The sequence below is a fragment of the Talpa occidentalis genome, unplaced genomic scaffold, assembly GCF_014898055.3.
Source record: "Talpa occidentalis isolate TD23 unplaced genomic scaffold, MPIMG_talOcc4v2.1 talOcc4.12, whole genome shotgun sequence".
Taxonomy (NCBI): domain Eukaryota; kingdom Metazoa; phylum Chordata; class Mammalia; order Eulipotyphla; family Talpidae; genus Talpa; species Talpa occidentalis.
In genome coordinates this window covers 42,708,424-42,812,761 of record NW_023601212.1, presented here as the reverse complement: position 1 = coordinate 42,812,761, position 104,338 = coordinate 42,708,424, and the positions used below count along the sequence as shown (strand labels likewise).

The 104,338-nt window shown below is 48.3% G+C and overlaps 2 protein-coding genes and 1 pseudogene across 6 annotated transcripts; all 3 read right to left on the bottom strand.

The window, feature by feature from the left end:
• Positions 1 to 5,041: 5,041 nt before the first annotated feature.
• Positions 5,042 to 8,480, bottom strand: EPHX3 (epoxide hydrolase 3). The gene is made up of 7 exons (XM_037504393.2): positions 8,209 to 8,480; positions 7,911 to 7,996; positions 7,412 to 7,569; positions 7,189 to 7,317; positions 5,986 to 6,089; positions 5,759 to 5,895; positions 5,042 to 5,664 (listed from the first exon to the last, which is right to left on the bottom strand). The coding sequence occupies exons 1-7, from the start codon at positions 8,449 to 8,451 to the stop codon at positions 5,439 to 5,441; spliced, it is 1,083 nt and encodes a 360-aa protein (XP_037360290.1). The 5' UTR covers positions 8,452 to 8,480; the 3' UTR covers positions 5,042 to 5,438.
• Positions 8,481 to 12,535: 4,055 nt separating this feature from the next.
• Positions 12,536 to 97,563, bottom strand: BRD4 (bromodomain containing 4). Of its 5 annotated transcripts, none has more exons than XM_054693331.1 (20): positions 97,324 to 97,370; positions 45,007 to 45,325; positions 41,330 to 41,467; positions 39,905 to 40,040; positions 37,971 to 38,260; positions 37,004 to 37,366; positions 35,734 to 35,862; positions 30,665 to 30,874; positions 30,024 to 30,220; positions 29,435 to 29,730; positions 28,717 to 28,827; positions 19,534 to 19,586; positions 19,003 to 19,387; positions 17,853 to 18,440; positions 14,776 to 15,150; positions 14,527 to 14,657; positions 14,206 to 14,411; positions 13,879 to 14,125; positions 13,528 to 13,606; positions 12,536 to 12,696 (listed from the first exon to the last, which is right to left on the bottom strand). In XM_054693331.1, exons 2-19 carry the CDS (start codon positions 45,289 to 45,291, stop codon positions 13,538 to 13,540), a joined length of 4,209 nt encoding a protein of 1,402 aa, XP_054549306.1. In that variant the 5' UTR covers positions 45,292 to 45,325; positions 97,324 to 97,370; the 3' UTR covers positions 12,536 to 12,696; positions 13,528 to 13,537. The 5 variants fall into 5 exon arrangements, with proteins under 5 accessions (XP_054549306.1, XP_037361942.1, XP_037361943.1 ...); XM_037506045.2 differs by having other exon boundaries at positions 12,536 to 13,606; positions 14,776 to 14,938; positions 15,038 to 15,150; XM_037506046.2 differs by lacking the exon at positions 97,324 to 97,370 and adding an exon at positions 96,840 to 96,927 and having other exon boundaries at positions 12,536 to 13,606.
• LOC129145487 (60S ribosomal protein L3-like) lies at positions 67,337 to 74,429 on the bottom strand (annotated as a pseudogene).
• Positions 97,564 to 104,338: the final 6,775 nt, after the last annotated feature.

Sequence of the window (104,338 nt, the reverse complement as noted above, 5' to 3'; positions counted from 1 at the left end):
GGGAAACAGTGAAAAGATTCCAGGGGCCGTGGGCCATGGCCTTCTTGGGGGACTTCTCATGCTCAAACCCTCCATGGCTCCCCACTTCCCCAACTAACACCCTCCTAATTTGACCAGATTCCCCTCCACATCCCAGTCCTCCTACTCTTCACAGGGGTTGTGTGCCCATGGCAGGGAGCACAGCATCAAAGTCTTCTTTTACCTGGCAGCTCACTCTGGCCCTCCAGCTCTTTTCACCTTCATTCAGTCATTCAACAAACATTTCAGTATCCTCATTTAACGTCATCAATATGTCCTTGGAAACTGATTTTAAGGACATATAATAAAAAACAGATATTTGAATAACACTTCATTTAGATCTTTTTCTCTTACCAATGTTATTCTCTCCTAACATTATTAGAAAATTGTTAAACAAAACAAAAATATTCAAAGACCTACTATACTGTGTACCTGTGTGGCTCCAGGCCCAGTGACAGGTAGAGATGACCAAGACAAAGCTGTTTCCTGTTCTGATAGTGAAAACAGACTAGAAACAGGAACGCAAAAATCCATTGACAGGAGACAGCTAAGCAAGGAAAGGGAGATTTCAGCAAAGGGAGGTCAGGACCAGCCTTGATGATAGCACATTAGAATTGACATCTAAAGGAGAGGGAGCCAGCAAAGCAAAGTGCCACAGACAGGGTTTTTCAGGCAGAGGGAACAGCAAATGAAATGGTCCAGAGAAAGAAGGGGTGGGTGAGAGGAACAGTGAGGAGTACAAGCTGCTGAGTACAGAGTGAGCCAGGGGTGGGAGGTCGGGGAAGATGGGGCCAAGTCCCAAGGGGCCAAAGGGTCTGGGATTGTATGGCAAGCACAGTGGAAGCCACTGGAGGGTTTCAGCAAGGGGAGGCTGACCTAACTGAGGTTGTAAAAGCACACTCTGAAAGCTCGGACACTTCTCCCAGGGAGCTGACCCTGCAGCTTCACACCATCTCTTCCGGGTTCCCATGGCCTCTTCCATCTCCACCCTACCCTTCCATATGATCCTTCCCAGCTCCACCATCAGATTCTGAGTTCTGTGGGCTGTCTTGCTCCCTACAGAGCTCTCAGTGTCTAGCATAGAGTCCAGTACTCAGTAGGTGAATTGTCTGTTGAATGAATGAATATGCCCAGCATATTTTGGGACAGAGCAGGACCCAGACTTGAAGGTGCTTGGTGCCAGCCTTTGAGACATGCCTGTCTGGACACGGACATGTCTAGCTCTCATTACATCACAGCAAAATCAGAGGAAGGGATGGGGGCTGGTGGGGCTTCCTGGAGGAGGCAGTGTATGTGAGAGCTGAACGCGGAAGGAGAGTGGAGAGAAGAGAACTCAATTCAATGGATGACCTACTGGTTCTGTAGCTCTGGTCAGGGTAAGTCAGTCCCTCTTTCGTTTCTGGGGTGGTGGTTTCCCTGTCTCAGGAACCTTTCATTGGGTAGATTGTCCAATGGATGTCTTGGACTCACAGACATTGGGTTCCAGACCACTTCAACCTTCCCTGCCCACGGCGTCACCCTGAACCCTATCTTCTGCTCGATGCTGTGACATCATGTGCTGATGTCCTCAAACTGACTGGTCTGGCCTCTCTGGCTCCTGAAGCTTGTCCTTCCTGCAGTATGATGCTTGTCATCACCCTCCTGCTTCAGAGAAGGGGAATGCCACTTCTCCTGCTTTGGAAAAGAAGAGAGCCACTCTGTAGCTTTTCATGACCCCTCTTGGCCACAGGTTGAGGTCTCTTTCAAGATAAAGTAGAATACGGAGCAATTCTCATCTCACATTTCCCCCTGTGTCTGTTTCTCTCCCCTGCACCTCCCCACACATACTCGCCTCCATTTTCCCATTCTCCACTCAGATCTTACCTCTACAGACTGCATCAGTGGCTATCCTTGTCTTTTTAGCTCCCAGGTGGGTGTGGCCAGCAGAAGCTCAGGTACTAGATGAAGCTGGGGCAATGTGATATTAATCTTCCTGCATCCCTCCCTGTAGGGTCATCTCCACTGCCTTTGTCCCTTGACCAAGTCCCTTTCCACAAAAGTCTCTCTCCCAGGTTCTGCCAACATGCTTTCTTCCCCTTGCCTGGTCAGGGATACCTAGAGATGGTAATGACTCTGTTCATCCTGGGGTGTTGCATTAGCCCCTGTTAGTTTCTCCAAAACCTGCCTACAGTTTGTAATCCTTATAGCAACCCTGTCCCAAAGTACCCCATTTGAGTGTGTTGTTTCCTTGAGACTTTCAGCTGGAGTTCCCACTCTCCCCTCCCCATTTCTGTTTAACTGAATTCAGAGCACCCAAATCCTGCTCCTGAGTTTCCATGTTCAATCTAAGGGGTCAGTCCTCTCAATCTCAGTAGCCATGACACACTGGCTATGTCCCTCCTTGACACCCCTATACCCTTCCATCACTGGGCTGCCGTGCTTGCCTACTTCCCCTCCTACCTCTGTGCTGGCTCTCCATTGCCTGTCCCGTAGATATGGGGAGGCTCAGTCTCCCAACTTGTTCTCCACTCTATCCTGAGATTTCATCCTCTTTCTCTGCTTCAGAGCCCCTCTGCCCACAACACACTGATGCTTGCTGGGACATCTTTGTCTTCAAAGATGATTCAAAGATTATTCTTAGTCATTTGATGATTCTAGGTTCATGCCCTAGGGGTCTAGCTTCTTAGAGTAAACACAGCCCACTGTTTCTGGTCTTCCCTACATGTCTGTTGCTCCAGTGCGTGGAATTGGATCTCATTCCCTATTGTCTAGACCACGTCCATCCTTCCAGGTTTTCTCAAACTTGATCTTCCCCCTCAGATCCTGCTGCCTCACCAACCATGAAATACTATTTGAAACACACAGATCTGCCCAAGACCCTCACCTGCTGGTCCCCATCATTCTAGGGATTAAGCTTCTGGCCTAGTGTTTGCAGTCCTTTGCAATCCTGTCTTCTCACCCCAAGTGTAGCTCCCTGGCTCATGGAAATGCCAAACTATCAGTGCACAGAGGGCTTCTGTGAATTGGAGGACTGCTTTGCAGGGTTTTATTTAACTCCCAGACCGCCTCCTCCAGGCAGCCTTCCCTCTGCACTCCTGGTAAGTGCCCCTCCCCATTCTCATTCTACTGGGGCCCGACCAAACAGGGCTGGGAGTGTCTGTCCCCTGCCTCTCCTCTGGTGACTTAGAATTGGTGGCAGCGACAGATGAATGAATGAATGAATGAATGAATGAATGAATGAATGAATGAATGAATGATGGAAGAGGCAGGGGTACAGAGTAAGGGCCTGGGGAAGGCCAACTCGGAGCCCTCCCCTAGCAGGCACCGCCCCCTCCAAGCCCCAGAGGACCGCCTCCCGCCCAAAGTGAGGCGCCTGGAATCCCTCCGCCAAAAGAAAGGCACCCCAGGATTGGCCCAGGCTGAAAGGCGGGCCTCGGCCTAACCACGAGCCGCTATTGGCTTACTCGCCAGAGCTCTGCCCAATCAACACAATCGCTTTCCCTCTCCCTCCCTTAAGCTCCTGTTTCTTTAGCCGGCAGCCGCGGGCGCGGAAGACGGCGCCTTCTCGTTACCCTGGAAACCGTCAGCGGACCCCGTCGTCCAGGCAACAGTAGGAAGCCTCCAGTCAGCCTTAGGCTGGGCCCCTCTGGTAACTCCGACAACCGCTACCGTCCGGGTCAGCCGTCAGCCCGTCCCCCCGGCAACCGTAGCTAGACCCACCATCCCCGGGATACACTGTCCTTAGGCTGCTGCCCCTGACCTCAGCCCAGAACGCCTCCCCTCCTCACGCTCGTGTCCTCAAGGGGGCAGTGCTCCCGCCTTGGCAAGTGGAACCCTGGGGGTCCCAGCTCTAAGGACCTAGCAACCGCCCCTGACTGCTTGCCTGCTTTCATTCTTGCGTGGGCCTGTTTGGCTGTCACAGGGAACTTTTCAAAATGCAAACCATGTCCTTCTCCTGCTAAAAACCCTCTCCTGGCTCCCCTAGGGAATCGCATCTCAACTTCCCAGCTTGTCTGGTTGTGACTTCTGCGCACTCTGTGTGCTCTGTGCTAGCAGTCACTGATTGCCCCATCGTTACCCCCAGGAGCCCAGGCTTCTTCTGGTCCCCCCCAATTTCCACCTTCCTATTTATTGTTTCCCACTCCCCCAAAATGTGTGAGTCCCCAGTTGGGGTAGCAGCAGTGGTTCCTGAGCCCTGCCACACACGTCTTTTCAGTCTCCAGAACAGGTGCTCTGCGTCTTTCTTGTTCATATTCCATCCTCAAGGCCTGAACTGACGCCTGGCACATATGATGAGGCGTGAAAGGATGTCATGTTGGGGATAAGGGAGGGCAAAGGAGGGTGACCAGCAGGCAAGTTCATCCCAGAGACAGGAGAATATTGCTGAGATCTGCTGTGTCTTCAGATTCATAATGCTGCAGGCAATGACACTGTCCCCCCTCCAAAGACTAGAAGGCTAGGAATATAGGAGTTGATGCTGTGACCATCTGGGGACGGGCAGTCCATCCTCAGTGTGTATCTTATTTGGAGGCTTGCGTCAGGGGACTCCAGTACCAGCAGAAACTGTGGCTAATCTGGAACAAAAGATTCCAAGAGCTGGAATCAGGCCCCACATGGTCCTCCAGGGAGTTGATCCCTTCCTGCACCAAGTCCAGAATCTCACATGTCCAAACACAGCCAAGATCTGTTTTTTCAGGGATCTGAAACAGGCCAGCACAAGATGGACTAGGAGAACTTGACCTTGCAAAACCTAGAGTCATGACCAAGAGGGGGATTGTGGGTGCTTCCCAGGGGCCAGCTGGAGAGAAGCCTGGACTATTCATGAGGCTCCTTCCTTGTTTAAGTGGTCAGAAGTCACACTGGAAGGCCCCCTACCCTTAAGCAACGAATATTCTCATCAGCACTTGCCAATAGAACTTTCTATGCTGGTGTGGCAGTTGAGCACTTGAAATAGGGCTTGTGTGACAGAGGAACAGAATTTTTTAAATTATATATAATTTTAATTAATTTACATTTAAATAGAAGTAGCCATCATTATGTGGCATCATTATGTATTAGACAGAGCAGCATTAGTGAAGACACAGACTGGAGGTGGAAACCAGAGACAGGACGGTCAAAGTTACGCTGTATAAACCAAAAAAAGGGTTATGATTATGTGCATCTATAGGGTATGATTTCGGCAGGAAGACCGGTGTCCTGGAGAGGAGAGTGGTAGGACATTCAGCATCTAGCTCCACAGAAGAAAGGCATTCCTAGTTCCCATGGCTCACACATGCACATTCAAGCCTGTGTATGAGTATATGGTTGGGTGTGTCTGAGAGGAACTACAATTGCACTTGAGTGACATCTAGGAGTTCCAAGCTTGTGTGCAGTCCAGGAGGCCACCCATGTATGTATGTTGATGGATTCCCAGGTACACGCAGATCAGCAAGCAAAGGCCACTAGTCCAGCAAGTTCTGCAAGAAGGCCCACATGTATTGGTGCATTTCCTGGGGGTTGCTCTGTGGGATCCAGTGCCCCACACCTGGCAGGATATGGGCCTCAAGCCGGCCTGGCACAAAACGGCTGCTGATGGCCTCCACCAGTCCCTTCTCTAAGTACTGGTCCTTCTCTCCCCACAGCAGGAGTGTGGGTGTGGCCAGCTCCTGGGGCTCCAAGGGGAAGTTCCTGTGGCCAAGATAGATAGACAGGCAAAAGAATGGCTGCCCACACCCCTTCTCCCTGCCACTTTCTGGAGCTACTGCTCTGGATTGGATCTCACCTGAAGAGGTTTCGGTAGTAGTTCAGAGGCCCAATGAGGCCACCAGGCTGTGAGAAATCATAAAGGAAGGCCTCGAGTTCGTTAGCAGTCAAGTGTGGGATGCCCTTCTTGCGGTGGGTGAAGGTGGTCTTCAGGATCTGGGCACACAGCAGGACATTGGCCTCAGTGCCTAGACTACTCAGTCCCAACCTGCTGCCCTCCAGCCCCAGACCCTTATTCCACTGCACCTGGAAGTCAGACATGGACAACAGTTTCTCAGGAAGCCAAGGAAGCTGGAACAGGAACATGTAATTGGAACGGAACAATTGGCTGATGTGGTGCATAGAGTAGTCTGGGGTAAGGAGAAGGCAGATGTGAAGCTTGGGTCTGGGATGGTCCCATACCCCTGTACCCCTACACACTCCTAGGTCTGTGAGGACACTGGACACCCCTTCTGGCCCAGGCACTAGCTTCCTTCCCTATCAGGATGATTATTGTACCCACAGAATGGAGATGCTTCTCTATATAGCTTATAGGAGCGTCCACAGCTACTCCCCTGCTCAGGTCTGGATGCATTTCCCCTGCTTCATTTGAGAAACATTTATTGAGCACCTACTATGTGCATGATCCTATTCTAGGCCCTGAAGACATAGCAGTGAATCAAATAGGCAAAACTCCCTTGCCCTGAGGGAGATGACAGATTAGAGATAGAAAAAGACAAGAAGTTTTGTGTGAGAGAGAGAGAGAGAGAGAGAGAGAGAGAAAGAGAGAGAGGCTAATGATTACAATGCTGGGCATTAAAATCAGGTGATATGAGGGCCTCCCTGGTGGCGCAAGGGGTTAAGATGCAACCTATGAAGCTATCCGCAGCCACTGCAGCACGAGTTCGATCCCCAGCCAGGGAGCTACCCACATGGTGCAGCAGACCTCTTCTGACTCACCCGCTGCTCCCCTCACCAATGTATTTCAGTCATTCCTCCTGTTCTGTTCCTCACTCTGTCTCTGGTGAATCCTGTCACCCCCGCACCTCTGGCCTGCTCCCCAGTTCTTGTATGCGTAAGTAAATAAATTTTAAAAAATAAATAAATAAAATCAGGTGATGTGATGACATCAGGAAGCCAGAGATACCATCTCATGCAAATGAAGTTACCTAGTTATCTATGTCTTTCCTGTCAGAAGAAAGTCATTTAGCTTCCTTGCCCCTGTTTTCCCAACTGGACCATGGGAATAATAATAACAATATTTCAATGTAAGTGCTCAAAAACTGTGGGTCTTTCTTAAGTGCACTGCCATTGATTGTAGATTGGAATGGAACAATCTGGGGGAGTGACCAGGGGGAGTGACCCAGTTCATCCCAGTCCCTGGAGTGTTAACTGGTGGATGGAGAAGCCCACACACAGACCCACGCCCTTCACACAGACACATCCCCATGTCCTGACTCCCCAACACACCTTGGTATACTGACATGGGGGCACCACTGACCACAACCATCCGCTCCACCAGGGATGGGTAGTAGATGGAGAAATTCCAGGCCAGGACTGCTCCCCAGTCATGGGCCACAAGGATGCTCTTGGAGTAACCTAGGAGTTCAGAGGAGCTGGTGTAAATGAAGTGCCAGGTAGGGGTGAGGCAGGAGTGGGGGAGGTCAGACCTGGGAAGGGAACCTGTTCGCACCCAGGCCTAGAATGACATCTTGGATGTCCGCCATCAGCAGGTCGACAGTGTAGCAATCCACATTCTGAGGTGCATCAGAGGAACCATAGCCCCGAAGGTCCACAGCCACCACATGGAAGCGGCTCTGGAACTCCCTGAGCTGGTAGCGCCAGGAGAACCTGTCAGGCGGGCCAGGGAGGGAGGTTGAATCAGGGTCCCAGGTCCTACTTCAGCCCTACGCCCTAGAGGCCTTTGGCAACCCCACCTTCCTTCCCTGGTCTTCTCAGAGGGAGGATGGGAAGTTCAAGGCCAAGAGCAAGGCGAACTGAGCCAGGGATCCAAGGCAGCCTCAATGTTAATACCTTTTTGTGTGGTACCTTCAGGGTCCCTCATCCCTGTACATCTTGGGGTAGACCCCTGGCCCCATGCCCCCATCTGGGCCCTATATGCTCTGTCTATTCTGTCCTTCGTCCCACTTGCCTCGAGCCCATGTGCCGAGGACCCTGGGTTTAAGACATACCAGGTCTCCGGGAAGCCATGCAGAAACAGCATGAGGGGCTTGTTGCCACATCCAGCAGAGACATAGTGAAGCCGCAGGCCTGAGCTCTGGAGGGTTAAGGAGTGGTGGGAGTAGGTAGACTGAGACCTTGGGAACCCCCTCATCCCTAGACTTGAATGCGGGTTGCCATTTGACCCCCCGCCCCCCACCACCAATTTGGATTCAAGCATTCACTCTGCTCACCCCACCCCACGCCGCACACAGTCCGCCTCTCAGGAGCCGCTATCCCTGAGGCCTTGAGGACACCCCACGCACTCACCTTGAGGGTCAGGAAACCATGCTCACCCAGTGTGGGGTCGCTCAAGCAGGCTGGAGGGGTGCGCCGGGGGCGCCCACAGCAGCCGCGCCGCGGCCGGCACAGCACGTGCGCGAGCGCTACGCATCCGTAAGCCGCTGCAGCCACCAGCGCGGCGGCGAACACGAGGCTCCACATGAGAGCGCGCAGGAGCTTCAAGGAGAGGCGTGACGGCGCCAGCAGCGCCGTCACCACCAGCTCGGGCATGTCGCCACGACTCCGGGCCACCGCGGCGCCGTCGTCGGGGATGGGATCGGGGCTGTGATCTGGGGGGGCCCGCAGCAGCGGTGAGGCGGGATCCGGGCGGGGGATCCCACCGCCTTTGGTCTGGGTGCCCTCCGTGCCGTCGGAACTTGCGGGAGGCGCGGAGAGAAGAGGCGGGAGGCTCAGACGAAACCGCCACCGAGCACGACACACCTAAGAGCCAGGTAAACTCTGAGTGCGGCGGCGACGGGGAAGGCTGAGGGGGAGGAGCTCGCTGGGACGGAGCTTCCGAGGCTGGGGAGGGGCCTCGGGGCGCGGCCCGGGAGAGCGAGGCCGCTGGGGGCTAGAATTGTAGGCGGAGCCTAGGAAGGCTTGGGTGGGAGTGAAGGGGGCGAGGTCCAGTAGGACCCCACAGCAGGTGGAGGCGGGGTCTGAAGTCAAGGGGGAGATTGGGGGCGGGACACAAAAAACGAATGTCCGAGAGGGGGCGCCCGGGACGAAATGGGCGGAGCCTGGAGGAAGGGGCGGGCAATGCAGGGCGGGTAAAGTTTACTGGCAGAAAGGTGGACCCGGCTGGACCCTCCAGCCTCGTAAAGGCAGAGGACTGGGTTAGGAGGGTGGGCGGGGAGCGGGCGGAGCCCAGTGGAGGCGGTGTCTTATGTTGACCTGCACCAATCAGCCGGTGCTTAGCCTGGCCCCGGGCCAAGGCGACCGCGGGCGGGGTAGAAACTTAATGGGGCCGGTGGGGCGGGTCCGGAAGCGGAAGGAAAGGGACAGTCAGTACCATGGCCGAGATTGGGGGGGCGGGCGGTCGGCGCAGCCCGAGGAGGCGCGGAGCCCCTGCAGTCATCTCCCCGAGAGCTCCCCGCCCCGGAGCTCCCCTGAGTCTGGCTTCGAGAGACCTGGAAGCATCTTCACCCATCCCTCCTTATCACGTTGGGTTCAGCTGCCTCTACTCCGCGCGGACCTCCAGCTGGTACAGAGGTACCCGTCCCGCTCTTGCAAGGATGTGATTGGACGGCGGCAGGTTTTTAAGTGCAGGGGGCAGGCCCCACTCCGGAGCCGATCGGAGGTATAAGACCTGGCTCGGCCAGTGGAGGCGGGAACACTCACTCCTAGGGGGAAGGCGTAGCCGGGGAGCCTGAGGATCAGGTAGGTTGATTGACTGGAGCTATGGCGCATAGGAAGCGGGTCAGGAACTGGCGAAGGCCTGGCAGGGCAGCTTCTTCCTCCTATTTTGCAACCTCCAAGGCCCTCGTATATTTTAGGGTCACTCACCTTTTAACACAACAATACTATTATCACATCTCTGTCTTACACATCACTAACCTGAAATTCGAGAATTAACTCATTTGCCTACAGCCATTCAACTGGCAAAACAGCAGTCCAGGGCTTGGGGGTGGGCAGCAATTTTGGACCTCACCTCTCTCTGGAGGCAGCCCTTGGAGCGCTTTTAGCGTTCTCCTGGTAGTCTTATGTATTTCTAAATGGCTGTTTTTTCATTGGGGGGAGCCATTGATTTGCTTTTGTCACCACCACCAGAGGTTAGTCTCCAGCTTCAGTTGTTCTACTGGTCCCTTCAACTTGAAACAATACACTCATTCTCTTTTGTCACCTCCCACCCTCTCTTCCACTGTTAACCTCATCTTGGTATTGTCAGGGCAGCTTACATTAATTGTACTGTCGTGGGACCATAAAGTACCCCAGTTACTAACAGGTAGTGGTGGCTTATGAGGTTCTACTTCAGTCAACAATGCATCTCAGGGCCTCCCTGGTGGCGCAAGAGGTTAAGCACAGAACTGTGAAGCGATCCGCAGCCTCTGCAGCATGAGTTTGATACCTGGCTGGCCAGGGAGCTACCCACATGGCGCAGCAGACCTCTCCTGTCTCGCCCGCTGCTCTCCTCATCAGTGTATTTGTCAGTCTGCCTGTTCTGTTGCCCACTCGGTCTCTGGTGAATCCTTTCACCCCCTACACCTCCAGCCTGTTCCCTAGTTCTTGTATGCATAAATCTTTTTTTAAATAATGCATCTCAGTTGAGTAATTATTATTATATTGTACAAGCCTTTATTCTCAGATTTATTGCCCTTCTTTTGTTGTATGACTCGTATCATAGCTTTGGTTTCTTTTACATTTACATCAAATCAATTCTCCTGGCATCTCCTGAGTCCTCTAATTTGGCAGCATGGCTGGTGGGTGTCTGGACCTCCTTTCTTCCTATTACAGGATACCACCCCAAGCAACACCCCCACCCCCAAACAAAAGGACAGTAGTCACATGATGGTAATTTTATATTCAATACAAATGTTTATTTTTGCAATGAGAACTGCACAAAAAAAAAAAAACCTTTAGTATATAAGTGAAAAGTCTACGAATTCCCTTCTACAAATGTCTAAAGTGTTTAATACAAGTTTTAGATTCACTGACATTAATTATTGGCCAAGCGATCCGTGCATACAGTACAGTGGGGACTTGCACACACCTCTTACTCTTTGTATAGGACTAAAATTTCTAGTACTGTGGGAGAAGTTGAAAAATGACCCAAGAAATTAGTCAATCCAAGTTCTAATTACAACCCAGTTAGAGAAACATCCATTAGGGAGGTGTGGAGAAGGCCATGGCAGAGTTAAATCTTTAGAAGGAAGCTGCAGACAAAACCATTTCTCCAGATAAACAGTCCCGGGGAAATTTCTGAATAGAACACGGAACAAAAATGGAGTGGGAGGAGATGAAGAAATCCCAAAAAACCAAAATGTAAGTCACACCTGAACCAGCACAATGGTGTATGAGGAAGTGCCTGTTGAGGGACTGGGGTAGGACCATTGAGGCAGGGGGGGCGGGGGTTAAGATGGGGAAGTCTCTGGCTGGATGCCTGAACTGTACCCTCACTGAGGTTTGGCAGATTTCAAACATAACACAGGGCCTTTCTGGTTGAAAATGGGGTGGGGAGGTATGGTTAATAGTAATATTTCAGTAGGTTAGTGTCTGCACTCATAAATGATAGACTTTCATTTTATATCCTAGGGGCCATTTGTGGGTACAACCTGCCACCCTGTCCTTGTGACATACTGGTGGGCATAAAGGCAGGGCCAGCAGGATGGTTGCCTGGTGGGCTCTCTAGGGCAGGAATGTGTTTGCATGCATGAGGGGGGAAAAGGAGTGGGTTCTGATTTGGAGAATGTACACTTATCTAAGAATATTTGGTTAACCCTGAGCTTAAATAAAAGGAAGAGTTTGTTAGAGGCAGGCAAGGTGAGAGAAGTGGCCCAAATCCTCTGTTGATTGGGGGACCAGCATGGGGGGTGGAGGGGAAGAATACTGTCTGGAGTTTGGCCAGGTTCTGCTGAAGCAGGTCACCCACTTAGGTCAGGGTCCACAGGAAGAACAGGTCACCAGGGCTTCTCTTCTGGTCACAGCTTCAGCTTTGGATGGCAGCCCCTGCCCAAGGATGGCAGGACCAGGCCAGGGGAGAGGGCTGGGTTGCCCCTGGTGGTTCTCATACAAGGTGGCCTGGGGTTAGAGGGCCCCTGGGCCTAACCTAGGCAGCAATAGGTGGTTCACAAAGAAATGTCAGGGAGACGCCAGCATTAAAAAAGAGAGATGTGTTTATTCCATGATCAGTACAGACCAAATGCATATTTCACTGTATGAAAGTCAAACCAGTCAGTGACTCCAGATTTTGGCCAACACTGAGGCACCAGCAACGTGGTGTAGAGTGGGTTCTCATGGCACGCGAAACCTCACCAAGAGCTCCAATTATAAAAATTTTTTTAAAAAGTGGAGGAAAGGGCAGCCCGGCTGGTGGGCCAGGTGTCAGGTGGGGCAGCTCTGCCTTGTTTGTGGCCCAGGCACCCACTTTGTTCCCTGGCCCTTCCTTGTCCGGTTTAAAAAAAAAAAAAGATCTGGTATGACAAAAACAAAGGCAACCAATGGGCGCAGGTGGGAAAATGAAAATAATGCAGCTTTCTGGTTTCGTTTTATAATTAAAAATAGACTAATAAAGTTTGAAACTGAGTAAAATATAGGCAGTTTTTTTTGTGTTTTGTGTGTTTTTTCTTTTTTTGTGGGTTTTTTGCGTTTTCTTTTTACACCAGTTTGGTGGAGTCACCAACAACTTCAAACAAAGATATGCCAACTATGTTCACTACACAGTACAGCCACGGTCACACACTACCCACAGCGCGGTGGCAGCCGCTGCTCAATGAGGAGACGATCACACCATTTCGGAGATAAGCAGTGCCATTGTGTCTGGAGAAGAGAGAATTAAAAATAAAATAGAATCCAACAAAAAATATATATATAGAAAAACAAAACAAAACAAAACAAAAAAACAAACCAGAAACACAGGTGGGAAGGAACTGACTTTGGTTGGTGGCCTCACTCGCCGGACGAGGCTGGCCCACACACGCACGTGTTGACAGTTACCTCGCTCCAAATTGCCATGGACACACACACACCTCCACGGCACTATTCCCTTTTGCACAAGCGAACACTTACAGAGAGCGGCTCTCAATTAAAGGCTTGTGGGGGAGGGGAGGGGTAGGGTCTGTTCAAGGCAAAGTCAGTGCCAGCAAGGGGGTGGGCCAGCGTCCTCGCCTGTTCCAGCTCACAGGTCTGCCCTGGTCTCCTGGTTGCAGGCAGCAGTGGCTGGGGGTGGGGGTGGGGCGGGGAAACGGGGGACAACTCCCAGCAGGCAGGACGTCATGAACGTCACTTTCTTGGGGACAGAAAACCAGTTGTGGTGGCAGCAATGATGTCCTGTGTATACTGTGTAGACATTTGGCGGAGAGAAGGGCCTCTGCCCCGCACTCAGGGATGCTGGGGCTTGGGTCTGGCCGGCACTTGCTCATGGTGAGGCGTGCTCTGAGCTGATGTCCTGTGAGGGGTGGTGGGACATCCAGCTGGCTGTAAGGCAGACAGGCTCTGCGATCCTCAGCTGCCCATCAGGCCTGCCCCGGGCGTAGCATGCAGGAGGGCCAGGCCCGGAGATACCCCCCTTGCTGCTGCTACTGCCTCCACTGCTGCCCCTAACACTATGGTGAGTCAACGTTTTGCCAGAAAATCAAAGTCAGAAGTCACCTAGGTGCTCTCAGAAAAGATTTTCTTCAAATATTGACAATAGATCACTCTGGAAATTCATGTCAATGGTAGCTGCCATCTGGAGGGGAGAGGAAGGAAGAAAGGGAGTGAGACGTGGTACCCTTCTTTGCTCTTGCTTTGGCTCCCAGACACCCCGCCCAAGACCTCCAGCATGGGCTGCTCCTCCAGGGCCTATATCCTGGAACCTCACAGCACCAGGGACTGAACCTAGTAATGTGCAGACTTGCAGGAGTCCCTCCTCTTAGAGGGTGACGTCAGGCTCTGGATTCAGGGACCTTTTTCCAAGCCCTCCAGAGGATGAACCCCTCACCCAGTGGCCCCTTCACTTACTGCTTCCCGGCGTCTTCGCTCCTGCTCCCGCTTTCGGGCCAGCTCCCTCTGCTGGTCCAGCATGGACTGGGGTTGGGAGCTCTGGGCCTGGGGGGCAGCAGCAGCAGCCACAGCAGCCGCTTGTTGCTGTTGCTGCTGCTGCTGCTGCTGCTCTTGCCGCTGCTGTTGCTGCTGCTGCTCCTGGCGCCGACGTGCCTCCTCATGGGCTCTCCGGGCCTGCTCCAGTGCATCCTCATCCTCTCGGCTCCTGAACAGAGTAGGCCTCCTGGTCAACCTTGGCTCTTCAAGCCCCAACAGTCCTGAATCCCACCTAGAGCCCACACCCACCTCATGCGCTCCTGCCGCAGCCGTTCCTTCTCCTTTTCTGCATGCTCAGCCTGAGCCTTCAGGGCCTTTTCCCGTTCCTCCTTCTCCCTGGCAGCTCGGCGGAACTGCTCAAAGCTGTCACTTGATGACTTGGCTGTGGAGGATGGGGTGGTGGGATGCTTCTGCACCAGGCTAGCCCAGGAGCCCATGTTCTTGATTTTTAGGTCCTGCAACACAGAGAGACCATGGGGAGCATGAGGGGCACAAGCCTTAGGACATAGCAGGAAGGATGAGGTGTGGCTGAGAGCCTATCAGGGTACAGCCAGGGTCCACAGTCCCTACCTTTTTGGGTGCAACTGGTGTCTTTGGCTCCTGTTTCTGCTTGTCTTTGTCAGGAGCCCCTGGTGGGGGTGCATTTGGCTCAGGGGGTCGAATCACAGGCCTCCCGACATCCACAGGCTTCATCTCTGCTCCTGGAACACAAATAGCCAATCTTTGGGCTTAGGTCCACTGTATCCCGAGGAGCACAGCTGACTGGCCCACAGAATAATTTCATTCAGCACAGGCCTGGGGGGCAGAGAGGGCACTCACGCTGGGGTAGGTGGACGGGGGCCTTGATGTTTTCTGGGTGCTTGGGGGGCTCTGGCCGCAGCGAGGGGCTGAAGGGCTCGCTGCGAATGATGGGCGAGTGGATCTTCTCCTCCTTCACCACCACCAGGGGCTGGGGCTGGACCACAGAGGCTGCGCGCAGCTCCTGGGATGGCACAGGCATGGCAGCTGGTGAGGTGGACAGGCATCCCTGGCCCTGGTCCGTGCCTGGCCCTGGGAGCCGTGGCACAGCCCTGCCCTTTACCTGCTTCTTAGGCTGAACGGTTTGCTGGGGTGGCGACTGGTGGGTCAAGCTCTGGAACTGTGGCATCTGGGGGGAATGTATCATAAGCGGGGAGGGGGCTTCACGGAGGTGACCTAGGAGAGGAGACAAGGAGCATGTCAGCAGGGCTGGTCTGGAGGTGCAGGACTCAACACAGGTGGAAGTCTGGAATTGCCCTGTACTGCGGCAGAGCTGCAGAATCAATTGTGGGCTCGTGGTGTTCGCAGGAGGTGGGCCAGGCCATCTACCTTCATTTAAGCAAAGGCTGAGGGACTCAGTCACAGGGTTCCAACACCTGGGGCAAGATACGAGTCCAAAAGCCCCAGTTCAAGCCCCCTAGGAGGGGGCCATCATAGCATGTAAGCCTGACACTGGGCTTTACTGCTGAAGAAGCAGCCCTTTGTCAGTGGACCAGCAGCTCAGAACCGAGCAGTTGGAGAAGTCACTGAGTTCAGCCCAATTCTTTTACCCATTCTAGCATAGGACACCACCTTGCTTGAATCCCTGATATGATCTCGGCCATCTCCAACATGGGACAAGTGCCCACTCTGCAGCACTGTGCTCCTGGTGCTTCCTCGTACTTCACTCAACAACCTCACTAGAGCTCTGCCACTGACATCCTCCAGGTCTGCCCCTGCTATCACTCTATTTTTTTTTTTAAAGATTTATTTATTTATACAAGAACTGGGGTACAGGCCAGATGCGTGGGAGGGTAAGAGGATTCACCAGAGACAGAGAGGGGAAAAGAACAGGCAGACTGACAAAGTACACTGCTGAGGGGAGCAGCGGGCGAGACAGGAGAGATCTGCCGCGCCATGTGGGATTCTTGCCGGCCGGTTGGGATCCAATCCGCGCTGGAGAGGCTGTGGGACAGCTTCACAGTGCAGCACTCAACCACCTGTACCACCAGGGAGGCCCTGCTATCACTCCATTAACACAGATGACCTCAGACCCTCTGCGGGTGCCCTAGTCAGGTGTCTACTTTCAAGAGCCTGGAGCGGATCACACACTCCAAGTATGACAACTCCCATGCCCCTCTCTCTATAGCCAGAACCACTCCTAACCCCAGAAGGTAGGCCAGCTACTCTGAAAAGACACAATATTGGATCCCATCCTGTCCCTACATCTTAGCCTGAGCCCCATGTGACTGGTCTCACCACCCTTGGAGCTGGGTGGTTTCAGTCTTAGTATGCTAGCATTCCACAGGTATATTTCCTAGGGAAAACTTGCTGAGACTGACCTGGGTGATGGTAGGTTCTTAAGCCTCTGGTTTATGGGAATCTGGGAACCACCTGCCTGCATCACCCATCAGCACCTAACGGGATTGGTGCCTGCATGATAGCTGGATGCCTGCCAAGACTCCTTAGGACTTTAATAACTGTATTTGGCCCAAAGTCCTCAGATGGGCTCCAACCCACCTCACTCTGATCCATTTTAGGCCTTGGGAAAGCGGACCCAAGGGACTTATAGGACAGGTGGTCAGAGGGAACTTGCCCCACCTAAGTGCTAGTTCATCTAAAGGCCACTGTTGTCCGCCCCCCGCCCCCTCAGGGAAGCCAGGCCTTGTTCAAGTGTGGGAACAGGAATAGCTGGCAGGCCCAGCCCCGGTCTTTCACAGTGAGGATGGCCAGCTGTTCCCACTCAGGGTGTGGCAAGAGCAACTTGGCACCTGGCAGCTTTCTGCTAGTTTAAGATCAGTCACAGCTTAAAGTAAACATTGTTCAGACCATGGGCAATACTGCTGCATCCAAAAATGCTACACAGGGGCCTCCCTGGTGGCGCAAGGGTTAAGACACAGCCTGTGAAGCTGTCCGCAGCCTCTGTAGCACGAGTTCAATCCCCTGCCGGCCAGGGAGCAACCCACATGGTGCAGCAGACCTCTCCTGCCTGGCCCGCTGCTCCCCTCAACAGTGCATTTCAGTCAATCTGCCTATTCTGTTCCCCACTGTGTCTCTGGTGAATCCTCTCACCACCCCCCACCTCTGGCCTGTACCCCAGTTCTTATATGCATAAATAAACCTTTAAAAAAAAAATGCTACACAGCCTACACTGCCTAATCTAGGGGCCTCACTCAATCCTGACCTTCATATCACAAGTCTTCAACTGGAACATCTCCCCCCACCCCCTCCCAGGGGTCAGTCAGGACATTTTGGTCACACACACTCAGAAAATATGTGCCTAGGAAAGGTGAAAGGGCGCCTGATCAAGGTTGGCAGGAAAAGGGGAGCCTAGGCCAGGCTGGAGATAGGCTTAGGTGGGCCCCAAAGCTACATCTGAGCTTCAGCCCAATTATCCTTGACTCCAACGTGTGTGTGTGTGTGTGTGTGTGTGTGTGAAAGAGAGGGAGAGAGAAAGAGTGTGTGTGTGTGTGTCTCTCTCTCAAGGCCAAGAGCAGGTCCAAAGACCCCAACTGTCTAGCTCTCCCTCCCACCTCTGCCTAGACTTACTCCCCACCCTGTCTGGTAAACCAGCACCTGCTCATCCTCTGGTCCCTTCCAGGAAGCCTGTCCCAGCTCCCAAAGGTGGACAAGGTACCTTCCCTCGGCTCCTGGATTCCGCACTAAGCAGAAATCACCATGCACCTAAGAGCATTATTCTCAATCATCTCACCTTGCAAGATAGAAAGCTGACAGACAATGCATAAAGCACTAACACCACCTCCTCTCCAATCAACACAGGGCGGCCAGGTTGACTCTGAGCCATGTCAACCTGTAATGCAAGCTGACCTGTGCATGGCACAAGATAAGACTGGGCTGGAACCAGCCTCCCCAGAGCCCAAGGGCCAGAGACCACTTACCAGTTGAGTAGGGGTCCGACTTGTGGTGCCGGGGTGAAGGGTGGTGCTGGATGACTTGCTGAGGCTTGGCAGGCTGTGGTGGGGGTGGCTGTTGGCTTGGGGGTGGGTGGGGGGGCTGCTGGCCTGGGGGTGGCGGGGGCTGCTGGATGTGAGTGGGAAACTGCATGGGTTGCATGTGCACAGGCCGTGGTGGGGGCTGGTGCTGCTGCTGGGGAGCTGGTTGTGGCTGGGGCGGTGGTGGAGGTGGCTGCTGCTGCTGTAGCTGCTGCACTGAGGGGTGGGGTGGGGGAGGCAGGGGTGGCGGGGGCTGGGACTGCACCTTCACGGAAGGGAGTAGTGGTGTGGGAGGCTGCACCTTCTGCAGCTGCTGCAAGTACAGCTGCATATGCATGGAGGTGAGGGGCGGGGCAGGTGGCTCTTCATCCTCCTGGAGCAGCACTTGGGGAGGCTGGGCCATGGGAGGCTGTGGGAGTAGTGGTGGCTGGGCCAAGGCAGGTGACACAGTCGGGGGTCGGGTGGGTTTGGGGGGCAGGGCAGCAGCTCTGTTGCTGGGTCGCGATGGCTGCTGGGGCAGTGCGTTGTGCAAAGCTGCAAGGACCAACAACACAGCAATAAGTGGGGCCCAGGTGTTGCAGTCTGGTATTTCTGTTCCATCCTGACCTCCCACTGGTCTCCCTCCAACCAGCAATCTCTCCCACCAACTCCAGAACAAGAACGGTTCCTAGGGAGATCCACAAGATCAGTCTTTGCCAGTGTCATCCTTCCTTGGGCTCTGTACCACCCCTTCCTAACATTAGCCCTCAGGTCTCAGGGCAGGCCTCCCTTGAATCCCCAGGTATAGGTTCTCTGGGACAAGGGGCAGTGCATTCCCACCCCTACCCCCTACTAAGAGGGATCACATCTTTTTTCATCTCACACAATGCCAAATCCAGCAGAAGACTGAGTCACTGTCTTGTGTATCAAAGCACTAATTCCATGCTAAGTCTATCCTGGGGGAAGAAGGGCTCTCATGTAATTTCCCCAACTGTTCTGGGAAGCTGCTGACTTCACCATAGAAACACACTATAGCTGAGAGGAGTTAGACAAAGGACCTAGGGTGCCCCATACCCCATGGTCAAACCATGGTGGGAAGGGGTCTCCTGAGGCTCACCTGGAGGAGAGACCACCGAGTGCTGGTTGAGATGAGGTGGAGTGCTGTGCTCGGGCGCCTGGGGCAGGTGGGGGGGCAGCTCAGGCTGCGGCAGGTGCAGGATGGGCTGGGTGAAGTGGCCTATAGGGTCGAAGACACTGCCTGGGAGCTGAGGCTCCAGGACAGGCACCTGGGCGGCGATGAAGGGTGGAGGCGAGGACTTCATTGTGGGGGCCCCCTGCTGCGGCATGGACGTGGGAGGCGGTGGGGGCGGGGGTTGCTGCTGCTGCTGCTGCTGCTGCTGCTGTGGAGGTGGAGGTGGTGGGGGTTGCTGGGGAGGCGGCGGGGGCTGCTGGGGCACCGGGACTGGGGCCGGCTGCATCTGCTGATGGTGATGGTGGTGGTGCTGCAGGCAGGCAGACGGACAGACAGACAGCTAATGTTAAGCAGGCAGAACCCAATAGGCCAGACCCAGGGTTTCTTCTCCCCCAAGGCCCACAAAGACAGGTGGCCACTGCTCACCTGATGGAGGTCACCCCTGAGACCACGTACCTTCTTCTGCTCCCTCCCAGGGTGCCCCTTCTTTTTTGACTTTGGAGCAATCTCTGTGGAGGAAAAGAAAAGGTGGTGAGATTCCGGGGAGAGGACTGTAAGGTGGCTAGGGGCACAGATCAAGAGGGTGAGCTCAGGAGCAAGGGCCCGTAACCATAGGGGAGGGTGGCTGGATTCTGTCTAGGATGGAGTCAGTCACAGGGAAGGGAAAGACATGTGACATGCAGGGTGTCACCTACCCATCTGCTAATTTCCTAGTGGGAACAATCCCAACCCCCTCCTCCCCCCAGCTGCACACATGTGGCTCCATGAAAGCATAACACCCATGAACAGTGGGGACTGAGCTGCAAAAACTACCTTGTTCACTGTCTCCCCTTGCTTACTGGTCAGAGGTCACTATGGTGACTGAGTGTACCACAACTTGCTTTATCTTGGAACCACGATATTCAAAATGACATCTATTTGACAGGTAAGCAAAGTGAGGTTCAGAGAAGTTAAGGGACTTGACCCAGTCACACAGCTCAAAAGTAGCAAAGTGGTGGCCTCCACTGCACTGTCCGGTGGGGTGTGGTGGGGGGCTTGCTCCTTCCCAAGGGAGAAGAGTGATGCAAGGTGGAGTGAGAGACTGACTAATGGTGCTAGCTAGCAAATGCCACAATCTGGCCATAAAGCCACAGGACAGGTGAGGAGCATGCTGACATGTGGGAAGGACTCAAGGGCACCTAGGGGAGCATGTCAGGGGAGGGAGGTAATGAAGAGGGTTGGCCAGTCAGCCTCCACAGGATGACCAGAAGCAAATGGAGAGTGCCACTGTCATGGTCAACAGAAGAGGAAGCTGCCACCAGCTTCCCTTTCTTCCCATGGAACCAGCCTCAGAGAAGTCCCTGTGTTGGATTGTGCCCTGCCTGGCTCCTCGGGAGTCATCAGCTTGCTGCCATAGTTATGGGTGTAGGTAAGGGGAACACCTGTTTCTGTTAAGGAGCATTGAAGTATCAGCTCATCCCCTTTGCCCCCACTGACAGGAAAGCTTTGCCAGCTGGATGTCCCTTGCCAAACACTGCTAAAGATCCAAAGAGGGAAAGTCAGAACCAGGGGCTAGAAAATGATGGGAGTCTCACCAACCATCAGGTGGGAGGTATGACCATGGTGCCTTTTGGATTCTTGTCACCGAGGCATCACATGGCTCTGCCTGGCACCCCCTGAACTCCTTGCCAGGGTGCTGACTCTTGCTGTTGGTGTTGGAGAACATGTTTTGCCCAAAGTGAGGTTACCTCTGCCTGTAGCTGCTTCAGGGAGGGCAGTGCTAAGATGCTGTGAGGTGTATGGCTTCAGGGTGCAATCTGCACCAAAAGGGATGAGAGGGGACCTTGTGCCCTGCGAGAGCTCATCACTCCATTCAAGAGACAAGACAGTGACACAAAATGCAGCAGCTACAGACACATGTCCTCATACAAATGCAGCAACTGGAGACACCTGGGACATGGAACTGTAGGTCGCAAACCTGGACAGGATACAGGGCTCAGGAGTCCTTTGGATGACACTTGGGCAGAGGGACACTGTTGAGTGTGAGACATAAACAGTGGAGTTTGGGTGATTTGCAGGATGAGAGCCACCAGGCTGGCAACTGTTGAGTTGGGGAGGAACACTGGAAGTCCAAAACCAAAGGAACCTTTATGTGCTGGGGAAAGCACAGTATGGTATGCAGAGGCCACCAAGCCAAGGGAGGGAGAGCCTGAGGGGTTCTCCAGGACTGGTTCTTCTATCAGCATGTTCCTCTATCAGCATGGACTGCAGTAACAGAAACTGCAGCTTGCGGCAGGGCAGCTGCTGGCACAATGGGCATGCCTTTGAGGGGTATGGGAGTGAGGGGAAGGAAGCTAGGGGGATTAAGGGCCAGTAGGTAACCAGGAGATGACACCCTGTGTTAGAGTAGGAGGCGGCTGGGATGGACAAAGGTTGAGGGAAGTAGTTTTCCCTACCATAAATGAGGGGTGGTTGTTCTTAGCTCTCCCTCTCCACAGCTGTGAGCAGAGAAGGCCATATAAGAACATGTGTGTGTTTGTGTTGGGGAGGTGGGTTCTAGGGAGCAAGTATCAGCTGCCTTGCAAAGGTCACTGGGAATAATCCAGGCCTCTCCTAAGTACGGGGGTTGGCCAGACATTGAGTGAGAGAAAGGGTGAAGTGCACAGCAGACCACTAGGACCCAAGGACTAGATAGAGGGGCCGGCGGAGGGGACCAAGGGTGTAGAGCGGCTTGGGATAGCTGCATCTGGTCTTGTGGCCCGAGCCTCTGACGGGAGTTGCCGGTAGGAAAACAAGACAGGAAGTGCACAGCATCACGACACACCAGCCCCAGACACCCCCACACAAAACTCTCTAGAAAGGGTTACATGAAGATGGCCTCAAGTACTGTGTGATCTTTATTCCATGAAAATCTTGAACTGAACACAAATTTCATCTTTACATAGGTTAATTGTACAAAGAATTAAAACGTTTTTTGTAAAATCTGATTAAAACACTGATTTCTCCCCCCACCCCACCCTAAGGGAACGAAACAGGATAAAGGGGAGGACAAAGGTAGGGCAGAGCACAGAGCCCCTCAGATGAGCTGACAGGGAACCTCCCACCCTCCCATAGATCTTCCTTAGGCCTGCAGGCTGGTTAGTATGTCAGACTTGGTTGGTACCTCCCACTGCCACACTGGGGGCTGCTGACAAGGAGAGAGTAGTCCCTGGTTTCTCTACTTTGATCCTGGGACAGTGGGCACAGGTGACAGCTCAAGTCTAAAGATCATTCAAGTTCTCTGTCAGATGGAAGCCCAATGGACAAGAATGATGGCATCCCTGACAGTGAGGGTATTAGGACCCCTGCAGCTGAAAGCCAGCCCTTAGCCACACCCATTTGCATACAACGTGGAAGGAAGCAGTGCAGCCCATGGCCAACACTGTGGCAATCCAGGCTGCCATTTATTCCAAATAGCAGACCTTCCTGGAAAGACAATGCCAGCAACATCCCAAGGTCCTGTGGGAATCTCCAGGCATGAAGCCTCCCAGTCCAAGCCATGTACAGCTGCACTAGGAACACATCAGGCACAGTCCAAAGAGCAGCTCAAAATAAGTCTGTTTGGCAAATGGAGCTGGAATGGAGGCCAACTGGCCAGAGGATCAGGGAGCACCAGGAATCCCCAAGTAACACTGCAGGGCCTAGGAAGCTCTGGGGAAGCTGAGCTAGAACCCAAAGCCAAGGCTGGACTAGGGCAGTTACAGCTGCACAGACCCCAAGGAGAATGGGGAGGCGTGGCCCATGGGCTTACATCACCATGGTGAAGCGAGCCTCCTCAAGCCTGCTTCTAGCTCCAGGAGAAAGTCAGGCCTTTCAGAAGCACATACAAATTACACTTAAAAACCAAAAAAAAAAAAAAAAACAAAACAAAACAAAAAAAAAACAAAACAAATACCCCCCAATACCCACCAACCCCCCAAAAAATTCCCCCCCCCAAAATAATAACAATAAAACAAATAAAAAAAAATCTCCCTGAAACACAGATACTGTTTCTTAGGGAACTTTTTGTGTCAGGCAGCTTGTTTTTGCTGCAACAACTAGATTCATGACCAAAAAAGGGCAGAATTTGTTTTTATAGGGAAAAAAAAGTCTATTTAGTACCTCTCAGAGGGCTTGGATGATGAGGCCACCCTGCCTGCCCAACCCCCAGGGCTGCCAGCATCCTAGGTGGTTGTACAGGACTGGAGACTGGGAGTGTCTGCCAATCCCTTAGAGATGAACACCCAGCTGGCCCTGGGGGATTCTGAAAACCCCATCACTGACTGTTCCAATATCCAGGCTTCCAGAGCTCTTTCTTGCCATGAGCGCAGATGCCAACTATGCTGGGGCAGTAATGATAGACTTTAGGGGCCAGGTCAGTTGGCTGTGGGGCGGCTCCACCCAAAATGCTCCTCACACTGCAGCTAGGTTCTGAGATGCAGCCCGCTCCTAAGTGCCTGGGAGAGCAGCCCGAGAGGTCCTTTCTCTATGTGACTGTAGAAGAGGTCAAGGAAGTTGGGAAAATGCCCAATGGCAACATGGGAACAGTGAAGATGAGAGGAGAGCTCCAGGGATTTGAGAGTCAGCTGTGGCTGGTGAGATAGCCTCCGGTTGATGGGAGTCTCATCAGCTATCAGAAAGGTGGCTAAGGGACAGCCTCACTGAGCCATCAGGCTATATACTTGCCTCTAAAGCCCCCATTCCTCACTTGGGAAAGCTCTAGATGTTAGAATGTTCTTCCTGTATGAGATCCTTCCTGGGCTAACATCATTGCAAGGCCCAGGAAGGAAGCAGTTAGGATCCAGAGTCCCAGAAAAAAGGAGGGGATGGAAAGAGAAAACATACTTGTGATGGGGCCTTGCACACGGAACAGCACCTCATGTATGCATGTGCAGGGGAGATTGTCATCACCCTCCAGGGGATGCCACCCACCCAGAGAACCCCAGATGACCAGGGAGGTTGGGTGGGATAGCCAGGCAGTCTTTACACAGGAGACCTGGGCGGCGGGCCAGGCAAGCAGCCTTCCCGGAGGCGGGACTAGGCGTGTGCTGCTGGACATGACTAATCCACCCGGGGGGAACAGGCCCAGGGCTCTGAGGAATTCCATAACTTGATGGAGTCCTGTCCCTTTCACAGAAGAAAATGGACTTAAGCTATAGCTTGCTGGGAAGGAATCTGGAACTGAAGACCGTTTTATTAAGAGTCCGTGTCCATTGATTAGGCAGGACCTACATAGAGGGAGAGAGAAACCAGTGTGAGAGAAATGGTGTGGAATGTACCATTCAAGTCACAAGAACAGAAGAACTGTAGACTAAGCCAGCCTCCTGTGCCCTGCTCCATGACAGGGCACGAGAGAATGGCACAGGAGACTAGGAGGCCTGCCCCTGCCTGCTCAGTCAAGGGTGGCGACAGACCCACCTTCCCAAAGAAGGGACACAAATCCAGCACATATGGATGTCTCCAAATTCCTGCACCTGTTTATATTTCTAGACAGAACTACTTCCAGTAACATGTTCATATGCATCCTGAGAGCACGCTAGCATTTCCTTTACCTAAAATTACTTCTTTTCAAGCTGAGAGGCACCCCTGCCAGCCCTACTTCTATCATTCCTGAATATCAGCCTGGTGCAGCCCTTGGATTAAGAGATTATACCCTCCAGGGTTGCTTTCCTACACTCCTCTATTTTAGGGGGTTGCTGGCCCTTTGGGCTTAGATTGAGGTAAAGTAAAAGCCCCTAAGAAAAAGGCTCTGAGGTATAGAACATCAACCAATGGCCTCATCTCTGATTTCCTACAAACCCCAACAAACAGAAAACAGATACACACATTGTTTAAAAACAAACAAAAAAGGCCAATGAAGAAAATCTCATTCCTTGTCTAGGCCGTCCAATGTGATTCCACTTAACAGGGAAGGGGCATGGGGTCCATTCCCACCCACAGGGCAGAGCAGATTCCTCTACTGGAATCTCAGATGCAGCCAGCACTCCTCTCCCAGCTCCCCAAGTGGGTGCATGGGAAAAGCCCGCCTACTACCGGCTTCGCTCTAGACATTCCACAAGCTGCTCCCGCCCATCCATGAGCTGGAGAATCCCACCAGCTGCAACCCCTGCCTGTGTAACAGGTCACCTAGTTTCTTCCTACTCCCATCCTACCCTCATAAGAGGTCTCCTCCATCACACACCCCCCCCACCCCAGAAAAGTGTTGCACCCTTGGAGGGGGCAGCAGCAGGTCCCAAGATGGGACTGGGATCAAGACCCTCAAGGACCCTGGGGGTTTGAGCTGAGGCTGGATGTCTGGGAAGTTAGGCTCCATGGCCTCTCTGCAATTTCCAGTGCAAATCTTTCCAAAACACCAAGCATTCCTCTCTCCCCACCCCCACCCACCCCAGAGCTATTAAGAAACACCCACATGTTCCAATCCTGGGAAAAAAGAAACCAAGAGACTGAAATAGCCAAAGTGTGCTCCCACTGCAACTAGAAGACCAGGCCCAAATCCAGGGGAATCACTCCTCACATCTTCTACCTGGTCCAGCCCAAGTAGCTGGGGAAGAGGGTGATGAGTGCTCCTGAGAGGGACATGAGCTGGCAGTCCATCCCTACCCAGAAAAACCTGTGGGTGGCATTTGGGAAGAGCCTAGAGTCAACAACATGATGGTGTAAAAGCTGGAGGGAGGACTCCTAGGACACCCTTGGTGCCCACAAGGTCCCATCTCTGCCCACAGTCCACCCATGACTATGGCAGAAAGGGAGGAACCAGAATGCCCACCTCTGATTGCCCAGAGAGGTCTACACATGGATGCCATGGGGCTGGAGGAGGGTGGAACTAGTACCCTATTACACTCTCCCCATCCCAATAATGAACCCATGAGTAGAACCAAGGTTTAGCCAGAATCCAAGCACAAGGAAAAACTAAAACCCAAGCCAGGTTCAAAGATGTGGGGCTGGGCTACCATGCTTTGTGCCACTGGATAGGGGAAAGGAACCTGGTAGCATGGGACCAAGCTAGAAAAAGCAATTCCTCTCCTAAGTCTATGGGTGCAGCTCCTCCCTTACTGCCCCTCCCGAGCAGCCAATGGTGGCATCTTTGTCTGTGGACAGCAGCTAGAAAAGAGGTTCCAGTTACCACCCCCAAGCCCATTTTTGTGCCTCAGTTTCATTTTGGTGAGTCATGTCTCAGGGCCTTGTTGACAGAACTGACCCCTCAGTACAAGTGACAAAATAAGCCCTCTTAGGAGTTTCAGTTCTAATCCAAATGGAAACACAAGAACAGGAAGGCAAAAACAACTATGCCTTCAAAAGACAAAAGGAATACCTTCAATAACCCTCACCCTGCCCCTGTCCAACATCACTTCTGGTAGGACTGCCCGTAACTGGTAACAGAAAATCAAGGTTACCTGACTCCCTGAACCCAGCAACTGCTGGAGGAGCCGCTGGGGAAGACTGTGCAGTTTCCAGTGCAGGACAGGGTGGTGGACAGTCAATTCAGGGGTAGAGGGCACAAACTATGGGGCAGGTCTCTCCCAAGAGAAGCACCCAGTTGGCTCACAACAGAATTCTCCAGTGTACACAGCAAAGGAAAAGCCAGGATCACAAAGACAAAAGGGAGTCACGCAAAACTCAAGGTGGGAGGGTGCCGAAGAAGAGCATCAAGTCAAAGGCAGCTGAGTGCACTGTGAGGGCCAGACTGCCAGAGCCTGGGAGCCTACAGACCGGCAGCTCTGCGACTGTAAATCTCACTCTCCTTTCCGCCAAGACAGCTGTTCCCAGGACTCTCAGATTACTTGTTGCACAATCTTTTCCCTTTCTTTTAAAGGGGGAAAAAAAAATGTGAAAAAGTAAAGAAAACAATCTCCACAGCAGAACTGCTGGAAATGCCGTCACGGCTGCTCCACAGCAGACGAGTGGAGAGGTAGAGAGTAGGAGCCTTCCCGCCCAAATCAAATGCACCCTGAAGAGGTACTTGGGGGTCAGAGACAAAGGCCATGGTCATCGAGCGGTAGTAAAGACATCAAGATGTGCCACATCAGGGAAAAAAAGCAACATCCCCCTCACACACACACTTTTAACTATAAGGTCCTCTACCAAAAGTTCAGCCTTTGGAGTTTTCTTTTGTTGGCTAAGAGTCCTAAGCAGAAAAGCCTGCAAAACTCTGAGTAGAAGCAGTCTACTAGAAAATTTAAAAAGTGCAAAAACCCAGAGCCAAGGCAGACCCAAGACATTGCTGGAAGCAAAAGTGAAAAGTCAACGGCCACTAGGAATGCTAATTAAGCCTAAGAATACAGCCATTCAGGGAATACAGGCCACTGAACACAGTGGGCTAAGGCTTGGGGCCAGCCTTTTCTGGACAAGCATGGTGCATGGTGCCCCCTACTGGATGATAAAAATTAAAATACAATAGGGATGGAGTTGATATGCAAGAAAAAGGGTTAAAGGATGGTGGCAGGAGGCCAGCATATTACCCACAGCAGTCTGCATAAAGCAGGAGTTCCCTAACTGCATAAAGAACAGTTTAATGAATTTCATGTCATTCAGAGCCACTGAAAACAAGGTAATCCAGAGCACTGAGAAGCCCTTATCCCATCCACTGCTTTACTGTAAAAGGGAAGAATAAGGTCCAGCTCACCCCTCACTCCCCCAAACAGGGTCATGTGCACACTTGCTCCAGAGTTGTTTAAGGGATCCTCACAGTTGCTTGGCACCAGGTCCCGGCATTAACATGAACCGATGAAGTGGGGCTTATTGGTTATCTCCAGTTACAATCAAATACCAGAGACGAAACAGGTCCATGAACACACTAAGAGTCTTTGTTGCCCCAAAACATGTTTCCCATGTGGATCTGCTCAATGAAGCCTGCCTGATGGGGTGTGCCTGAGGCCCTAGAGCGCTGCTCTCTGGCTTAGAGCTAGACCTGTTCAGGACAACTCGGCTCTCCCAGACATAGACGGCCTCACAGCAGGGGCTGGTTCCCAGGCTTCTTTCTTCCCTAGCCTCTCCTCTGGGCCAGTCTGAGCATCTGCTCCCCTGGGAATAATCAGGAAAACACACATTTGGAGGAAAGGAAGGTGGGTGGTGGGCTCTGTCCAGCCACCAGGGGCAGGGAATGGTGGAGTGGGCCAGTGGAGTGTGGGATAAGGGGCTGTTAGAGGCACAGGACAGGCGTGTTAGGAGCAGGGAGCACACTGGGGAGGAGGGCAGTAGCAGGCTGATGGCAGGGGCTGCAGCTTGCAAGCAGCACCACAAACACTGGAGCCCTGCCAACCATGTCCCTAGAATGGCCACACTGCATGCAGCTGTGATACACTAAGACACAGGGCTGGGCAGGGTCACACAGTAATGTGGATGCCACCACCTGAGCCTAACACTGGCAGCTGTGTCCTTTCCCTCCCACTCCCCATCCCGTCCCCCAGGGCTCCCCTCCCTCTCCACCCTGAGTTCTACACTACCAACATTCTTAGTCACTTGTCCTTCCCTCAGCCTAGGCCACAGGACATGTGTCATGCTACTCACCACCACCCCAGTTAGAGGGTTAACAGGGTGGTGGGATGGATGACAACTGTCTCCAATTGCCAGTAGCCTAGACACAGGGCTGCAAGGGTGTGAGCTCAGGCAGAGTGAGACAAGATATGAAGATAGATACCCAACCTGTTTCGGAGTCTTCGCTGTCAGATGAGCTGGACTCGCTGGTGCTCTCTGACTCCGAGGATGAGAAACCCTTCATCTTAGAGGAGCCAGCAATCACATCCACTTTCTCTGCTACAATCAAAGCAAATAGGGACAGTGTCAGGCAAGGCCCTGACTACTTTCAATCATTCTAGACTCTGACCAGTCCCATGTTCCCTAGAGGCACACTGTTAACCTACTGCAACCCAGCTAAACACTGGGCTTATGCTGGAATTTCAAGATCTTTCAATCTCTCAGAAAAACCTCTCGAGGATTCATCAAGGATTCAGAAGCTATTCCCCTAAACACAGACATTGGTTCATGTGGGCTCCCTCAGCTACTTATTTGGCAGCAGGTAGAGAAGACCCAGATATCTTTCTTCCTGCCATGGCCTAGCTCAAAGGCAGCCATCCAGGGATAAAAGAAGCTGCTGATGAGAGCAAGGTTTAGGACAGAGCAAGGTGTAGGTGAGCCAGCATGGCCACGACAGAGAGTGAGTTCAACTTTACAACCCCCAGTTCTACGTTGAGGACACAGATTTTGTAATCAAAACACAAGTTTGCATAGAAAGAGGGCTAGGTTCAGAAGGTCAATCATGGGTGCCCATGGGCCTAAGGGAAAGGGCACCAAGGAGAGTTCCAGGGCCCAACAGTCTTCTAGGCTGGTACTGGGAATAACCCGCCTCGGGGCCCAAGGACACCTTGAGGTTTCCTCTTCTTGCGCAAACAGGAGGTAACATAGCGCTCCAGTTCCCGCAGGGTGGATGGCTTCAGGGTCTCAAAGTCAATCTCAATCTCATCTGGATTGGAGTTCTTGAGTGATGGCTCCCTCGATTGGATGATGTGTACCACTCGACCTAATTTCTCGCCCGGGAGCTTGTTGATGTCCAGGCTGAGCTGCCGCTTCTCCTCATATGACATGGGCTTACATTTGTCCTCTTCCTCAGACTCATAGGCAGGTGGGGGTTTGCTTTTCATTGGCGCTGGTTCCTTCTTGCTATGGAGGGACAGATGCAGATATCATTAGGAAGGGAGGCTCCCTAGGTGAAGCAGAGAAGCACAGGCTTCCCAGGGAACACCAAGTTCCTCCACCTGTGCCCCAAACTTGTGGGAGAGAGGCCTTATCACATCCCCCTTTTGGCAGTCTTCCCATGCCAACCACACTCCCATCCCAACCATCCTCCCCCTCACCATACAGGGTAAGTACCCAAGGCTCATTCCAGGGTCCCTTTCTCCCCACCCAGGCAGAAAAGACTGTGGGAGGGAGGAGGGGGGTCTTGTTGCACAGACCTCAAGGTGCTGTTGCTGTTATTTTTCTTTGTCTTTTTAGGAGGAAGTTCCTTAGCTTTGTTTTTCTTATTCTCCTCTACTTCCTCTTTCTTTTTGTGCTTTTCTTTTTTCTTTTCCTTCTTGTCTTTCTCCTTTTTCTTTGGTTTATTTTGCTGGGGCTGCGAAAGGGCTGCAAGCTGCTCATGCACCGCTTTGAGCTGTGAACCAGAGAGGCAATACATTTCACCCATCAACCTGAATGGACCCCAGGTGTCAAGGTTTAAGGATGAGGGAACTAGGAAGGCAGGAGGGTAGGAAGGCAGACATGTGGCAGCGAGGGCTTCACAGCAGGCTTTGCAGAGAAAGGAGCAGTCAGGCAGGCAGCCCCAGTAGAGATGGACATTCTGATTCTTGCTCAGCTCCTCCTTTCTGCCACCACAGGATCCAGAAGCCTTGCTTCTACCTGGAGAATGGCCCGGCCCGGCCCTACCTGCCGCCCCGCCCCCATTTGTGGGATCAACAAATAAGAGATCTGCAAAAGGGAGAAATACTGGTCCCATGGGACCTAGAAACAAGGATCTCTTCTGAAGACCTTTAGTGAGACTACCCTCTATGGTTCACGGATCTAGGAAGACTGGGAGTGGAGCTGGCCCACTGCTTACCTGCTCCTGGAGCTCAGCCAGTCGTTGGGCCCGCTCCTCCTCAGAGTCATCAGTGGAGCTGTCACTGTCTGTGGAGCTATCACTGCTGCTGTCGCTGGATGAAGGTGGAGCCACAACCTTCGTGGGGGGTGGCACTGCCGGGGAGGACACTGCCACCACAGGCTCTTCAGGCTCATCTGGCATCTTGGCAAAGCGCATCTCGAACACATCCTGGGGGGAAGCCATGCCCGTGAGCAGGCCGTGGCCCAGCATCACCATGAGGAGCAGAGAGGGCTGGACTGATGGAGAGTCCCCTCCCAGCTCTCCCAATGCGCCTCTCTCAAATCTCACTTTGAAGAGAAAGGTGCTCTGATGTGGCCTGGTATCCACTCCCCAGGAGGCAGTCAGCCGGCTGAGGACAGCAGTGGGCTGAGGGCAAGACCCACAGAAAGTGTGCCCTGAGGCTCTGCACATCCCAAGGGAACCTTCTGAAGGCCAGGCTGGCTTCTGGACACTGGGACCCAACAGTGAACACAGTAGGAGGTGTTGTCCACCTCCAGTCCACATTCCGGCAAGGAGAGGGTGGAGTCTGCAGTTTCAAAGAGAGCAGTTCAGGCAGAAGCAATAGCATGTGCAAAGGTCCCAAGGTGGGATTTGTGCCCAGCAAAGAACACACGATTAGTGAGGAGGCAGAGTCCTGGCTGCTGCAGGTATGTGTCTGTCTCTACTCCCCATTCCTCACATTACCTCTGCGGCAGACAACGCAACTGAGCCATGCCACTGGACAAAGGAGTCTCCAGGATATGCCAGGGAAAGTGAGGAAGATAGTATAATGGACATGGGTACTGATGACAAGTTACATGGGAGGAAGACCCCTGTGAAATACAAATTCAACGCTAGGATCCAGGAGTTAAATGAAACTGTGTAGGGAGTCACAAATTAAGTCCTAGAGCAGGTAAGAGGGCAAAGAAAATGTACAGGAGGGATGCTGACCAGAGACCATCACTGTCTGGACTGTTTAGGAATGGGATTCCAGGAAAAGAATGGTCTTCACTTCAAAGTGGAGGCCCCATCAGTGAACAGACCCTGCCTGACCCCAGTACCTTGGATGCAGGAGGCTCAAGTCCCCAACTGGCTCACATTAGTATCCAGAGAAGAGCCAGGGTTGCTGTCCAGAAACAGTGGGCAGGCTAGAGAAGTGAGTCAAGCACTGAGAGGTGACCATTTACCAAGCGGGAGCAGCCAGAAAGTACCACCTGGTCACAAGGACATTCCTGGTCCTTCCTTCAGGCTGTAGTATTGTGGAGGCACTTATACTCCCCAAGATCCCAAAATCAAAAGCAATAGACAGGAGACTAAGCAGGACTGGCTGGGAAGGCATCCCAGGGCCTATGGCACTGGGATTGCCAGCTTCCAGTCACACCCTACTGCATAAACATCATCCTCCAGTCTGCTCCGGTCCCAGTTTGGTGTATCAGGGAAACACATACAGCTCTAGAGCAGTGAAACCTTCCTGCTATTGCAGGAAACCTTCCCAAGTAGCCAAGACCACCTTGTACCTGCTAGATACCAGCTCTGCAGTAAATAGGAATGATGTGTATTGTACCCTATTCTCAAGGGACATAAACAAGCAGCTGTGGAAGGCCTGTTAAGTGCGCAGGTGGTGCTGAGCACATGGGACCTGAAACCTATGCAGGAAAGGGCAGCTGAGACAGAGATCCAGGCAGGACAGCACCAACATGGGGTCGGGCAAAAGGCCAGCAAACCTAACAAGCTGTACTCAGGGGAAGTGGCTGCTAAGGGAGGACAGTGATGGTACATGAACACCTCCAACAACCACATCCACTGCAAAACCAGCAGCAACTCTTGCAGATGTGCCCAAATATCCAACCCACTCTAACACTCTGGGTTGCAAGTGAATTCTCAGCATTAGCAAAGCACAATAGTTTCAGAACAAGCATCTCCTTCTCATTATAATACTGAATAGCATCACCTAACTGGATGTCATCAAATTCATAGGGGAAACAGGTCCTCATTCCCTTTAGTGAAACCGATGCTGGGGTGCTGGGAGGTTTTATGTCCAAAGACCACCCTCTTGTCCCCCTGGTAGTGGGGACTTCCCTGGTGACCTAGGGGTTAAATTTCAGCATTAACACCTCTACGCCCTGACTAACCCACATATGGCACAGCAGACCTCTCCTATCTTCGCCCACTGTTTCCCTTAGCAGTTTATTTCAGTAAACCTGACTGCTCTGCTCCCCACTCTTGTCTCCAGTGAATCCTCTCACCCGGCCTCTGGTCTATACCCCTGATTTTGTACACAAAAATTAAAAAAAAAATCTGAAAAAAGAAAAACCTTTATTAAAAAACAAAACAAAGGGCCTCCCCAGTGGCGCAGCGGTTGAGCGCTGGGTTGTGAAGCTGCCCGCGGCCTCTGCGGCGCCGGTTCGATCCCCGGCTGCTCCCTGGCCACTGGAGGAGGGTCCCACATGGCGCGCAGACCTCTCCCGCCGCCCGCTGCTCCCCTCAGCAGTGTACTTCGGTCCTTCTGCCTGCTCTGCTCCCCGCTCTGGCTCTGGTGAATTCTCTCACCCTCCTGCGCTTCTGACTGTACCCAGTGCTTGTATAAATAAAATAAAAAAATAAATCTTTAAAAAAAAACCAAAAAAAAAAACCCAAAACAGCCAGTAGTGGAGGACAGCTGGCGCTCCTTGGGGGACGCCCTTTGGTTAAAATTCGGCTCCCCCTCAGATAACCCCAGATATTGCCTGGAGCCTGGTCCAGAAAAGGGCAGGGAACCCAAGTGGAAAGAGGCCTACCAGGTGCCAGGTGCTGGGGGTACAGCCATGAGGGGAAGAGATTCAGACACACATACCCCCCAAATTTCCTATCTCTGGGATCTAACTCAGGATTCCAATGTACTTTTTTCAGCTAATGTTTTCTTTGCTATATAAAGACTGTATACCACTTTGAATGTTCATGTTTTCTCAAAATAAAACTGACAATCAACCCAAGCACCAAACTTCCAAAATACCTTTCAGTTCACAACAAAGCACAGAGTGGAGAGTAGTACCACCAGTAGTTCTGTGCCCACTAGCTGCATTGGGACACTCAGCCCAAGATGCCTTCAAGGTCGGAAGGAAGCCCCAAGTGTAGAAGCTCCTGACCTTTTTGTGAGTACAGCTGTAAAACAACAGATACAGTTTCCTAAAGGCCTGAAATTTAGAAGGCTGTAAGAAGAAAACAAAGTGGGATGATCCAGTTCCATATCACATTCTGAGTAAATCTCACCCTCTGGTCTAATCAAGAAAATAATTGGTCCCAACAACTCTCATGGAAGCAAAAAGGAGAGGGCCTTGTTCATCCCCCTTCCCCACTAGGCTAAAGCAGTGGGATCAGCTAAACCATGCAGATTCAGGAGCATGTAGAGAGAAAGAAGCAAAACAAAACCTGAAAAGCCACAAACACAGCAACTGCCTTCCAGATGAGAAGCTCATATAGGAAGACCTTCATGTCAACTCTGCTGTTGAAGCAGAGACACCTGGCAACGACACTTTCAGTAACATGCAACCCACACTGAGGGAGGCAAAATGGGCTGGGAGTAGAGGCAATCCATGCTAAGGGACACATTGTTCACACATGAAGTGGACCCCTGTGTTGAGGACCCAGCCTGGCAATTTGGAGCCAATTTGTTTAGAAGTTCAAAGTAACAACCCTTGGTGCTGGCAATGAATTTGCTTTGTTTTAGCAGTTTGCATGAAGGCAAACAAAGGGCATGGATCTCAGTCCTCAAAGGGAGGATGGAGAGGGAAGGGAAGGGGGGGGGGGCCTAAGTTGCAGATCCAAGTGCACACTGGCCACCTGGTGGCCATGTATGAAAACTGCAGCAAAATCATAAAGCCTGAACCCCCAAATGGAAAATGCACAAGCAAGCTCAAGGGTAGCCTCAAGTGAAAAGATAAGGCATCCTCCCCGCCAACTCAGAAAATACAGCAGAAGTAACTCAGGGTCTTGGGGAAAAAGAAGCTGGGAATTTTTATATTATACTTGCCACTGTAAAGATTAAAAGAAAAAGCAGATTATAAAAGCATTAAATATTGGGCCTTCCTGGTGGCAAAGGGGGTTAAGTCTCAGCACTAGGAAGCTATTGGCAGCTACTGCAGCATGAGTTCAATCTCTGGCCAGGGAGGTGACCCACATGGCACAGCAGACCTCTCCTGTCTCACCTGCTGCTCCCCTCAGCAGTGTATTTCAGTAGATCCGCTGATTCTGCTCTCCACTCTGTCTCTGGTGAATCCGCTCCCCACCCCTTACCTCTGGCCTACACCCCAGCTCTTACTGCATAAATAAATCTTTATAAATAAATAAAGGCATTAAATATTGACTTTATTCTCCATAATTCTGACTCCTCATCGTGCTATCCAGAAACCACTACTAAAACTGGGAATATTTTTTTCTTTTTAAAAAATAAACAGATGTGGAGTTAGTTCATATCTATCTGTAATCTATCACCCTTCTATCAAAGTATGCACTTTATAGCGTGTACCACTGAGGACACAACTTGAAAGTGGGCTTCTCTCATTAGGAAACTGACCACATGGCATATATGGAACATTAACAAGCAGCCACCTTGCAACTAGAAGGCAAACATACAATTTCAAAGCTCTGATGAGGAAATGAAGGAAATGTCAGTATGTCAGCTGACAACTGCAACAAAATGTCTACCTAGCAACAGTGTCCCTCTTCCACTTGAAATAGGTCTGTTTTGGAGAAGCGATTGGGTCATGCATAGCATGCTCTTCTGGCCAAGGACAGCTGAATGCAGATAAAGGGGATGGGGTCTTACTGGGATACCTCAAAACAAAATACTTAAGACCAAAATCAAAACCAACTATCCTGTGTGTTAATTATAATGAAACACTCCCAATGTAAAATGTCATGTTATTCTGACTTGAGTCCACTCGTCCAAAGCAGCAGGGCATCATACCAAAGCAGGAGACAAAAATGAAACTGCGAATGCCTATGAAGGCCCACCCAGAACCCCACCTGCTCTTTGCAGGTCTGGCACCACAACCTCTCCACAGCCTCACCTGCAGTTTGCGGGCCATGGCCACCACCTCGTGGTCAGGAGGGTTGTACTTGTAGCAGTTGGAAAACATCAATCGAACATCAGCACCAAATTCCTGAGCATCACGATACTCACGGGCCTCCAGTTTAGACTAGAGAGACAACAGAGGTCCTGGTTAGCTGTGTATGTCTGTGCTTTGAAGGGAAGTGGCAGCAGGGAGCACTGCCCATAGGAGCTCTGGGTTTAACCCAGACCTTAGTGGGGGAGGAGCCTTCACCCTGGTTCTCAGTATCAGGTGGACAAGGAGATACTATAGCAAGTCTCAACGCTAGGACTACCCAGCTAGAAGCCCTTCCACCAGGGTTACTCTAGAAGGGGCAAGTGAACACAGAATCCAAGAGGGCAGAGTTGAGGCAGAACCAAAGGGAAGGCCTGGGTACTACCAACACTAACCTGGTGCATATGTGCCTTAATGACACAGGACGGGATAAAGGTCAAAAGCAGCACAGCATTGCTCCCCTGCTCTACCTACCCCATGTTGGCACAGGCTTTCACCACTCCCAGAAGATCAAAAGAGTAGAAATGCTTTAAATAAAATCCTCTCTGGGGCCTCCCTGGTGGCGCAGGCAGTTGAGTGCAGTGCTGTGAAGCTGTCCGCAGCCTCTGCAGTGCCAGTTAGATCCCCGCCGGCCGCAGAGCAACCCGCATGGTGAGCCAGACCTCTCCTGTCTTGCCCGCTGCTCCCCATGGCAGTGTATTTTGGTCGTTCTGCCTGTTCTATTCCCGCTCTGTCTCTGGAGAATCCTCTCACCCTCCCACATGTCTGGCCTGTACCCTGGTTCTTGTATAAATAAATAAATTTTTTTAAATAAATTAATAAAATCCTCTCTGGCCTTAAATACTACAGATTTGTCATGTGTCTTCTGTATCTAGACTCTTTCCATCACAAAGCCTGACAAAGTCACAAGACTCTACACTCTCCTGGAGCCTCTGCCTCAGGTAAAGTGCCCATGGGCACAGAGAACCATGACCACAAAAAGCTCATCCTCAGAAGAGGGCAACATTGCCATCTGACCAAAATTGCCGGCATGCTGTCTCAGAGAATGTCCCCACAATCTCCAGCAGAGGGTGCTGGGTGCCTTTGAGCTGACGAGAAAGTCTATGTTGCTCTTAGGGCAGTTTCACCATCTCCCGTGGACATCATCTCCCACAGATATTCTACTGGACAGGTCCCGACCTTCCTTGACTCCAGAGCCCCTCTCCACTCTCAGCTCAGGGGTGTACTTGCTTACCTTGATTGTGCTCATGTCCATGGGGTGCTTGATGATGTCACAGTAGTCGTGCAGGCCCAGTGCCTCCACATCCACGGGCTTGTAGAAGGGCCAGGCATAGGCAGCATGCTTCTTGGCGAACATTTCCTTAAGGATGCCACTGCAGCACTTGAGCTGTTCTGAGACCTTGCTGGTCTTATCTGGTGCTGGGTGCTGCTGTGAGTCGGGTACGTCCTTCTTCGGGGGTTTCACAGGCCGGCTGCTCTCCCTCCGGGGGCCTATCTTGGTGGCCTTGGGCTCCGGGGGCAATGAGGGCGGCTCATGAATGGGGTCGATGGTGGTGGGAGTGGTGGTGTCCGCTTTCCTCTTGACCCCCTTCTTTGTCTGCCGAGAGCACAGGCACGATAGGCACAGTCAGAGGTAGTGCCTGCACAGCTGTCCCTCGGGGGCACTCCTGGAGTGAGGTCCTTTCTAGGATGCCAACACTCACATGGAATGGGGCCCACAATTTCACAGATGAAGGACTGATAACAGAGACAGCCTGTCCCACCACTCTGTTCTGCAGCTGGAATGGCAGAGACCCTACCAGTAGCAGGAGAAAGTACATAACTGAGGGCAGTTCTGCATCAGAGGCCAAAGAAAGCGTCTGAAGTATAGCTATCTATACAAGGCTGGACAGCTCTTTGAGTCAGCCCTGTACTCTGGCCACCAAGTGGGAGGCACATATATTCAGAGCACATTTGCACATATGTACAGGCAAGAGCGAGAAATGGAATGGGCAGCAACCCTTAGGAGATGGGACTAGAATACAGGATCTGGGTCAACAATGACCCACTCAGAAACACTAACAGTACCCTAGGCACCAGGACAGGTCCTGAACAAAGCATTAGTGAAGCCAAATGACACCCCCACGAGCCTCACTGTCATGGCACGTAAGAGAGCAGTTGGCGGAGGGGGTAGGAGCAGTTAGCACGCACAGGATGCTCACCTTCACAGGCTGTGGGGTGGCCGCAATGATGGGTGGGTGGCTCTGTACGGGCTGAGGGGCTGGAGCAGGTGGGGGTGGTGGCTGGGGGGTCACCAGCGGGGGTGTCTGCAGTGGCTGGGGGGGTACCACTGTCATGACAGGGGTCTGCACGATGAGGTCCGGGGTGACAGCAGGAAAGGGGTGAGGTGTGGCCTGCACAGGCAGAGGGTTCTGCTGAGGGGTCTGGGTCTGCGGAGGAGTTGATGCTTGCGTTGTGTTTGGTACCGTAGAGACACCAGGTTTTGCCGTCCCTACCAATCATAAAAAGGACAGTTGGTTAGATGCTGTGTTTGACACACACTGGCTGACCTTTGACATATACTGGCTGACTTTACGGGGACACTGCCACACATGGTGAACACACATCTGTGTGGGTATGGCATGTGCCTAAGAGACAGAACCGCATGCACACCATGGACCTTGGCCAAATCAGTCCACCTGCCCAAGGGACTTGGAGAGCAGTCACATTGTAGACAGAGAACTCAAAATGTTCTTGGAATTTTCAGGCAGAGCTGTCCTAACTCCTGAAGTGTTCACTGCCTTCTGAGTGTCTCCAGCAGGGGGCAGGTATTGACTCTGGAATCTGGCAAGCCCTGACCTCCCTGAGCCATAGGGAAGGCGAGACTATTGCAGCTGTGCAGATGAGTCCACAAACAGTTGTCACCTGGCATCACTAGCCAACCCCAAAAGTAGATGATGATCAGAGCTTAGATGTGCATGATAGACTTTGACTTGCTAACAGGGAAAGGACCTAGGACCACATATTGAACTGTCACATCCTCCCATGCACACAGGCTGCATGAAAAAGAACAGCACTCTATAAAAGCAGCCTTCACGGTGGGTGGGGGGATCCTTCTGGAACCCCAAGGAGCAAGGGTGAGCTTCTATAAGTTTTCCAGTTCTCTTTCTCCAGGGACTACTCGACTACTCGGGCTTCCCCTAAGAAATGAAACAGAGAAAGGTGCCCCATATCTGCTCAGACCAAACCCCTGGTTCCAGTGAGTGAGGGCAGGGCTCCTGGGTTTTAATGACAATGGACACCTCTTAGCAGATACAGCACCAGCTTTCCATGGCTACCACTCAAGACCAGCTTTCTTTGGCTACCCCTCAACACTACAGGGAAATCTAGCAGATCCCCTTTGCTCCCATGAAGCAACCACATCTGCGAAAGCTGGAAGCCAGGAGAGAGTAAACAATTTAGCCATGTGCCACCCTGGAACTCATCGCCCTTCTGCAGCTTCGAACTATAGATGGTAATATATAGAAGGCCTAGTGGAGCTTTTCCTGGACAGAAACATTTCACTGAATGGAGCCACTCCCCACCAGCTGCCTTGGGATCCTGTATCAGGTGAAGAGAGAGGGGTGAGGAGTGTGCAGAGACAGACTAGCAGGGCTTGACTCTGACTGAAAAAGACTGAGTGTCCAAAAGCAGGCATCACTCTGACACAAACACATGAAGATAATTAAAATGATGCTGAGATTCTAAGATGGTAAAATTAGTTAAAATTGTCTGTGGTCCGATTAATTTCTTTTCTCTAAAATGGAAAAGCAACAGATTTTCTATGGCACCAGCATGGTGAAGAATTCAAGCAACTTAAAATGCTTAGAAAAGTTATACTTTCTTTTAAACCGAGTCCGTCAAAAAAGGCAAGGCCCAAATATTTCTACTTGGGGGGAGAGCACATGTGCTCCTCTAGGTGCAGGTCCACCACTGAACCCAGCCACACCTTATCCAAAGAGCAATATGGCAGCAAGTATGTAGTTAGCTATCTTCTCATCACTCCTAGTCTTTCACTGAGCTTGGGAATGGGGCAAAGACTAGGGAGGATAAAGCCAAGGCCCTTGCTATTTCAGTGCAGGACAAACAGTGCTAGAAGGAAACAAGTGCACTCTACCTGTTTCTTTCCTCCCACGTCCTCTTCCTTTTGCCTGGACTATCATGATCTCAGTTTCTTCTGTGGGCAGTTCATTGATTTTTTGCAAGAAGAGCTTCTCCAGAGCTTCTGCCATTAAGACGATGTCATCTCCAGGCTGGAAGAGGAGATAAGCGTGGTGAGGGTTGGGAAACCCTCCTCACCTTTCTAGACAGAGAAGAGCTATCTATCCTCTGACACCCACCCTTTACCCGAAGGTCAGGGTCTGTCCCAATCTGAAACCCAAAGGGCCAAAGAAATGGTTTCACTGAGAGATACCACACAGACTTGTGTGCCTGCAGGTGCCTGAGCCAGCAGATGTACCCCTGTACCTCCCTTGAAGCTCTGGCCTGTCTGAGAAACCAACCAAATGCCTTAAGCAGTAAGAAATGCCAACCATTGTCAGGGTCCTCCCTTGCCACAGTTCAAGTTCACCAGGAATCACACAAGATTTCTTGCCACAGATATGATAGCAGGGCTCCAACAATGACCCCCTAGAACAGCTCCCTGGGACCTGGTAAATGCCAATATTGCAGTGCCCATTCTGTTGCCTCACCTACAACATGCTATTCCCAGAAGAACCTGAAGGAAAAGTAGTCAAGATCTCCTCAGTACCTCATCTGAAATGAGAGTCTCATCTATACCCCTTTCGCTTGAGTGGTGAAAGCTGAGACTTTGAGAAATAGCAAACTTCAAGAAACTCACCTACCCATCTTTTATGGGCAATTTTACCACTACCAGCAGAGGTCAAAAATTGAGTTCTGTATAGGGTTTCCCTCCAGGGCTATTCTATTTGTAGGGGTTGGTATTAATCATATCTATGGTCTGAACTGTAAAAAATGATCTGGCTCATGGCACAGTTGAATTAAAAGGTTTGGCTATGGAGTTAAGTGACCTTTGTGTATACATGAGACATCAGGGGACATATGATTCCAGAGCCACTATTTATCAATGACTGAGTCCACAGTTCTAGGTGCAGCAAGCTTCTGCCCTTACCCCCCCAATCCTGCACTGTCCCTTACTAAAACTTCTGCTGGCATATACCTTTGCACAACTACATTTTAGTCGGCTCCTTCCTGACAATTTATGTCATTCAAATAGATGGTATACCTCTCTCACCTTCTTCACTAGACATGCTCAAGAACCAAAATCCCCAGGGCATCAGAAGCACATGCTTTAAGCTAACAAGGCCAGCATGGAAATAAAAATGAGGTCAGCAACTCCACCCAGCAAAAGCAATACACCTAGTCATAAGCAAAACCCCAGGTCCCCATAACTCTGTCTCCAACAGCTTTGCCTCAGACTGTAATCCTACCAGCTCCCAGCACCCCTGCTCAGGGACTCCAGATATACCTCTCCCTCCTTCCCTCCCCAGGGCAGCTTAAGATAGCCACCCCTACCTCTCACCTTATTATAGATGTAACAGTTTGTAAACATAGTGTTGAAGTCCTGGATACATTCCTGAGCATTCCAGTAATAGTTGTTTTCCAAGCGCTTCTTTATTGTTCCCATATCCATAGGCTGTTTAATGATCTTATAGTAATCCTGGAGAGCAGAGAGAGCAAAGGGTGATGTCACCAGAGTTTCCACATGGCACTCAGGTCAACCTGAGGATCTCACTCCAGGTCACTACCACAAGTATAGGAAAAAGCCCCAGTGAGTGAACCTAAGGGAACTTCAAGGTAAAGGGAATCAAAGAAGGGTTCATAAATGCTAAGTAGCAATTTGGAGGGAAAATGTATGAGTCTACTAACTGCCTTGTCTGGGAAAAGACTGTCTTCCTTATTGAGACCTATGTTTTTTCTATTTTTTTTTTTTAATGTTAAAATATCCTTTAAAAAAAAAACAAAACAAGAATGAATGACTTTTAGGAAGCAGTTCTTATCTAATAAACCACCTGTGGCAGTTCTACTTTCTAGCCACCATTTGAAATTTTACATGTTCATAAAATGCAAAATTCTACAAAACCAGCACTCAGTCTGCCTTTAATAACTGGATCCTTTAAAGAAACTTGGGAACAGCAGTCCCTACTTTATGTCAGGTTCAGCAACTGCTATTTCCTTTACTCGTACACAGGCTGGTACCAATAAGGATCTATCAGCAACCAGATACAGTTGAACAACTAACCAGTTTAACCATGAAGGATCAGTCTTCACAGTTCTCAATATTAAAAAACCTCCAGATGATCCTCAAATCTTAGTATCTTATTCTGCAAGTGTCAGACAGAAGGAGCCAGATGCAGGTATAGATGTCTCAAAGCCCTTCAAATCAAATTACATTACTGTCACAGAGCTTTGCTCTAAATCTAAACTCTTTTTTCTTACTTTTTAAACCTATTCTAAAACCAAACATTTTAAAAAAAATCACAAAAAGCAGCACTCAGGTCTCCAAATGAAAGGAGCACAGAGGGCAGGGGGAACCCGCATATACTCTGCCCACGAAGACCTGCATTCTGAGGTCAGCACTCCCGTGATTAGACTTGGCTGGGGCATCAGGACCAAGTCCCAAGTTGGAGTCTGAAGGCAGAAGGGCAGGCTAGTGGTAGACAGTACTGGGAAAATGAACACAGAGTGAGGTTTTAAGTTGCTCTGACACCTATGAGAAAAAAAAACCAAAGCCACCAGCTTACAAGTAAGGTCTGACACAGATCACAATCTTGCCTGGGCAAGGATTATAAATTCATACCGGAAGCACCAGCCCAGAAGCCATGAAGGGGGACTGAAACCAGGTTTTCTGTATTATATTGTGCTCTGATCACCTTATCCAAGAAAACCAAGTCCAGATACATCTGTCCCAATGGAAACTTAAACTTTTTATTATTCTATGGCCAACAGTCTCTTAGAAGTATGGTTGGTGTTTCAATTGGCCACAGTATGTTAAATGGAACAAGGGCAAACAGGACAGGACGATGGTAGAAGGGATGACGACAAAAGACTGCACTCTGTGCGTGATGGGGGGGGGGGCATTGGGTTTAGGGTCATAACAATCCAAGCATACACATGATATAAATATACTAAGTGAAACATCTAATATGAATCAGGTGCCAAAGACAGGTAAAGATCTAGAAGGCATCAGAAAACAGAGAAAGAAGGAATTCTTTTTAGGGTGGACCCAATGACATAGAGGAGTCTCTGGAAAACTGGTTTTAGCATGATAATGCTGTCAGCTGCCCTGGCCCTCCCTGCCCCTCCCAAGACAGCTCCTGGTACTCCCACTTCTCTGAAGACATCTGGTCTGTGGCACCATTCATCAGCCTCTTTTTCCTAAGTCAGAACTGCCAGGAGTGTCAACAATAACAAGGATGCACACTCTGCCCTCCACCTCCACTTTACAGAAAGTGGTTCCAAATCCTCAAACCATGTCCTAACAGACTACCTATCACACGTGTCTGTCCCACCACAAAGGATGTTGCCGTCTCAGGACCTCAAGCTCCACAGCCCCCTGCATTCTCTATATCACCCTCTCAACCCTCCTTGCCTCTGCAACTTAAAAGTTTTCCTGTAACAAACCATCCCTTCTCCATCCTGGTTCAGCCCAGCTTTCCCGTCAAAGCCAAATTTCTTGAAATGATGGCTTCACATCCTCACCTGATCATTCACACCGGCGAGAATCTGGTTTCTACTTCTGCGTCACATCTTCCTAAGGTCACCAATGCCTTCCTAAAGGCCAACAGGAGGGTCAGGTCGGAATCCTTCTCTGTGACCTCCCTGTAGGTTCTGATGTGTAAACCTGGGGAACTGCTCTCTGCCAGTGATTCTCCTGGCTCTCTTCTGTAGGCCTCATACCTAACCACTGGGCAAAGCTCCCCTGGTTTCCCCATTACTAGCTCCTTCTCTTCCACTCTTTGTATCTGGTTCTGGAAATATCACCCTAACCTGTGGACCTGCTCAGTCCACTAGACCAGCCCAGAGTCTCGTGCAGTAAATTCTCCCAAGAGTCATTCTCCAGTGACAGATTGACTGTCTCTACTCCTTGTCCTGGTCAATTGTGAGAGTGGAGTCTTGAAGCCCAGAACTTCATAAGGATCTCCTTTTGCCTTTACCCCTTTTCCTGAGCCAGTTTATGACCCAGGCCTACAGTGCCTTTCCTCCCCCCCAAGCGCATATGAGGATTATTCAGTGGATAGATAGTACTGGACAGAGGAACAGTCAAGTTCCTCGTTCCTGAGAATGGCAACCTGACAAGGGCCAAGGCTGTTCCTACACCATGCACTTTCAGCACTGGCAGACCACACCTGAGTCATGGTAACCATCATCTAATTCCAATCCCCTCACTAAGAAAAGGTGTGGGGTTTGGCAAATAGCAGATGGCAATTTAAAGACAATTAGTCCTTGATGCTTTGAAGAAAGGAAAAAAATAAAAGCATTTAACCATTTGCTCCTCAAGGTTTAGTCAGGGATACAATCTGAGTTTTCAGAACCATGTACTAAGGGATATGGGCAAAGGGAAAACTCCAAGAACGAGAAGAGGACCAGAATACAAAAGAACAAATAACAAGTGCAGTGTGGCCATGACAGGCCAGGGCAAAAAGTTCACCCCAGAGAGACTAGGTATGCACACTTTAGAGGCACCCTCTTCTCTATGGTGTCCTTTCTACATGCCTACTCCTTGGGAGAGATGACCTCTACTTTCTCCTTCCCCCTGCTCAGGGTGATGATGTTGTCAGTACCAGAACACCACTGCATCAAGTCAGTTCCCCTCCCACATAGCTCAACCAACCACCTCTGCTCCAAGGACAGACACTGTGCCTGAGAAGAAAGGGCCCAGAGTGTAAATGCAACTGACTTCAGCTACTGATGAAACTGGATGGAAAGCTGCAAGCACTCCTTCATCCCCATTTCACCTCTCCACATATTTTCTGGGAAGTAAATAGCTAAGAAACCAGTTCCCTTTGAGGGCACATAACACACTCTTGCTTCTTCCCTGTTTTCACTTACTGGGACTGCTGAAATGCTTACTCAAGGGTCTCCATACTTATACAATGACTCCAAATACCTTTCCAACCTCCCCATGAGTCTGTCCTCACTAAGAGCATTGCAGGAAGAGGCCAAGGACTAGGGCCTGGCCTTGCCCAAGTTACTCACAGGGAGGTTCAGTTTGACGGCGTCCACAGGCTGCTGGAAAGGCCACGCAAACTGATGTTTCCATAGTGTCTTGAGCACCACTTTGAGCAGGTATTGCAGCTGGTTGGTCTGCCTCTTGGGCTTGTTGGGGTTGGAGGTCTCTGGGGGTGGGGGGTTGGTGCTGGCTGCGTTGGTTTGCTGGGGTTGGGCCTGGGCCTGCGTTGTAGACATTTGGGTAGTTTCTAGTCCATCCCCCATTACTGGCAGATTTCTCAATCTCGTCCCAGGGCCACTCTCCGCAGACATGCTACTGATCCCATCACATTCTTCACTGGGCACTCTACAAGGAAGAGAAAAGCCACCGTCAAGAGACCAGGCAGCAGATGGGTATTGTTCAGAATGACATGTCCCTGCGTGCATATACCACCCCCAACTCCTGGTGTCCTCCAAGGGCTCAACTCCCCTGGTGGAGACAGGGAGTCACTCCACGTACCAACTAAAAGCACCCCAGTATCTACTCTCCTTATCCACAGAAAGAGACATCAGTTATACCAAGAGTGAGGGACAAGGCCTGGAGTAAAAGCCGACTAGGAGCCCACAGGGGCTGAGAGCACAACAGTTCACAGAAAAGGGGGTACAACAATAAACACACCAGGTTTTCACAATATCAGAATTCTAAGAGGACAATGCTTGTGTGAGAGAGAAAGCATGATCTAGCTGCAAGTCCCCAGGTAAGTTTGCATTAAAATTCTGTTGTGTCTTTGTGGCACATGAAGTATTGAGCCACATCAATAATTCCACTTGGTGCGTGGGAGCCAGGCAGGGAGCAGGAAGGTTAGGCCTGGAACATAGTCTATGAAGTTCATTGCTGAGTGCTGAGTTCAAAGCCTCATGCACACTAAGAACATTTTCTTGGTATTTAAATAATGCATATTTGTTGACTAAAGAAATCCCACAAGGAATCCACCGTTAACAAGCATAAATCCATACCAATCTATCATTTTCTTGACCAGCTTTTCAAAACTTGCTTATAGAAATGCAAAGGGGGTACCTTCTGCGACCTGCATAGGGGGTAGGGCAAGAAACCCCTGCTCAATGCCTTATGAGCACCCAGTACTGTGTACTCCCCTCATCTGAACAACTTCTGATTTGGGCCAAAACAGTGTGACAGATATCTTACAAGGTCATTCTGTGTAGCTGTCCAGTTATTCTACTGGGACAGTCATAGATCATGGGGTACACATCATTTTATTGCCAAACTGCCCTCCAGAAACACACTAAAACCATCCCTTATTTGCAGTGCCAAGAGTTGCCATACTCAATAAGAAACATCTGCTCAAATGTGTACTGACCATTTACATTTTATGCACTGTGTTTCTGAAAGGCCTCCACTATAAAGAAAAAGAACAATCAGCTTTAAACTCAATCTTAAACTCAATCTTTGGCTTAAGAAAGACTATGTGAACTAGAAGCCTCTCACAAGCCTCTCTGGTAATAAATCCAGGAGATCAAGTAGGAATAGGAAAACACTTCTGGCTTGGGAAGTCAGACAAAGATTTAGGAAGAGTACAAATGTTAAGGTCAGAGGATGGTGGTGGCCATAAGGGGGAAAAGACAGGCAAGCTGGCTGGATCTGTCCAGGCTCTCACTCTGGAACTTGTTATGTTCCCACACAGGCTAAGAACTCTAGTTGCTGATGAATTACTCATAATTTAGTCCAAATGTAATTTAAACCAAGGTTTACATAAAGGTTTTTGCAAATGCAGCTCTGGCAAGTGGCCAAAGTTTAAAAGCACCAAGGGTGTGTCTGCTTCGTAAAGTCACTCATCAGTGGGGTCTGCAGACAGCTTTCCTATCTGGCCTGAGGTCTGACAAGGCAGAGACTGACAGACACAGTTTGCTACCAGGGTGTTCTGACGGCAGGTTTGACTATGAAGTATTGAAAGCCTGCCCTTGGTAGGGGACTCATGGGGGAACAGCCCAAAGCACCAGGGTAAAAGACCCCAATCTTACAAAGTCAGTCCAAGAATTCAATATTGTTTGCTTTAAGAAGGCTGTTCTTTGCTCTTTTTCACCAGATTTTAAGGATATCTTTCATCTATTCTTAGATGGGCTGCCAATCACTTAGAAATACTGACTCATTCAACCATTTTTTAGCTCACAGGAGAGACCAACACTGGAGAGAAGCACTATTACCACCCTGAATGGAGACATCTAGGGCTGTGGAGGATGTTACAGCACTGCCTGTTAGTTGTCCAGAGGTGGTAATAAACTTCAACTTAATGAGGTTCAACTGCGTGCAAGACATAGGCAAGAATTTACATACTGCATCATCTCAGGGTACTCCCCAAGAAGGGAAGGGATGGCTCCTAGGGCACCCTTTAAGACGGGTGTGCTCTACCCACAGAATACCCAAGCCAGTAAGAATACAAGAAAGGTAGATTAGGGAGGGCTTTGTAGGTACAAAGCTATGTTCCTGGTAACTCTTGCACACATTCTTCTAGAAAAGGGAAATCACACTTAGAGCTGAAACCAGATCAGCATCAGTCATCAGAATCTGATGGCGACTAGAGACGGGGCCTGCTGGGCGGCAACCCATGGTGATCCTCCTCCAAAGACAAAAAAATTGTGTGTCCCAGCACTTCAAGGTGAAGGGGGGCATTGCTGAAGCAATCTCATTTGAACATAGGCATGGCGAAACACTGCAAAAGCATATTAAGTTCGGGGAACGTCACGAACTCCAATCATTTTCAAAGCAAACTGGGCAGACCTGCTTCAGGCTTCAGGCATACAAGGCACTACCCCCTGCTTCACCAGGGGTAGCAAGTTTGGTCCTGGAAAGAAGCGTCTATAGCATGAATCATGGCAGGGGAGCGGGGATGGATGATGGAGATGCTGCTAGTAGAGGAGAGCACACATGAGATGTGCTCAGTGGGGGTTAGAAAAGGATAGGATGGCTCTGGAGTCCAGAGACCCAAGGAAAGCAGAAAAGAGGCCACACACAGAGCTAGGGAGGGAAGCACCCACAGACTGGAGTTAAGGTATAGAAGTCAAAAGGCGCTTGCTCAGAGAAAGGTGACATCACAGGAGGAATCTGGCCAAGAACATCACTGCTGACCCCGAGTAAAGCAGGGTGTGGTGAGCAATCTGAGTGGAGGACAGAGGGAGGCAGCACTGGACCCTACATGGAGCCCTGCAGAGAAAATTTTTTTCTAAGATCTGAGGTTCAGTTGATAAAGAATGGGACCCTCAACGTTCAGAGACGTTATGTCTATAATCACCTGCAGAGCAAGAGACCAAGGCTCAGGTAGGACATGGGAAGGTTTACAGAATTAGGTCCCTGGAAGCCACCAGGGGAGTATAGACTGGCTTTAGATGGATGCTGTTTAATCATTCAATGTGTGTTCCACTCTATTCTCTTTCTAGTTTTGACAAGGAAAGTTCCTGTTTGGTAGCAGTAAAAAAGGCTGCCCACAGAGGTCACAGATGTTTCTAAATAAGATTTAGGGGTCTCCCTGGTGGTACCAGGGGTTAAGCATAGCAGTTTGAAGCAATCCACAGCCTCTGCAGCACAAGTTCGATCCCCAGCTGGCCAGGGAGCAACTGACATTGCGCAGCAGACCTCTCTTGACTCGGCCGCTGCTCCCCTCAGCAGTTTATTTCAGTTAGTCTGCCTGTTCTGCTCCCCACTCTGTGTCTAGTGAATCCTCTCATGCCTCAAACCGCTGGCCTGTACCCCAATACTTGTATGCATAAATAAATAAATCTTAAATAAATAAATGGGATTTAACTATTACTTGTTCTCATGGCATTTAGTTTTACTAAATTTCTGTGTAACTTTGATTTCCTTTGAAAGTAAAGATACAATAAACAAAAATAATGAAACTGATAAAAAAAAGGATCAAGACAGGAAAGGATGGTGACAGTCAGGGAGCGTGTCTTTAGAACTTCTGTGGGACCACGAGGATCAGGTAGGACATAGGAGGGCTGACAATATGCACAGAGAGCCTCTGGCTTGTTCTGCCTCCAGAGGGGAGCCAGAAAGGATTGAGAGCTGACTGAAGGTAGAGAAACCAGTGGGTCAGTACTTTTGAGTTTGCAGGAAACTGCTAGAAGAGGGAAGAGGATACAGAGGTTTTCACAGCATGCAGAGACTGTTAAGCCATCTTCTCAAATCCTCTATGGGTAACTGGATGGGGGCATTTATTGGGTAACTACAGAAACTGGGAGTAGGGGCTGGTTAGATAGGAGGAAGAATGAGGGAAAATGATGTGGAGGATGTGGCAGCTGGCCAGGGGACTTTGAACCGGTGGTCATAGCCAAGACACAGAAGAAAGGAAATATGTCAGTGAGGTTTAAAGACACCTGGAGTTGGCTGGGAGACAGTTTCCAAGCAGCGGGACCAAGATACCTGAAGAAACAACTGGAGACAAGTATAAGATGACTCCAGCAAGAAGGGCGGCCTGGAAATGCTGGAAAAGTAAGCCTGGGAAGAAGGGTGGGCAGGAAGTGATATAATTTGGCTTATACTGTTAGGATTCCTCTATAAAGAAGCTCAAAAATTACACAATCAAGCACCAGCTAGGTTATTTGTGAAAGAAAGAGCAGGTGAGGAGGGGGCCCATATGGAGGAGAGGCTTCAGCCTCAGGGCAACAGCGTTCTATCAGTCTCAAGTACAAGGGTCACAAAGGGACCCAGCAAACATGACCAGGAGAAAACTGCCCCACAAATTTCCTACAGTGTCTGAAGTGTGCGTGCGCGGGGGGGGGGGGGGGGGGCGCCGGGGCGCCTTTCTCTTTCTAAATGAACTCTCTCAGTGAAGCCAAAGGACTACTTTTCCTCACCTTTAAAAAAGTCAGGCCCACAGCGAAAGACACAATAACAAAAACAAAGAGAAACCCCACTGACTGGGAGAACATTTTTGCACATAACACTAATGATAAAGGACTGATCACAAAAATCTACAAAGAGCTGATGAGACTCAACAAAAACAAAGAAAATAATCCAGTCAAAAAATGGCAGAAGAGCTAAAAAGAAACTTCTCTGAAGAGGAAATGCAAATGGCCAACAGGCATATGAAAAAATGTTCAACATCACTTGGAATCAGGGAAATGCAAATCAAAACTACACTGAGATAATCATCTTACACGAGTGAGAATGGCACATATTAAAAAACTAACAACAACAAATGGTGTCGAGGTTGTGGAGAAAAAGGAACTCTCCTGCACTGCTGGTGGGAGTGCAAACTGGTCCAACCACTATGGAGAGCTGTGTGGAGATTTCTGGACCTACTAAACATAGAGCTTCCATATGATCCAGCAATTCCACTCCTAGGTATTTACCCAAAGGACACAGAAACATCCATTCCAAAGAGCACCTGCACCCCTATGTTTATAGCAGCACTATTTACAATAGCTAAGCTTTGGAAACAGCCCAAATGCCCAAAAATAGATGACTGGATCAAGAAGATGTGGTACATATACACCATGGAATATTACTCAGCATTCAAAAAAAGATAAACACATGCAATTTGCAGCAACATGGATGGAGCTGGAAGGGATCATGCTCAGCGAAATAAGCCAGAAAGAAAAAGAAAAATACCATATGGTCTCACTCATAACAGGAATCTAGAAAACTTAAATAAGGAACCAGGAAAAAGAGTAACTATAAGAAAGTAAATATAAAAAAAAAAAAGAAAGTAAATATCAAAATCAACAAACAACTATGAACCAGAGACTCTATGGGGGGTGGGGTGCGGGGAGGGGAGGGATTGGGGTCAAAATAAGGGGGTCGCAATTGTATGGGGAATATAAAAATAAAATTTATAATTAAAAAAAAAAAAGTCAGGCCCAGAAGGGGAGTGAAATTTCTGTTCACAAAATGAACAGAGAATTTTCTACAGAAAACCTGACCCTCCAACTTTGACCCTACCTAGGCGTGAAACCACCACCAATAGTCAAAACACACTTCCTAGTCAGACCGTATTTGACACATGGTAATATTTAAATCATGGAGCATCCCTGAAGTCTCAGCCCTATCAAGCAATTGCCAGTCACTGAAGCATGCGTTCAATCCTAGGCTAGGGAGCTACCCACATGGTGCAGCAGACCTCTTCTGTAGTGCCCACTGCTCCCTCAGCAGTGTATTTCAGTAGATCTGCCTGTTCTAATCCCCATTCTGTCTCTGGTGAATCCTCTCACACACACCCCACCCCGGATACCCTCTGGCCTACACCCCAGTTCTTATATGCATAAATAAAAATAAATCTTTTTTTTAAAATCCTCAATAAATTCTGAGATTGTTCTGTCATATCCCCCACTTTAAAGAAAACTGAGCCACAGAGAAGTTAAGTAACCTAGCCAAAAGTGGAACGCCAAGGCCTAACCATCAGGGTGGCCCAAATCTGACACACAATCCTTGGGAAGCACTAGTTGGCCACGTACTTCCAGAAAGGTCCAACTGAGTCAGACGGGCCACCACCCCAACATGAGAAACTATGCACAAGACCCACACACTTGTAACAACTAAGACCAACCCTATATGGAAATTTTGGGAGGCTATCAACTCTAATGTGACGGCAGATACATTCAACAGATGAGAGACCTGGGAGCCACAAGCACCTCCAAGTTTCTTTGTTTAAGATTTATTCATACATACAAGAACTGGGGTACAAACCAGAGGTGCAGGGCAGCGTGGGGGGGGGGCGGGGATGAGAGGATTCACCAGAGACAGAGTGGGGAGCAGAACAGGCAGACTGACTGAAATACACCGCTGAGGGGAGTAGCGGGCAAGACAGGAAAGGTCTGCCGCGCCATACTGTGGGTAGCCTTCTGGCCAGGGATTGAACTCATGCTGCAGAGACTGCGGATAGCTTCACAGTGCTGTGCTTAACCCTTTGCACCACTAGGGAGGCCCCTCAAGATTCTTTCAAAAGGCTCTGAGGACAATGAATGACAGGTGACATTTATGACCCTCTATTCGCAAGGGATTACCACATCAGAAGGACTGAGCCATGGGGATCACCAGGAGATGCCCAGGCAGCACTGAACCTTGAGAGGTCATGCCCAGCTAGCTTGCATCTTTCATCTCAGCCCTCCTGGAACTGTGGGCATGTAAAATCCTTAGGAAGGGCCTTCCTGGTAGTGCAAGGGGTTACACAGTACTTTGAAGCAATCTGCAGCCTCTGCAACACAAATTCTATCCCTGGCTGGCCAGGAAGCAACCCACATGGCGCAGCAGACCTCTCCTGTCTTTGTCTACTGATCCCCTCAGCTGTGTATTAGTCAGTCTGCCAGTTCTGCTCCCCACTTTCTGTGGTGAATCCTCTCACCCCCGCACCTCTGTACCCCAGTTCTTATATGCATAAGTAAATAAATATTTTAAAAAATAAAATAAAATAAAATCCTTAGGAACCATCCAGAAGCCTTCACTCATACTGTTGTAAGGAAAATGAGGCTCCATGAACAACTTTACCTTAAAGTCTGGATGACTATCCTCTTTTAATGGTCATATATTTTATATCTACTTAACTTACTTGCATATACTAATATATTTTAACACAGGAGGGTTATACAACACAATTTGCATATGCACATATAACAAATATACATTATACACACGCATTTTAACAAGGAATATTTGGTCTCAGTTCCTCCCATCTTTGCAATGTTTTTGTTCCAAACAAAATTTTTATTATATTGGTTTACATCATTGTTAATATTTTGGAAGTATAGGATCTCCCCCTTCAGGTGTAGTCTCCCTGTAGCACTGACTACAAAAATATTCATAGTCCTCCTATTCTCCCCTGCCGCCCCAGTACTCAGATACTGACTTTTTCTAAGGAGCAGATCTGACTAGGTGCCTCCCTGGGTAAATTCTTCCTACAATGGTTGTCTCTAGCTTATGCTGCCCCAGATCCCTAGCATCAACACTCCCAACAACAGAGTGGCCACCACAACCCTATCCTCCACAACCCCCATGCCCCTCAGTCTTTCATTAGTCATCTCTGGTATTTCCCTGATCTCTGACTAGTGGCTATCATCACTGACCCATGGGCAAGGTCATCTTCACTTCACTCTGATACCCCCCCATACACAGCACATGCTCATGAAAGATTCAGGTACAGAAAAGCACCCTTCAGTGACCACAAGCTAATTGCCACCCAGGGGCTTTCAGCTCAATCTCAAAGCTCTGTGAAAGGAAAGTACCTCATATGCTCAAATGGGAAATGTGGTGACTGCTAGACTTGATCATTTGCTCAACCAATGTGTACCATCTGAACTACATGACAGGTCTGGGGACTATGAGGTGGACACCACATTCTTTGACTGGATCACAAATACCTAAGCAAGTGAAGGAGAAGGGCAGGATTGCTCTGGCCACGGACAAAGAGGCATCCCAGAAGAAGCCGCAGAGATAGGACTGAAAGAACAAGGAGTGTACCTGTGATAGATGAGGCAGAGGGACATGGCTCATGAGAGAAACAAGAAGGCACGACTGAAGCCGTGACAGCACTCACCTGGAGTGAGAGAGAGTGCATGTGAGGATGAGACGGCAGGCAGGAGAGCACAGTACAGGGGCCATGTAACTACAGTGGACTTTTTTTCCTTAACAAGTCCTAAAGGTAGGGCGGGGAGACAGTCAAAAGATTGCAACAATAGAATCCCATTCCTGCCTGGGATTATATTCTCAACTATATCTGACATATATGCAGCATGCTGTTTACAGATGTGAAGGATGGGGAGAACTCAGGTGGGGAGTGGATAAACCAATTAGGGTGCATATACCGCAGCTGTCTTCTGTGTGTTCTGAGTCCTGCAGGAAACAAACAGCTCTCAACTCTAAGTACCATGGCTCTAAGTACCATGATTTCCGGAAAAAGGTTGAAAACTCAGAAACTTGTAAATTCACCTGTAGATATAAGAATATTATTGCTTGGAATCTGGTAACAGAGCAGACGTAAAACTTAGGTTGAACTGGTTGAAGACCACATCTAAAAGATCCAAAAATGCTGCTCCCTGTTTTCACACTGGCCTGTGGCTAAGAGGTAGGAGCCATGATTCACTGTGCTGACTTAGATGAAAGTCAAGGGACAGTAAAAGAATTCCTAACCATTCTTTCTAACCTAAAGTTAGTTACAGGGTTTAAATAAGTGCTCTATTGTGGGATCTACTCCCAGCAGATAGCCTATACAAAATGTTCCCAGTTCAGAGGAGTAAGATAATGATGAAGTTGTTAGCCTGCTGGTTCCCAAACTGAGTACCACTGAGTAGCCCCAGCCAGTATGCCATGGGAACCCAGAGGAGCACTGTAGGACCTATCAGCACAAGGCATTTAATCATTTTAATGTCAGATAACACTATAACCCTTGTGATGTCACATGCAAAGCTTCTTGGTCAACAGTGTTGTAATAGAAAGCAAATTATCACATAAATACAGTGGCAGGTATTCAATCTGGTTCCAAGGTTCAAAGAGTTGTGCAGTGCCCAACAAATGCACACAATCCACTAGGAAGTAACTGTGGTTATGCAAGGATAAAACAGTATTTTTCTTTTCAATATAGGTGTTTTAGTTTTATCGAACACTGATTTTTAGGTTTTCGTATCTTACTAACCAATAAACAAAAACGTTAGATATTTCTTTGGCCTAGGAGCATCACGGAAAAAAACTGAGATGTAAGGATGTTGAGAATCATTAGCAACCTCTGGGTTCATAAATTTAAAAATGTAAATTCTTTCCCTAGGTTTAATAAACCCAATTATGCATTCCTGCTTTCAAAGATAGCAACTGCTATCATCTAACTCATCTGTGTTACGAGAAAATTTTAAGGACTGACAGTATTTAGCAGACAAAGGCAATGATAATGTTTTTCAAATTTCAACAGAAAGAAATTATTTTGTTTCCCAGAGATTAGGAGGCAACACAGAGAAACAGACACCGATGGGCCTAGTTCTGGGATTTTGAAGGCAAGCAAGCAAGAGAAGAAAAGAGAAAGACCACATATAACAGCTCAGAAATCGGTTGATTTCCGGAGATTCATTCCCAGATTCTGTCCATTATGAGAAGCTGAGTAAACCTAGCAGACTGTGACCAGCTACACTTTGTGCTTGTGGTTCCACCTGAAGTGCTGGTCTCCCAGAGGGTTCATGAAGCCCAGTTACCCTGGCTCAACTCTTTCCTGTCCACTCATTCACCCCTTCCTCCTAAGTGACACAGCACTTGGGCAGCAAGATATCAGGGAAGGCAGGAGCAGTGCAGGTTAACCAGGACTTTATGGACCTCCCACAAATACGCTGATCACACTTAGCAGAGCTTTATGTAAGTCATCACACACAGTAGGAAGGGTCAGGAAGGCGGCACCTACCACTTCCTGGGCTCGTGCTCCGAACTGAGCCTTTGACCTGTATCTGGTTAGTTAATCCTTGCAATGTCATCTTTATTCCCATGGTAACAAAGGTGCAGAGTGAGCAGTGGAATGGTCACTGGAGGTCACCCAAAGGTGCATGTGTCTAGAGAACTGATCCACAGCTGCTTCTGCTTGCCAACAACAGGAGCAGAGACCCAGTTGAACAGCACCACTGGGCATAGTAGGTGTGTACTTTGGTTGGGAGCCCCTATTCCAACACCCTGTTATGTATTTCAGTGGGCCTGCGCTTTTCAGAAGCAGCTGAATCCACATGGCTTGGAGCTGGGTCTCAAGTCAGGTTTCCAGAAGTGGTATTTCCAAAGAATTTCACCCCTGTAAACAAATCAGAGCTGAGACAACTCTCACAACACCTGGCCCATATCATGTGTGAAATTTGAAGCACGCTTCCCTGAAGTCCCGAGGCACAGGCTGAAGGAAGCAGAGAACAAGTGGTCATTTATTCTTCCCAAACAGTAAGGATCCTAAAGGACTATGACTTGAACATGTTTTATGAGAAGCAAAGTGCCTATCAATGCCAAATGATCCCAGCCCCATTTCACAGTTACACATTCCCTAAAACTGCTCTTGTATAAAATTGGTCTGGGATCCTGATTAGTGGGTTTGTGGCCTGGCTCCCAGTCCTCTTGGTTGCAAAGTACCTTCTAAGGGGGGAACAGAGACCCTGAGTGTAATTTACATTCCCCTAGTAGGATGGCGGGGTAGAGCAATTTTATATAACAAGGTTCTTATATAAAGAATCATTTGGGGTAGGGCCTCCCTGTTGGTGCAGCGGGTTGAGCGCCGTGCTGTGAAGCTGTCCGCAGCCTCTGCAGTGCAGGTTCGATTCCCAGCCAGCCAGGGAGCAACCCACATGGCGCAGCAGACCTCTCCTGTCTCACCCGCTGCTCCCCTCAGCAGTGTATTTCAGTCTTTCTGCCTGTTCTGCTCCCTGCTCTGTCTCTGGTGAATTCTTTCACCCTCCCGCACCTCTACCTGTACCCCAGTTCTTGTATAAATAAAAATTTTTTTTTTTTTTAAATTTAAAAAAAGAGAATCCTTTGGGGTAAATTCAAGAAAGATTCTGCTCAGGGAGAAGAGAAGGGGAAGGACCCTTAGGAAAACTTGGTAATTGCTCAATGCTCGCTAGTCAATTTGCAGCAAAATAAACACCTGTTAAAATGCAGTTACAGGGGCCTCCCCGGAGGCGCAGCGGTGGAGCGCTGGGTTGCGAAGCTGCCCGCGGCCTCTGCGGTGCCGGTTCGATCCCCGGCTGCTCCCCGGCCACCAGAGGAGGGTCCCACATGGCGCGCAGACCTCTCCTGCCGCCCGCTGCTCCCCTCAGCAGTGTACTTCGGTCCTTCTGCCTGCTCTGCTCCCCGCTCTGGCTCTGGTGAATTCTCTCACCCTCCCGCGCTTCTGACTGTACCCAGTGCATGTATAAACAAAACAAACAAATAAATAAATAAAACATGCCTCTATTAAAAAAAAAAAAATTAAAAAAAAAAATTTAAAAAAAAAAAAAATGCAGTTACACTCCCTTTTACATTGCTGGTGGGAATGCAAACTGGTCCAACCACTATGGAAAGCTGTGTGAAGGACCCTCAAAGCTACTAAAAATGGACCTACCATATAATCCAGCAATTCCACTCCAAGGAACCTATTCAAAGGACACAAAAACATTAATTCAAAGGGAAGCCTGCACTCCTGTGTTCATTGCAGCACTATTTACAGTAACTAAAATATGGAAACAACCTAAATGTCCAGAAACAGATGACTGGATCAAGAAACTGTGGTATATATACATAATGGAGTACTACTCAGCAATCAAAAAAGACAAACTTAATGCCTTTCGTAGCAAACTGGATGGAGCTGGAAGGGATTATGTTCAGTGAAATAAGAAAAATATTGGATGGTTTCACATATAGGAGAAACACAGAGAAGCCATTCAAGGGATCGGGGGAAAAAAGGAACAAAACTAGCAGGCAAATTATAAATTGGAGACATTCAGTAGGTGAGGGGGAAGGAGAGGGATCAATACAGGAGGGAAGAGCACAAAGAATCTATGGTGACGGATCACAGATGTCTTGCTAGTGGTAATTTTTTTTTAAAGATCTATTTATTTATACAAGAATGGAGCACAGGCCAGATGTGCGGGAGGGTGAGAGAACTCACCAGAGATAGATCAGGGAACAGAACAGTCAGATGGACCGAAAACACTGCTGAGGGGAGCAGCGGGCGAGACAGGAGAGGTCTGCTGCGCCATGTGGGTAGCTCCCTGGCGGGCCAGGGAGCGGCAGAGGTGTGGACAGCTTCACAGTGCTGCACTCAACCTGCTGCGTCACCAGGAAAGCCCTTGGTAGTGGTAATTTTATAGGGACAACACCTGAGAGGAGAAATCAAACAGTGTACTAAAATGAACAACAATGTAAAAATATATAAATGAAAAAAAGGCGGGGGGGGGGTGTTTACACCTGTTACTGGTTACTGAACGTTGAACCATTCCCTATGGATCCCAGAGCAGATGCTACTTCCTGTACATGGCAATGGCCTGTTTCATTATGTGATCTGTATCAATGCAAAAGCACAAACAGGATTACTTTTTCATCTGACTGGCTCAAGAAGCTGGTGAAAACAGCACTCCTGTCATCAGCTACACTGTGCTGTCTGGAGTCTAGCCAGTGGCTATGTGCCAAGGCAGCTCTTAGAAGCCTTAATCCTCCTTCACACGATTCATTCACACCCTGACCCCTGCCTGTTGAACCTGCAAAGTTAGGGCCCCATTACCTCAGATTCAGCCCTACAGCTTTCCCAGAACCAGGCTACCCAGGCAGAGATGAGCCAGTTGTCTTCCCACTCAGGGAATGTAGATTACACTCAGGGTCTCTGCCCCGATCCCCCACCCTGGAAGGGACCTTACAGCCAAGAAGACTAGGAGTCAGGCCACAAATGCACTAATCAGGATCCCAGTCCCTTTGCTTTAGAAACCAATCAGTAGGCTTTTTAAATTAGGTGCCCTTTGGTCCTCCCTGTTGTCGCAAGGGGTTAAGAAGCAACCTATGAAGCTAACCGCAGCTACTGCAAGCACAAGTTCAATCCCAGGCCAGGGAAGCAACCTACCTGACACAGCAGACCTCTCCTGACTCACCCGCAGCTCCCCTCAGCAGTGCATTTCGGTCAATCTGCCTGTTCTGCTCCCCACTCTGTCTCTGGTGAATCCTCTCATCCTCCCACGCCTCTGGTCTGTACCCAAGCTATTGTATAACTAAAAAATAAATCTTTAAAAAAAAAAAAATTCCAGAGACATCAGGAACCTGATATTTGAGCATCACTTCAGCCACAAGCACCAAGAAAACTCCCTGAGAGAGGGGCAAACGAGAGCATCAATGGCCAAGAGGCAACAAGAATATTCCAAGGAGGGCCTCCCCTGGTGGCGCAGTGGTTGAGCGCTGGGCTGCGAAGCTGCCCGCAGCCTTTGCAGCACCAGTTTGATCCCCGGCCACCGGCGAGGGTCCCACATGGCGCACAGTCCTCTCCTGCCGCCTGCTGCTCCCCTCAGCAGTGTATTTCGTCAGTCTGCCTGTTCTGTTCCCTGCTCTGGCTCTGGTGAATTCTCTCAGTGTCCCGCACTTCTGACTGTACCCAGTGCTTGTACAAATAAATAAATCTTTATTAAAAAAAAAAAAAAAAAGAAGAATAGTCCAAGGAGCCATAACGGACATGCAGCTACGTGATTGGGGGTTTAGAAATGCAGGGGCCTGGTTTTCTTGAAGAGTTAACAGTTATGGGGTAATCCTTTCATCAATGATGTTACCCTCTGACCTTCATTGTGAAGCTGAATTTTAAAGATTTGTAAAAAATAAAGCTTTTAGATGGTCAGGCTGTATTTGTCCATATCTGGGCTCTCTCAAGAAGTGACTCCAGGGCCGCCCTGGTGGTGCAAGGGGTTAAGCACACTACTATTAAGCTATCCACAGCCTCTGCAGCTAGAATTCCATCCCCAGCCAGCCAGGGAGCCACCCACATGGTGCAGCAGACCTCTCCTGTCTCGCCTGCTGCTCCCCTCAGCAGCGTATTTTAGTCTGTCTGCCTGTTCTGCTCCCCACTCTGTGTCTGGTGAATCCTCTCACCCTCCACACCTCTGGCCTGTATCCCATTTTTTGTATGCATAAATAACTAAATCTTTTTTAAAAAAAGAAAAAGTGATTCTAGGAAAGATAACTTTCTCTCATGCTGCCTCACTTCTCCAACAGATGCGGAATCTGAATAAAAGTTGGGAGAGGGAGAGATCCCTTCTCTCCCCAACCCTCCAAATAAAGCAATGCATAAAGTGACACAAAGTTAACATAAGAACTGGAAAGACTGTGAGTCATGCTTTACAAAGTGGGAACTGAAGAATGATCCAAGGCCCAAAACCACCAGTCACTGACAACTGACAGTGTCTAAACCAAAGAACACACTTCAAGGGTACAGCAAAGGCTGATTCTATATCTTTGTAGAATCCTGTCAAAGAACCCCAGGGAAACATATATCAGTGATGTCAGCGTTAGGCAGTCTTGATTCCCCATCAGGAACTTCTCTCAGGTAATGGATTGGCCACTCAGAAAACCATCTCCTCATACTGCTAAGAGGCCTCAGCCCTCTCCCGACATTCACAGTCCACTTCTGTCCCCCAAATCTGAGTCAGTTTGACATGGGTGCTGGGATTTAAATAACCAAGATTCACTCCATCTCAGTAACTAGAATTGAGCAAAGACAAAACTCTCCAGTTTGAGTGTTGCTCAGGAAGCAAAGGATTTAGAGCTTTGTGAGAAATAATGTTCTTGCTTGCTCTTTTAATTCTACCTAACTTCCACTGAAGTAAAGGACCCACAAAACTCAAGAATCTCGGTTACTGACAGGAGCGGACATGGGTACTGGAGAGAAAAAGGTAAACGACATAAAAATGTTTGATCTTACAGAGTTCGCCTGCTTTCAACCATTTGTGTCCAACCCAGTCTCTCCTGGGCAATACTAGCCTTGATGGCATCTCACAGACTTAAGACTCAGCTACACAGTCCAAGATTTACTCCCTAGCAGATGCTGTCAGCTTATCCTTAGCATCCACTTAAGACTAAGAGTCACTCACTGGTGAAGAGCTTTTAGGTTGTCAGAAACCCAAACACCTGCCCCAATGCAGATTATCACACTCACAATGAAATCTGCAGCATTCCCTGGAACTCCTCCAAATCTGAAGTTGTAGAAATGCATTCATTAGGTATGAAGCTTCACAGCAGGGTCTAGTATACTGAAGGACTGAATAAGCAAAAAAATCATGCACATGAACATCTCTGAAAATGGAACCAGCACTGGTAAGTGACTAGTCTGCGGGCTGTGGACTTTCCCCAGCTCTTACATCTTTCTGGGATTCTATGGGTGTCCCCAGGCTCCATGCTATACATGTCTTAGGGGACTGGTGGGCGTAGCAGAGTTGAGCTGGAGGATGCCCTCCCACCCATGATTCCCACACCTCTACATTGACAACCTGGGGCAGAGAGATAGGGAAAGAGGACTGGAGAGGCATTCTCCCAGGTACCAAGTAGCACAAATCATTTGTTATGCTCCCTATCCCCCAAATCTCTGGCAAGTGAGATGTGCCAGAGTCCCTTCCCTCAATCAGCCTATAACTAACTGATGGAAGGAGCAAGATTTCCAGAGCAGGCAGGACTCAGTGATTGGCAATCAGGCCTGAGATCTCATCAGGACAGAATATGAGAGACTCTAGTTAAGAATTGAGGGCCTGGGGCCTCCCTGGTGGCACCAAGGGGTTAAGCACAGCACTGTGAAGCTCTCCACAGCCTCTGCAGCACGAGTTTGATATCCAGCCAGCCAAGGAGCTACCCCCATGGCAAGCAGAACTCTCCTGTCTTGCCTGCTGCTCCTCTCAGCAGTGTATTTCAGTCAGTCTGCCTGTTCTGCTCCACAATCTGTCTCTGGTGAATCCTCTCATCGCCTGCACCTCTGGCCTATAACCCAGTTCCTGTATGCATAAGTAAATCTTTAAAGAAAAAAATTCAGGGCCTCCCTGGTAGAGCAAGAGGTTAAGTCTCAGCACAATGAAGCTATCGGCAGCCACTGAAGTTTGACCCCAGCCAAAGAGCTAACCCACATGGCGCAGCAGACCTCACCTGTCTTGCCCGCTGCTTCTCTCAGCAGTGTGTTTCAGTCTGCCTGCCTGTTCTGGCAAATCCTCTCACTGGCCCCCACACACCTATGGCCTATACCCCAATTCTTGGGTGCATTAAAAAAAATAACTCTTAAAAGAAAAAAGAAAGAATTCAGTCATTACAAGAGGAGCTGGATCAACCAACTATTGAGAGTCTGTCCCCACTGGGGTAGTTCTCCACTGATATTGGTGTGGAGGAAGAGTTCTAATCACCAGAATTAAAATACTCAGAAGCAGCATCACATGATAGTCACGGGAATGAATGGTACAACCAGCGTGGATGAGGAGGCACAGAACCCAAAGACCACACCATCCTGGACAAAACAGGGCAGTCTTCTATACCACAGGAAGATCCAAAATCAAGGAGTTTGGAGAAACACTCCATACCCCTGCCTTACAAAATGTTCCCAAACAACTCTGCCTGCTACCTGCCTCACAGTTGCACCTGGGAATTAGAGCAGCATGGTCTCCTGTGATCCAGGAGCCCAGGTCCTCAACCAGGAAAAGGACAAGATCCCAGGAAAAAGACAAGGCCTGTGGGCCAACCATGGATCCATGTCTTGCAGCAGAGAAGGAATGGGAATGATTGGAGCAAGGGAGTAGAAGGGGGAAGTAAACAACATATTTCATTGAATGCAACATGCCCAAAATATCTTTTCAGTGTATAGTCACTATAGAAAACTGAGATTTTTTTTTTTTAAAGATTTTATTTTTGCATAGAACTGGGGTGCAGGGTGAGAGGGCCAGTTTTCATTTCCCTTTTTCTGGCCTAGGCAATCAAGCCATTGGTGCTACCCAGGATGGGGCCCTGGGTGGACTTGCAAGGATGATGTTAGGAAGTCAATGCCTGAGGGCATCTGCAGAGCAAGGTGGCAGGTATTGTCCCCAGAAGATGGAGCAGAGCAGAGCTGTGATGTGAGTGTACTGTTTGCTGAATGGCATGAATGAGCTCTTTCAATGATGAAGGGGAATTCGCAACAGTACTATCTGCTGAGGGGAGAGAAAGGTCAGAGAACACAGGCACTGAGTTCTCAGACCTCACAGTTTGGTGAAAGGGAGCACCCAGGTCCCCACCATGCCAAGACAACTAGAATAGGCAAGGGCAGAACATGAGGATTAAACAGAAGCTACAGCCTCTCTGACTGTAACAACTGGAGAAAAACAAAGAGCAGAACCATACCAGAATCACTTCATGTCTTCCCCTTCTGTTCGGTTCCCACTCGGTAGTCCAAACTCACATGCTTCCATGCTCAGACACTAGTGTCTGAACCCAGTGAGCGTTGAGACCCTTCATTCAAAATGTCTTTAAATTACTTGTTAGAAAACAAGGAATTTGGGGGGCTCCCTGATGGCACAAGGGGTTAAGATGCAACCTATGAAGCTATACACAGCCACTGTAGCACAAGTTCAATCCCCGGCCATCCGGGAGCTACCCACATGGCGCAGCAGACCTCTCCTGACTCGCCCGCTGCTACCTTCAGCAGTGTATTTCGGTCAATCTGCCTATTCTGTTCCCCACTCTGTCTCTGGTGAATCTTCTCACCCCCCCACACACCTCTGGCCTGTACCCCAGTTCTTGTATACATTAAAATAAATATTTTTTAAAGATTTATTTATTTATGCATACAAGACTGGGATACAGGCCAGAGATGGGGGTTGGGGGTAGAGGATTCACCAGAGACAGAGTTGGGAGCAGAACAGGCAGACTGACTGAAATACACTGCTGAGGGGAGCAGTGGGTGAAACAGGAGAGGTCTGCTTCGCCATGTGGGTTGCTCCCTGGCTGGCCAGGAATCGAACTCATGCTGCAGAGTCTGCAGATTGCTTCATAGAGCGGTGCTTAACCCCTTGCGCAACCAGGGAGGCCCAATAAATAAACCTTTCTTTAAAAAAAAGAAAAAAAAAAAAGGCATTTTTTTACTGACTTAAAAAAAAATCAGGAAATAGGCAGGCATCATTACCCAATCACAAACCTCTATCAGGATAGCTAACTCAAAGAATCCTAGAGAATGGAAGCTGGGAAAGTATGGGGTTTATGTGAACACTGGGTCCCCTCTCCCACACAGGACACCACAATCAGGAACTCATACTTAGAAAGGAAAGCACAGGTGCTACTTCCCAGGGGATTGCAGCAGGTCCTGTAGTCTGGAGGAGGAATTCACATTTTCATTTTGTCTCTTGGAGAGGTTTGCAAGTAAAAACTACCTGACTTCCATGCCTGGGAGGCGGGAGGATATCACATACTTGAACACAAAATCCCCCCCAAAATGACAGGAGTTGGAACAAGGTATTTGGAAATCCAGAGATGGAACTCCAGAAGACTTTACTGAGAATATTACCTAGGATTAAAAAATAATCTCCCATTGAGTCTGCATCCACCCCCCCCCCAAAAAATACCTAATGACATCGAAAACAAAGCCAAAATTGAGTGACTTGGAAATTATTTGAAGTGTATTCAACTGGATTCAATGTTAAAACTGTAGTACTGGGGGGCCTCCCTCGTGGCCTATGAGGCTATCCGCAGCAACTGCAGCATGAGTTCGATCCCGGGCCAGGGAGTTACCCACATGGTGCAGCAGACCTCTCCTGCCTCGTTCGCTGCTCCCCTCAGCAGTGTATTTCAGTCAATGTGCCTGTTCCGTTCCCCACTCTGTGTCTGGTGAATACTCTCACCCCCCGCACCTCTGGCCTGTACCCTGGTTCTTCTATACATAAATAAATAAATCTTAAAAAAAAATTTTTTTAGTACTAGACCATTTCAATTCTCTTCAAAATGCACTGACTTACAGTGGTTTTTTTGCTGTAACTCCACTAATTCTGTTACCACGTTAGAGCACAAAAATAGAATTTGTTCCCTTGGAGTTTATCAGTTGCCATAGAAATGGCATCAAAATACATTATACTTTCAGGTGAAGAACTGCACCATGGGTGTTGAAGAAGAAAAACCCCCATCATATGCAGTTCAAACTCAAATCCCTTTAATAATGGGTGGAAGGCAACCCAGACCACAACCCAAACAGACATGCTCTGGGCCTAGAGAAAAATGATGCAGCTACTCAACACGCAGACCAGCCCCTTGCCAAGACCCTCCAGGGAACCATAACTGACCCAGTCAGGCTATCCTCCTAGCTGGGACTTACCATACTTTAACTCCCCAACTGGAAGACATTGCAGAAGCAATGGAGCTCACAATACACATACCTACCTTCTTTCCACTCCAGGCTTGCAGTTTAGGTTTTTTATTTCCATTTCCATACTCACCCCTGTTTACGAATATGCAGGTTTTCCCCCAAATAATCACAAGTTCCCTCAGGGGTACAAAATATTAAAAGCTTTTATTTCAACCCAAGGTATGATTCAAGAGGTTTTAGAATATATTCTTTAGCAATAAACAAGACCCTACAAACTCCAAATCAAGGGGTGTAGTAAGGGATGAGCTTGCTCCTTTGGTTAAGCAAGCTCATCCCTTACTAAACCCCTTGATTTGGAGTTAACTCTGTTCCTGTGATTTGACTGTTGCTCTCCATCACTAACAAGTATCAATATGGTCTGCCATGCTTCTGGCTTGCTGCTGATATGTGCTAACATGCATGACTCTCAAAGGTGACGTTGAGATCAACAGGTCAAAAATCAATTCTGGTCCAGGCTAGTCAGGGAGGATGACTGGGTATATCCTGCCATTTGTGTTCATGGTTTAGAGGGAAACTCTGAACTTATGTGGCTGCTATCCACAAACAATTAATATCTTGAAATCCTGCAGGCTCTTGGGATTCAGGACAAAAAGCTTGCCCTCATGGATTCCACTCTGGCCCAGAGGTGGAGAGATGGGGACAGAGAGACAAATAAGAAAGAAAATTTTTAAATTATGGATGTGCTGGGCCTCCCTGGTGGCACACAAGGGTAAGTACCACACTATGAAGCAATCTGCAGCCTCTGCAGCATGAGTTCGATCCCCCAGCCGGCCAGGGAGCAACCCACATGGCGCAGCAGACCTCTCCCTTTGCGTCCGCTGCTCCCCTCAGCAGTGTGTTTCGGTCAGTCTGCCTGTTCTGTTCCCCACTCTGTCTCTGATGAATCCTCTCACCCCTTGTACCTCTGGCCTGTACCCCAGCTCTTGTATAAATAAATCTTTTAAAAAATTATGGATGTGCTATGGAGAAATAGGGGGAAAAGGAGGCAGAAGCACACAGGAGTAAGGGCATTTTCTTAATCTGTACTTCTTGGGACTTTCACAAAATGAGACTGGTTCTAACAACCTCATTTCTTTACATCATGCATTAAAGGGATAGCAGTCCACACTGACAACAAATTCTCTCCACTGAAACCTCTCCTTCATGTGTATATTACTCCCCCAATGACTCCTCCATGTATGTATGTATTTTTGAACATGGGGACTTGTTACTTAAAACCACAGCTTCCATTCAGTGACAGCATCTTCAAATCATCATCTTTAAAGATTATGAAAAAGTGAGACTACCTACTTCTGAGAATTTAACAATACAACTCCTTCAAGTCATTCCATACTACGACTTGACATTTTGCCTAGACACTGATTACAAGGAATGTGGGCATATTTTCCCACAGTCATTGTCAATTCAGTCATCCTTGATGCCACCCCTCAGGCAGGTTTACACTGCTAAGCAATAAGGATACTAATTCCTTCTATTATACCAGTTATTTTACCGGTAGTAACAAAATGATTACCTAAATGAATGACACAATTGTAAGCAGTGCTGAGTGACAGCTACTCAGCTAACCAAAACCTAACTTTTCATTTAACAAATATGTTCCACCTTTAATTAGAAAGGTCCACCAGGGAAAAAAAAAAAAAAAAAAAAAAACCCTTATTATAAGTCACTGTCCTTAGTAGCCCTACCCTGATCTCTCTCTATCCCAAAATCCTCATAAGTTGCACAGCTCTGTGGGTCAAGACAAGAGAGCTTCTAATCACAACTATCTTATAACCCCTATCCAGGACTAAAGACTCAGGTGACTTATCTATACCCCAAAAGGTCTCTCTTTGCTGCCAAAATTGCTGGCATCAGAAACCCTTGGTATTATTTGAATTACACAATGGACAAAGGAGATGTTCCTTTAAAAAGCTCAAACAGGGCCTCCCTGGTGGCGCAAGGTGTTAAGCACCACACTATGAAGCAATCTGCAGCTTCTGCAGCACGAGTTTGATCCCCGGTCGGCCAGGGAGAAACCACATGGCGAAGCAGACCTCTCCTGTCTCACCCACTGCTCCCCTCAGCAGTGTATTTCAGTCAGTCTGCCTGTTCTGTTCCCCACTCTGTCTCTGATGAATCCTCTCACCCTCCCACACATCTGGCCTGTACCCCAGCTCTTGTATGCATAAATAAAATCTTAAAAAAAAAAAAAAAAAAAAAAAGCTCAAACAGGCCCTCCCTAGTGGCGCAGGGTTTTAAAGACAGTGTTATCAAGCTACTGCCAGCCACTACAGCACAAGTTCGATCCCCAGCTGGCCAGGGAGCAACCCACATGGCGCAGCAGACCTCTCCTGCCCTGCCCACTGCTCTCCTCAGCAGTATTTCAGTATATCTGCCTATTCTGCTCCCTGCGCTGCTGAATCCTCTCGCCACCACCCCCGCCCTGCATCTCTGGCTTACACCCCAGTTCTAGTATGCATAAATAAATAAATCTTAAAAAAAAAAAAGAGGGGAACATAAAAATAAAATAGAAAAAAGAAAAAAAAGAAAACTTTTTTTAAGGTTCCCCCCCCAAAAAAAAAGAAAGAAAGAAAGAAAAGAAAAGCTCAAACACCCCAAACTAAAAGCATCCTTGGTTTGGTCACAATCTTGAACCTGAAAGAATTACAGCAAAGGAAGAAGAGCAGCTCTCATCACTGAGTGAGTAGGTATGAGGATGAGCATCTTCTGAATTCAGTGATGTGAAAGATTAGAGCCCATGCTGGTCCACCATGCTAAGCGCGCATCCTGGGTACTCATGGCATCCACTATGCATGCCAATAACTTAAGGGGCCAACAGAAGCACAACTCAAAAAAGTGATATGCAGATGCAAAACCAATGAATAAACAGATCTTTTCCCAAAATAAGATTAAGTAAACCTCAGATGCCATCAAAACTGAAGCTAAAAAGCAAACCTGAGACTTAATAGTTCAGCTACACTAAAATGGTTGTTTGAGATGGTCCTGGCTTCTGGTGAAGGTCACAACAAAGCCCCATACCACCAGAGAAGCAGGCTTATCTTTATTACTGGACACCAAATTAGAAAGGGGAGAGAGCAGTGAAAGACACAGGAACTGGAAGCAGTAGCTGGCAACTAATAGCAGGTAAGGAGACAACAATGCTGTTTTACCAAAAGAAAAAAATAGCCAACAATTTTAGAGGTCAACAGCCTTAGGCAACCTGTGCAGGCTGTGGTAAATAGAACAGTAAATAAACAGACTCATCAGTCTGTGGTAAATAGAACAGATCCAGCAAAGCTGCCTCAACTAGCTACTGAAAAAGAGGTAAGGCACACATTTTTTTACTGTGGTAAAATATACACAATGTAACATTTACATTCCCTACCACTTTAAAAAAAGGTACAGTTCAGTGGAATTAAATACACTTGCACTGCTCTATAACCATCAACACCCTCCTTTCCTATTAATATTTGCCCCAAACTGAACTTCTGACCCCTCTGTCACCCAACAATAATTCACTCAGCTCTGTCCCCCAAACTCTGGTAACCACTATTCTACTTTCTGTCTCTATAAACTTGACTATTTTGGGTTTCTCATATGAATGTAACCATACATATAATATTTGCCCTTTAGTGTCTAGCTTCTTTCACTTAGCATGTCTTCAAGGTTCTTACATGTTGCAGCATGTGTCAGAATTCCCTCCATTTTCAACTGAATAGTCCATGCTAAGGATATTTTACACTTTGTTTATTTATCCCTCAGTGAATGAGTTGTTTTTATACCTTTTGGCTACTGTGAACAGAGCTGCTGAGAACAATAGTGAAGACACACCCAATTTTACCTCAGGGCAAAGGTTCTGGTAATTTATTTTAGAAAATTTTCCATCCCAAAAGACTAAGAGAAATATCAACATCTTGGGTCTCCCCGGTAGCACAGGGGTTAAAGTCTCAGTTCTATCACCAGCCACTGTGGCCTGAGTTCCACCGCTGGCTAGGGAGCTATCCCACAAGGCGCAGCAGAGCTGCCTGTCTTGCCCCCTGCTCCCCTCAGCAGGGTATTTCAGTGGATCCACCTGCTCTGCTCCCCACTCTGTCTCTGGTGAATCCTCTCACCCCCCACACCTCTCTACACCCCAGCTCTTTTATGCATAAATAAAAATAAATATTTTTAAAAGGGGGTGCCATGGCAGGACATAGCAGGTGTCTGTGAGTTTACACAAATGTAATTCACAGCAATTTTTACATGATCTGAAACTAAACATTTCTTTGTTGAGTAAAACAAAGAAAAACACTGAGGCAGAATGTTTCCTTCCAGGGCCTCTCCGGTGGTGCAGCAGTGCTGCACTGTGAGGCTGTCCGCAGCCTCTGTAGCACCGGTTTGATTCCCGGCCGGCCAGGGAGATTCCCACATGGTGTGGCAGACCTCTCCTGTCACACCCGCTGCTCCCCGCTCTGTCTCTGGTGAATCCTTTCACCCTCCCACACCTCTGGCCTCTTTTTTTTTTTTTTTTTAAAGGGAATGTTTCCTTCCCTTGCATTTTTGCAGCTGTAAACTAATAAAGGTCTGGACATGCAGCTCATGGTATAGGAAATACACACTGGCCCTATGTACATCTGGCAAGTAGGCACCAACTGCAATGTGATCTTCACCAGTTAAGAGGAAACACCCTCATGTATGTATAGGTTTCTTTTCTAATCCAGCAGCCAGGAACTAGAGGAGGAATGGTAGTATCTGATTCTCCCATGAACACTGACACACCAAAACTTGGCTATAATTACAGGGCTAATTTCTGATTGTGGAAATTTCCCCTTTCCCACTGTTTTTTTTTTTTTGCAGAAAAATCTAAGGTTCATCAAGTCAGGTCTTGAGATTTCTCTGCCTGGTTCCCAGCGAATGTTGTAAATGATGGCTGGCTGCCAGGACTAATCAAAAATGAACAGAATCGCTGATCTCCTCAGAGCCTGGGGCTCTGGGACTGGCTGACATCCAAGATTCCTGGGATGCAGAGAGTCAGTGTGTGTGGGGCAAAGCCTGGAGTTTGGGGTCCTTCATGAAAAGGGATGGCAAGACACCAAAGGTCGTTCAGAGAATAAAGAACAGTTTGACTTCAAAAAAGGGAGGAAATAAAGCTATTTTTCGGCTATGACTATTACTCTAATTACCGACACCATAGTACTATTTTGTACTGATTAAAATTTCCAAGTTTGGGCCTCCCTGTTGGCGCAAGGGGTTAAGCACAGCACTGTGAAGCTATCTGCAGCCTCTGAAGCACAAGTTTGATTCCCGGGCGGCCAGGGAGCTACCCACATGGCACAGCAGACCTCTCCAGTCTCGCCCGCTGCTCCCCTCAGCAGTGTATTTCAGTCAGTCTGCCTGTTCTATTCCCCACTCTGTCTCTGGTGAATCCTCTCACACATACCACACCCCCCGCCCCACACCTCTGGCCCGTACCACAGTTCTTGTATGCATAAAATAAATTTTAAAATAAAATAAAATTTCCAAGCCAAGCTACCATCTAGAGGTTCCAGGAAGGGGGACAGAAGCCCACAGAACAAGCCCTACAGATGAAGCTGAACCTGCCCACCCCAGAGAACCAACCTGCTGAAGGAAGCCATACCATATCCCAACTCCTAATGCAATCTGGAGTTTATTGTTTGTAGACTATGTCCCTGGCACCTCAGTGCACTGGGCGACATGCCAGGAGCCCAAGAACTCAAGTCAGGTTCCCTTTCACAGAGATGCTCACTATTGCTCACACAGGAACTAGTCTGACATTCTTGATGCCTTCCTTTTAATACACTAGGCCTTCTCTGCCTGGAATACCCTGTCCTCTGCAGTACCCCATCATGGCAAACCCTCTTCTAAGAAACCTTCCCTGAGGTTCCCTACCCTTTGCCCAACTCAAGTCTGTCTTAGGTGACCTTCCCTAGTGTTCCTGTGGCCAGATTTTGTCTTATTACAATCACAGGATCTACTTAATACTGAGAAACTAGATGTTTTCCCCCCCTGAGACCAAGACTAAGACAAGGATGTCTTTTCTCACTGTCCCCTTTCAACACAGTGCTGGAAAGTCCTAAGTAGTACATTGAGACAAGAAAAGGAAATAAAAGTAATACACAAGACGGGATAGAAAAAATAAAACTGTCTTTATTTGCAGATGGTATGACCATCTATGTGGAGAATCCCCAAAAGTGACAAACAAAACACCTACCACCTGGAACTAAGAAGCAACGCTAGCAAGGTTATTGGATATAGAAGTCAACTGCTTTTCTACACACCGACAATCAACAACTAGAAATTCAAATTACAAGCAACAGCATCTATCAAATTGTGATTGTGTTTATTCTTCTACTTCCAAATTCATATTGCTATGGACAGTATACTTAGCAGGATGAAAGGTCCCAATAAATGTTTGAAGAAACCTGGAAATTAAAGATTCTAGTCACATGAAGCTTAAAACCTGAAACAAAGCCCCCACCCCCTCCACTCCCAATCCCAAAGGGTAGGAAGCAACAACTGGCAGGAAGAACCACTGTGTCTCTAGACAGCATATCATGGGTTGTAATGTAGAGCGTATCACAGGTTGTTAAAGTTACAGGCAGCTGAGAGAGCCAGCACAGGGGGTATGGTGCCCCCAGTGCTAAGTCTAATGACCTCTCAAATGTCCTGAGAACTGGCTTCTGAAGCAGCACTCTGCCCAATGACAGACTTTAAATGTGAGTTTTGAAAATCCAAGATTCTACAGGGTGAGAAACCAACTTTGAATTCTCTGAAAATCTGCTTAACAAAGGAGGTATGTCCACAGAAACTTCTCTAACTGGAGAACAATTGGTTTCTCCCTGATCCTCTAAGCGCATACTTTTCTTTTTCCTCCCTTTCATGGACAGAGGTGTGAATAAAATGCATTCTTCATTTTAGTAAACACTGGTTCGGATATTGCCTATGTGAAGTTGAGCAGGCATTGCAGCCCAAGGTTCTACTTCTACTGGAATTTTGTGCTATGTAACCTTTATTTCTGCAAGGACTAAAATAAGAAAAAAGCAATCACATAGCTTGTAGCAAACATTAGAAGAAAAATTAGGGCCTCCCTGGTGGCGCAAGGGTTAAAGACAGTGCTATCAAGCTATCACCAGCCACTGCAGCACAAGTTTGAGCAACCCACACGGCACAGCAGACCTCTCCTGCCTCACCGGCTGCTTCCCTCAGCAGTGTATTTCAGTAGATCCTCCTGTTCTCTCTGGTGAATCCTCTCACCCTCTGCACCTCTGGCTTACACCCCAGTTCGTATGTATAAATAAATCGTTAAATAATAATAATAAAATTAGTTCTTTAACCCTCTTCCGCACAAATAGATTACCAATAGGCAAGATGTGAAACAGTAGCAACCCTCAGTTACAATCTCACAATCCTGACAAAAGACACGATGTGACATGGCATCCATGTCTGATATGGTGCTGGGAGTTGTTCTGGCATCCTCAAATGTCAGAAAGGGCCTTTTCTGCCACCCAGATTATGAGGTCGTCCCATGTTGTTCCTTCTGCAATTCTAAATTTGCTAAGAGCTTTTCCTTTTCTGCTGCTAAACAAATTTCAGGTGCAATCTATTACTCCCTCATCTTAGCAAACAAGCAATGTACAAGTCCCTCTTTCTCTCTACACAAAGTTTGTACATTGTCTTGGGGGACTCCAGTTGGCTTTCAAGTATTTTACTCATCAATACCTGACACACTCTCACACCTTCCTTTGTTGTGTCCACTGAATAGCTAAAAGGAAACTTTATTTGCAAAGTTAATGGGTTTCTTTATGTCTCTAAATGTTGACATTTCATCTACTTTTGGATTTGCCTTTGTGGTGGGTTCAAGTCTAGCAGAGAGGCCCCAACCTGTTGACAAGAGACTACAGATGCAGGCTCCAACTTGGAATCCTCGTTTCCTCTGTATGAGGAAGGTCAGTCCTCATCCCAGTGGATGATGTAAGACACACACAAAGCAGCTGGTCCACTTGGAGTGGAAGTGGAGCTGCCTCTGTGTGTCCCCATCACTAATTTCAGGCATTTCTGGCAAGCTCATCTTCAAGGTGAAGGCAAAGCATAACAGGAAGTTCTGTTATCAGACATATCCCTAGCTAGGAGAACCACTAAGAGCCACAACACGACAGGTAGGCAGACACCAGGTTAGACAGTAGCCAACACCCACAAGAAAGGCTTCTTTGTATGCAGACAGTGGAGTACAGGTACTCCAGCCAGGCCCTGTACTCACAACCTAATTCATACTTCATTATTAAGCAATGGTTTACTGGTGGAGTCTGCAAAAACACAAACATGGGTACACAATGAGGAACACTTACTGTAAGCACTGCTGAGATATTTGGCTTGCTTTCGCCTGAATTTTGGCTATGGCTAAGTCTGTACAAAACTATAGTTAACAAGAATGGCTGTCAAAAAAAGAAATGCAAAATGTTCTTCTTGCAGTTATTATTTCCCCTCAATGGAAAATAATTTTTGAGATTTCACCAGATGCAGGATCTGTTCGTGACATTAAGCTCCTCTTCCTTTGCATTCCCCATGAGTGTTTACTCAGGCAGTCTGGAAGAGGGCAAGGTTAAACATAAAGGTAGTATTGATAAACTTCAAGTTAATCTTTTTCAAGGCCTGTCACTTTATATGTACCAACAAGGAACTGCCAAGGGGGAGCACTCAATTCTTGGTTCCCACTAAACACCTTTTCAGCAGGACAAAGTCACTGATCACTTCATGGTAGTGGATAAAACCACAAGAGGACTGATAGTCTTCTCAGCTCACAATCACTGGAGGCACTGCTCCTGATCAGTTTGCCATATGTAGTAAGGTAGCCCAGGCAAAGAATTTTGTATTGATCTCAGTATGGTGATGACAATCCTTTCATCCAGTCTCAATACAGGCAATCTTATGCATCCTTAGTTGATCTTACAGGGCAGCTTCTTAGTATGCCAGCAGCTCTAACCCCCTTTGTAGTCTTTGCCCTGGGTAACTCTAATGACATCCATTATCTCATTCTGCCCAAACATTTGATTCACGGGGTCCTGCTGATCCAGTTTCTCGTGGGCCCGGTCTAGTTTCTTGGTCACCATACACCTCTGTTCACCTGGATCTCCATGGAAGTGAATATTCTTCTTGTGTAGAGGGAGCAGGCAGTGTGGGAGTGGGCTGACCTGGCAATACTTCAAATTGCTGAAATCCTTCTTAGATTTATGCCAGTTCTTATAAACTCATCTTTTGTACTCATCACAGATATGCTTAGCAAAGATGGTCTTAAAGACTTCAAGGAATTTCCACAGAGCTCACTGCCTCCAACCTCTCTGCTTGTTTACGTTGGATCCTGGCCTATTGGCCTCCGGCAGGATATGCATTCTGTCAGTCTTTTAGGCCAGGAAAGTTGTGGGGTGAATGGGCTTGAAAGTCGTGGGGTGAATGGGGAAGTGCTTCACCTTTTCATGGTATCAGTTGCTGTACTTCCCAGGCAAAAAACAAAGGGATACACATCTAGGAACAGAAAACTTCTTGGGAGACACCCTGCCTTAGAACCCTGGGGTAAGCTATAGTCCTAACATAAAATAATGTCTTTCACTTCTATCCCCACACCCCTTAAGAAAGGTATAAAAAAGCACTTCTTGGGCCTCCCCGGTGGCGCAGCGGTTGAGCGCTGGGTTGCGAAGCTGCCCGCGGCCTCTGTGGCGCCGGTTCGATCCCCGGCTGCTCCCCGGCCACCGGAGGAGGGTCCCACATGGCGTGCAGACCTCTCCTGCCGCCCACTGCTCCCCTCAGCAGTGTACTTCGGTCCTTCTGCCTGCTCTGCTCCCTGCTCTGATGAATTCTCTCACCCTCCCGTGCTTCTGACTGTACCCAGTGCTTGTATAAATAAATAAATCTTTAAAAAAAAATAAATAAAAGAATCCACCCCTTAAAGAGTTCTATAACTTTCACAGAAAGTCCCAATTCTGGGTCTCCCTGCTGGCGCAAGAGGTTAAGATGTAACCTGCAGGGCTGTCCGCAGCCACTGCAGCACGAGTTCGATCCCCAGCCGGGGAGCTACCCACATGGCGCAGCAGACCTCTCCTGACTCACCCATTGCGCCCCTCAGCAGTGTGTTTCGGTGGATCCGCCTGTTCTGCTCCCCACTCTCTCTGATAAATCCTCTCAGTCCCCACCCCCTGGGTGGACCCAATTTTGTATGCATAAATATATCTTAAAGAAAAAATAAAGTCTCAATTCTTTTTCAATGACATATGCTCTGGTCAGAACAGTAATCAAACAAGTCCTTGGTTCCTTGGTAAGGGTAAGGAATGCAATGAAAGGAAATGGGGTAGGGCCTCCCCTGGTGGTGCAGTGGTTGAGTGCTGGGCTGCGAGACTGCCCGCAGCCTCTGCAGCGCCAGTTCGATCCCCAGCCGCCAAGTGAGGGTCCCACATGGCGCGACAGACCTCTCCTGTCTCGCCCGCTGCTCCCCTCAGCAGTGTATTTCGTCAGTCTGTCTGTTCTGTTCCCCAATCTGGTGAATTCTCTCACTCTCCTGCGTTTCTGACTGTGCCCAGTGCTTGTATGTATGTATGTATGTATGTATGTATGTATGTATGTATAAATAAACAAGCAAGCAAATCAATCTTTTAAAAAAAAAGAAAGGAAATGGGGTAAACATCCGGGCTATAGCCAATCCCAGCTAAGATGCTGTAGGGAAAATGGAGTGGCTCAGGCTTTTTTCCACTTCCCTGTCACTGGCCTCTACAGATGGCACCTAGGATCTTGTTTTCCTGCAAGGTTTCATTGCCCACACATGGTAAGATGTTGGAGCAAGAAGCACTTGGGAGCCACAAGGGGGACACCTGGGCCACAAAGTCAGAGCACAGGGCACACATACCTATAAGAGGAAGATGAGACAAGACTAAGAGAGAATGTGAGAGAGAAGGCAGAGAGAGCATGGAGACTGTGGGACTGGAGGGCTCAGCTGCTGCTTGACTTTCAGCCCCCTGCCAACCTGCTTGCTGGTCTGCCTCTGCGGCGCCGGTTCGATCCCCGGCTGCTCCCCGGCCACCGGAGGAGGGTCCCACATGGCGTGCAGACCTCTCCTGCCGCCCACTGCTCCCCTCAGCAGTGTACTTCGGTCCTTCTGCCTGCTCTGCTCCCTGCTCTGATGAATTCTCTCACCCTCCCGTGCTTCTGACTCTACCCAGTGCCTGTATAAATAAATAAATCTTTAAAAAAATATATTCTGTATATTGAATGTCCAAAACACCCTTGTCCAAGAGTGAATTTTAGGACTAAAAAGTCAAGAAAATGAGCCAAACTTTAAGAAACAGAAACTAGAATGATGACTGCCAGGTTGGGGGTGGGGGAAGAAAAGAAAAGGAGAGTTGTTCAATGAAGGTTCAGTTTTGCAATATGGAAAGGTTCCAGCGATGTCTTACAACTATGTATAGTTAACACTACTGTATACATTTTAAAATGTTAAGACAGGGCCTCCCAGGTGGCGCAGTGGCTGAGCGCTGGGCTGCGAAGCTGGCCACAGCCTCTGCAGCGCCGGTTCAATCCCCGGCCAGCAGCGAGGGTCCCATATGGCGTGCAGACCTCTCCTGCCGCACCTGCTGTTCCCCTTGGCAGTGTGTTTCGTCAGTCTTCCTGTTGTTCTCTGGCTCTGGTGAATTCTCTCACCCTCCCGCACTTATGACTATACCCAGTGCTTGTATAAATAAATAAATAAATAAATAAATAAATAAATAAATAAATAAATAAATAAATCTTTAAAAAATAAAATAAAATGTTAAGACAGTAAATTTTAAGTTATGTGGTGGAGCAAGAGGTTAAGACACAACCTATGAAGCTGTCCACAGCCACTGCCGCCCGGATCTACCCACAGGGCGCAGCAGACCTCTCCTGACACGCCCGCTGCTCCCCTCAGCAATGTACTTCAGTCAATCTGCCTGTTCTGCTCCCCACTCTGTGTCTGGTGAATCCTCTCACCCTGGCCTATATCCCAGTTCTTATATACATAAGTAAATAAATCTTTTAAAAAGAGAGAAGTCAACAGATGAAGATTCAACTCTACAATGGACCCTCTTAGGGCTGGGTGTAAGGGTCAAACGAGATTCAACTGAAAACACTCATAACACTCCTATTAATCGGATTATTACTATAAGTGATGTCATGATTGAGCACTAACTTTTTTTTTTTAAGATTTATTTATTTATTTACACAGGCACTGGGTACAGTCAGAAGCACGGGAAGGTGAGAGAATTCACCAGAGCCAGAGGGGAGAGCAGAGCAGGCAGAGTGACGAAATACACTGCTGAGGGAAGCAGCGGGCGGCAGGAGAGGTCTGTGCGCCATGTGGGACCCTCACCCGGTGGCCGGGGATCAAACCGGCACTGCAGAGGCTGCGGGCAGCTTCGCAACCCAGCGCTCAACCACTGCGCCACCGGGGAGGCCCTCAGTATTAACGTTTTAACAATCACATTTCATGAGCTGGCAGAGGACAGCTGAATGGTCAGAGGACTGGTCAGCAGTCCACTAGTCCACAAACACTGCAGACAGGTTCTGTCCACACGGCTCAGTTAACTCAGCTCCGGTGGATCCACTACTGGCACCGTCTAGAACCACGGTTCAGCCTTCAGTTCCTGCTTGAAACCTTTGTTCACATTCTCCATACATAAAGATAATGGGCCAGTTATACTCCCAAAGCCTGCAATATGGGGAAGGGAAGAGATGGAATGGATAAAATGGAAGATGTAGATAAAGCAAATTCCAAAGAGGGGCAGGAGTTTTCTGCTGGAAAATCAGAGAGGCAAGGACTAGAAAAAAATGATACTTATCTAGGTAACTGGAGTTCACTTCACAAGGGAGTTCTGGAAGAAAAAGTCAGTCCTTTGCCCTCAAGAAGACCAATAGTTCACCTGTGTCCTGACCCTATGCAGGCTCAATTTTCTCAAGAATGGCAAGTTCCAATCTCCTATGGGAGGAGGACAAGGAAACTTGGCCATCTACAAACATCAGGGTTTAGTTCTTAATTATTTACAAGACTATAGCACCCTAAATGCTGATTCTAGACCCCTCCTTTTCTCTCCCCCAAAACTCTGGCAAGAGGCTTCAGCCTGGCCTAAGCCTGCCCCTGCATTCCAGACTTGAACATTCCATTGCCCACAGAGCAATGTCCATCAGGAAGCCAAGCCTGAAGTGATTCCATCTGCTACTATACTAAAGTGAGCCCATATGCTCTAAAAACTGTCAAAGTGATAATATGAGGAGAGTCTCCCAGTCACTTTCAAGGGTTCACTTGCCACATGGTATAGGGCTACCATGCTGGATAACCCAGAAACAGGACATTCCCCCACAACGCAAAAAAAGTTTCACACGACAGCACTGTATTAGAATTGGGTAGTTCACTACAAAATAAGTAAGATCCAAACTGGATCCTAAAAGATGGGAAGAAAGAAATGTGACATCTACAAAAACCAAAGATTCAAAAACATGGATCAGGACACTGTTATAGAAGTTAGGAATTCCGAGGAGCACAGGATGGAAGTTTGGGTTTTGTCTCATATGCAGTGAAGTTTTAGAGCAGCAAGAGTATTAATTAGTGCGATAAATCTATTACGCTTTGATCATGTACATTCCAACTGGCTTACTCGTTCAGTTTTGCATGGAACTTATTTAACCATTTCTACCATTTTCTCCTGACTGGATCTTCTCAGTCACATGCTTTTCCAGTAAGACCACCTGTCACTTGATGAAGTCAAAGAAAAGTTTTAAACTGTTCCTTTGGGGTATATTGGGTCACTGCCTATCACTGGAGATACTAAAGTTCCTGACCTCACTCCCCGCCCCATCACAGATTAATTGTACATGGTACAAAGAAATAGGAAACATCTTTGTTCACCACTGAAACCTTAGTGCACATGCCTGATTTCCTATTAAGTACAGCACACACTGGCGCTATCACCCAACTTAGCATGCATGCTTCAGGCAGGAAATTCTCTTTTAAATAAGAGTCCTCAGGCCTCCCTGGTGGCGCAAGCGGTTAAGACGCAACCTATGTAGCTTCCACAGCCAGTGCAGCACGAGTTTGATCCCTGGCCAGGGAAGTGACCCATATTGTGCAGCAGACCTTTCCTGCCTCGCCCGCTGCTCCCCTCAGCAGTGTACTTCAGTCAATCTGCCTGTTCTGTTCCCCATTCTGTCTCTGGTGAATCCTCTCACCGCCCCCCCAACACCTCAAGCCTGTACCCCAGTTCCTGTATGCATAAATAAATAAATCTTAAAAAAAAAAAATGCAACAGGGTCTCCCTAGTGGTGCAAGGGGTTAAGACACAACCTATGAAGCTACCCGCAGCCACTAGGCATGATTTCGATCCCCAGCCAGGGAGCTACCCACATGGTGCAGCAGACCTCTCCTGACTCATCTGCTGCTCCCCTCAGCAGTGTATTTCAGTAAATCTGCCTGTTCTGCTCCCACTCTGTCTCTGGTAAATCCTCTCACCCCCCACACCTCTGGCCTGTACCCCAGATCTTGTACGCATAAATAAATAAATCTTAAAAAAAAAAAAAAAAAAAAAACAGGCATAGAGTAATCATGCAAATACTTGCTGAGGAAAGTGACCCAAACTGCAGCTTCATACACTGAGGCTGATTAAGTAGGTTGACTCAAGGTTCAATATTAGAGCAAGCAAGCAGAAAGTAACAGAAGGAAAAAAGGGAGGGCCTCCCTGATGGCGCAGGCAGTTGAGCGCAGCGCTGTGAAGCTGTCTACAGCCTCTGCAGCACGGGTTCGATCCTGGCCAGCCAGCGAGAATCCACTTGGCGCAGCTGACCTCTCCTGTCTAGCCCCACTGCTCCCCTCAGCAGTGTATTTCAGTCAGTCTGCCTTTTCTGCTCCCCGCTGTCTCTAGTGAATCCTCTCACCCTCCGTGCATCTGGCCTGTACCCAAGTTCTTGTATGCATGAATAAATAAATCTTTTTAAAAAAAAAAAAAAAAAAGATGCAACCTGTGAAGCTATCTGCAGCAACTGCAGCACGAGTTCGATCCCTGGCCAGGGAGCTATCCACATGATACAGCAGACCTCTCCTGCCTTGTCCGCTGCTCCCCTCGGCAGTGTATTTCAGTAGATCTGCCTGTTTTGTTCCCCGCTCTGTCTCTGGTGATTTCTCTCTCACACACACCCCCACACCTCTGGCCTGTACCCCAGTTCTTGTATGCATAAATAAATAAATCTTTAAAAGAAAAAAGGAAGATAGAGAGTCCACTCAGAAGAAATAGTTCTAGCCTTTACAGGGAAGCCTATTCATTGATAGCTATTTGCTAAAGCCTAGAAACTTTTCACAAAGAATCAAAAATCAAAAATAATAAGCAACATCTCAAGATAAACAGCAATGCGGGGCTCAGAAGGCAAGCAAGTGGTCCCAGACCAGAGAGTGCTATCACAGTCACAAGTGCGAAAAAATATGTTCACATGGGTTCCCAGTGCAAACATTCAGAGATGCTCTGAGCAATAACTTGGGGGACTGTCAAGCTGAAAGCTGCACGCATCAAAACCTGAAAGGGGCCAGTACAGAACCTGTTCCAAATGGTAATTCAAAATTCCCTTCCTAGGATTACAAAGATGAGTTACTATCTTGAAACAAATGAACATGAAGGTGGTGATATTTCCAGACAGCTAATCTGCCAGTTCAATGGTTTCTGAGTGTTAAAAGGAAAATAAATGGAGACACATACACACAGCTTTAATACTTAGATGCTTTTTATAACTGTAAGCATTTCAAAGTCAAGTCATTTTTTTACAAGATTTATTTATGCATACAAGCTGGGGTACGGGCCAGAGGTGGGGAGGGGGTGAGAGGATTCACCAGAGACAGAGTGGGGAACAGAACAGGCAGATTGACTGAAGCACACTGCTGAAGGGAGCAGCGGGCGAGTCAGGAGAGATCTGCTGTGCCATGTGGGTTGCTCCCTGGCCGGCTGGGGATCAAACTCGTGCTACAGAGGCTACGGACAGCTTCATAGGTTGCATCTTAACCCCTTGCACCACCAGGAAGACTCCAAAGTCAAGTCATTTTTAATGAAGATTATAAATCATAACAACCTACACGTGGAGAGTACCACCCTTTACAAAACTTTCATGTATGCTATCTTGTTTCCCTTAATTACAAAATAGAAAGGAAAACTGCTAAAGTAACAGAAGTCATAGGTGTACAACAGGACTACAATTCAACTGAGAAGAGCAATAGGATGTAAAGCCAACAACAGGAAACAAATGGGGAAATATTCATTAGCAAACACAAATTTAATCTCCAAACTTTAAAGATCAGGGAGAAGCAAAGGCATTTTTAATGTGCACTATTCTATCCTTTGACAACCTTGCCCCAATTACAAAAGTATGAATTATTCAAGTGTATGCTATTGTACTTTCTATTGCTTTCACCAGACAGGGATGTAGGGAAGGAAAGGAGGGTCACATAATGTACACATCCTAGTGCAAAGAAAGTATATTATGGGCCTCCCCGGTGGCGCAGCGGTTGAGCGCTGGGTTGCGAAGCTGCCCGCGGCCTCTGCGGCGCCGGTTCGATCCCCAGCTGCTCCCCGGCCACCAGAGGAGGGTCCCACATGGCACGCAGACCTCTCCTGCCACCCGCTGTTCCCCTCAGCGGTGTACATTGGTCCTTCTGCCTGCTCTGCTCCCCGCTCTGGCTCTGGTGAATTCTCTCACCCTCCCGCGCTTCTGATTGTACCCAGTGCATGTATAAACAAAACAAACAAATAAAATAAATAAAAAAACATGCCTCTATAAAAAAAAAATTAAAAAAAAAAAAGAAAGTATATTATGCTGAAAGAGTGGTGCTTTCCCATCCCACAAGTTCTCTCTCCCTCTACCAACAGATTTAAGTGCACATGTTAACACAGGTCCCACAGCTGAGAGCAGGCACCAAGCCACTTAAGGGATTACAGCCACAAATCTAACTCTACCCACATGCAACACCACCAAGTGATTAGGTTGACTCGCAGCCCATTAGGTTATCTTCTGCTACTAAAGGCTCAAGGCCAACACCAAATTCTGAAGACAATTTTACCAACTGCGCCAACTTTGGTGAGGAGTCCCAGGATAAAAAACCTTTCTTCACCTGCAGCAGCTACAATAGGTTTATTATGCAATAGGATCATTCTGATATTCGTCATCCCTAGGAAAGAGTACCAGCTGGAAAAAAAAAAAAGTGGGGAAGGCTGCACAGGTGTCCTAGGCCTGTTTGCTCCACTGGTAGCACTTGACAGCTCTGGAAAACCCTCTGGAGAATTTTTACATAAAGAAAACAAAATGGACACTGCTCCATATTGTTTCTAAAAATCATAAATGTGTAAATGTCTACAAAAAAAGGATGCATGCAAAAAAAGTCTTCATAAACACCAAGAGCCTTTTAATTAACATAACAAAAATTTCTCTTCTTTGAATACAATTCTCAAATTCATTTTAGTACATGCTCCTTGGACAGGCTTTGGAGTTGAAAGCACCCTCCTCCAAAACTGTTCAATGTTCATATTTTCAAAGGGATCTCCCAAGATAACAACTGGTGCTCTACTGAGGACTGGTCTCATCCTTAGCCACTGGACTTATTCTGTACTCTTTAAAAGGTCAAAATAATTCCAAAAGCAAGAACTCTAGGAAAACGATTACTCTGGCAGTGCTTAACACTTGTTTTTGATTAAGGAAATCTGAGTAGGCTTTTTGTAATACTAGAGGAATGCCAAGCAGCAGACTTTACAAGAACTTGAGTACAGAAACAGCTTAGCAAATAGAAAAATTACAACTGTAGTTTCTGCAAGCACAGAGCAAAGACAAATCCAGTCTACAAAAATGCCCTCCAATACAATTTCATTCATGCAAGGGCCTACTGAATATCTATAAGCTGTACTCTGTTTCCCACTGAATTATACCTACCTGATTCGAGTGCTTCCTGATTCATTTAAAAAATTGTATTTTCCACCTAAAAGAACTAGGGCATAGGCCAGAGGTGCAGGGAATAAGAGGATTCATCAGAGACAGTGGGGGAGCAGCAGACAAGACAGGAGAGGTCTGCTGCACCATACATTGGTAAGCTCCCTGGTAGAGGATCAACCACTGAGAATCATCCCCTAGGCCACCGGAGAGGCCCCACAGGACCTTTCTGTTGGCTACACTGGACCCCATCACTGCCAGCTTGAGTTCTCTTGCCTCATGAGACTTGGCCTGACTCCTCCCAAAACCCCCAAAGTAGCTCCCTCAGTACCTGGCACTCTGGCTTTTGACCCAGAATCAAAAATAAGAATCCTTTTCTTTTAATAATCCAGTATTTCCTGATGCTTCAAATTAGTGGGTATACACTACTTCTAGCATAAAAGACAGACTGTTCAACAAAAGTATCCCATTTAATATGCCTCAAGACAACGAACAAGATGCTGCTGGAGCAACTACTTGGGACAAGAAGTGAAGGGCAGAGACTAGCTAAAGGTCCATGTTTGGGGCATGGGATTTGGCATCCCCGTTCTGCACATAATCAGGGATGGAGTCTTCTGCCATCAACCACCACTACTGGAGAAGACTCATACTTGACCTTGAGAGGTCAGGCTATCAGAACAAGTTCTGAGGTCTCAATCCCTGGACTCAACTCTGCCCGAGTCCCAAGCAAAACTTGACATATAAGCCAACAAAGTCTTCATTTTTTTTAAATATTTATTAATTTATACATACTAGAACTGGGGAACAGGCCAGAGGTGTGGAGGGTGAGAGGATTCACAAGAGACAAAGTAGGGAGCAGAACCCGCAGACTGACTGAAATACACTGCTGAGGGGAACAGCAGGCAAGGCAGGAGAGGTCTGCTGCACCATGTGGGTAGAAGCTTCATAAATTGCATATTAACCCCTTGCCCCACCAGGGAGGCCCATGATTTTGGTTTTTTAAGCTAGGTTTATGTTTATTATTATATTTAAGAGACCTACTATAGCTCCTCCCTAAAAGAACAGGTATCTTAAACAGTTGGGAGTGCAGTATTGAGAGTTACAATACTTCACACACACAACACTCCATGGACTTGTTTCACCTGCTACAATGACTGATAGCTTCATTCCTCCTCAACCCAGCCCTACTAGCCCCCCAAAATTTCTAATCAAGAAGTGTACAAGGAAGAAAAAAAACCTAAAGATCAATGCAGTTCACCTGCTACTAAAAGGCATACCCAAGAAGTTATTCTTGGTCAAGTAGCGAAGAAGCAAATTGCAAAAATGGCCAAGAAAAAAAAAAAAAATGAAGTGAAATACCTAAAGTACCCATAATTTACCAGTGAGTAGAATAGTATCCAAACCAATGTTTTCTCACACTTTTCTGACATGACCAACAGTAAGAAATACATTTTATCATGTAAACAATATATAAAAATGAAAACCAAGGGTTTTTTTTTTGTTTTTGTAAATATCCTTTAATTTGTAACATCCTTTGATATTTCCTCCCCACCCCCGCCGCATCCCTCCCAAAAAAACAATGACTGCGACCTATTAAATTCATTTCATTACCCATAGTTTGAAAAAAAGATATGAAATAAGAATTGCTTTTTATTAAATTATGGACTCTGGCCAAAGTTCTCTGAGCCCCACCAGTATTCCATTTTATATATGAGAAATTGAGGCTCAGAGGTAGGTGAGGGGTCCAAAGCAAGTACACAGTGCTCTCAGCAGCCCAGTCTCCAGAACCACCTCCCACCCTCTTCAGTGGCAGGTTCCATACTACATGCAATTCTCCCATTTCAACCCTTGGGATAAACATATCTGCTCCCCCCCAAATGTTTCCAGTGTAAAACCCCCAAATTTACCCTTCGTTCTTCATTTTCTTTTACAAAAAAAAAAAAAACTTCAAAAGCCAATCTACTGGCAGGCATATTGTTACTGCCTGGGGTAGGGAAACTGGGAACATTAGCCACACACAAGGACACAGCAATTACTAATTCCTTTTCCTGGAAAAGGCATAATACCAAGCCCAATACCTGCCTAGGTGCTACCTCCACAGTGTGCCAGTGTCTCTTAACACTAACAATTAGGAACAAAATAATGCATTTCAGCCAAGAAAGATAGGAGCAGCTCTTGAGCAGCTCTTCTTGGAGTCCTTCAGGCAGAGCAAAGCTAGCAATCTATGTTCTAGGCAACCTCCCCCTTATAAGAATAAAATACAGACCCCAAGGCCCCCCACCTCCTGTCCACCCCTCAATGCTGAAACATACAAATTCCATTTGACAAATAAGGAAACTGAGGTTTAGACAGATTATGTAACCTGCCTAAGGTCAAGGCCAGAAAGGGTGAAACTGGGATTGAGCTCTGCAGTGGACTCCATAGTTCTGCCTCTCCAGTACACAGCTCCACCCAAGTCCAACCAACCCTCCTGACACAGTCTAAGGTGCTAGACCTGTTTACAATGAGCAGAAGAAGCCAGCACTTATCAAAGAAGAGATCACAGAATACACCCAGGGTGAACTGAAAAGTATCTGTTAGTATGTCACAGATTAAAAAATAACAACCATGGGCCTCCCTGGTGGGTGGCGCAGCGGTTGAGCTCTGGGTTGCGAAGCTGCCCACAGCCTCTGCTGCGCCGGTTCCATCCCCGGCCGCTGGGCGAGGGTCCCACTTGGCACACAGACCTCTCCTGCCGCCCGCTGCTCCCCTCAGCAGTGTACTTCGGTCCTCCTGCCTGTTCTGCAACCCGCTCTGTCTCTGGTGAATTCTCTCACCCTCCCGCACTTGACTGTACCAGTGCTTGTATAAATAAATAAATAAACATTTAAAAAAAAAAAAAAACACAAATTCATTCAAATATTGTTAACATTAAATGCTAAGATATGACCAATATCTAAAAGATATTTTCCAAATGGATTTAGCACACACGTATTACTCATTTCATATGAAACTAGATCTTTAACTAAAACTTTATTTTTATATTCCCCTTACAATTACAACCCCTTTATTTTGACCCCAAGCCCTCCTTTCCCCACCCCCCATAGAGTGTCTCTGATTCATAGTTGTTTGTTGATTTTGATTTTTTTCTTCCTTATAGTTATTCATTTTCCTGGTCCATATTTAGGTTTTCTAGATTCCTGTTATGAGTGAGACCATCCAGTATTTTTCTTTTTCTTTCTGGCTTATTTTGCTGAGCATGATCCCTTCCAGCACCATCCATGTTGCTGCAAATTGCATGTGTTTATCTTTTTTGAATGCTGAGTAATATTCCATGGTGTATATGGACCACATCTTCTTGATCCAGTCATCTATTTTTGGGCATTTGGGTTGTTTCCAAAGCTTAGCTATTATAAACAGTGCTGCTATAAACATAGGGGTGCAGGTGCCCTTTGGAATTACTGTTTCTGTGACATTTGGGTAAATACCTAGGAGTGGAATTGCATCTCCACACAGCTCTCCATAGTAGTTGGACCAGTTTGCACTCCCACCAGCAGTGCAAGAGAGTTCCTTTTTCTCCACAACCTCGCCAACATTTGTTGCTAGTTTTTTTTATATGTGCCATTCTCACTGGTGTAAGATGGTACCTCATTGTAGTTTTGATTTGCATTTCCCTGATTACAAGTGATGTTGAACATGTTTTCATATGTCCATTGGCCATTTGCATTTCCTCTTCAGAGAAGTGAAACTAGATCTTGACGGCCCTAGTCATGGTGACTTACATCAACTAGTTCTTTTAGTCAACAGAAACAAAGTTCATTAACAGGACTGAAGCCTTCCCATCAGCTCCCTTCAGTAACTCCATTTTCCTGGTTTCCAGCTGTCCACTTCCCTTCCAGGGAGACCCTGATTTGTCAAACAAATCTTCCTGGGAACCAGAATCCTTCACCAAGTCAAAATGTCAATCAACAACCAGGGACCTCCCTGCTGGTCTAGGGGTTAAGTCTCAGCACTATCACTGCTAAGGCAGTTACATCCAGGGCCAGGAAGCTAACCCACATATGTTGCAGCAGACCTCTCCTTATCTTGCCCTCTGCTCCCCTTAGCAGTGTATTTCAGTAAATCCACCTGTTCTGCTTCCCACTCTGTCTCTGGTGAATCCGCTCACCCCCTGCACCCTGTCCTACACCCCAGTTCTTCTATGCAAAAACAAAACAAAAAACCCAACCCTCACATAAGTCGACACAATTCAAAGTAAGGCCAGAGAAGATCAAAAGGTAAAGGGAGATGCTATGCTTGTGCTCTGGAGATACTGCAACCCACCAGTTTTAAAACCTAACCTCAGTTCAAACAGTCAGATTTTAATGAAATTGTAACAGGGTGGTCCCCAGGAAAGGGGGAGGTTCCCTGCCCCACCCAAGGGAGGGTGGAGCTGAGCAGGAAGAGGAGAAGCTGGAGAAGAGACTGAGGAAGGAAGCAGGATGGAGCCAGGAGACCTGGAGGAGGCGCATGGAGCCTAGAGACACGTGAAGAAACTGCGCTTGTCTTTTGGTCGTGGACTGGGTGACACAGATGTGGGTGAGACCCATGGGGAGGTGACAATGGCAGCTTTTATCTTGATGTTGATTTTGCTCTTTTCCTTCCGGGCTTGTCTGGTTGTTTGTGACCCTTTTCTGTGGGTCCCCACTGGAAGATGCTTTAGATTTGTGGCAGGCTTTGGGGCCTTGTTCTGGGCCAATCCCATTTGGATGGAGTTTTACCCACGAGGGGATGGGTAACTTTGGGTGTTTCATTTAGAAACTAGATTATTTGCTTTTCCTGTATTGTTTCCTAGTTTTATTAAAGTTCCTTCCCATTAAAGTCTCATATGTTTTGTGTTGATGCGGCGGATGGCAGAACCCATTTAGAATAGGCAGGTTTGCAGGGCTTGGGCTACCCCTCTCCCTGTCCTATAACAAAATGATTTATGACAATTAGGCTTAAGCATACATTGGGCCAAATTCCCCCACATCCCTCACATCCTGTCACATCCCAGTGCTGATGCCCCCCTCCCAAACGGAGGGCATTTCCATTCATCCCATTATTACCACTTTCAACCTCATTAACAATAAATCATCACTATTTTTTTTTTAATACAAGCACTGAGTACAGTCAGAAGCGCGGGAGGGTGAGCAAATTCACCAGAGCCAGAGCGGGGAGCAGAACAGGCAGACCGACCAAACACACTGCTGAGGGGAGCAGCGGGCGCGGCAGGAGAGGTCTGTGTGCCATGTGGGAACCTCGACGGCGGCCAGGGATCGTATCGGTACTGCAGAGGCTGCGGGCAGCTTTGCAGCCCAGCGCTCAACCACTGCACCAACAGGGGATGCCCTAAATCATCACTTTTAAAAAAAAAAATCCCCATTTTAAAACATCTCCTCCCTTAGTCTTCACTCACAGCACTGAAGCAAGACACAACATAGGACCTGGATGGCACCTGGCCCACCTTGTCTCCTAATGCGTGACAAGTCTATAACCAGCTACATTACCTGATATGTCTTTCTAGTCCTCACCAGCTATCATCTCCCTACCAGTTTATCTCCTTCCATTCCTTTTTTCACCCTGGGTCATGAAAGCAAGTTAAGTAGATAATGTTGAGAGAGTACCACCTCAATTTTACCCTCAACTGAAAGATGGTTAAGTGACATTTAGGGGAGGCTGAGTGACAAGCTGAAGGTCACACAGAGAGCAGCAGAGACATAATTCAAATGGGATCTAAATGTTAAAGCTACACATGAGAATGGCACTGTTATCAGTTTTTGGATCAGACAACAATGAGAGAAAGGACTGGAGGCTAACAAGCTGCTCAATCGCCCAGGGTCACGCCCACAGAGATTCAGATAACACTGGCTCCTATCACAGGTTCAGGAATTCTGAGACTTGATTTCAGAAAACAAAGTCCAATACTGGGCAGGAGAGCAGATAGGTCAAAGAACAAGATCTCTTGGTCTTCTCAGAAACCCTCAAAACACGTACACAAGACATTTTGTTCTTACTCAACTGCTGCTTGAGGGGAGGGAAATGTTAAAATCTTCATGTTTATAAATAAGAACAACAAGCTTTAATAATTTTTTTTTAAGAGGCATGTATTTTTATTTATTTATTTATTTATTTATTTAGTTGTTTGTTTGTTTATACATGCACTAGGTACAGTCAGAAGCGCGGGAGGGTGAGAGAATTCACCAGAGCCAGAGTGGGGAGCAGAGCAGGCAGAAGGACCGAAGTACACTGCTGAGGGGAGCAGCGGGCGGCAGGAGAGGTCTGCGCGCCATGTGGGACCCTCCTCCGGCGGCCGGGGAGCAGCCGGGGATCGAACCGTCACCGCAAAGGCCGCGGGGAGCTTCGCAACCCAGCACTCAACCGCTGCGCCACCGGGGAGGCCCAGAACAACAAGCTTTAAATAGAGAAATTTGTAAATTTTTTCTAAAAAACTAATCAGTATCAAGTGTTTAAAAATCCACTCCCTCTGCTCTAGTAATTCCTTTTCTAGATAGGAAAAAGAAAAGTGAAAATCATGTTCCAGGGCCTCCCTGGTAGCCCAGGAGTTAAAGTCTTAACTCTATCAAGCTATTGCTAGTCACTGTGGCCTGACTTCAATCCCAGGCTGGGAAGCTAACCCACATATGGTGCAACAGACCTCTCATGTCTCACAGGCTGCTCCCCTCAGCAGTGCATTTCAGTAGATCTGCCTGTTCTGCTCCCCACTTTGTCTCTGGTTAATCCTCTCACCCCCACACCTCCAGCTTACACCCCAGTTCTTGTAAGCATAAAGAAAAATAAAATCTTTAAAAAATAAAATAAGGGGGGCCTCCCCGGTGGCGCAGCGGTTGAGCGCTGGCTTGCGAAGCTGCCCGCAGCCTCTACAGCACGGTTCGATCCCCAGCAGCTCCCCGGCCACCGGAGGAGGGTCCCACATGGCACGCAGACCTCTCCTGGCCCCTGCTGCTCCCCTCAGCAGTGTACTTCGGTCCTTCTGCCTGCTCTGCTCCCCACTCTGGCTATGGTGAATTCTCTCACCCTCCTGCGCTTCTGACTGTACCCAGTGCGTGTATAAATAAATAAATAAATAAATCTTTTAAAATAAATAAAAAAAATTAAAATAAAATAAGGGGCCTCCCTGGTGGCGCAAGATGTTAATCCCTGCCCTGGGAGCTACCCACATGGCGCAGCAGACCTCTCCTGACTCGCCTGCTGCTCCCCTTAGCAGTGCATTTCAGTGTATCTGCCTGTTTTGTTCCCCACTCTGGCTCTATTGAAACCTGTACCACAGTTCTTGTATGCACAAATAAATCTTTAAAAATACATAAATAAAATAAAACCCTAAGTGTACAAGCCAATTTTGTTACTCATATGTAAAGACAGGAATTTTAATTTCATTACTAAAAATGGAATTAAGAAACATAGCTTTTAACAGTTAACATCTTGGGCCTCCCCGGTGGCGCAGCAGTTGAGCGCTGGGTTGCGAAGCTGCCCGCAGTCTCTGCAGCGCCGGTTCGATCCCCGGCTGCTCCCCAGCCATCAGAGGAGGGTCCCACATGGCGCACAGACCTCTCCTGCCGCCCGCTACTCCCCTCAGCAGTGTACTTCGGTTCCTCTGCCTACTCTGCTCCCTGCTCTGACTCTGGTGAATTCTCTCACCCTCCCGCGCTTCTGAATGTACCCAGTGCTTGCATAAATAAATAAATCTTTAAAAATAAATAAATAGCAAAGTCTGCGAACAGCAACATTTAAAAAAAAAAGTTAACATCTTAACATTTTGTATTTCCAAATTCTTTAAAATAACCATACACTATTTTTGCTCAAAGAAAAAATGCCCTTGCAATTTTTCAAATGAAATTCCCTTCAGGGATCAGTCAAGACCCAGAACTTTTGACACAGGGCTCACTATTCACCCACTTCTTCAGACTGGAATACATCACGTAATTTACAATAGGAGGTGTGGGAGCTGCTCAATTAGTTGTGGCCTGCTTAAACTGAGAAAATTGTTTAAACAATTACCCTCAACAGGGCCTACCTAGGGGTGCAAGGGGTTAAGTCGCAGCACTATGAAGCTATCCACAGCCACTGCAGCACAAGTTAGATCCCCGTTTAGGGGATTGTTACCCTCAACAATAACAGTAAAACACATTTGGAGTATACATCTTCCAGACTGTTCTCTATGCCTAACCACCAGCATTTCGAACTGTTATCTAGGTAGGAACAATTTTTTTTTTAAATTTATTTATTTTTAATACAAGAACTGGGGCACAGGTCAGAGGCACAGGCAGGTGAGAGGATTCACCAGAGACAGAGCGGGGAGCAGAACAGGCAAGACAGGAGAGGTCTGCCGCACCATGTGGGAATCTCCCTGGCCGGCCGGGAATCCAACCACGATGCAGAGGTTGCGGACAGCTTCACAACACTGCACTCAACCCGCTGTGCCACGAGGGAGGCCCACAGGTATGAACAATTTTTAAGACCAAATGGGGGCCTCCATGGTGGTGCAGGGGTTAAAGATAGCGCTATCAAGTTGTTGCAAGCCACTGCAGCACTGAGTTGGATCCTCCCCTCCATGCTGCAGGGCAGGAGTAACCCACGAGGCGCTGGGCAGGAGCAACTGCAGCAGACCTCTCCAGTCTGGCCTGCTGCTCCCCTCAGCAATGCATTTCAGTAGATCCACCTGTTCTGTTCCTCACTCTGTCTCTGGTGAATCCTCTCAGCTCCCACACCTCTGGCCTGTACCCCAGTTCTTACATACGTAAATAAATAAATCCTTAAAAAAAAAAGACCAAATGGGGACCATGCAGACTGCTAACGTGCTAATATCCTCATGCTTCCTTTTCCTCATTCTTTTAAATGACTACACCATATTCCACTAAGTTTTTCTTTTAACCCCTTTATGACTATACTAGAAAATCAAGGCAGTTAAAGGTATTACACAGCCTCAAACAGCTACCATGATCCAGTAATTCCATAGCTAGGTATCTAAGATATGAAGACATTTGTCCACAGCAACATTATTCACAACAGCCAAAAATGTACGAATGTTAATGCTCAACAGCTGATGAAGAAATACAACATGGTATATATCCATAAAATGGAATTTCACTTAGTCACAGAAATAATGACTAATTGACACTATAATGAAAACACAGTGAGCAAAAGTCAGACACAAAAAGTTTACATATTTTATGATTCATAATAGTCACATTTATAGAGTAGATTATAAACTATAGTATAGAGTAGGTTGTCAGGGTGGGGAAGATGGCGTGAAACTGCTAATGGATACAATATTTCTTTTTGGAAAAATAGAAATGGTTGCAATGATGACTACACAACACTTAATATAAAGGGCCTACCCTGGTGGCAGAGTGGCTGAGCACTGGGCTGTGAAGATGCCCGTAGCCTCTGCAACGCTGGTTTGATCCCCGGCCGCCAGCGAGGGTCCCACATGGCGTGACAGACCTCTCCTGGCACGCCCGCTGCTCCCCTCAGCAGTGTATTTCATCAGTCTGCCTGTTCTGTTCCCCACTCTGGCTCTGGTGAATTCTCTCATCCTCCGGCGCTTCTGACTGTACCCAGTGCTTGTATAATAAATAAATCAATAAATCTTAAAAAAAAAAAAAAACAATATACCAAAAACCACTGCATGGGTAAAATATGTATAAATTATGTATCAAGAAAGGTGTTTAAAGTAAGTCTGATATAAGGGCCTCCCTGGTGGCACAAGGGGTTAAACACAGCACTGTGAAGTTATCCGCAGCCTCTGCAGCAAGAGTTCCATCCCTGGCCAGGGAGGCGACCCACATGGTGCAGCAGACCTTTCCTGACTCACCCACTGCTCCCCTCAGCAGTGTGTTTCAGTCAATCTGCCTGTTCTGTTCCCCACTCTGTCTCTGGTGAATCCTCTCACTCCCTGCACCTCTGGCCTGAACCCCAGTTCTTATATGACTAAATAAAATATGATATGGTTTTAGAATAATGGGGGTCTCCCAGGTGGTGCAGCGGGTTGAGCGCAGCACTGTGAAGCTGTCTGCAGCCTCTGCAGGGCCGGTTCCATTCCCAGCCAGCCACGGAGATTCCCATGTGGCGCGGTAGCACCTCTCCTATCTTGCCCACTGTTGCCCTCAGCAGTGTATTTCAGTCCTTCTGCCTGCTCTGTCTCTGGTGAATTCTCTCACCCTCCCGTGCCTCTGGCTTGTACTCCAGTGCTTGTATAAATAAATAACTAAAGCTTTTTTAAAAAAAAGAATAGTGAAATACCCAAATTAGATAATTTATATTCAATATATGGAGGATGAGTACATTAATATAAAAAATATGTACCAAGAAAGTCATTGTGTAACTATATTAGTGTCTCCCCTTGTATATGTAACAGTTCAGGAACTAACTGTTGAATAAGACTGACCAATCTCGGGCCTTCCCTGGTGGCAAAGGCAGTAGAGCGCCGGCGCTGTGAAGCCGTCTGCAGCACTGGTTCCATACCGGCGACGGTCCCACACGGCGGAGCAGACCTCTCCTGTCGTGCCCGCTGCTCCCCTCAGCATTGTATTTCGTCAGTCTGCCTGTTCTGTTCCCTGCTCTGCCTCTGGTGAGCCCTCATCCTCCCGCGAATCTGGCCTATAGCCCGGTTCTTATATAAATAAATCTTTAAAAATAAATAAATAAAATAAACAAACACTACCCATGTGTATTCATTATTCACTTCATCTCCCTCTTAAAATACATCTTGTAGATCACGACTGAACCACAGCCCAAACCCCTTCACTATATTTCAGAACTGCTACATGGGAAAGCCAGAAGATGGTGCACAGAAGCAACTGCTTGCCATGCTACATTAAGTTTACTGCAATTTCTAAGTACCGTAATATTATCTTGGTTAAGTCACATTCCTCTTAAGTCACTATTGACCAGATCATGTCTACTATTAATATTTTTTAAAGATTTATTTATTTATGCATACAAGAACTGGGGTGTAAACCCGAGGTGCGGATGGTGAGACGATTCACCAGTGTTGGGCAGAACAGGCAGATGTACTGAAATACACTGCTGAAGGGAGCAGCGGGCAAGACAGGAGAGGTCTGCTATGCCATGTGGGTTGCTCCCAGGCCAGCTGGGGATAAAATACTGCTGTAGTGGCTGGGAGTAGCTTGATGGCACTGTCTTTAACCCCTGCGCCACTAGGGAGGCCCACCTATTAATATTTTAGTAAGAGGAATTATTTACATTGTTTTTTATATTGTTACATTATCTTTTACAAAAGGAAATTTTACTTTCACAAACTTATGTATTGCTAGTTAAATGTCAGCTTTAGCAAGGAATTCCCACAATTCTCACCTCGAAAAGGCTATCTTTTTCTAAACACCAAAACCTAGATTTACGAAACACTAGTAGCAGTTTCCAATGACAAGCTCTTTTTTCCTTTTTATAGATTTGACAGGAACGTAAGGACAAACATGGTCTACAAATTTATTCAAAATCAGAAATAAAAATACAGGACCTCCCTGGCGGCACAGGGGTTAAAGATAGCGCTGTCAAGCTATCACCAGTCACTGCAGAAAAAGTTCGATCCCAGGCCAGGTAGGGAGCTGACTCACAATGCACAGCAAACCTCTCCTGTCTGGCCTGCTGCTCCCCTTAGCAGTGTATTTCAGTAGATCTGCGTGTTCTGCTCCCCATTCTGTCTCTGGCAATCCTCTCAGAGGCCCCCCACCCCGCACCTCTGGCCTGTCCCACAGTTCTTTTATGCATAAATAAATCAATCTTTAAAAAAAAATACTTTACGGGCCTCCCCGGAGGCGCAGCGGTTGAGCGCTGGGTTGCAAAGCTGCCCGCAGCCTCTGCAGTGCCGGTTCAATCCCCGGCTGCTCCCCGGCCACCGGAGGAGGGTCCTACATGGCACGCAGACCTCTCCAGCCGCCCGCTGCTCCCCTCAGCAGTGTACTTCGGTCCTTCTGCCTGCTCTGCTCCCCGCTCTGACTCTGGTGAACTCTCTCACCCTCCCGCGCTTCTGACTGTACCCAGTGCTTGTATAAATAAATAAAATAAAATAAATCTTTAAAAAAAAATACTTTACATCCACACTATCCTGATAAATGTCTGCAGCAGTTGCCGGTTGTTAGAAGCATATTTAATTTAATAGTACAGGGCCTTTAAATCATTGGGGTACAAAATAGTTTTCTTAGGTTTCTTTACTCCAATCTCTCTCCAGAATTCTTAAATCTCATTCATTCAATAACCTAAATTGTGTAACAGAAAAATATTGCATTCCTCCCCCCATAACCAAAAGTAACTTTTGAAAACAGTCTAAATTCCTTTAAATAATTCAATAAATCAGTGGAAATTTTACAAAGTGGCCAATTATTCTCTTGCAATTTTTTTCCTCTCTTCATAGACATCCAAGCTACAAAAACTAGACTTATCCACACAACCGAACAGTCAACCTTGTCTTCAAATGCAGCCAATTTCACATTCTTTCCTCTTCCTCTCCCCTTATTGAAGTAACACTGATTTACAACACTGTATATAATTTAGGGGAATAGGTTCACACCTTGTCAGATGTTACCACCCCACCCCCAACATCCAAGCACCCATAGTCCTTTACCTTAAACCTCTGAGCCCCCTCCCACATTTGTTCCCACCCCACCCACTCACCCTCCCTCAATTTCACATTCTTTCATTTGTAGACAAAGTTCCTGACCTTCAGCAATTTCACCAGGGCTGAATACGGGCAAGAAATATACAAGTGGGCTCATCTCATTTCAGTTAAGATCAACTAAGACCATCTGGAGATGGATTTACACAGCTTGAGACCTTAGATACTATGTTTCCTACCAATGTTTAGGGGGAGTAGGGTGGATAAAGAGAACAATGTGGTTTATTTCAGATCAAGTTTTCCCTTCTGGATTTGATCAATGAAAAGTTTATTGTCCCCCTGCTTCAAGTTTTGAGAGAAAGGGTGGAAAAATAATTCCCATCCTAATTAAACGAAAAGAAATGTTTTGCTAAATTGGCATGATCATAAAACAGATCCTGACATCCAAAACCTTCTTGAAATTGGAAACACATTCATAAGTACTGTTGAGTAGCACTTCTTTACAACTTCCAAAGACTCACAATTTAAGGGTACTCCACAGACCCATTCATAAAAATCTCCAAGCCGTTATTACAGCATCCAAGAGTCGCCAGCTTAGAAATATACAGGAACTTGGTTCTTGTAAACACACATAGGTAAAGCCCGCGAGAAGGTAAGCAAAAGATGTTTCAATTCTCATGAGGTAGGGTTCCAAGAGTCACTGCTTGCGATCCGACGCACACATGAAAATGAACCCACGAACCAAGACCATAAACCTCACCAGGTAGCAGGAAACAGAGTAAACGAGTAAATAAAAGTAACACTTAAACAAAAGTAAGTCGCACCGCCTCCCCCCCAACCCCCAAACGCGGTCTCGAGTAAAAGAGAGGTCATTCGCACAGGCAAGGCACATGACTCATCCAAGGGTCTGAACCTAAGTATTTACAACGTCCACTACACCTAAGTGCGATTTCCCACACCTACATCCAGGGCCAGGCCTTGGGGGCATCTCAGTCGGATCAAGTTGATGCTATTTCCGTGTGTTGGGGGGGTGGTGGTGTCATTTTATTTCGCTGAATCACAACACCCCCACCTCCCCACCCCAAACCACCACGCACAACACCGCAAATAGAAGCCATGGCAAGGACACCACCGAGCATCAACCGAACACAACAAAGCGCCCAGTCAGGGGGTGCAGGCAGGCTGGGAGTATGTGGGCCAAGGGGGCCAGGCTCGTCACCCAGAACACCGCTCCCGCCCCTCTGGGGCCTGTCTTTGCAGGCGTGCGGCAGCCTCCTCCCGGGGACCTCAGCACCAGCCTCTCTCTCCGCATAGCTCGGGGGCTGGCCAGGGGTGTGCAAATTGGGAGGGCGGGGGTTTGGGGAAAAGCGCGCAGCCCCAGTCCGGGCTGGAGAACCCGCGAGCCGAGTGCAGAAGTGGGTGGGGAGCGCGCCAGGCCCGGCCCCGGCCCACTTGAGCTCCCGCGCAGCAGCCCAGCCAGCCCCGGGGCACAGGGCTAGTAGCGCCCGCGGCCATCACGACGGGCCGGGACTTACCCCAGCCGGGCGCGCCTTGAGTTTCCAGCGCCCGCTTCCTCCTCCTCCTCCTCACTTGACAAAATGGCGGCGGCAGGAAGTGCCGGGCGATCGGCCCGCCCCCCTCCCGCCCCCCTCCCGCCCCCGGCCGCCCGCCCGCCCCGCCGCGCCGCCCGCGCCCCCCACTAGGCCGCCCGCGTCTCGACCCCGCCGGCCGTGGCGAGTCGGGGGCCGGCGGTGCCAACGGCGGGAGAACCGCGAGCCGCCTGGCGGCCAACGGCGCAGGCGGTCCCAACCCAGCGCGAGCGGCGCGGCGCGGGGACGCGGGAGGCCCGCAGGCCCGAGCCCGCGCCGCGCCGCCCCGGCCTCCCCGCCCCCGCGCCGCGCCGATGGCGTAGGTGCTAGCGCCCCGGCCCGTTACGCAATGCGGGTTACGCGGGCTGCGCCGTGGGTCCCCGCTGGCAGCCCCGTGCTGGCCGCCGCCCGGAAGGGCACCGGTCCTCACCTGAGACGCTAGGCCGCACGCCGCCCCCGCCGGCCGCCAGCCACCGCCGGCACCCCCTCCGCCGCCTCCTCGGGCTGCCTGCGCGGCGCCGGGGCCTGCCCGCCGCTCCGCCGCGCTCACAGGCCCTGCTTGGCCGCGGGCACCGCCGGCAGCCACCACCGCCGCCGCCACTGCTCGGGCTCCTCGGCTGCGGGAGAGCAGAACAAACAGCCCTGCCGCCGCCGCCGCCGCCAGCGCACTGACGTCACCGCGCACGCTGCGCGCACGGCCTCGTCGCCGCCGCCCGGCGTGCGCGCGCTGCCACCGCGCCGGGCGCTAGTGAGCACCGGAAAGCTGGTGGCTGCTAGGTGAGTAAGGTAGACTGGCGCGCCGCGCTGTCTTCGAGGAAGAAAATCCTTCAGCTGCGGCGAGGGGACCGTGGGAGGGGACGCCGCACTGAAGGCGGAGGCCACCCGCGGACCTAGAAAGGAAATCGCTCAGACCAAGGAAGGCGACTGAAGGAGGCGGCTGAGGCCTCTCCTTAGACCGAGAGAGGCCGCCCCACGGGCTGGCGGAGAGGGTCCGCAGACCGAGCGAGAGGACCGCTGCAGACTGCGGGAGGAAACCCGGCAGACCGACGGAGGAGGCAGAGGCGACTCCGCAGACCGAGCAAGGGGAACCCTCAGACTGAAGGAGACGACCCAGCCCTCTGAGGGAGGTGGCTGAGCAGAGACCCATCAGACAGAAGTCGGGGCCTGAAGGAAGAAAAGATTGAAGACAGAGGAAGACGTTCAGAAATTTAAGGGTCTGATGATAGACCCTCAAAGAGAAGGCGGACTGTGCCGAGAGGCCCCAAAGACTAATGGTAGAGACCGAGGAGAGACAGCTATGCGAGGCCTCCCAGGTGGGAAGGATGTTGAAAGATACAGGAATGGAGTGGTGCTGGGACTTTAAGGTTAGAGAGATGTGATGGGAGGCTGGAATGAAAGAAAGGAGGTGAGGGGCCTCCCCCGTGGCGCAGCGGATGAGCGCTGGGTTGCGAAGCTGCCCGCAGCCTCTGCAGCGCTGGTTCTATCCCCAGCTGCTCCCCGGCCACCGGAGGAGGGTCCCACATGGCACGCAGACCTCTCCTGCCTCCCGCTGCTCCCCTCAGCAGTGTACTTCGGTCCTTCTGCCTGCTCTGCTCCCCGCTCTGGCTCTGGTGAATTCTCTCACCCTCCCGCGCTTCTGACTGTACCCAGTGCTTGTATAAATAAATAAATAAATAAATAAATAAATAAATAAACAAATCTTTAAAAAAATAAAAAAGAAAGGAGGTGAGAGGAGGCTATCAGCAAAGTCTAGGTGGGCATCTTTCTTGGCTGCCGATTTGATCTACAGACTGGAAAGTGCTGGAATTCAGATTTAGGACCCTCTGCCTCAAAGTGTCCCCCCAGCTGACCTTGTTCTCATCCTTAAGAGACTCAAACTACTGAGTCAGCGCCATATAACAGGGCGATTAGGCTTAGGTCGCTTACATTTGAAGATAATTAATTCTGTGACATTTTTCAAGCAGGGGACATAATCTTCTTTCACTTCTGGCTTCTAGCATTTTCAGTACCATCTTTTAAAAATAGTAAACTCAGTTCTTTTAGAAAGTCTAGGTAATTTTAAAATTGTCCTGATGTGTTCTTTCAGAATCTCTCAGTACACTAAAATAGCAGTGAAATAGTTTGGTGTCTGTTATGGCATTTACTCACTCTTCACCAAGAGCAGTCACAAATCACTGATGGTTCCTAGGCAAAGTAAATACTTAATTTTGTGCTTTATTTATTTTAACATAAGCATGAGATAATTATTAGTGCAAGAAATAAAAAAGGTAAGTGTAACTGCTTCATTAACAAACTTTCTTTCTAATTCTATGTTACAGAATATTGAAACTTGTGAATATGAATATCCTCTGGCTCCTAATTTTGCAAGTTTCACAATTTGGGGAAGAATAAGAAGGTATACAGAGGGCCTCTCTGGTGGCACAAAGGATTAAGATGCAACCTGTAAAGCCATCCTCAGCCACTGCAGCACAGGTTCGATCCCCAGCCAGGGAGCTACCAATGTGGCACAGCCGACCTCTCCTGTCTCACCTGCCACTCCCCTCAGCAGTGTATTTCAGTCAGTCTGCCTGTTCTGTTCCCCACTTGGTCTCTGGTGAATCATCTCACCCCCCCCACCCACCCACACACACCTCTGGCCCGTGCTTCAGTTCTTGTATGCATAAATAAATAAATCCTTAAAAATTTTTTAAAAAATACCATACAGGTTTTTTTTTTAAGATTTATTTATTTATGCATACAAGAACTGGGGTGTTGGGGGGTGACAGGATTCACCAGAGGCAGAGTTGGGAACAGAACAGGCAGATTGACTGAAACACACTGCTGAGGGGAGCAGTGGGCAAGGCAAGAGAGGTCTGCTGCGCCTTGTGGGTCGCCTCCCTGGCCAGGGATCAAACTGATGCTGCAATGGCTGTGGATTGGTTCATAGTGATGCGAATTAACCCCTTGCACCACCAGAAGGCCCCTGTATGATGTTTTCTTAAAAAGAAGAATAAATTTATTTAGCATGCTCAGCTTTTAAAAAGCTGGAAGTGGGCCTCCCTGGTGGTGCAGCGGTTGAGCGCTGGGTTGTGAAGCTGCCCGCAGTCGGCAGCACCGGTTTGATCCCCGGCTGCCAGGCGAGGGCCCCACATGGCACGCAGACCTCCCCTGTGCCCACTGCTCCCCTCAGCAGTGTACTTCTTCGTCACTCTGCCTGTTCTACTCTCCGCTCTGGCTCTGGTGAATTCACTCACCCTCCCGCACTTCTGACTGTACCCAGTGCTTGTATAAATAAATAAATAAATCTTAAAAAAAAAAAGCTTTAAAAAAAATAAAAAGTTGGAAGTGTTGGCTTCGCTGGTGACACAAGGGGTTAAGCACAGCACTGTGAAGCTCTCTGCAACCTCTGCAGCATAAGTTCGCTCCCCCGGCCAGCCAGGGAGCTACCCACATGGCAGACCTCTCCTGTCTTGCCCACTGCTCCCCTCAGCAGTGTATTTCAGTCAGTCTGCCTGTTCTGTTTCCCACTCTGGTGAATCCTCTCACCCTCTGCACCTCTGGACTGTACCCCAGTTCTTGTATACACAAATAAATCTTTAAAAAGAATTTCAGGAGTCATAGAATGTACTTTTTTCCAACCTTTTAAAAATATTCCATGGGCCTCCCCTGATGGTACAGTGGTTGAGCACTGTGCTGCGAAGCTGCCTGCAGCCTCTGCAGTGCCGGTTCGATCCCCGGCCACTGGCGAGGGTCCCACATGACGCGCACACTTCTCCTGTTGCCCGCTGCTCCCCTCAGCAGTGTATTTCATCAGTCTGCCTGTTCTGTTCCCCTCTCTGGCTCTGGTGAATTCTCTCACCCTCCCGAGCTTCTGACTGTACCCAGTGCTTGCATAAATAAATAAATAAATAAATAAATAAATCTTTAAATAAATAAATAATAAAAATATTTCAAAAATAGTGGTTTTTTTTTTTTTTCATTTATTGAGGAAGCTGGTTTGCAACACTGCATATGATTTAGGTATTATATGGTTACACCTCCTAGATGTATGTTACCAACCATCTCTACCATCATATCACCCATAGTCCTTTATCATAGACCATTGGACCCCCTTCCCCATTTTGTTACTATGTTCACTTTCCTTTCCCCTCTAGTAGCCTCAATTCTGCAGTCTTATATCTAGGATTTGTTTTGGTTTAGTTTTGTCCATTCCTTTGTTGCTTTTTTTTTTAAATATTTATTTAGGGCCTCCCCTGCCGGGGACCAGCCTCTGGCAAAATGTCGTGTCAGGGGTTCCTGAAAGGATGAGACGGTGTGGGCGAAAACAAAAGGGCTGAGGGGAAGGGGACGAGGTAGAATGAGGAGACACTGACACTTGGTGAGGTGCTAGTATCTTCTGCCGAGAGACTCAGCAGGTCTTTATTCATTTTTAGTAAGCAGAAAAAAAAAATACATTGTCATGTGTAAAGCAGAAACAATTAGTGTATTTTATTCCCATGGACTACTGGCTCCTACGGGTCCCAGCTAGACGGTAGCCTTCAAGGTTAATAGATAAAAAACCAGACCTAACACTAAAACTTATTTTTTCAGCTAGACAATTATTTAAGACAGTGGATAGCCGCCAGTGCATCCCTATCAGCTAAAGCCTAAGCATCAAAAGACTATTCTATTCACATGGCCTTCAGTCAGAGACCAGCTGCTGCACAGCTATCAGAACTTTTTTTACCTACAAACTTCTTAATACAGTCAACTTCATTTAAAAACTTTCCTAAGAAACTTCTAAATAAAAGGAACTTCTAAAAAAGCAAAAGAAGGACTTACTGTAATAGTTGTGCTGGTTTGCTTGTCAGATATGTACAATAAATCATCTTCCATTGTCAAGTGGGCCAAATTGTTTAATAACTAATATTTAAACAGGTAATTTTCCATGCCAATTGCTTGCAGTCTACTGATACATATAATTTATTGTCTAATGTACTTTTCTGATAAATTTTTTTCTTTTTATGACCAAGAACAAAAAATGAAGGAATGTTAGATCTTCAGCCCCACGGTGTGAGGCACAAGGAATCTTCAGCCCCACGGTGTGAGGCTCTTTAGCTTCGGCCCCACGGTGTGAGGCCCTTTACCTTTGCTGCTTGCCAGTGTCTTATCTGGCTGGGGCATCAAGGCCTCCTGCAGCACTCCCCAGTGGCGCAGCGGGGTGAGCGCAGCACTGTGAAGCTGTCTGAAGCCTCTGCAGCACCGGTTCTGGTCAGCCAGGGAGATACCCACATGGCGAGGTAGACCTCTCCTGTCTCGCCCGCTGCTCCCCTCAGCAGTGTATTTCAGTCAGTCTGCCTGTTCTGTTCCCTGCTCTGGTGAATTCACTGGTGAATTCTCTCACCCTCTTCTGCCTCTGGCCTGTACCCCAGTGCTTGTATAAATAAATCTTAAAAATTTTTAAAAAGATTTATTTATTTATGCATGCAAGAACTGGGGTACAGGCCAGAGGTACAGGGGGTGAGAGGATTCACCAGAGACAGAATGGGGAACAAAATAGGAGAACTGACAAATAAACTGCTGAGGGGAGCAGCAGGTGAGTCAGGAAAGGTCTGCTGTGCCATGTGGGTAGCTCCCTGGTCCTCTGGGGATCCAACTTGTGCTGCAGAGATTGTGGAGAGCTTCACAGTGCTATGTTTAACTTCTCGTGCCACCAGGGAAGCAATAGTAGGAGCTCTTATACTGTCATCATTTGGGTCAATCATTTTAGAAAATAGTTTGACAGTATCTGGTGAAGATGAAGCTGTGCATACAGCTGTGCATATGTTCCACTAATTCCAGTCCCATGGAATGCCTTGCTGACACTTTTTTAAAATAGTTTTTACATCATTTTTCATTTTTGTACAATGTATGCATTTTCATCTTGGTTATCATCTCCGTAAAATTCCCACCATCCTTGTTTTGATCCTACTCCCTTTTCCCCCCTTATACTGTGTCTCTGGTTTATAGTTGCCTGTTGATTTTGATTTTTACTTTATTATAATTAGTCTTATTCCTGATCCCCTATTTAGGTTTTCTAAATTCCTGCGATGAGTGAGACCATCCGGTATTTTTCTTTTTCTTTCTGGCTTATTTCACTCATCATGATCCTTTCCAACTCCATCCATGTTGCTGCAAATGGCATGAGTTTATCTTTTTTGATTGCTGAGTATATTCCATTGTGTATATGTACCACATCTTCTTGATCCAGTCATCTATTTTTGGGTTATTTCCATAGCTTATCTATTGTACATAGTGCTGCAATAAACATAGGAGTGCAGGGCCTCCCCGGTGGCGCAGCGGTTGAGCACTGGGTTGCGAAGCTGCCCGCTGCCTCTGCAGCGCCGGTTCGATCCCCGGCTGCTCCCCGGCCACCAGAGGAGGGTCCCACATGGCGCGCGGACCTCTCCTGCCGCCCGCTGCTCCCCTCAGCAGTGTGCTTCGGTCCTTCTGCCTGCTCTGCTCCCCGCTCTGGCTCTGGTGAATTCTCTCACCCTCCCGTGCTTCTGACTGTACCCAGTGCTTGTATAAATCAATTAATCAATCAACCTTGTATAAATAAATAAATAAATCTTTAAAAAAAAAAAATAAAATAAACATAGGAGTGCAGGTGTACTTTTTTTTTTTATCTTTTTTTAAAGATTTATTAATTCAGGGCCTCCCCTGGTGGCGCAGGCAGTTGAGCGCAGCGCTGTAAAGCTCTCCGCAGGCTCTGCAGCATCGGTTTGATCACAGGCCGGCCGGCGAGGGTCCCACATGACACGGCAGACCTCTCCTGTCGCGCCCGCTGCTCCCCTCAGCAGTGTATTTCGTCAGTCTGCCTGTTCTATTCCCTGCTCTGTCTCTGGTGAATTCTCTCGCCCTCCTGTGCATCTGGCCTGGTTCTTGTATGCATGAATAAATAAATCTTTTTTTTTTTTTTTAAAGTGTCAGACATTTACTTTTGATGATTTTTAAAAAAAAATTTTAAAAGATTTATTTATTTATACAAGAACCGGGGTACAGGCCATATGTGCGGGTGGGTGAGAGGATTCACCAGAGACACAGCGGGGAACAGAACAGGCAGACTGACAGAAATACACTGCTGAGGGGAGCAGCGGGCACTACAAGAGAAGTCTGCCGCGCCATGTAGGATTCTTGCAGGCCGGCTGGGATCAAACCATGCTGCAAAGGCTGTGGACAGCTTCACAGCGCTGTGCACAACCGCCTGCACCATCAGGGGAGGCCCCGCAGGTGTCCTTTTGAATTAATGTTTTTGTGTCCTTTGGGTAAATACCTAGGAGTGGGATTGCTGGAATATATGGAAGCTCCATTTTTAGCAGATTGAGTAACTTCCACACAGCTCTCCATAGTGCTTGAACCAGTTTGCACTCCCACCAGCAGTGTAGAAGAGTTCCTTTTCACCACATCCTCGCCAACATTTGTTGTTGCTAGTTTTTTTAATATGT

What these genes read in the sequence shown, in the direction of transcription:
- BRD4 (XM_054693331.1), bottom strand. Translation starts at nt 45,291, where the DNA reads ATGTCTGCGGAGAGTGGCCCTGGGACGAGATTGAGAAATCTGCCAGTA. An exon ending in AACAGCAACAGCACCTTGAG is followed by an intron (nt 29,731 to 30,023) that starts GTCTGTGCAACA and finishes GTCCCTCCATAG; the next exon opens with CAAGAAGGAACCAGCGCCAA. An exon ending in CTGCGGCAGGAGCGCATGAG is followed by an intron (nt 14,126 to 14,205) that starts GTGGGTGTGGGC and finishes TACTCTGTTCAG; the next exon opens with GAGCCGAGAGGATGAGGATG.
- EPHX3 (XM_037504393.2), bottom strand. Translation starts at nt 8,451, where the DNA reads ATGCCCGAGCTGGTGGTGACGGCGCTGCTGGCGCCGTCACGCCTCTCC. An exon ending in AGATGTCATTCTAGGCCTGG is followed by an intron (nt 7,318 to 7,411) that starts GTGCGAACAGGT and finishes CTGAACTCCTAG; the next exon opens with GTTACTCCAAGAGCATCCTT. An exon ending in TACTACCGAAACCTCTTCAG is followed by an intron (nt 5,665 to 5,758) that starts GTGAGATCCAAT and finishes TCTTGGCCACAG; the next exon opens with GAACTTCCCCTTGGAGCCCC.